The following is a 122063-nucleotide window of genomic DNA, read 5'->3' as shown; positions in this document are numbered from 1 at the left end:
CCAGCCTGGGTGACAGACACGCTGTCTCAAAACAAAAACAAAAACAGTCCATGGGAGCCAAGTGTGCTGGCTCACACCTCTAATCTCAGCACTCTGAGAGGCCAAGGCAGGAGGAGTGCTTGAGGCCAGGAGTTTGAGGCCATCATGGGCAACACGGCAAGACCTACAAAAAATTTCTTAAATTGGCCTGGTGTGGTGACATGCACCTGTAGTCCTAGTTACTCAGGAGGCTGAGGCAGGAGGATTGCTTGAGTCCAGGAGCTCAAGGCTGCAGTGAGCTATGATCATGTCATTGCGCTCCAGCCTGGCAGCCTGAGCAACAGAGTAAGACTGTCTCTAAACCAACAACAAAACTGTCCACGGGCTGGATCGGGCCCATGGGCCACTGTTTGACAACCCCTATAACATACCATCTTAACAAAATAAAAAAGAGAAATACATAATAATCTTATTACAAGCTAAAAATGCATCTCACAAAATTTAACAACCCTTCCTAATAAAAATTCTCAACAAATCAGAAATAGAAAAGAACTTCTTCGGGCTGTTCTGTGAAAAACTTACAGTTAACATTATACTTAGTGATGAAATGTTAAAATCTTTATCCCTAAGATTGAGAGAACAAGGCCAGGTGTCTGTTCTCACCACACGTTAAACATTGCACTAGATATTGTAGCCAGTGCAGAGAGGCATTATTTGCAAACTACACTGTTGTGTATATATTTAATATAAAACTGTATGGAATCTATAAGAACTATTTCTAGAATAAATGAATTTAGCAAGGTGGCAAGATTCAAGATCAGCATACAAAAATCAGCCAGGCGCACTGGCACATGCCTAAAGCCCCAGCTACTTGGGTGGCTGAGGCATGAGAATCCCTTGAGCTCCGGAGATTGAGACCAACCTGGGCAACATAGTGAGACCCATCTCTAAACAAACAAACAAAAAATTGTATTTCTAGATACTAGCAACAAACAGCCTGAAAATGATAATTAGCCAGGCATGGTGACCAACAAGAGCAAAACTCCATCTCAAAAAAGAAAAAAAAATTAAAAATATTTTAAAAACCAAATGCTTAAGAAAAAGTCTAATGTAAGATATGCAAGTCTTATGCAAGGGAAGCTACAAAACATCGCTGAGCAAAAAATTTAATACCTAAATAAATGACAAGACCTAATATGTTCATGGATTAGCTGACTCAATACTATTAAAATGTTCATTCTAAATTGACCTATAGACTCAACAAAACCCCATATCAAGATTCTAGCAGTTATTTATATATTTGTTTATTTATTTATTTATTTTAGACAGAGTCTCGCTTTGTTGCCCAGGCTGGAGTGCAGTGGCCAGATCTCAGCTCACTGCAAGCTCCGCCTCCCGGGTTCACACCATTCTCCTGCCTCAGCCTCCCCAGTAGCTGGGACTACAGGCGCCCGGCACCTCGCCCTGCTAGTTTTTTGTATTTTTTTAGTAGAGACGGGGTTTCACCGTGTTAGCCAGGATGGTCTCGATCTCCTGACCTCGTGATCCACCCGTCTCGGCCTCCCAAAGTGCTGGGATTACAGGTTTGAGCCACCGCGCCCAGCCTGTGTATTTATTTTTTAAGACAGGGTCTTGCTGTCACCCAAGCTGGAATGCAGTGGCATGAACACAGCTCACCCAGCACAGCTAAGTTTGAAAAACAAGATGAGCTCATTCTAAAACTTTTATGACAATCCAAAGAATCAAGAATAACCAAAGCAATCTTCAAAAATAAAAAATGGAAGGACTTACTAATTTAAAGACTTACTAGAAAGCTGCAATAATCCAAAGTGTGGTACTGATGTAAGGATATACAAATAGATTAATGGACCAGAACAGAAAATGTAGAAATACACACACACATGTGATCAATTTTTAACCAAGGTACCAAGTCAATCTCATGGATAAAGGAAAGTCTTTTTAAGTAAATGTTGCTGGAACAACTGTATATCCATGTTGGAAAAAAATCAAACCTCATTCTGTTCACAAAAATTAATTTGAGATGGATCACAGACCTAAACATAAAATTCCAAACCATAAAACTTCTAGAAGAAAAAATGTTCTTTGTGACTTTGAGGTCATAAAACCATAAAATAAAAAAACTGATAAAGTGGATTTTATCAAAAAAATTTGTTCATCAAAAGATCCCAATAAGCGAATACAGTCTTTAAAAAAAATCATAGCATATCTGTCCATCAAAGGATTTATATCCAAAATACAAATAATACCTACAATAAAAAGACATCCAACTTTAAAATGAGAAAAGACATGAAAGACACTTCATCAAAGATATACAAATGAAAAATAAGCATATGAAAAAGTGCTCAACATCATTAATCATCTGGGAAATATAAATTAAAATCAGTTATTTAATATATGCTGAAATGGCTAATATTAAAAAACCTGACAATGCAAATGTTGACAGACATGTGAAGCAACTGTAACTCTCATACATGACTGATGGGAGTACAAAATGGTAAAACCACTTTGGAGAACAAGAGGGCAGTTTCTTATAAACATGCACTTACCATATGAACCAGTAATTTTCTACTCTTATTTATCCAAGAGAAATGAAAACATATATCCACAAAAAACACAAACAAAAGGCTGTGTAAGAATATCGATAGCATCCTTATTCATAATTGCCCCAAACTGGAAACAACCTAAAAGTCCTTCACTAGGAGAACGAATAAACAAACTGTGGTATATTTATAGAATGAAATACTACTCAGCAATAGAGAACAATGTCCTGATACATACAATATGGATGTCTTTCAAGCATTATCAGTGAAAGCAGCCAGATCAAAGGAGTACATTATTATATGATTCCACTTATATGTAATCCAAAAGCAGGTAAAACAAATCTTCAGTGATAAAAATCAGGAAGTGATCACTGGAGTGGGGAAGCGCTCAGGGGTGATTTAAAGGTATTTGAGAACTTTCTGGGTTAAGTGTAATGTTTTATGTCTTCTTTTGGTAATTATTACACAGATGTATACAATTGTCAAAACATCAAACTGAACACTTAAGGTGTGTGCATTTTGTAATAATATTAATTTCTACATATCAGTTTAAAATAAAGGTGAGCAGTGGATTCCTATTCCAGGAGTCTTTGTCTCTGACTCTTTACTGGCCTACTATCAGTTTGCTTCAGTGAGATTTAGGGGCTCCAATCTATTCAGGACCAGGCCCTTGATTATGGAATTTATCTTAAAGGGCACACAATCCAGTGTCCCAGAGATAGAATTTAGAATCTGTAAAGCAATTTTGTGGAAACAACAGTCATTTATTTCCATCGGTTCGTGAGCAACCATTTGACCATTGTGAGGCACTGGCTTGTACATGGACTTCCTTAAAGTACAGCACTTAACCTACTTTATTGCAAGCTAGTCAAAATGGAGTAAAAATTAATTATTCAAAGACATGGAGAACATTATCCCCTTTCATTAATCCCATTCTCTAGCATTTGCTGCCCTGACCTTTACAACACTCCAAATTAGTACTAGGACTTTTGGATACAAAATCATTTCCTATCCACAGCAGACATCTTTTCCAAAGCAGGTAGACACTCAGATCATTCTTCCTTACTAGAAAACTCTTTAGTGCTTTCCCTAGTTAGATAGAAATAAACCACAAGTCTGGGTATGTGGTAGGAATTTATTAACAAGCAAACATCTTTGTTCATACCAGGAAGACCAGCAATTAGATTATAAATGACTTGAGAGCAAGTGCAAGAACTTTACAATTTTAGAGCATTCCATGAGAATGTCTATTTGCCTAAGAAGGCCCACAAGAAGTGCTCTACAAATGCTGGTTATTATTTTATGCTGTACTTCCTCTGAGAAAATGATGTGACATACAGAGGTGGGAGTACACATAGCAAAGAAGCCTCCCTGTAAAAGGAAGCTGGGAAATTCAAGTAATGGTGTTTTTGGATAAGATCCCTAAGAAAACTTAGGACAAAATCCTGCTGTGTGTGTGTTTGCTCAGTCCTCAGGAATCCCACTTGACCAACTGACTCCAGAGAGCTAGAGCATCACTGCACATGCCCCAGATTCATAATTCTAAGAACAGCCATTTAATGTGCACTGAACTGGCTTATAGGGCACTACTCTGCTGTTATACAGAAACAAATCTTAGCTATCAGAGGGAGATCTGAAATCTATAGAAACGTTTTCAGTCTAAAAAAGCTTTCTGGGGGATAAACTGTCTATCATAAAGAGTTGGTTTTGTATTATTTTATTTTTTTTGAGACAGTCTCTCTGTCGCCCAGGCTGGAGTGCAGTGGCGTGATCTTAGCTCACTGTAACCTCCACCTCCCGGGTGCAAGTGATTCTCCTGCCTCAGCCTCCTGAGTAGCTGGGATTACAGGCGTGCGCCACTATGCCCGGCTAATTTTTGTATTTTTAGTAGAAATGGGGTTTCACTATATTGGCCAGGCTGGTCTCGAACTCCTGACCTTGTGATCCACCTGCCTCGGCCTCCCAAAGTGCTGGGATTACAAGGTGTGAGCCACCATGCCCAGCCTGGTTTTATATTTCCATAATCACCCTCCAAATTCTCATTCTGAAAGAAACTTGAATACTCCATGGCTAAAGGCAGGTAGGTGACTTGGAGTAAATACCAAACTTTAAACAGGCATAATCAGTGAAGAGGGTTTTACAAGTGCCAAATAAAACATAAATTGTTGCTGAGGAAATATTATGTATATAAAGTCAATGTCAGCTGGGCATGGTGGCTTGCACCTATAGTCCCAGGTACTCAGGAGGCTGTGGCAGGAAGATGGCTTGAGTCCTGGAGTTCACGGCAATAGTGCCCCCGAATTGTGCCTGTGAATAGCCATTATACTCCAGCCTGGGCAACATAGTGAGACCCCACCTCTAAAAAAATACTAATTTTTTTAAAAGCCCATGTCATCAGATCAAAGTAAGGTTGAACTTCTGGAAAGGGTTTGGAAATGCAGGGCTGGCTTGCTTAATTCATTAAAATGCTAGGGTGACTCTCAAATGTGAGGAGAAAAAAGGAATACTTTGAGTACTTCTGAACAGTGTATCTGAGATCACCAACAAAAGAGGCATTTGTTTTGAAGAGATGAGCCAAGACAAGAATTAAGTTTCCAGGGCAATGTTAGGTTGGAAGTCCCCTAATCAGTCTATATATAATTTTAGCAGGTGCTTTTGGTGACTGAGAAGCAGATACAGTGTGGTGAAAATAATACACTGGTCAAATAGCAGAGCTGGCTCGGATCTTAACTGGTTGAGTGGTCTTGGGCAATCCAATGAATCTATGCAGAATCAAGGTTGAGAGCTTTAGACAAACCAACAGACCTTTTGTTCACTGCTGTACCGCCAGTACCTGGCACTGTGGGTGGCGACCAATAAAACCTAGGTTTGTAACTTCATTCTGCCACTTACTAACAGGATGACCTCAGGGAAACTACCCATCTTCTTTGAGTTTCTATTTTCTTATTTATAAAATGAAAATAGTAGCTACATCATAAGATTGAGATGGAAGAGCTAGAAGCAGTGGCACATGCCTGTGATCCCAGCTACTTAGGAGGCTGAGGCAGAAGGGTTGGTTGAGCCCAGCAGTTCAAGTACAGCCTGGGCAACACAGCAAGACTGTCTCTTAAAAAAATAAAAAATGAAAATAAACAAGATGGAAACAAACCATTTGGTAAATACTAAGTAGCCACAATTATCTATCATATACCAATTCATTACATATATTTAAAAAATTAAAACTTAAGGGCATTTCAGTTTTGTCAATTACCATTATGTGAACCCAGCTAACTATGATCTCCAAGTTTTCCTTCCTGATTAAGCTCTCAACATCCACGCTTATATTGATGATCCTGCCCCATGGATCTGATTGGTTCTCTCTACATGTGTCTGGAACAGTTAACATGGTAATGCCCGGAGCTATGGGGTAACTGACAGGAAAAGCAGCAGTAAGAGCCGCAAGAGAATGATGTACAGATGGCAGACAATACCATTTTAGGGGTCCAAAATGGTTTTCTAGTTCCCAGTCCAATCTCATCCTGCCTTTAGGAATCTCTGAGACAGCTCTGTATCCTTATCTTTTGCCCAAGTTAGCACTGGTGTGCTTATTATTGTAACTAGGTTTTGTTTTCACATGTTCTTTGATCCTCACAATACTCCTATGTAACAGACAACAGCATAACAGAATGAACATATGGAATCAGATAAGCATGGCCCTGTTAAACACTCAATGTGTAACTTTGGAGTAAGTTAGTAGTGTATGAGTGTTTTTCCTCATAAAAATAGGGTAACAATGCCCATTTTGCTTTAGGGCTGCTTGGAAGATACAAACAAAAGTAAGGCATCTGGCAAGAAGCATTCAACAAATTACAGTTCCTATTAGTATTCCCATTTTACAAAAGGGAAAACTATGGCTGAAAAGTGTCAATATTCTTACTACTATACCACACTTGAAATAAAAATACAAGATTATCAAAAGAATGAAAGATAGAAGTAGGAAACTTGTGAACTCTAAGTGCTCATGGAATTGTGCAGACTTGATGCAAATAGCTTTAATGAGTTTTGCTTATAACCAGTCAACTTCCTTTGCTCAGACTCTATTATTTTCCCTAGATTTCTCCCCCTTGGCAAGAGAATGTACTGCCAATCAACATGGCTGCTTGTCAGTTCTACTTCTTGGTAAGACTTTTAGTTTTGTGATTTTCTCCAAGGTGGACCATTTACCAGAAAACCGACAAAACACCAAATCAGGCGCTGCACACCAGACCCTTGGGAGGCACCATTCCACAAAACCCACTCAACTAGGGCCTCCAGTGAGGCCCTATTCTGAGCCCATCAATTTGCCTTGAATCATTTTGTCCCTTATGATCTGCAGTTGCTCGCCTATATTCTCTTTTTGCAACTATAGAAGGCAATCCAGATCACGGATCTCAACCTAGTCTGCACGTGAGAATCACCGATTGGAATTAGGGGGTGAGAATGCGGAAAGGGCCTTACAAAAAATACTGATGCCTACCCAAAGCTATTAAATCACAATCTCCATAAGGTAAGACTCAGGCACTAATAATTGTTTAAAGCTTCTCAGTCATTCCAATTCGCAGACAAATTTAAGTATCACTGGTCTAGGTAATGCCAGATGGACAGTGGCATTGTTGCAAGCCAAGACTAATAGAAGCTGGAAAATAAACTGCCCATGGCCGGTTTTTCTTTGTCCCACATTTAAGATAATTCACATGAAGAAGATTTCACAGGCTCTTCTCAGAGCCCGTATAGTCCAGGGTAGTCTATTTCTAAAATATTTACTTGGCTCTTGTTGACATTTCAGTTTGAGACTCCTGGATTACTTGAGACCCCTGAATTACTATGGTAATAAGGTTGTTGTGGCATTGATAGGGCTGCTACATATCAATGTGTGACTGATTTACAAATTCTAACTGGCTCCTACCTTGAAAATAGTCCTAAATAAGCACATCTGTGGCCCTAAATAAATGATAGCCTGAAAACTGCTTTTCACACATATCTCATATTATTTTTTTCCATCCTAAACGCTACTGCCTAGAGAAAAGTCAACAATAGTTGCCCTAAAAATTGGACTTAACTCCACACAAAAGCAAAAACTAAAAACCCAAAAGTTGTCTGTTTACTCCACTGGTAGGCACTATTTGACTGATATCCAAATGAGTATTTCTGAGTTGGCTATTTGATCTTGGGTAACTACAGAAGCAAAATCCTTAAAACAAACCAGATATAACCAACTTTATCCCCAAAGATATATGAAAAATCTGAGGGACCCACACATTTTCCTGTTTCTGAAGCAGCCAAAATTTTCTCATAAAACTCACTGCTTATCATCTTTTAAAAGCCTCAAAAGCTGAGATCCAATGGATATGGATATTCTGTGCATTTTGTTATCAGTTACAAAACAAATCCTGTAACAATTTCCCACAGACTATCCAAACTTCTTTACAATGGAAATTCATTTGAATAACTAAACCAACTGCAAATTACTTGAGCACTATTTAGCAAATCATACTAAACCATTTATTCTCAACTACCGTGACAGTCTTCACATGAGGACTGCCTACCTTAATCTGCAAGATGAAAAGGGCTACTCTTCTATCCATGGATGGTTTCTAACAATTAGGCAAAACACAGGGCCACATTAGTTGCAAACTGCAACAACAAATGAAAGATCAGAGATAGTATAGAGCAACCTCTAACAGTAGCAATGATAGGCATTTATAATAGTCTTTAATGCGGTTTAAAAGTACAATATAGTTAAGAACTACCTTCCCTGGCACAGAATACTGTCATTCTGAGACCAGAATAACAAAATATGATATAAAGAGGTAGTATGATGTTAAGTTTCAGGTAGAAGGAAATGAAAACTTGGGTGAGTTATTTTACCTCAGTGAGCCTTATCTTCCTCCTTTATTAAAAAGGGCAATTTCTTTTCCACTTGTTTTAGACAGTAAGTTGAAGTGCTTTGAAGAGGAAAAGTGATAAACTCCCATAATTACAGATTCAAGTAAGAGTAAATTAAATTGTCCTAAAACTTGGACTTGGCCAGAGTATGAACGACAAACTATCTTCAACTTTGGGACCTGGTTTAAGAAAACTCTCCCTTCATCCCTATATAACAGTACCACCTTTAAGAGTGAGCTAAAATGAGGCCGGGCGCGGTGGCTCAAGCCTGTAATCCCAGCACTTTGGGAGGCTGAGACGGGCGGATCACGAGGTCAGGAGATCGAGACCATCCTGGCTGACACAGTGAAACCCCGTCTCTACTAAAAAATACAAAAAAACTAGCCGGGCGAGGTGGCGGGCGCCTGTAGTCCCAGCTACTTGGGAGGCTGAGGCAGGAGAATGGCGTGAACCCGGGAGGCGGAGCTTGCAGTGAGCCAAGATCACGCCACTGCACTCCAGCCTGGGCGGCACAGCGAGACTCTGTCTCAAAAAAAAAAAAAAAAAAAGAGTGAGCTAAAATGAAAGTAATGTGAAGGAGTTTTGAGGTTAGCTAAGAATGACTCAAAGTATTTTCTTTAAAAAAGTGGCAAAGAGCTATTGAGCATTTTTGTATCACTGTTACAACACGAACAACTTAAATTCAATATTTGAGACGCAGAAATTGGAAAGCGTTCAGAAAATGCTCTGAAAGCTTATTAACCAAGTTAAATGTTGGGGGAATGGGCTCATTCACAGTTCCCAAAGAAACTGAACCAAATTTAGACATTTTATATTAAGTGGGAACAGTGAATAAGGCACACATTACAGGTGGCTATTAGCCCCCTTTAGTCATTTTTTAACTATAAAAATAAACATAAGTAACTAATGGAATAACAAAATAAAAGTTTATTTTATTAGAATTAGGAATGTTCTTTCCCTCTGGGCAACCTGAACAGTCCAGTTACAATGAAATCTAAGAACAGTTATTTCCACAGCACAGGGTGCTCTATGCACAAAATTACAGGGTTAGGAGCATTTAATCAATTTACCAATCTGATTGTCTCACCAACCCACCCCATCCCATCCCCCAAGTGCTCTATTACCAGGGTTTGTAGCTAAAAGAATTTGTTACATTAACTCCTTTTCTCTCTTCTACTAAATTTCAGTTCCTAATCCTGGTTGAACCACTTTATTACACTGCAGATTCAACCATTTCAAATGAAGTCAGCCAGGCTTGGATCTGTTGTGTATGTGTGTATGTATACACATGTGTATCTAATATATTTATTTAAACACACATAAAACACATACAATCTGGGTTGTGGAAAATTACAGATAATTTAGTCTGATGATATTATATGCTACTCAATTTTACCACTGTGGTTTTTGTGTCCTGAGCTTTGGATCAAAATTTTATTTTAAATCACTGAAAGTCCATCTGCTGCTGATTGTTCAAATGAAGCATGCACTTTTCAAAAGAATGAAACTGACCTCAAGACATGGAGACCTTGGTGCTTACTGTGAATAAAGCCCTCAGACAAGACGACTTATGTAGGTGAAACAGGGAAGCTGTCATAATACGGCTTGCCTATCCCAGCTGGGTGCACTGAATCTACTAACAACATAAGCAATTCACTATGGGAATTCCATCAAATATGGTGGTATCTGTTGAAAGCTTGGAAGTAGAAAAGGGCCAGTTCATCTTGATCATACAAATTAGGGAATGCACCCACAACTGCAATACCCTCAGGTAGTATGCCAACACTGAAACTAGAAAGCATCTCTAAAAAGCACTGTTCCTCCACGGGTGAAGACTGGTATTATGAAGTGCACACACAATTTTGGGGTATTTGTTGCAACAGGAACACATGGATTTATGACACTCAAACCTAGATACTGCAAAGTTAACTGGTAAGACTTTTTTTTTTTTAAACACCACAAATACACAAAGCATTTTAAAGGAGCCACATACATCTATCTAGCAACTCTGACTGCTTTTCAAAGTTACCAGGGAAAGGAATTTAGGCTTTCTTTAAAAAACTTAGTTTTAATGTATGTCTTTTTAAGATTGATAATGTCATTTGAAGTAAAATAATGTCATATGAATAATGTCATATGGAAGAGGGGAGGGAGACGAGAATATGGAAGAAGCAGACACTGAATTCAGATTTGCACCTGAGGTGGCAAGGGAGGAAAGGAGAAAAGGTACAGGAAAAGTTGATCCTAAAGCGACAAGTGGTTTAAGGAAGCAGCATTTATACTCAGCAAACATTCACTGATTTTTGATGGGAAAAGAACAGTTGCCAGTACATCTCCTGTAACAACCTTTTCTAAAAGGAAAAGTAGGGTTTATTCAGCAAAGCCTAACTTAGGCAAAAGGCCAGAGGAAAGTGAACCTACTTCCCAATGGAGTAATAGGATGTACAATGTAAGAGCAGACAAAGCTGCCTCACAAATGGTAAACACTCCCTAGGCACAAGACATTTAAAGGAAGACGAAGAGGTCCTCAGCCTCAACTGGTATTTCATATTTAGACCTCTTAATCTAGTTGCCTAGTTCACTCTATACTCCTGTATAAAACTGACAGATTTACGGATGCTGACCTGTTGAAAAATACCACAGCCAGAATGGCCTAAACATGTATATAGTTAATAAAACCACCACCATCCTTTACTTTTAACATAGCTCTTAGTAGAAATTTCATAAAAATGGACATCACAGCTAAAATGCATTATTAATTCTCCTATGTGCTGACAATAAAAAAAGCAGCAAACTCAGTGATTTCTATTTAAATGCACTAGATGGGAATATCATGTTCTAGGGGTGTTTGCCTTCGAACCGAACCCACAGCAACACACACAAGCAATTTCAGTATCCGCCATTTTAAATTCACAATCTGAGACTAAATGAATGGCTATTTATATTTAAAGCAAAAAATTTTGTTTGACACCCTAATGTAGAGAAGGGGTGACAGACGAGCCATAACTAAAATCTGAAAAGGCTCAAAGCAGCAATCAAGGGAAAACCGAAAAGTAAAAGAAATTTTTAAATGCTTCCATTGAATGTGACAGGGAACTTAAGCCTACAGCTGTGTGCGTAACACGGGCACACAAAGGCTTGGGTAGAGGCATGATGCCATGGAGGGGGATTAGGTTGGGAACAGGTTAATTCATGAACTATAGCAACAAAACTCGCTGCTGTAGCCCTTAATCAGGTCATGGCATTTATTCAGAGCTTGACCTCCCTTGTCCCTGATCAAGAGCAGGAATTCAAGGCATGAGGCCCATGGTCAGCAACAGACACACCAACACCAGAAAGGGCAAAGTAACCTCAGGAAAGTGAAAGAGCTCTAGATAGGTCTTCCAGAGGTGCTCAACCAACACACCTTCATCCCAACCCCAACCCGGGAAAGATAAGCAAACTGAAAGAAAATGCACAGCAAATAGACATAATCTTGAAGATTTTTAAAGAATAAATATTTTTTTTTGTAATTAAACATTATGCAAACACGTGCCACGCTTGCTTTGTCCATGCATATGCGCTATATACAATTTTGAAAAATACTGTGTTGTCCTCTTGTTTTAAAAGTCATATACAAAGTTTTTATGTTTTTTGTTTGTTGAATCCTCTTGCTGCCTACCCCTTCCCCATCCCAAGATTTTCTTTACAAGGAACTAAGCATCATTCACTCATGACCTTGGGGTATGAGAGAAAGAGAGTCAGTCTGTGTGTGGGTGTATCTGTATGTGTAGGGGAGGAAGGGGAAGAGGTCCTTTACCAAAGTACAACAAAATGGCTGGTTTGAACATGAAAAGCAGTGTCAAGGAGCTGTTTGAAATTTTAACTGTACTACACTCAGGAAAAGGAAAAAGAAAAAGAAAAAAGGAGTCAGCTTTGAGAATGAAGCTACGTTACAAGTTAAAGTTGGAGGGCTTTTAGTGTGTCTGTCACACTTTTGTTGGCGGCCTAGAATACTGTTGTACAATGGTTTATCTACCTTTTTTATTACAATATAATTTACTTAAACTTTCCGTTAACAAAACAATTCTGGTACTACAGACCAGTGGTGTCAGAATAGGCTTAGTGCCTCCTTGTTTGTGTTTGTTTTGTTTTAATTGCATGAGCACTCTAGATGGTAAAGTTTTCAGAGTTCATTTTATGCAGGGCCATTCTCAGTCCTCAATGTACTCCCACAGATCTTTTTCATAGCCTTCATGCACATGCTGTAACAAAACCCTTCGTCGACTCTCACAGTATCTGTAATCAAAGAGAAAAAAAAAACTTGTTGTCAGCCTCTAATAATAAAAAAAGAGGCATTTACTTATTTTTAAGGCATCCCTATAGTTTATCCAGACTCAGAACCAAGCACCTATTTTTAATTTTAATAGGCACATGTTCAGGTCTAGATGTACAGACACATCAAACTGCTTCTAATATTAAAATATTTTCTGAAAGTCATTATTCCATGGGAATTAATTTTAAAGCAATAAAGTGTTACAAGTTCTGATGGACCTTAGAAATAATTCAGTCCCACAGTTCTGCAGATAAACAGGTTCAGAAATAATTTCATGGGTTCTTTATTCACGTCCTTAAAAATCTTTGTTAACTGTAAAAGTACTATGAACACATTATAGTGGTTAAAATTGGCTAAGGGAAGGGAAGATATTGGTTAGGACTAAATCTCCAAGTCTTCCAAACTCCCCAAGTTTCCTACTACTTTCAAAAGACACTAGCATTTGTCACTTTGGGAGAAAGAGCTTCATGTTGAGAAATCAAACATTTTGCATCTCTATCTTAAGAGATGGCACATCTTGAAAAGTCAACTCCTAGGACAAGTATCTCCTTAGATACACACACACACACACACACACACACACACACACACACACACACCCCAATAAAAACTCCTAGGACAAGTATCTCCTTAGATACACACACACACACACAATCTCCTTAGATACACACACACACACACACCCCCAATAAAAACTCTAAAAAGTAAGTTTCCATAGCTCGTTTGTGAATAGCCATGACCCATACATAGGATTCCAGGATAAGACCAACATCCAATTCTCACTCTCATCCTAAAAGCCACTTGGCCTTTCTGGGTTCTTTCTTCCTTGCAAGGTAGCAACTAAATAATTGAACAGAAGTAGAATTAGCCAGTAGAATAAATGGTTGAATTCCTCCTCTATGTATGGTTCACCAGTACTACTACCTGCAATTTAGTGCCAAACGGACAGAAGCAATCTGTGAGAAACATGGCAGCAGCTCAGCTGGTGGATATGCTAAACCTAGTTTCACTATCACTGAACTTGACCACTAAGGCATACTAGATCATCACTGGCAGAAAGTTTTATTCAACAGCTTAAAAAAAAAAATTACCTGTACTTGTCTTGTACTTTCTGCTTTATATCCTGCAGAGAATCTTGGGAAATATCTCGTTCAAGGTAGCCCGAGAGCACCTCTGTGGCATTCTCTAGATCTGCTTGGTTATTCTGTAAGAAGAATAAACGTAAATTTTGGCTTCAAAATAAAGCTAAAAGATAAACCATTTTCACTGTTTTGTTGACTACAGACTGCTCTCAACACTGATTCCATGACTTTCATAGGTGGTTTAACTGCACCTGTAAAGCTCAATGGCTTTCATCTCTAATAACTTGTTTGTTCTTTTCCAGAACAATTTTTTAAATGTTAAAAGAATTAAAGATTTCACCCATTACTTTTGGAAGAATACTGAAGACCATTTGAAATGATTTAAAATGTCTCTTGGAATTTTCTCGTTCTGAGAGCTGCTCTTTACTAAAAACTCAAAGGGAAACGAGAAAAAATAGAAACCTATTATTGCTTACATCTGGCTATACTTCTTATAAGAGAACACTGTACAGAAGATTCAAATTGTATCATCCTTTACTATGATGGCTAGTTCTGTACTGGTTAACCAAATGAAGTCCCATCTGCTAGTCAGGCTTATTGTCTAGTCATAAATAGATATCCATGTTTTATGCATCAATTTTAAATGAGCATCTTTACTTGAGAAAACCTTACTGCTAAAAGCTGGCTTTTTAGTCATTACTTCTCCACTAAAGACAACCATAACCACACCACATTAATTTCTAATATTGCAGGGTTACTTTAGGCTGAATAAAGGTTTTTATTGAGAACTTATCATGATGTTCCAGGTGCTATATAGCAATTAACACAAATTGTCTCACTTAAACACAAATTGTCTCACTTAAACCTCATAACAACCTAGAAAGGTATTATCCTCACTTTAAAATGGAGAAATAAGAGGTTAAGTAATTTGCTCCAAATTAACAGAGCTAAAATACAATAAAGTAAATATTAAAATCTAGGGCTGACTCCAGAATCTGCATACCTAATCACTAGCTAGCTAAACAACATCGATCTGAATATAATTTAGGACAGAAATAGAAATTTCTTGTATCTTTGTAATAAATACATTCGTCTATCTACATTTTCTGAATAAACAAGAACCCTGAAAACGCTGTATCTTATATATGAAAGATCAGGTAGTCCTATGATACAAGGTGGGCTTTTTCCTCACCCAGAACTACTCCTACCTCAAAGATAATGGACTGGTTATTCTTTTTGAGGTAGAAAGCGAAGACATAAGTGTACATGAGTGTGGCACGACACTGGCAGAGGACATCAACTGCTTTCTTCAGGAACTGCACCTCAATCCAGGACATGTTGTGCTGTTGCATCTCCTCCATTTTCTGTTTCACCTGAGCATATAGTTTGTGCTCAAAGCGCAGACTCTGCATGTGGTTCATATAGCGATTACAGTAGAACAGGTACCTCTGCAGGGCTGCCCTAGATCGCTGTCCCATTAAGAAAAATTGGGTGATATAATTATAACACGTAAACTGTACACAAAAGCTGATTATCAAATTAAAACCACAATGAGGTATCACTTCACACCTGTTAGAATGGTTTTTATCAAAAAGATGAAAGGTATGTCTTGGCAAAGATAAAGAAAGAAGCAAACTCTTGATACATTCTTGATGGGAATGTAACTTAGTATAGCCATTATGGAAAATGGTATGGGGAGTTTCCTCAAAAAACTGAAAACAAAACTACCACAGAATCCAGCAATACCACTAATGTGTATATATGAAAAGGAACTGAAATCAGTATGTCAAAGGGATCTCTGTACTCTCACATTCACTGCAGCATTATTCACAATAGCCAACACATGGAATCCACCTAAGTGTCCATCAATGGATGAAGAGAGAAAGAAAACGTCATATATGTACACACACACAGGAGTACTCAGCCTCAAAAAAGGAATTCTGTTATTTGTGACAACATGGATGAATCCGGAGGACATTACACTAAGTGAAATAAGCCAGGCACAGAAAAGAAATACATGATCTCGCTTATATGTAGAAACTAAAAAAGTTGAACTCATAGACATAATAATGATGCTTACCAGAGGTTTAGGGGGATAAACGGGTAAGAAGGGAGGGAATGGGGAGTTGGTGACCAAACAGTTTCAGATAGACTGGATGAATAAGTTTTGAGATTTATTGCATAGCAGGGTGAATATAGTCAATAATAATATATTATTTCAAAATAAGTATTTCAAATGTCTCACCATAAAAATGCTAAGGCCAGGCAATACAATAATTAGTCTGATTTATCATTCCATTGTTTACATATTGCAAAACATTCCACTGTACTCCATAGATATGTATAATTATGATTTGTCCATTAAAAATATTAATAATTTAAAAAGCTGATTTACTGATGAAACAGTACTGTGATCTAGGCTAAAATCAGGAATAGACATCTATTGCTACTTTAGTTATTTCATACTCTTGAAAAATGTCCTATTAATTGTACTTTCTAATGCCAGTAGCCACAAGCCACACGTGACTACTTAAAATTCAATTTAAGAAACTAAAAATTCAGTTCCTCATTGCTCAATAATCACATGTAGTTAGTAACTACCAAATTAGACACTGGTGATAAAGAATATTTACATCATTACAAAAATGTTCTATTGGATGGCACTGTTCTACAGTATGCAACAAGATGTAAAACAAGCAAAAAGCAGAGATATTTTTAAGTAGAAAACCACAGAGGCAACTAGATACCATGTAACTCCTGATACAATAAAAAGTATAATCAATTAAGTATTCTGGGTTCCCCCCAACCACGGATCTGAATTTGATCAAGTTTCTTGAATTAATCACCAGTTGCAGAAAATGCAGGGATAGAAGAACCTATTAAATGACACCATGCAGTTGCAACCAGCAAAATCCATAATGGAGGAAACTCTACAGGACAACATGATCTAGTTTCTTCAACAAAGAAAAAAAAGCAAGGAGGGGGGAAGAGAAGGAACAACAGGTAGAGGAGACTCAAGAGATATCAATTAAATCCAATCTGTGGACCTATGTGGATCCCAATTTGAACCACAATAAAAGAAAATTTAAGAAAGGCCAGGTGCAGTGGCTCAAGGTTGTCATCCTAGCACTTTGGGAGGCTGAGGCGGGTGGACTGCCTAAACTCAGGAGTTTAAGCCAGCCTGGGCAACAACACGGTGAAACCCTGTATCTACTAAAATACAAAAAATTAGCCAGGCGTGGTGGCATGTGCCTGTAATCCCAGCTACTTGGGAGGCTGAGGCGAGAAAATTGCTAGAACCTGGGAGGTGGAGGCAGCAATGAGCCGAGATCGCGCCACTGCACTCCAGCCTCGGTGACAGAATGAGACTTTGCCTCTAAAAAAAAAACATGCAAAATTTAAGATAATTGGAGATATCTGAACAAAAGACAGTTGATACCAACAGAGTATTGCTTTATAACATAAACAGTTGACCATTGAACAATACAGGATTAAACTGTGAGTCCACTTATATGTGGATTTTTTTCAATAAATATATTGAAATTTTTTTTGGAAGTTTGCAACAATTTGAAAACACTTGCGGACAAACTAAAATTAAGAAAAGAGTTGCCATGAATGCATAAAACATATGTAGTCTATCTTATCATTTACTACCATAAAATATACATAAATCTATTAATAAAAAGTTGAGATTTATCAAAACTTATGCACACAAACTCTTACAGACTGTATATGGTACCATTCACAGTTGAGAGAAATGTAAACAAACGTAAAGATGCACATGGTACTCTGGAAAGGACTGTCAATGCTATCAAAGAGAACCCCGACAGAACATCATGGAAGTCTGGAAGGAGTGCACCACTGAAGACGTCATCGTTGTTATAGAAAAAACTGTGGTATCATCAAGCCTGAAACAATAAACTCCTGGTAGAGAAAACTGTGTCCAGATGTTGCCCATGACTTCACAGGATCTACAACAAAGCCCATCAAGGAAATCATGAAAGAGACTGTGGATATGGCAAAAAAAAAAAAAAAAAAAAAAAAAGGTGGGAGGTGAGGGGTTAGCTAACAGACACCACACCACAGGAATTAAAAGACCACTTGATGGAGATGAGCTGCTTCCAAACCAGTGCCAGACAATGAGGAAGAAGACGCTAAAGAAGCAGTGTCAGGAAAATAAATTGACATTAGACCATTTGGCAGAAGGGTTCTGATTACTATTATTTTATTTTTTTTTTTTTTTTGAGACGGAGTCTCGCGCTGTGTCACCCAGGCTGGAGTGCAGTGGCGCGATCTCAGCTCACTGCAAGCTCCGCCTCCCAGGTTCATGCCATTCTCCTGCCTCAGCCTCCGAGTAGCTGGGACTACAGGCGCCCGCCACCACGCCCGGCTAGTTTTTTGTATTTTTAGTAGAGACGGGGTTTCACCATGTTAGCCAGGATGGTCTCGATCTCCTGACCTCATGATCCACCCGCCTCGGCCTCCCAAAGTGCTGGGATTACAGGCTTGAGCCACCGCGCCCGGCCGGTTCTGATTACTTAAGACTGCTTTGGATTTCTTTTATGAATGGACCCTTCTATTATACCAGGACTGAAACTAAAGCAAATGGAAGGAGGATTGTTACCATACAGAAACATTTTTAGAGAAACGAAAATGCAAAACAGATAAGGTTTTTCTGCAAAGTTACACCAAGTGTGCCTGCATCTCCTGAATCGGTTCGACTTCCTCTACCTCTGCCACTTGAGATAGCAAAACCAAGCCCTCCTGTATTTTCCTCCTCAGCCTACTCAACATGAAGACCTTTATGATGATCCACTTTATTTTTTTTTGAGATAGAGTCTCGCTCTGTCGCCCAGGCTAGAGTGCAACGGCACGATCTCTGTTCACTGCAACCTCCGCCTCCTGGGTTCAAGAAATTCTCCTGCCTCAGCTTCCCGAGTAGCTGGTATTACAGGCGCCTGCTACCACGCCCAGCTAAGTTTTGTATTTTGAGTAGAGATAGGGTTTCACCATGTTGGCCAGACTGGTCTCAAACTGCCGACCTCAGGCGATCTGCCGGACCTCAGCCTCCCAAAGTGTTCCGATTACAGGCGTGAGTCACGGGGCCCAGCTGATCCACTTCTACTTAATAAAAAGTAAACATTTTCTCTTCTTCACAATATTTTAAAATAAGTTTTTCCTAGCATACTTCATTGTTAAGAAGACAGTATAGGCCAGGCACAGTGGCTCACGCCTGTAAACTCAGCACTTTGGGAGGCCGAGGAGGGTGGATCACCTGAGGTCAGGAGTTCGAGACCAGCCTGACCAAACACGCTGAAACCTCGTCTCTACTAAAAATACAAAAAAATTAGCCAGGCGTGGTGGCGCATGCCTGTAATCCCAGCTACTCAGGAGGCTGAGGCAGGAGAAGCGCTTGAACCCGGGAGGTAGAGGTTGCAGTGAGTCGAGATCTGCCACTGCACTCCAGCCTGAGTAACAAGAGTGAAGCTCCAGCTCCAAGAACAAAAAAAGCACACAGTATAATAAAACATGTAACATACAAAACAGTGTTAATTGACTGTTATCGGTAAGGCTTCTGGTCAACAGTAGGCTATTAAAACAGGTAAGTTTTGGGAAAATCAAAAGTCGTATATAGATTTTCCATTGTGGGGGTAGGACGGGTTAGTGTCCCTAACCCCTGCATTGTTCAAGAGTCAACTCTAATGGTATTACAGTTATGTAAAAAGAGTCTGTCCTTAGAGATACATAAAATATATTGTTATCAAAGCAACAATGTATCCAGTTTAGATTTTGTATTATTACATTGTAAAAATTATTCATATAAGGCCTCTACCATTATACCATAAATCTCTAGAGGGAATAGACTTTTAAAAAGGTAAAGTATTTCCAACACTTGATTTGCAGAAAACGATTAATAAATGCTTACTAAATGCAACCACTATCGAAGGGGTTCTTAACACACACACGTTCTTTTCCTTTATCCTTACCTCCTCTTTCTCTCCCATGTTTTAAAGCCTACGTAACAGATACTACTTGGCCCTGTGGTTGGTCCCTTGCTTAGATACACTAATTCTGAGCCACATAATTAGCTAACCACATGATCCAGCATTATACAACAACAAAACACTTCAAAATACCAACGCAAGTTGGGGGTGGTGGTGCACACCTCAAGTTGCCTCTAGTTCCTGCTAATGGGGAGGTTGAAGCAGGAGGATCACTTGGGCCCAGGAGTTCAAGGCTACAGTGAGCTATGATTATGCCAACACACTCCAGGCTGAGTTACAGAGCAAGACCCTCACCTCAAGGAAAAAACAAAACAAAACCACAGTCATGTTATTTCAAGAGTCAGGTAGGTATCAAACCAATGCTTATGAACAGGAAAATTATGCCAATCTGAAAATATCTGGAAAATCTGCTTGGCATTTTATCTTCCCCTAAAGTACTAGTATTTTCAAGCCTGTCAAATTCCCCAAATGAAATGAAAACCCTCTCTTACCATATTGACATGTATGATGCTATGGGACTTGATTTAATCTAAGAATTCTGAAACTGCTTCTCACTAAAATTCAACATGAAAAAAGAAAACCCATACACCACTGCTAATAAGTTTTTTTTTTTTTTGGAGACAGGGTCTTGCTCTGTTGCTCAGGCTAGAGTGCAGTGGCACAACCATGGCACACTGAAGTCTTAACTTCCCGGGCTCAAGTGATCCTCCCACCTCAGCCAGCATGTACTACCACACCTGGCTAAGTTTTAATAAATTTTTTGTAGAGACAAGATCTCAGTTGTTGCCCAGTCTGATCTCAAACTCCCGTGCTCAATCCTCTCGCCTCAGCATCCCAAAGTGCTAGGACTGCAGGTGTGAGCCAGTGAGCCTAATCAACACAAATTCTCCAATCAAATGCCAGAATCTGGAATGAGAAATGCAATCAGTGACCTGAAAACAGTCTGGGGAGCAGGGAAAAGCCTACAAACCTGACTGCTTAGAATAGGGGTATGTGAACTCTGGCCTGCATGACAAAACCAGCTGCCACCTGTCTTTGTAAATAAAACTATTTTGCTTTCTTTGTTGTTTTTTGTTCTGAGATAGGGTCTCTGTCATCCAGGCTGAAGAGTGGTGGCCTGATCATGGCTCACTGTAGCCTGGAACTCCTGAGCTCAAGCAATCCTCCCACCTCAGCTCCCAAATAGCTGAGGCACACACCAGCATGCATGGCTAATTTAAAAACTCTTTTTTATTTTATAGAGATGAGGGGGTCTCAATATGTTGCTCAGGCTGGTCTTGAACTTCTGGCCTCAAGTGATCCTTGGCCTCGGCCTCTCAAAGCACTAAGATTACAGGTTTGAGCCATCATGCCCAGCCAGTAAATAAAACTTACTCGGAACAGTTATACCTATCCATTTAAGTCTATGGTTGCTTTAGCATTATAAGGGCAGAGGCAGAGTTGAGCAGTCACAACAGAGATTATGTAGTATGGAAAGCTAAAAATATATACCATCTGATTCTTCACAGAAAAAGTTCGCTGACCCTAGTCTAGAGGACAAGAAGATTCAAATATCCACCACTGTCAGCACTGCGGTGCAATATAATGAATCAACAGTTTTCTATAACACAGGTACATCTGTTGCAGGGCAGTCAAGGTACCATGGAGGATCTTTTGAATATGTGTCAACCTTCTAGTAATTTTTCAGACTACAACTCCCAGTAAATGCTAGGCCAGAGCCTGGGAGTAGGGAAAGATGAGGAGGCCAGATAGGCATGCAATGGTGTGATCCTTTCAGGGAGGCGTGGCTCCCAATCAGTCAATCAACCAACCAACCAATGGAGTGATAGGAAATCTTTTCTTGTACTACCACAGTTATAGAAGATTCTAGTTGAGTCCAACAGATGTGAATAGAAAAATAATCCATTTTAGTATCTAGAATCTAAACATTAGACTCTGGCTCAAAAGCTATGCACATAACCCACCCTCCCTATAGATCTCAGAAAGGGATGATTCTACCGGCATCCAAATAAAGACCCGGTGAGGTCAAGGATAACCCACATATATTTTCTTTCTTGATAAACAGCATATCTGTCTAGATAACTTTATCAGGTTAATGGAGGAAAAAAAGGTGGTAAGAACATATATCCATAATACATTCTGGGCAAATCAAGTAATGCATCGTAAAAATTAATGTTGGAAATATAGAAATATATAGAAAGTTAGTGGGATATGACTTAAGGGACACCATTTAAGAAAGAAAATTGGTGGGAGAACAAGTTATCTCATGATATTTAACAGTACAGTAATAATACATTTTTAAAACCCCAACAACAGTATCTACCAAATTAACATTTACTTCAGTTTCACTGATTTTGTGGCTCTCTTGGTTTGGCTGTAGAGCTGTGCAAGAGCACAAGAGTTTATAGCTGGTTCTTGTTTATATATATTTAAATAATATCATAATAAATATCATGTAAACCAATATTGGAATTGGTAGGGATTTTTTCCCCTGTAAATGGACCTAAACATTGTGAAGGTCTGTGAAACATCATTTATAATTACAAAATACAATTTCCCAGTCATTTTATTATTTATTTATTTATTTATTTAGAGATAGAGTCTCACTCTGGAGTACAGTGGCAAAATCTTGGCTCACTGCAACCTCCACCTCCTGGGTTCAAGTGATTCTGGCCTCAGCCTCCTGAGTAGCTGGGATTACAAGTGCAAGCCACCATGCCCAGCTAATTTTTGTATTTTTAGTAGAGACAGGGTTTCACCATGTTGGCCAGGCTGGTCTGGAACTCCTGACCTCAGGTGATCCGCCTGCCTCGGCCTCCCAAAGTGTGGGGATTATAGGTGTGAGCCACCAAGCCCGGCTGAATTTCCCGGTCTTTTTAAAAAGGGAGAGACGGCCGGGCGCAGTGGCTCAAGCCTGTAATCCCAGCACTTTGGGAGGCCGAGACGGGCAGATCATGAGGTCAGGAGATCGAGACCATCCTGGCTAACACGGTGAAACCCCGTCTCTACTAAAAAATACAAAAAACTAGCCAGGGGAGGTGGTGGGCGCCTGTAGTCCCAGCTACTCGGGAGGCCGAGGCAGGAGAATGGCATAAACCCGGGAGGCAGAGCTTGCAGTGAGCTGAGATCCGGCCACTGCACTCCAGCCTGGGTGACAGAGCAAGACTCTGTCTCAAAAAACAAAAAACAAAAAAAAAAAAAAGGGAAAGACAAAACTTTCACTTCTAACAATATGACAGACTAGGTTACATATATATTCACTTCTATATATGATATTTTTATTAGAAATACATTTTGAAGATATGTTAACAAGTAAAACAATAAAAAACAAACCATGTTTTAGATGGTATCCTGGTTAGGAAAACCATTTGAAAAGAATATTTCTGGGACAACTGGGGAATTTCAATATGGAATGGGTGAATGTAGGAACTATTAAATTCCAGGGTTCTACAATTATGATAAAATCACCAGACTGAAAGGAATGAAAAGTGCTTTAGAATCTAATCCACAACTAGTGTTTGGATTCCTTCTATAATAGTGGCTCATTTCCCTATCTAGCAATAGGGAACTTCTCAGCTCCTGAGACACACCATTCCAAATCAGCTCACCGATAATCATCAGAGCTTCTTGATGAACAAAAAGGTTTAAAAAAACCTTAAGTAAGATATTGCCTATAAATAGCACCAGGGTCATTTAACAAATGCTGTTCACTACTGTTCTTCTTGGGGTAGGAGGGATCTTTGAACAAGACTCTACCAAAAGCTAAATTGTACTATGTGACTACATTAATGAAAAGAAAATAAACTTACTCTAAGTAAGAATGTTCTTAATAAATATTTTGGATAAGATTCCCTTTCTAAATGTAAATAGATATCCAATATTTACTGGAATATCTAATATTTACTGAAATGTCTTTCAGAATTGAAAACTTCTACTCAATTATTCCCTGGGCCGGGCGCGGTGGCTCAAGTCTGCAATCTCAGCACTTCGGGAGGCCGAGGCCAGTGGATCACGAGGTCAGGAGTTCGAGACTAGCCAGACTACTAAAAATACAAAAATTAGCAGGGTTTGGTGGCAAGTGCCTGTAATCCTAGCTACTCAGGAGGCTGAGGCAGAAGAATCACTTGAACCCAGGAGGCGGAGGTTGCAGTGAGCTGAGGTCGTGCCACTACACTCCAGCCTGGGCAACAGAGCGAGACACCGTCTCAAAAAAAAAAAAATTTATTCTCTAATGAATATGAATATACAATGTGCATTCTTAGTCAACTATTATCCTGTAATACATATACTTACCTCCTGTGCATCTCTTGCTGCCTTTGCATCATCCTCATTATAGCGGTTACAGTTGTACCTTCAAGTAAATAAAGAGGATTCCATAAAGAAAAAAAAATCAATGAAAAGAAAAAAAAAAATCAATGAAAAGAAAAAAAAAAAAAAATCCCAGAATTTTAACCTGGATTTACAGATTATCTAACACCAACGTTGTCTTTTATAACAGAGAAACTGAGATGTTAAAACACCCAGACTTCTACTGCTATGACAGAATTAGCAGGCTGAAAGGAACTGTTCTAAACCTATCTAGTGTTTGAATCCTCTATAATAAATTAGTTCTTTATCCAGTGATAGGAAATTCCCCACCTCCTGAGGCAGTCCATTTCAAATCAACTCACCTATCATTATTAGAAAACACTATCCTTCTAGAACCTTTGACTCTTGTCTGAATTCCTAACTCAACTTTTTGAGAAAGAGACAAACTTTTCTCTTAGGCCATCTGTTAGTTAAGCCAAATATTTCTAATTTTCCAGGATTATTCACCTTGTCTGCTCTTTTATACACCACAGAGAACCAACAGTTGACAACCAACCAACCTCTATTACCAGGTAATAGATGCTGTGCTATGTGCTTTGCTATTACAGTTTTTCAGAGTCATTTAAAACTGCATGATATACAGAACGGTGGGAAGGGAGAAACATACCCAGAGAGGTCAGCTCAGAGCGTAGAGTAACACTTGCACTTCCCCTGGAGTGGTTACTATACCCCAGTTATGGAAGCAGCTATTTCTTGAGTGCTTACTATATACCATGCACTTGGCTAAGGACTTTAAATATACTAACCCATTTAATCCCTTAAACATTTTATGAAATACGCATTATTTTCTTCATTGAGAAGATGAAGAATAGAATTTAGAGAGGATGGGAAACATACTTAAGAGTATGACAGAGTTTCGGAGCTTAAACTTTTGCCTGTCACCCAATGGAGGCTTATGCCCTTAACCAGTGAGAAAACTGCTCATATTGTGTAAGATTCTTTTTTTTGAAACAGAGTTTCGCTCTTGTTGCCCAGGCTGGAGTGCAATGGGGCGATCTTGGCTCACTGCAACCTCCACCTCCTGAGTTCAAGCGATTCTCCTGCCTCAGCCTCCCAAGTAGCTGGGATTACAGGCATGTGCCACCACGCCTGGCTAATTTTGTATTTTTAATAGAGACGGGGTTTCTCCATGTTGGTCAGGCTGGTCTCGAACTCCCAACCTCAGGTGATCCACCCACCTTGGCCTCCCAAAGTGCTGGGATTACAGGTGTGAGCCACCGCGCCTGGCCCAAGATTCTTATATTAGTTCAAGTAAGCCATCAATAAAATGAGGAAAGCAGTATGTTTCTGTGTGTGTGTGTGTGTGTGTGTGTGTATGTGTATGTCTGCATACACTTATAACATTAATCACATACTATGTATTTATTTAGCTTGCAAGTTAGATGGTGCTATGAGGTAAAAATGTTATTCATAATACATGGCACATACCTATGTAAATACATTCTTCCCTTAATTTCCCCAACCTACCAGGCAGATCCATGTGGTTCCCATGGGCCAAGACACACCCAGCAAAACTCTGCTTTACAATTCTGGTTACGACAGACCATGTGATTACAACCACCATCCTTCTCAATTGTGACATGGCATTTGGGACATTCCTATGAAAAGAAACTATAAAGTTGGTGTCAATGCTACACTAGGTTGCATTACTAACATTAAAGAAAAGCCAGTTCTAGATTTGGTTTTTAAACATCTTATTTATTGTGGTTAATACACATAAAGCACTTAGAACAGTGTTGAACACTTAAGCACTATTTAAAGTGAGCTGTTACCATTATTACCACTGGCTTTTAAGACGTACAATTTAAGGACTTGGTTTTTTAAACTTAGAGTCTCACTACGTTGCCCAGGTTGTAGTGCAGTGGCTATTCAGAGGCCCAATCATAGCTCACTAAAGCCCTGAACTTCTGGAGTCAAGTGATCTTCCCACCTCAGCCTTCCTAGGATTTCTTTTTAAGCAGAGTTGAGAGACAAAAACATTTTTAAGTATTTAGTAATAATAGTATTATGGGAGATAAAAGCATTCTATTCATATAAATAGACTATACTGTCTAGTGTCATCTAGAAATAATGGAGTACTTCCCATATCCCACGCACTGTTGTCAATGTTTTATATGTATCAACTAATAATTTCTTAGAGTGGTGCTATTCCTATTTCCATTTGTCAGATTAATAAACTAAGGGAGAAAGAAATTATAAAGAAGCTAGTCCAAGGTCACATAAGTAAAGTCAGGATCCAAATCCAAGCAATCTGACTTCAATGTCAGGTAACTAGGAAATCAGACCTTGATTGGTAAATTCATTTTGTGACTACTGGATTTTCCAAGTTTCTCCTGCCAAATACCCAGATTTTAAATTCTTTTGATTGTACTCCTTAACAAGTATGTTACAGAGATCATGTTAGATTATTTTTTTCCAAGTCCAAATCATTTTCTTTTTCTTTTTGAGACAGGGCCTCACTGTTGCCCAGGCTGGAGTGCAGCAGTGCAATCACGGCTCACTGCAGGTTTGACCTCAAGGGCTCAAGTCATCCTCCCACCTCAGTCTCCCAAGTAATGGGACTACAGGCACATGCCACCATGCTCGGCTAATTTTTGAATTTTTTGTTGAGGTGGGGTTTCACCAAGTTGCCCAGGTTGGTCTCAATCTCTCTCAGGCTCAAGCAATCTGCCCACCTCGGCCTCCCAAAGTGTTAGGATTACAGGTGTGAGCCACTGACCTGGCCTTGTATCATATTCTTGGTTGGTAGTAAGCCAAAATTACCTCTCTGTAGGCCTACGGTTTTTTTGTTCTTGCATTTGTGATTGAGGTTTGTAACTCCCCCAAGGAGGGAACGTCACCCACTATATTAGTATTTGCACAATTTGGCCTTCTTTGTGGAACTGACTATGCTGTCCCTCAACGATAGCAATTTAAAATAGGCCAATATAGCATTTTTTAAATTATATATTTCAAATCAAATTTTTGAAATCACCCACATAAGAAATTTTACATTTTTCCAAACAAGCAAATTTCAGGCATAAAATGTTTCATTCTAAATTTCTTGGTTATAATTAACCAAATAGTATTAAACTTCCAAAATGTTAGGATATCATTGACAATATGCAAATCTGTTTAGGGAGCTAATAATCTTAAAAGCTTCTAAAACCTCAAGAGAAAAACTCTTCGGTTTTCTCTCAAAAATATTGAGCAGCTAAATTTGCTTTACAAATTGCCATTCTTCCTTGGTAATCTATAATCTAAACTAAGCCAAACATATTCAAGCCTGTACTCCCTATTTTAAACATCTTCGGAGCTTACGAGTAGGAATTTCTCTAAATGTAGAAAAAAGGCGACCATTTAAACAATTTAGTGAAAATATAATTGCCTTATTCTAAATATAAGTTTTTCAGAGCATATTAAAGAATTCTGGGACTTTAAGGAACATTTCTTGCGGGAAAATCTTCAATTTTCAAAAAAAGAATGCTTGGTTAAGAATTGTTTTTAATAATAAAAGAAGTAACCACTTTCTGATATTACAGTATATTTACAGTAAGGTTTTCTTTGATTGATGTGAGTTATGCTTATCGTGATGAAGGAGGGAACAAAAAAATATTTCTACCATATATTCCTTAAAGAATTAGGCATTTGTTGTTTTATGTGGCAAGATTCACTGTTTCACTACTTTCTGGGAGATAGAAATGGATATTCATGTTTTATCTGTAAGTATGTAAGATGTATACTTAAACACACATAGATAACCTGTGTTGGCCTTCACTGTTTACGCACTTCTTACTCTCATTGTCCTGTGATGAGTGAGTGAACAGTTCAAAGATAACTTTATATACTATGGGTCAAACAACTCGGCATTCTTTAAAGCATCATCTTTACATGTACAAAATAATACTAAAAATGAATCGCCCATGAACCATCCTACCATTCATTACCCAAGTCACTCACTATGTGGACAGGATAGGACTGAATTACATAAAGGATGGATAATACAACTTTGTATTGAAAGACTAGCTGGGTAGACGGCTGGCATTCAAATGCTTGCTCATTATATTAGTGATTAAGGAGAAGGGTACTCAAGACTTAAACATTTGTAAGACATTTGTCTGGGGTTAAGAAAGTGGCTTGTGATCATAAAGAGACTGAATTTTGAAACTAGTATCAAGAGCAATATACTTCAAAAAAAAATTAGGAACAAAAATGTAAATCAGCCTAACAGAACCAAGCTAGGCGGAGTAAACTCCAATACATGCGTATACTAAACGGCAGCCAAGCACAAATCCCACACTTGAAAAATTATCAGCTTTTTCCTCTATAGAACACTAATTTTTTTCCAGTAGAAGAAACCTAAGGCAGAGAACTGTGGATACTGTAGTATAGTACTCAATACTCTAAAATAAACTCAAAGACAAAAAGGAAATAACAGGCAAGCCTTCTGGGAAAAAAAAAAGACTCAATGGAGAAAAAGATGAAACGAAGCCTGTAAGTAGGTCACCTTATTGCTTTTGCTAATGCCAAAACACCAACCCTTATCATTTTCATTACCAAGAATTACTGAAGGAAAACACTAACCTTTGTGTTGGCTGCAATCCAATTGGAGGTTTCACTGTCATCATCACACTTTTTAATCCATTTCTTTAACCACTGTTTGAAAACAACAATTGTTAGAATACAACAAAAGACTTTAAAAAAGAGCAAATTACTTGAGCACTTAACTATAGTCAAGCTTAAATGTAAAAGCCAATGAATAAGATTATCACTAGGCTCACATCTTCTTAAGCCAGGGAAATCCCGTAACTATAATGTCCAGTATATATAAAATCAACCAAAGTAGGATTTTCTTTGGTAGAAGCTGAGTGGGGAACCTACAGCTTGAAAAGAAGCCCAACTACAAGGTGTGTATTCCCCTAATTACAAAGCCTGACAAAGACGTGCCTTAGCCATGGTTATCCTAGTAATAATCAGGAGCTGACTTTATACTAAGGAATTACCTCTGAATACATGCAATAATCATCTGAAATTAAAAGGGTAAAAAAAAAACCCTACCAATAGATAGATAAAATCATCAGCTATGATTTTCAGTCACTAAGTCTTAGAAGTGTGTCATTACATTATTTAAAAACGGAAATGTCAGACAAACTCACCTTACATTTAACAGGATCATGCCAATTTTCTCCACAGTTAAAGCTGTTAAGTGATACAAAGAGTTAATAGAATTAAGGCCTACCTACAGTAAGTAAGTAAATAAGCCAATCATTTCATGCCTTATAGTTCCACAGTCACTAGTTTCTAGTGACTGGCAAATACAAGGAGAGAATCCCTGTCTGCTTTACGGTTAATTATCTAGAATTTAGTATTAGAACTAAAACATAGTGGGTACTCAATATGTGTGAAATGAAGAATGACTATAAGCATGAAGACACGCTTTGATGACAAATTTCATAATAATTGTTGCTAAGGTGCCTCAGACTATATTGAGAAGTTTCAACCCATGTTTCATCAGTGTATTTTTAATCTTTTACTTAACACCCTAAATGAAGAATAAAAGGCTGACTTTGTAGGTTACTTATATAATTTAGTACTAATACACAGTAGACAATATATGGGAAGCAAAGAGGTCACAACTCTGCATTATTTAAACAAAAGAGCCTCAGCCCTGTAGAGGGAAATGGTACTGGGCAAGGTATAAAAATAAAAAGACTAACTACTTACTAAACACGTATTAATCGGTAATTCACTTTTGTTTTCTAAGCTCATGACATATACATTTGTAAAAGAAGGATAATTAACAAACAGAAATGCTTAAGAAAAAATAATAAAACGACAGATTAGCTAATTAAGTAATTTACAAATGGCAAAACATCCTTTGCTAAAGAGAGAAACAAACTACTATTGATTTAAATCAGGTTAAGATAAATGGTTATTTCTGAAAAGAAAGATGGGGAATGGGAAGGAACATGGAACCAAGGAGCTTCAAATATACGTGTCATGTTTTATCTCTTAATGAAGAAAAACAAAATACTAATTTCGCTTTAGCTGGATTGTAGCTACATAGGGTATTCACTGTTGTATTCTCTATACTTTGTTTGACACGTGTCATGCTAAAAATACATTGGGAAGTAGGTATTATCCACCTTTTCTCTAAAATAACAATGCATATTTAATCTTTATTCTAACAGTATGTATTTTACACATATTCAATCTCTGTGAGCTTACCTCCTCTTTTTGGAAATATTTATTATTAATGATGTGTTAAGTGTAATTCTATAGATGTTTGGAGGAAAAAAAGAAAGGTATGGCATACCAATAAAATATCTACCCCCCATCCCCCCAAAAATATCTGGTTGGCCATGGTGCTTCTTGCCAGTAATCCCAGTACAGGGAGGGCCAAGGCAGGTGGATCACTTGAGGCCAGGAGTTCAAGACCAGCCTGGCCAACATGGTGAAATGCTGTCTCTAAAATAAATAAATAAATAAACAAACAAACAAATAAGCAAGCCAGGCGTGGTGGCACACGCCTGTAATCCCAGCTACTCGGGAGGCACAAGAATCGCTTGAACCTGGGAAGCAAAGGTTACAGTGCAAGATCGTGCCACGTACTCCAGCCTGGGTGATGGAGTGAGACCCTCTCTCAAAACAAAACAAAAAATCTATTTGCTGGGTCTAGAGCCCCTTGGCTTGACAGGCTTCTTACTCCTCAAGACCCTCAAAGGAACAGAAAATCATCTTAAACTTCTAGCAGGATATAAATGTTAGTGTCCCACTAAAATGTGTATGTTAAAACTTAATAACCAATGTGACAGCATTAGGATGTGGAGCCTTTAGGAGGTGAATGGAATTGGCATCCTTTAAAAAAAAAAAAAAAAGGGCCCAGAGAGCTGCCTTGTCCTTTCCACCATATGAGGACCCAGCAAGTAGGCACCATCTATGAACCAGAAAAGCGGGCCCTCACCAGACAACAAATCTTTTGGCACCTTATTCTTGGACTTCTCACCCTTAAGAACTGTAAGAAATAAATTTATGTTGTTTAGAAGCCACCCAGTTTATGGTCTTTTGTTATAACAGCCTGAACATGAAGACGGAAAATGGTACCAAGGAGTGAGGGGGCTGTTGTAACAAAACCAAAAATGTGAAAACCGATTTGAAACTAGGTAATAAGTAGAGGCTGGAAGAGCTTGGAAGTGCAAGCTAGAAAAAGCCTAGATCACTGTGAATGAACTGAACTGTTAAGGGTAATTCTGGTGAGGATTCAGAAAGACAGAGGTGTGGGCAATGCCTCAATCATAGAGAAAACCTAAATAAATGGCCATGAACAGAATGTTGTTAGAAATAATGGACATTAAAGGCCATTATGATGAGGTCTCAGATGAAAATGAGGAACATGCTGTTAGAAACTAGAAGAAAGGCCATCCTTGCTATAAAGTGGCAAAGAAGTTGGCTGAATCGTTTTGGGGAAGGTAGAGATATGAAACTGAATATCTGGTTGAGGAAATTACCAAGCAAAGTGTTGAAGATGCAGCTTAGCTTCTCTTCAATGTTTTAGAAAATGCAAGAAGAGATGAATGACCTAGAGATAAACTGTTCATCAAAAGGAAATAAGAAGTCAAAAATTTGAAAAATTTTCAGCCTATTCACTTCGGAAAAAACGAGAACAACCGTAAAGGAGCCTGAACTGATTAAGACATCCCTGAATATGTGGCACTGGAAACTTCCTGGCAGTTCAAATCTAGAATTCAGAGGCTGAAGAGTATACTATAGAACTCCAAAAGCCAAAGTTACCAAGAAAGCTCGGCAAGAAGGGCCACAGGAAAACTCTTAGTTAAAAAGGAGACCATCAGCCGAATTTACCTGCACATTTCCTTTGCATAAGTAAGGTTAAAACTTGGCAGAGTAAAGGAAAACGTATAGTCCCAAATCTACAAGTTTGCTTCCCTTAAGTTACAGTGGAGCATACAGGAAGATATGATTAGAGTTGTATATTTTCTCCATAAAAAAAATTCAAAAAAGTTAGATCAAGGAAAGAGGAAAAATTTTTTAAGACGTGACCTTTTCATACAATTCTCAAAGAGATATATACTATTTTAAACCAGTATCAGACATCTCCCTGCCGAAGGGAAACTTTTTTTTTCTTCTATTTTACTACCAAGAATAAACAGGAGAAATAAAAACGTTTTGTGCACTATTTCAGTTTAGGAAATCACTTGCTTACCAAAATTGGCGCCCACATTTGCAGCGAACAGGTTTAGCATCAGGATATTGGACTTTAACAACATGGTGGCAATCTGGGGCAGGACACCACTTTAACAGTCGATTGCACTGAAATACAAGTTAGAAAATAAAAAATGACAGCTGGTTGGGCACAGTGGCTCACACCTATAATCCCAGAACTTAGGGAGGCCAAGGCGGGAGGACTGTTTGAGGTCAAGCACTCAAGATCAGCCCAGGTAACATAGCAAGACCTTGTCTCTACCTACAAAAAAAAAAAAAAAAGAATTTAGCCAGTCATGGTAGTATGTGCCTATAGTCCCGACTACACAGGAGGCTGAGGCAAGAGGATCACTTGAGCCCAGAAGGTAGAGGCTGCAGAGAGCTGTGATCATCTGCTGTACTCCAGCCTGGGTGTCAGAATGAGGCCCTGCCTCAAAAAAAGGCAGCAAATTAAACTAGGTCATGATGCAAGATTTAACAGTACATCAAGCAATTATTTATATTGCTTCTCTGGTACAAGGGGCAAATGGGGGATGATGACACAAGCTTATGAAAACTTGCTGTGGTCTTCTATAGCAACACTTTCAGATGTACTGTTTTTTGTTGTTGTTGTTGTTGTTGTTTTTTAAGATGACTGATCCTTGAAGACTCGGTTTTATAAAATACATGAATTATCTCTTGTTCTATGTTCTTTTAATCCCACTGAAACTTTAATAAAATATTATGCATGTGATCATCAAAAAGCACTAATTTATTTATGGTTCTATTTCAGGACAATTTTCAAAAGACACAAGAAAATCAGATATACTCTTTACCAAGGAAGGTGCTACAGAATAGTTCAAGATAGTTCAAGATAGGCTAAAGGATATACATACAACTTCTCCCATAAAAAGCTCTTGTAAGAAAAAAAAAAACCCCAGTTCCTAAACTACAGGCAAAGAGTGCATTTTAGGTCATCAAAAGAAAATATAACTTTTATAGTATTTTTATTATGAAACAAAACACTCTGCACCAGAATTCAGAAGTCCATTGACCATTTCAAATAATACTCTATTTCTAAAATAGGCTGTTTCCAGGTTTAATCTCTAACAGAAATAATTACTTTTTAGAATTAGAAGACCAAGTTACACTGATGTTGTCATACAGGATCTGGTCAACTCCTCTGTAAAGAGCCAAGAGGGTAAAGAATTTTGGTTTTGCAGGCCAGAACAGCCTCCGTAGCAACTACTCAACTCTGCCACTGTAGCACAAAAGGAGTCATAGAACAAATGGGCAAAGGCATGGTCCAATAAAGTATAGCATTCTTTATTAACAAGATTTACTGGTAATGAAACCTAAAACGAGCAGAGAAATAGCAGGGTTAGAATCTCATGGTTAAACATGACACGATTAGTAATCTACTACAATTCTCTGCTATGGTAAAGAAAAAGAAAGAAAGAATACACTAAAAATGATTTTATCACCCAAGGTCAGGATACATGGAGAGATCTACTTACTGGTTTCTCATACTCTTTTATTTTATTTTACTTTTTATTAAGAGGGAGTCTCGCTCTGACATCCAGGCTGGAGTGCAGTGGCACGATCTCAGCTCACTGCAACCTCCGCCTCCGAGGTTCAGGCGATTCTCCTGCCTCAGCCTCCCAAGTGGCTGGAATTACAGGCTTGTGCCACTGTGCCCAGCTAATTTTTGTATTTTTAGAAGAGACGGGGTTTCACCATGTTGGCCAGGCTGGTCTTGAACTCCTGATCTCAGATGATCCACCCACCTCGGCCTCCCTTAGTGCTGGGATTACAGGCGTGAGCCACCGCACCCGGCCTGTCATACTCTTTTGAGAATAAAGGTATTTTGGCATGCTTCGAAATATGGTAAAGATGTTTTTTTACTGTCAATAAATTATAATTTTTAAAAATAGTATTTCTATTAATAAACAGAATTCCTTCCTACAAGAAGGAAAACAAATCACTTACCTCTACAAAGCTATTTGTTATTAAATGCTGATACTTTAATTTAACTTTTGAATCTGTGATCAGGCGCCTGAAACCAAGAATAAAAATAGATTAGAAAGTTTCTAGTCAAGAGTATTTTCCACATTTATAAAACATAGTTTCAAAAGCTGTTTATGCTAATGGCTACAACATGTTTATGCCCTAAGCTGTAAATACTGAAATGCACACAGGCTATCAACAAATGTAATTGTACTGATCAAAACAATAATTTCAAAGTCTGTATAGTTTTATTTTCATAGACTTTTTTTTCCATGGTTCTTATTTTTTAAATATTCTACTTTTACCCAGTTTTTATTACAGCCTAATGACTTACCAACTAGTGCCAAGTTTAGGCACATTTCAGGGTCTTTTGACTCTGATATCATGCCTTAAAAGACAGCAATTCTTAGCCACCTTCCTTCAGACACCCCACCCAAATCAGTATGTGAAATGAGACAGATACTGTTGACAGAAATGTTAAGAAATGGATCCAGGTTTTGTGACACCTAAAGCTCATATAATTTTAAGAGCCTTCTTCCTCTGAGAGCTCTTGGAAATTAACCAGAAATGCTCACTGATTGCATCCTGGCCTCTTCTGAACACTCTATAATTCACAAGAATTTCCAGAACTCACAGGAGCCCACGTCGTGAGGAACCCTGAAGCTTAAGTTTCATTAATTCTATGGTAAATACTCCTGAGTATATTACAAGAAAAAGAATTCCCACTGAGAAAGACAGGAAGAACATGCCTGTAGCTCAATCCCATTAAAATATTTTAAATGAACCAGACAATCTGGCCTCATCTGACTCTTCTGAGCTTCACAGGCCTCTCTCCTTCCACAAGATCCCACCCTGTCCAGTGCCACTTTCAGTGCACTTCTATCACATTCGTATTCTTGTATTTCCTTCAAAACAGTAAGTACCACCCTTCATCAGAGGTTTTGCATAAGGCTGCCTCCCTTGGAAAGACAAGAATACTATAATGGAGCTCTAAGATGGGAGAGCCGAGGTTTGAATGCCGGCCTCACCACTCACTAGCTATGAATTGAAGGTAAATTCTTTGAACTTTCCATTCCTCAGGTTACTAATCTGTAAAATAGATATCAGAAATACGGTTGTGAGACTAGAATAGTGCCTGGCAGATAGTAAGCACTCAATAAATATTAGACGCTATTACTATATTACTTCACTCAGTTACAATCAAGTATTACTCAAGGAAGCCTTTCCTGAGTTTCCACACTCGTTTGGATATAGATCCCCTCTCAATTCTCATGGTACCTTAAACATCTCCTTTATAGAAATTATCATAATTTTAATTAGACAGTTATCTGTATAATCATTTAATATTTGTCTTTCTCCTCCCAACCCCAAGAAAGGATACCCAGGTGTCTGGTACAGTGCCTGGCCTGTAGAAAGTGTTCAATTAATATTTTTTAAATGAGTAAATCTCCATATTTCACAGAAGTGGAAACTGTGGTCTAAAAATAATTCATGTGGTTCCTCAAAAAGTTAAACATAGCGGGCCGGGCACGGTGGCTCACGCCTGTAATCCCAGCACTTTGGGAGACTGAGACGGGCGGATCACAAGGTCAGGAGATCGAGACCACCCTAACTAACACCGTGAAACCCTATCTCTACTAAAAATACAAAAAAAAAAAATCAGCCAGGCGTGGTGGTAGCGCCTGTAGTCCCAGCTACTGGGGAGGCTGAGGCAGGAGAATGGCACGAACCCGGGAGGCAGAGCTTACAGTGAGCCGAGATCGCGCCACTGCACTCCAGCCTGGGCAACAGAGCGAGACTCCATCTCAAAAAAAAAAAAAAAGTTAAACATAGCATTACCACATGACCCAGCAATTCTCCTTTGAGGTATATATATACTTAAGAGATTAAAAACAGGTGTTTACGGCTGGGTGCGGTGGCTCACGCCTGTAATCCCAACACTTTGGGAGGCCGAGACAGGCGGATCACGAGGTCAGGAGATCGAGACCATCCTGGCTAACACGGTGAAACCCCGTCTCTATTAAAAAATACAAACATTAGCCAGGCACGGTGGCGGGCGCCCGTAGTCTCAGCTACACGGGAGGCTGAGGCAGGAGAATGGCTTGAACCCGGCAGGCGGAGCTTGCAGTGAGTGGAGATCACACCACTGCACTCCAGCCTGGGCGACAGAGCAAGACACCGTCCCCAAAAAAAAAAAGCAGGTGTTCAATGAAAAACATGTACACGAATGTTCATATGTTCACATAACACATTTCCGTAAAAAATGGAAATGTCCATACAATGGAACCATTATTCAGCAATGAAAAGGAATAAAGTGTTGATTCATAATACAACATGGATGAATCTTGAAAACATTAAAGAAGCCAATCACAAAAGGCAACATATTATATGATTCCATTTATATGAAATGTCCAGAGAGGGAGAAAGGAGTAGCGAATGACTGCTTAATAGATATAAGGTGATCAAAACAGTCTGCAATTAGGTAATGTTTCTAGAATAATATTATGTATATACTAAAAGCCTCTGGATTACACACTTAAAAATACAGTTGCTGGCCAGGAGCAATTGCTCACACCTGTAATTCTAGCACTTTGGGAGGCAGAAGTGGGCGGATCACTTGGGGTCAGGAGTTGAAAACCAGCCTGGCCAACAGGGTGAAACCTCATCTCTACTAAAAATACAAAAAAATTAGCTGAGCATGGTGGCGGGCACCTGTAATCCCAGCTACTCAGGAGGCTGAGGCAGGACAATCACCTGAATCTAGGAGGCAGAGGTTGCAGTGAGCCGAGATCATGCCACTACTGCACTCCAGTCTGGGCAACAGAGAGAGATTCCATCTCAAAGAAACAAAAAACAAAAAAAATCCATTGCTTCTTAACACAGGTTTGAACTGCATGGGTCCACTTACACATGAATATTTTTCAACCAAATGTGGATCGAAAACAGTTATTTGTGGGATGTGAAACCTGCATATATGGATGGTCGAATTTTTGTATACATGGGTTCTTCTGGGCTGACATGAGCATGTGCAGATTGGTATATTCAGGGTGTAGGGTGTGGGTCCTGGAACCAATCCCCAGTACACTAAGGATGACTGTAATTAAAATGAGTTTTATGTTACAGATTTTTTATCAATAAATAATAATAAGGAATGTTATCAGGCCAAAAGTCAGATGCCCTGCTTGCCAAACAAATGCACCTTAGTTACACATGTATTACCCATAATGCTTTTTGGGTATGACAAATCCTAATGATTTCTGATAGTTGACCTTAGCCTAAAAAATTATCTAAACCTGGCATGGACCACCAGGACCGGTGACAGCAAACATCAGCCAATAGTTATTAGGACAAGGTTCTGCCCTTAGTTTATCCGATATTGATAAGGAAGTAAAAGAAAGTGAGCATCCATCTTCGAGACTAGGCATTCTCAAGAAGGTGGCAGCAAGTGTCACTCTGGTCATTTATAAGACAATTCTCTTGGCAATGATTTGTTGCCATCACAAACTGAAAATAGTTATTGGCCGGGTGCGGTGGCTCACGCCTGTAATCCTAGCACTTTGGAAGGCCAAGGCAGGCGGATCACCTGAGGTCAGGAGTTCGAGACCAGCCTGGCCAACATGACAAAACTCTGTCTCTACTAAAAATACAAAACTTAGCTGGACATGGTGGTGTACACCTGTAATCTCACCTACTCGGGAGGCTGAGGCAGGAGAACTGCTTGAATCCAGGAGGCAGAGGTTGCAGTGAGCCGATATGGCACCACTGCACTCCAGCATGGGCAAACCAATATGCAGAAGAATGAAACTTAACCCCTGTATCTTTCACCATATACAAAAATTAACTAAAGGATTAAATACTTGAATGTAAGAGCTCAATCTACAAAAATCTTAGAAGAAAATCCAGGAAATACCATTCTAGACATCAGCCTTAGCAAAGAATTTATGACAAAGTCCCCAAACGCAACTGCAACAAAAGCAAAAATTGACAAGTGGGACTTAATTAAACTTATGAGCTTCTGTACAGCTAAAGAAACTATTAAAACAGAGTAAACAACCTACAGAATGGGAGAAAATATTCAAATTATACACCCAAAAAAAGCCTCATATCCAGAATCTGAAAAGGAACTTAAACAAGCAAAAAACAAATAATCCCATTTAAAAATAAGCAAGCTACTTTGTCAATGAAGTAGCCATTCCTCTGTTTCTTTACTTCTCTAATAAATTTACTTTCACTTAAAAAAAGAAAAAAAAGGGGCAAAGTACATGAATAGACACTTCTCAAGAAGACATACACACAGCCAACAGAGAAATGCAAATCAAAACCATAATGATGTACCATATCATCTCATACCAGTCATAAGGAATATTATTTAAAAGTAAAAAAAATTAAAACAAAAAAATAATTTTAAAAAGTAAAAAAATAACAGATGTTGGTGAGATCACAGGGAAAATAAATCACTCTACCAAAAAGACACATTCACTAGTATGTTCACTGTGGCATTATTCACAATAGCAAACACATGAAATCAATCTAGATGCCCATCAACAGTGGACTGATAAAGAAATGGTGGCACATGTACACCATGAAACACTACGCAGTCATAAAAAAGACAGCACAATCATGTCCTTTGCAGCAATACAAATGCAGCTAGAGGTCATCATTCTAAATGAATTAACACAGAAATACTCAATACCGCATGTTCTCATTTTTAAGTGGGAGCTAAACGGTGAATACACGTGAAGATGAGAATAAAAGACAGTGGGGACTATTAGAGGGAGTAGGGTGGGACGGCAAGAGTTGAAAAACTATCAGGTATTGTGCTCACTACCTGGGTGATGGGATCATTTGTACACCAAAGCTTACCGACAAGGAATTTACCCATGTAACAAACCTGCACATGTACACCTGAACCTAAAATAAAGGTTGAAAGAAAAAAAAGAAAGAACCTTTCACAAGAAGAGTTGTTAGCTGAAAGCCTCCAGCTTGCCTCCAGCTGTAGTGTATCTGAAATCAGTAGCAGTGTTTTTCAGCAAAGACCACGATTCCTTGGGTAGTCTCCATCAATGACTGAGCATATCAAGCGTACTGGGCCCAGCTCTTTCTACTTATTAAGGTATCCCTCTATAGGCAATCTATGCACAGAAATTCCCCCACAGGGCTGCTAAAGACTCTCATAGCTGTATCATGTGAAGTCTCTTCCTGTTGAATCTTCCTCCTTTCTTGCCTTTAACAGATGTCAGGCTTACATCAATGTCTATCTGCTCCTGCTGTTTACCTTACACATATGCTATTCCACAATGGGTCAGTTTCACTTTTTTTTCTATCTTGGGATCTGCTTCCAAGAGCACCTCAACTAACACATATGCACAATCTAATCTCCAATCCCAAGGTTTATCAAAATCTAGCTACCGTGCATTTCTAAGTTTGTAAGAATAGTGATGAGGCGTTTAACCAAATTACAAATGGGCTTTTGTACTGCTACTAAGGAATGGAATGTAGATGTAAAAGTTTCTTCAGACTTTGAGAAGTTTCACTTCCTTTGAGGTGCTAAGTAAAAATTAATTTGGTTTAACCAACTAACCAATATTCACATGCAGAATCTATCAAAAATACTTACATAACTGTGTTGTCATCCACTAAGATATCACAACCATGAGCAGGACACGAAATAGTCTGAAAAAGATTGAAATTTAAACTGTCTTCATTCAACAAATATTTAATGAATGCTTACCATTGCCAGGCACTTTGCTAGGTTCTGGGAATACCTTAATAAACGTTTATAGGATCTCAATCCTTCCCTTTCTCCTTAAAGGAAATATGTGTGACAGTATATTTATCACCATAAAGCAACTAGACTTGCTAACCTGAGTGATTGGTTTTTAAACACACAACTTTAAAGGCAGAAGCAAGATAATCTTACAAAACTGTGCAACAAGTTTCAGTTAACATATACCAATACTGATGCCGGCTGAGAAAACATTACCTGGAGTGGCTCTTTAACTGGAATGCCACATTACTTTAGGAGAAAGCCTATTACCTTTAGTTGTTTGAATCTAGAAAAATGTTCCCCATGCGATTCATGATACACAAAGCTTCACCTGTTTTTATTTGTGCAAATTTGTGCAAGGGTCTGAACACCATAGGAAATTCAACAAAAAAGTGAGAAACAACTTGGTATCTTTACCTGACCCATGCCTTCTTCCATTATTTTGGTAGTTAAATATTCACTCCAGCATTGCATACAAAACTTATGTCCACATTCAAGGCCAGTGAAATACTGTAAGAAAAATAAAACATGAACTTAACAAAGACATTATCAGAAAAATCACTATAAACAGTGACTTAATAGGGCTTGATGAGGTCACATTTCTTACAGTGGCTAAAATGTCCAGTTTGACAATAGATGGGCTCCTAAAATGAACTTTTCATGGTGAAATCTGGACATGCAAATACACTGAACACATATACATCTTAGAAATGGCGGGCAACAACATCTGTATTAAATATAAAAAGACAGACAAATGAGCATATGAAAGAATGCTCAGTATCATTCAGCATCATGGAAATGCAAATCAAAACCACCACGAAGGCTGGGCAACATGGCAAAACCGTCTCTACAAAAAATACAAAATTCATCAGCCATGACGACGCATGCCTGGAGTCCCAGCTATTTGGGAGGCTGACGTGGAAGCACTGCCTGAGCCTGGGAGGCAGAGGTTGTAGTGAGCTGAGATCACACACCACTGCACTCCAGCATGGCCAAAAGAATGAGACCCTGTCTCAAACAAAACAAAGCAACACCACTTCACACTCACTAGAACAGCTATAATTAGAAAGACAGAGAAAGCAGGGCACACTGGCTCATATCTGTAATCCCAGCACTTTGGGTGGCTGACAGGGGAGGATTACTTGAGGCAAGGAGTTCAAGACCAGCCTGGGCAACATAGTGAGACTCTGTCTCCACAAAAAATTAAGAAATTAGCCAGGTGTGGCAACACATGCCTGTAATCCCAGCTACTCAGGGGGGCTGAGGTGGGAAGATCACTTGAGCCTGAGAGGTCAAGGCTACAGTGAGCTGTCATCATGCCACTGCACTCCACACTGGGCAACAAAGTGAGGCTCTATTCGGAAAAAAAAAAGACAGATAATATTAATAACGAGTGTTGGTGGGGATGTAAAAAATTGGAGCCTTCGTACACTGTTGATAGAGATGTAAAATGGCACAGCAACTTTGGAAACAATCCAGGCAGTTCCTCAAAATATTAAACATAGGGTTACCATAAGACTCAGCAATTCCAATCCTAGGTATATACTTGAAAGAAATGAAAACACACATCCATACAAAAACTAGTACACAAATGTTCATTATAGCATTATTCATAACAGCCAAAAAATGAAAACGATCCAGATGTCCATCAACTGAAGAAGAAAAGTATTTTTTCCATGTAATTTCCACAGATAAAATATTATTCAGCCATAAAAGGAAATAAAGTACTGATACATGGCCACAATATAGATGAACCTTGTCTTCAAGGTTCTTCTCCTATCACTTGCATAGTGAAATTTCTTGTAAAAGACTGAAAATAAGCCAGTCATAAAAGATCACATATTGATTCTTTTCTTTTTTTTTTTTTTTTTGAGACCGAGTCTCGCTCTGTCACCTAGGCTGGAGTGCAGTGGCGCCATCTCGGCTCACTGCAACCTTCGCCTCCCGAGTTCAAGCAATTCTTCTGCCTCAGCCTCCCAAGTAGCTAGGACTATAGGAGCGCACCACCACACCCAGCTAATTTTTGTATTTTTAGTAGAGACAGGGTTTCACCATATTGCCAGGCTGGTCTCCAACTCCTGACCTCGTGATTCACCCACCTCGGCCTCCCAAAGTGCTGAGATTACAGGTATGAGCCACCATGTCAAGCCTTGTTTGATTCTGTTACATGAAATGTCCAGAATAGGTATATCCATTGACAAAGAAAACAGATGAGCAGCTGCCTACGGGCTGGGGGACTTGGGAGGAATTAGGGGGTGAATTTAAAAAGGTATCTCCTGGGGGGTTATCAAGTGTTTTTAAAATTGTGGTGATGGCACGTAACTCTGTAGAATATACTAAAATCACTTTAAATGGGTGAACTGGATAGTATATAAATTATATTTCAATAAACCTGTTATGAAAAGACTTATTCAGAGTAGCTAAGGATAATAGTAACTAACACTTTGTTCTAAAATGTTAGAGTTAAGGGATCCTTAAATGAAGCTGTATCCTGTAAAGGGACATGAAGTAAGCACTTTCAATAATATTAGATGATCTGGAGGATTATGTCTTTTAAAAAGATTCAAACAATGGTTACCTTATTTTAAAGAACATTTTGCAATAATTTACCACTAAATTATTTTTAATTGAGTAAGTTATACAGACTTATGATTAAAAACAAATTTTTTTAACAGTACAAGTTCAGAGTTTATGCTGAAAAATAAGCCTCCCTAGGCCAGGCGCGGTGGCTCACACCTGTAATCCCAGCACTACGCACTACCGGAGGCAGACGTGGGCGGATAACTTACAGTCAGGAGTTCAAGACCAGCCTGGCCAATGTGGCGAAACCTGTCTCTACTAAAAACACAAAAATTAGACAAGTGTGGCATTGAGGCAGGTATATCACTTGAGATCAGGAGCTCAAGATCAGCCTGGCCAAAATGGCAAAACCCTGTCTCTACTATAAATACAAAAATTAGCCAGGTGTGGGGGCAGGCACCTGGAGTCCCAGCTACTTGGGAGGCTGAGGTGGGAGAATCGCTTGAACCTAGGAGGCGGAGGTTGCAGTAAGTCAAGATCGGGCCACTGCACTCCAGCTTGGGTGACAGAGTGAGACTGTCTCAATAAAAAAAAAAAAAGGCCTCCCTCATTCCCATCCCTGTTGTTTGTTTCCTCTACCCGGAGGCAACGGCTATTTCCAGTTGCTTACATATTCTTCCAGAGGTGTTCTAATGTACACACTTAAACACACACTGTAACAGTACCACAAATTCTCTTCTGCACCTTGTTTTTTGTTGTTGTTGTTTCAAAAAATCCAATACGGCTGGGCAAGGTGTCTCACGCCTGTAATCCCAGCACTTTGGGAGGCCAAGGCAGGCGGATCATTTGAGGTCAGGAGTTCGAGACCAGTCAAGCCAACATGGCGAAACCCTGCGTCTACTAAAAATACAAAAAACTAGCCAGGTGTGGTACTGTATGCCTGTAATCCCAGCTACTCAGGAGACTGAGGCAGCAGAATCCCCTCAACCCAGGAGGCAGAGGTTGCAGTAAGCCAAGATCGCACCCTCGCACTTCAGCCTGGGTGACAGAGCAAGACTCCGTCTTAAAAAAACAAAAAAACAAAATCCAATGGATTTCTCATGTGGTATCACACTGGTACAAGTTTGCCTCTTTATAGAAAGGTACCACAATTTTATTTACAGTCTACTATTAATGAACCTTTATACTGCCCTTTTTTCCCCTACTACATTACTGCATTGACTATATATATATCTTTGTGATCTTATGAATATATCTTACGACAAATCCGTAGAGGTGACATTATAATAAATATATACATTTACAACCTAATAGCTATCATCAGGCTCCCCTGCAAAGAGGTTGTCATCATTTATACTGTGCAAGAGTACTTGGTTTCTCATGCCCATGACAATGTAGTATATGATCCAACTCCTTGATCTTTGCCAATCTAATAGGTGAAAAATGCACTAACTTCTAGTTTTGATTTGAATTTCTTTTATTATAAATGAAGTTATAATATTTCAAAAAAAATTTTTACACTGTATATTTCCTTTTCTGTATACTCTTCATATATTTTGCCAACTTTGCTGTGAGTTTTTCACTTATTTACGGGGGCTTTTTACTTATGTAGGAAATAGGCCATTTATAAGTAGGGGAAATCTTTTCCCCCCCTTTAATTCTTAGTGTTCATATTTTGTTGCCATACAGAAGCTCCTTATTCATACACAGTGAAACTCATCACTGTTTAATTTATGACTTGCGAATTCATTAACTTTTATTTATGAAGCTAGGTAGGAATCTTAAGTTTCTATTCCTTATGGCTACCAAGTTGCTCCAACACCATGTATCAAATAATCAACCTTATTTGAAATGCCTCCCCTATAAACACTAAATTCTCCTCATGCATATCTGACTCTATCCTGTTCCACTGCTACCATGTATCAAATAATCTACCTTATTTGAAATGCCTCCTTGATAATACACTAAACTCTCCTCATATATATTTGACTCTATCCTGTTCCACTGCTCTGTATCTTGTATCTAGTATCTTGTATCTAGTATTCTTGTATCTAGTAGGACTAGTCCTCACTCTACTCTCCCCTGTCAATCTAATCTTCTTTTTCAAGATTTTCCTACTTCTTCTATCTCAAATATTCAAGTCATCCTTTTATCTTAGTATTTGAAGTTTTCTTCAAAGTGATCTTTCACATTTCTTATCAAGTTTATTCCTAGCTCTTTTATTCTTTTTGTGGCTCTTATAAAGGGTATTTTAAAATTCCCTTAGACTTTTTATTTAGCCATTATGTGACATGTACCTATAATATTCCTGACGCTACTTATGATATTAGATACAAATATCTGGTTAGGATAGAAATTCTATATATAGCATATCAACTATATTTTTTAAATACATAGACAAAGACATGAAAAGAAATGTATGAGAGGGCTGGGTACGATGGCTCATGCCTGTAATCCCAGCACTTTGGGAGGCTGAGGCAGGTGGATCACGTGAAGTCGGGTAGTTCGAGACCAACCTGGCCAACATGGTGAAACCCCGTCTCTACTAAAAATACAAAAGTTAGCTGGGTGTGGTGGCACACACCTGTAATACCAGCTACTCGGGAAGCTGAGGCAGGAGAATCGCTTGAAACCAGGAGGCGGAGGTTGCAGTAAGCCGAGATCACACCACTGCACTCCAGCCTGGGCAACAGAGTGAGACTTCATCTCATTTTTTTAAAAAAAATTTTCTATATATATATATATATATATATATATATATATATATATATATGAAGTGTATCAGTCCTGCAATTAGGTTTACTGAAAGAATGACAGGCCGGGCGCGGTGGCTCAACCCTGTAATCCCAGGACTTTGGGAGGCCGAGACGGGCGGATCACGAGGTCAGGAGATCGAGACCATCCTGGCTAACACGGTGAAACCCCATCTCTACTAAAAAGTACAAAAAACTAGCTGGGCGAGGTGGCGGGCGCCTGTAGTCCCAGCTACTCGGGAGGCTGAGGCAGGAGAATGGCGTAAACCCGGGAGGCGGAGCTTGCAGTGAGCTGAGATCCGGCCACTGCACTCCAGCCTGGGCGACAGAGTGAGACTCCGTCTCAAAAAAAAAAAAAAAAAAAGAAAAGAAAGAATGACATGTAAAATATATATCAAGCTTAAAGGGAGTCTATTATCATTACTCCTCATCAGAGAAGGAGATCTAACTTGTTACCACATCACTAATGGACTCTGATTTTTAAGGCTATTACAGGAAGGGGTATTCTGTAAAAGACAAATACAGTAAATATATCAGAAACTCTAAAATGTTTTATTCAAAACTTAAAAACATATATAAACGCTTATATGTGCTTCATTCTTTTTTCAAGTAGGAATTCTTAAGAGAGATCAATGGTCACAATGGCTACCAAGTAATCACTTTTTAAGTCTCAACCTTTTTGACTTCTAGTCTAGAGCTCATTTTAAGATAAAAAGATAGAAAAAAAGATAAAAAGATAGTTCATAAATGTAATCATTGGGTTTTCACACACGTGTGAGATGTACCTCTTTCAACCTTGTTACAACTTCAGCACATAGATAAAAGCTTTTTATTCTTTTTAAATAACTTTTCTAATCAGATACCAAGATTAAACAAGTTAGGAAAATAAATCATACATGTATGTCGAAAGATAGAGCAAAAAAATAAAAATACCAAAAACCAAAAAACAAATCTGTGGTCTAAAGATACATATTCATTGTGCTTTAGAGGAATGTATTATTATCACAGATATCTTCCTGTCTATCTCACTTTCCTTTCCTTCTCCGTCCTCTGATATATTCGTTTCCTCATAACCTTGAGCTGGGTTCACCTACATGGCTCCCTGGGCTTTCCCCTAACCCAGGGGATCATATTATCTATTCCCTAAATTTATCCCTGTTTATATCACAAATACATCCGATCAAGAGTACATGAAAAATACATGAAATATCTACAAAAGAAATTAATGGACTTAAAGAAACTAAGTAATACACTCTTAAAGGTTTCATTTATCTGCATCACTTTACATACACAGCAACTAAACCCCTTTGTTTATAAAAATTGAACAAATGATCTAGGGTTATTATACCTAGGTATTTATACACCAGTTCCCTTGTGTATAAAACGTAACGTGTTAAAAGGAATATAGGGCAGGACCTACATATTTTCAAGCAGTGTTTCCAGCAACACCAAGATTCCACAGAGGGGCATCAAGGATGGGGTATGGGAGGGTAGACCACCATTCCTCACAATTTCAACTCTGCCTTTACCTACTTCACGTATGTTCTTCTTAAAATACACAAATAATTTTTTTTTTTTTTTTTTTTGAGACAGAGTCTCGCTCTGTCGCCCAGGCTGGAGTGCAGTGGCCGGATCTCAGCTCACTGCAAGCTCCGCCTCCCGGGTTTACACCATTCTCCTGCCTCAGCCTCCCAAGTAGCTGGGACTACAGGCGCCCGCCACCTCGCCTGGCTAGTTTTTTTGTATTTTTTTTAGTAGAGATGGGGTTTCACCGTGTTAACCAGGATGGTCTCGATCTCCTGACCTCATGATCCGCCTGTCTCGGCCTCCCAAAGTCCTGGGATTACAGGCTTGAGCCACCGCGCCCGGCCAAAATATACAAATTATTTACTTCATAAAAATGAGACACTGGCCGGGCGTGGTGGCTCACTCCTGTAATCCCAGCACTTTGGGAGGCCGAGGTGGGGGGGGTCACTTGAAGTCAGGAGTTGGAGACCAGCCTGGACAACATGGTGAAACCCCATCTCTACTAAAATTACAAAAATTAGCCGGGTGTGGTGGCGGGCGGCTGCAATCCCAGCTACCTGGGAGGCTGACGCAGGAATCACTTGAAACCAGGAGGTGGAGGTTGCAGTAAGCCGAGAACATGCCACTGCACTCCAGCCTGGGCGACAGAGCAAGACTCCATTTAAAAAAAAAATAGAGAGACATTGTAGTCGAAGCTACATTTCCCAGTACAGTGGTGGGCCAGGACGGCTATTATCTTAACTACTTTAACCTAAAACATTAAGTTGCTAGGGTTAAAAAAATTAGCTACAACACACTTGGGAAGGACTGGGGTGGAGAGTGGAATCTATGAATTTACAACGTGCTCCAATGTCTCAGGACATTGTTTTTAAAGAAGCAACCACTCAGGACAGTTAACTCCAAAGGGTTGTAAACTAAGCTATCAAAAGTACTTATTTTAAAATGTGCATGTGATGCTGCATAAAGCAAAAATTGTTTTCTGGAAGGATAAAGATACTGAAGATATATATAATAAAAAAGTACAAATGCTTGGAGAGTAGTAAAATGTGGGAGTTATACAATGTAAGTAAAGAACTCACTCATCCAATAATAAAGCTTCATGAAGAATTTCAGGTGACATTTACTTTCAAAACTCTAGAGGTTCAACTTATCTTTCTATATTTGTCTAAAAATTATGAGGAAAGGACATCCTAGTTTTGTCATGATACTTTTCGGAACACTTAGCAGTTTCCATAGTGCTTTTAACTTACTTGCCAACCCATGCTGTTCCTTTTGCTATCTTGTCCTATCACTTGCATGGGAAAATTTCTTGTAAAAGAGTAATTTGTTTACTTTTATTGCTTCCATTTCCTTTCCCACCTTCAAGTCAATGATTCTTTAGCCCATGAAGTTTGGTTTCTCATTCTACCTCACTCCTTCACTTCATTTCAAATTAACTTTTTAAATCTTTTCTCTGAACCTTTTAGTACTATTTATTTATTTTTTATTTTTTATTTTTTATTTGGAGACAGAGTCTTGCTCTGTCACCCAGGCTGGAGTGCAGTGGCGCGATCTCGGCTCACTGCAAGCTCCACCTCCCAGGTTCACGCCATTCTCCTGCCTCAGCCTGAGTATCTGGGACTACAGGCGCCCGCCACCACGCCCGGCTAATTTTTTGTATTTTTAGTAGAGATGGGGTTTCACCGTGGTCTCGATCTCCTGACCTTGTGATCCGCCCGCCTCGGCCTCCCAAAGTGCTGGGATTATAGGCATGAGCCACCGCGCCCGGACCTTTTAGTACTATTTACCATCCCCCAGTTCTTGAAAGTACATTCTCTCCTCCTTTGGATTCTGTATTGTTACATTTTCCTGGTTAGCCTAACTACCATGCCTTCAGATGTTAGCTCCAATTTCTGTGAATTTCTGTGGTGAGTCCTCCCTGATCAAAAACTGGGTTAGGTATCCCTCCAACACGTTCCCACAGTATCGTATCTTATATTTGCCCTGCCAAAGCACTTATCATTCTTTCTGAATATGTCACCTTACTACTTATCTACCCAACTAACCCATAAATTATTTGAAGTTAGGAATTATGTATTTATTCTCCATTGTTTCTTAGAATAGTGCCTAGTGTGTTCAATGAATAAGTTCTCCATCATCAGTTACAAGTACAAAACAAAAATTTACACTGTAAATCTCAAGTCATGATTTTGAATTCTAGTTTGTTGAGACTGTTAGACAATACCAAGAACAGTGAGAAAGTTACAGTGGATATTTGTAAGCAGCTAGCTTCAGTACTCAAATCAGAGTTAAGATTTCAATTAAGAAGGAACTGGCTATGATAGAGCAGGAGGAAAAACACCAAGAAGTAAGGAAACCTTGTAAAACCTGGGTCTTAGTATTACCTCACAGAAGCATTTAACTGTAAGCACTACGTAAAACTCAACTGGCAAAGAGAATCTGTTTAAGACAATAAAATAGTCAAAATATGAATTTAATATATTGTAACAGTAGTACTTTTTTTAAATATTCAAATTAGAATTGTGATTTAAGGTAAGAGAAATGATACAGTTTTCAGGCTGGAAGAAAATTGAAAGAATATCTTATTCAACTCAGAAAGAAAAAGAAACTGCTGGGTGCGGTGGCTTACACCTGTAATCCCAGCTCTGTGGGAGGCTAAGGTGGGTGGATCACCTGAGGTCAGGAGTTCAAGACCAGCCTGGCCAATATGGTGAAACCCCAACTCTACTAAAAATAAAAAATTAGCCAGGTGTGGCAGCGGGCGCCTGTAGTCCCAGCTACTCGGGAGGCTGAGGCAGGAGAATCACTTGAACCTGGGAGGCGGAGGCTGCAGTGAGCCAAGACTAACACTGCACTCCAGTCTGGGCAACAAGAGCAAAACTCATGCCAAAAAAAACAAAGAAAGAAAAGAAAAGAGGCCAGGCGCGGTGGCTCACGCCTGTAATCCCAGCACTTTGGGAGGCTGAGGCAGGTGGAACACGACGTCAGGAGATCAAGATCATCCTAGCTAACATGGTGAAACCCCGTCTCTACTAAAAATGCAAAAAATTAGCCGGGCTTGATGGCAGGCGCCTGTAGTCCCAACTACTCAGGAGGCTAAGGCAGGAGAATGGCGTGAACCCGGGAGGCGAAGCTTACAATGAGCCGAGATCGCACCACTGCACTCCAGTCTGGGTGACAGAGCGAGACTCCCTCTCAAAAAAAAAAAAAAAAAAAAAACTGGAGGAGCACGGCAGCTCACACCTATAATGCCAGCACTTTCAGAGGCCAGGTGGGCAGACTCCTTAAGCTCAGAGAAGTTCCAGACCAACCTGGGCAACACGGTAAAACCCTGTCTCTACAAAAAACAAAACAAAACAACACACACACACACACACACACACACACACACACACACACACCAGAAAAATCAGCCAGACATGGTGGCATGCGCCTGTGGTCCCAGAGTTTGAGGCTGCAGTGATCACATCACTGCACTCCAGCCTGGACAACAGAGCAAGGTCATCTCGAAAGAAAGAATGAAAAGAAAAAAGAAAAATCCAGTGACATTAAATGGCTTACCTCCCCCTAAAGCCAAAAATTTCATGTTAGAATTATGATCAGAATTTGAGAATTTGAAAATTCAGTTCACCACTTTACCTACTAAATAACTCACTGATCATTCTATTTCTCTAAGAGTACTTAATTTTCTTTTAAAACTTTTCTCATCACTTGTACATATGAACAAGTTAACTTCCCGCAAATGGACCCCATTAGAGATACACATATACAACTCTAAGATAAACAATAAAAATCCTTCAATATAAATATTAGCCAGGCTTGATGGTGCATGTCTGTAATTCCAGCTACTTGGGAGGCTGAGGGAGGAGGAACACTTGAACTTAAGAGTCTGATAAAGGCTGTAGTACACTATGACTGTGCCTGTGAATAGCCGTAACACTCCAGCCTGGGTGGCATAGTGAGACCCCATTAACGGATTAATTGTGAAAATAACAGTGTCTAAGACTTGGTATACAGTAATTATTAGAAAGAGCTGTTTAACAATTAAAGCAGAGAACATGAACAAGACAGTTATAATTATCATGGAATTAAGTTATCTCTTAGATATCTTAAGACATCTTAAGACTAAACTTCCTTAGTAAACACTCAAGTAAAGCATCAAGTAAGTAAATCATCTCAGTTCAGTAAATTTTATTTTATATTTTGAGACGGAGTCTCTCTGTCACCCAAGCTGGAATACAGTGGCACGATGTCAGCTCACTGCAGCCTCTGCCTTCCAGGCAGCAATTCTCACGCCTCAGCCTCCCAAGTAGCTGGGATTATAGACACGCACCATCACGGCAGGGTAATTTTTTTGTATTTTTAGTTGAGACAGGTTTTCACCATGTTGGCCAGGACGGTCTCAAACTCCTGGCCTCAAGTGATCTGCCTGCCTTGGCCTCCCCAAGTGCTGGGATTATAGGCATGAGCCACTGAGCCCAGCTTCAGTTCAAGAAATGTTTAGGAAGGATATTTGTACTTAGGATTAACATCAGTTATTTGGTTGTCTTCCTTATCGCTGGTTCTGTTCCAAGTCGGTCCCCACATACCATATTTAACAATCTCCATTTGAATGGATTTGATTAAGTGAAAATTTTATCTTTTGAAGAATTCTGAGAGTTCCCTAGCAAATAGTATTAACAATATTTATGAGTGTTTCTGGATATTTAAAAAACACAGTTTAAATCTATTTTAATTTGGATAAGAAACAATTCTACTCACTGCCTACCTATTACACAATTCTCCCCGTAGTGATAAAATAAACTCCAGAAAGATTTAGGTCTATAAATGACAACTTGGATAAGTTGTTGCTGCTTTAAAAAACAAATAGGGGTTGGAGGGAAGAGGAACCAAGCTCTTACTCTTTTCCTTCCTTTCCTCACACTGAATACATTGATAGGTTATGGCTTAGAGGCTACTACTCAAAGTCCCACAGATTTTCCTTTGTCTAAATAATGGAAGTTGATTTACCCTCTGAAATACAAAGTCAGCACTAGCCTTAAACTACCAGATACTCACCGAGTTAGGGTAGTTCAAGTAGCAGATCTGACAAGGCATATCCTGTGCTGATGACCTTGTATTCATCTGGCGTGTTCGAGACTTTTTACTTGGATTAATTACATGACACTCAGCAAAGAGCTTCTCCAGGTTTCCATCAAAGTACCTGCATTATTTAAACAGAAAGGATAAGAGCCCAGCAACTGCACACTGTTAGAGCTCTCCAAAAACCTGATTTTCTATAGGGAAAAGCAAGAAGCTGAATAAAAATAAAACAAGATAATAACCTTTTTACTCAGAGGAAATAAAAGCTATCTGGTACAAATTACAGCAAATTAAGGTGTGTGTATACATGTGCATATATATAATATTGCAGGCAGCAAAAAAAGCCGCAAAAATTCAGTCTACTCTCATATATATGAGTATATACATGTGTGTGTATGTGTGTGTGTGTGTGTATACATATATGTAAACTAGTAGACTGAGTTTTTGCTATTTTTTTTTCTAAATTTTGTTTTTAAATAATTGAATCTTGGGAAGTTAAGCTATTAGTATTTTAACAGTACTGCAACTAAAACTTAAGGATTAAATATTACTCTATGAAGAGTAATATTTTACATGGGTAGGCTATATTTTATACAAATGAACTCATTTTATTAATAATTTTAGTTAAAACAATTTAAACATATTAGCTTTAGTAAACAATTTATCTTACCACACAAATCATCTTAAAAATAAAATTATTACATGTGTCTCATTCTACATAATAGACTTGCTTCCTAAACGTTCTTTTGAAATATTTTTAATTTACTGAGAAAGGAGAAGAAATATAACAAAAAAGTGTAACTTCAAACATTTTATATAAAATAAATTACATATTAGCTTTTCATAAAATATGTATCTAAATACAGAGGTGTTCCATATCTAATACATCAAGAGTATATGCCAAGTACTACCTAGAGTTTTAACTAAATAGCAAACCTCTGGACAGAAGATAGTAGAGCAGACCTTAAGCGGGAGTGGGCGGGGAAGATAGTGGTAAATACTTAGCACAATGTTTCCAATTAATTCAGATAAGACATGTTCCCTGGCCTCCTGAAATAGCTTACTATTCAAAAGGGAAAAGCAACAGATTCGAAAAAATTAAAAAAAAACTTTTCAATTTGCAAAACCAATATAACCAGCAAAAATATTAATGCATAATCTGGTCAACTACTTTTTAGGCTGTAAAGCCCAGGTTACAATAACTACAATGCTCTTTACATACAAACAGGAGATTTTCAATTTTAAAAGTAATTCAATACTCAAAAGGAATTTCCAATATTTTTAATTAAGGTCTTATTTAGGCTTTGTGTCAAAGGTTACTATATCTTACTGTACCTCCAGAAAAATCATTCAAAAGAAACAAACCATATCACTTCTCCTAAGACTAATAAATATCTTTTTTATAGATACTTTGACTACAGCATATTTCAATGAAATCATATTATCAATTGAAATGCCAACACATTACAAAAAGGAGGATTATCAGAAAGTTAAAGTTGTCAGGAACTCATACAAATAGAAAATTAATGTCTCTGATGATTCAGATAATCAGAATATATCTACAGCAGAAAATCAAATGCTTTCCTACAATTTTGAGACAGAGTCCCACTCTGTCGCCCAGACTGGAGTGCAGTGGTGCTATCTCGGCTCACTGCAAACTTTGCCACCCAAGTTCAAGCGATTCTCCTGCCTCAGCCTCCCAAGTAGCTAGAATTGCAGGCCTGCCACTATGCCCCGCTAATTTTTTAGTACCCAGGCGCGGTGGCTCACACCTGCAATCCCAGCACTTTGGGATGCCAAGGCGGGTGGATCACTTGAGGTCAGCAGTTCAAGACCAGCCTGGCCAACATGGTGAAACCCCATCTCTACTAAAAATACAAAAAAATTAGCTGGGCACAGTGGCGGGTACCTGTAATCCCAGCTACCCGGGAGGCCAAGGCATGAGAACCGCTTGAACCCAGGAGGCGAGGTTGCAGTGAGCCAAGATGGTGCCACTGCACTGCACTCTAGCCTGGGTGACAGAGCAAGACTGTCTCAATTTTTTAAAAAAAGATAATATAAAATACCAACTTTTACCTGAAAAACTGAAAGCATAAGAGACTAACACTAAATATTAATTCATAAACCAGCTAAACACCTTGTTTTAAAAAATATTCACGCTCACAAGACAAACTTCTGTCATCCAAAACTTGACAACATGGAACTAATGACTCTCACACTCTGGTTAACATTCTAGACAGTCTTCTATGAGTATAGAACTACACGGACATGTGTCTCTAATTTCATATAAGTAACACCCTAGTCCACATTTCTAACCTGCTTTCTTCACTAGACAATATCTAACAGACATCTTTGTCATTAAATGTCTACATTTTTCATTTTTGTACAATATTCCACTATAGTTATTTACTATAATATATCTAACCAATGTTATTCTGAAGGACATTTAAATGTGCCACATAAAAACAATCCTTGATTAAAATCTTAGCCCATCAGATAGGGAAAAATATCTAGAGTTAACTTGTATTTCTTTATTAGTGAAGGTGAACACATTTTTCTGTGGTGATCTTATTCCTTATTAAGTTCAGTGTGTAAAGAGGAAGAGTAAATCTTTGTTTCATGGGTTGCTTTCTTTCTCCCATTTCTTTCTTGTCTTTCAGCCTTCTTTAATGGTGTTTAATTATCACTTTAAAATTTTTATGTAGGCACATTTATCATGCTACCCCACTCTGATTTCTGCAGTTTATACTACACTTTAAAAGATTCTATATCCAAAGATTTTTTTTTAATAGAAATTCATTAATGATTTAGATCTCACCTTTAAACTGTTTCTATTAAAACTGTTATTTTTGCGTACTAAGGAGTGCGGGATTCCATTTCATTTCAATCCATTTATTGAAGGGTTGTCTCATCTAATGGAAACACTTTTTCCCACCTTTAGGTTCCAGCTTACACCTGACTTCCTCAAATAAGTGATCTCTGACACCTCCTCACTTCCAGCCCCATTAGATAAGGTTCCCTTGAATTACATCCCATTGTTACTCCTAGTCCTTTGCAGCACTTAACAACATTACTAAGTGTAATCACTCTTTATGTTTGCTCTGCTAGAAGGTAAACCCCAGGAGGACTACTTTATTATTCCTGGAGCCCTCATGTCTACAGGCATGTTACAAGCACTTAGTTTCTTCTTAAAGAGTAACTGACTAATCTAACTCTCTGCACTGACCTGTTTACCATACACCAAAATTTCCTATTTAGACGAGTTTATTCCTGGACTCTCCATTCCATTCCACTAATTTGTCTGCTCTTGTAGTTGATAAATTCTCAATATTTGACAAAGATCCCTTTATCATTCTTCTCTTACAGAATTTTCTCTCCTATTCTTCCATATTTGTTTTTCCAAGTATAATCATTGTTAATTTTTTTTAATCCTGTGGAACTTTTACTACAATTGTATCAAGTAAACTGAAAGAACTGACTCTATAATATTGTCTTCCTAGCCAAGAACAACAAAGTATCTTTCAATTTACTTAAATTCCAATTCCTATTCAGTCCTCTCAACAGTTTTATAACTTTTTTTTCACTATGTGGATCCTGCACATATGCCAGTGACTTTATTCTCAGGTATTTCCAGTTCTTTTTGTTGGGAGAAAAGCTGCGTTGGGAGAGAAGCTGAGGCAGGGTTTGCATGTCTGCTAGACTTGCTGGCTCCTTACTTCTAGCACTCCCATGATCTCAAGTAGCCACATGTTTCAAAGAAAATGCTAAACCCTCACAGCTGTAAGCTCATTCACTTGATACACCGCTTCCTTTCAACCCCCACATCCTCACCACCTGTTTCTTTGTTTGATCACTAATAAACAGCGTGGGCTCCCAGAGCTCCAGGGTTCGCAGCCTCCATACTAGCGTTGGCTCCCTGGTCCCACTTTCTCTCGTCTTTTCTCATTCCTTTGACTCCGCTAGACGTCGTCACCCCAAGAGTCTGGTGTTGGGTCTAATCAACCCAATACTTTTACTGTCAATCTGAATACCTCTGCTTTAGATAGCTTTAGTACTGGAGTTTGTAACATTTTTTAAAATAGCATATATTGGAGTTAATAGCTTCTTTAAAAAAAATAAGAGGGTCAGACTATGTTGCCCAGGCTGGTGCACAGCAGCTTTTCACAGATGCAATAATAGCATACAGCCTTGAACTTTTGGCCTCAAGTGATCCTCCTGCCTCAGCTTCTTGAGTATGTGGGACTACAGGTGCACACCACTACATGTGACTTGGAGTTTATAGCTTTTTTTGATCCATTCTAGAAGCCACCAAATGAACTTTCAAATACTGCTAAGTATTTTAAATGAAATATGAGTGGGAAGCTAAGAATCCACTCATATTCTTGAGGGTAGTAGGCCTAGAAATCTTCTTTTATCAAAGTTTCATGTATTTGTTCTGATCTGTATTTACTATATGGTCCGTTCACCCCTGACTCCACAATCTTTATTTGGAAATTACTAAAATCTAATTTAGTTTTACTAGGAGTTGCCTGTGTAATTAATACTTAAATACATTTCTTATAAAAGTTAAATAATACATTGATCATCCTTTTGGTTTTGGTTGCAGCTTCCTAAAGCTCTTCCCAGTTGATTATAGATTTATATAATGTTTTCACTACTTACATTCTTTTTTTTTTTTTTTTTTTTTGAGACGAAGTCTCTCACTCTTGTCACCCAGGCTGGAGTACAATGGTGCAATCTCGGCTCACTGCAACCTCTGCCTCCCGTGTTCAACCGATTCTCCTGCCTCAGTCTCCCAAGCAGGTGGGACTACAGGCGCCTGCCACCACGCCTAATTTTTGTATTTTTAGTGGAGACAGGGTTTCACCATATTGGCCAGGCTGGTCTCCAACTCCTGACCTTGTGATCTGCCCGCCTCAGCCTCCCAAAGTGCTGAGATCACAGGCATGAGCCACCACGCCCGGCCCATTGTTTTAATATTATGTAGCCTTTCTTTCAAGAATGATAACTGTTTTTTGTCTCATAAACTTGATCACCTCCAATTACTCAGACATAATTCTAATGTTTAAATGTGTTCAATTGCTCACTTTGGACAAAATCCTTTCCCTTCTCAATATTCATATAGACATAGTGTTTTATTTTCTTGCTACCTGTTGCTACTGAGGAAGTCTGTGGCCAAAATAATTTTCTCGTTTTATTCTTTCTTTATTCTTGAACTTTAGCAGTTCCACCAGGCTTTATTCTAAGCATTTAACTTTCTCTTTTGAAATGTCATTTGGATATTAATTACCTCAAGATCCTTTAATTGTTAAGAATGTGTTTGATTTGCATCCAGTCTCTTAAGTTGTCCTCCATGTCTACCATTTGCTATTTACTTGTCCTTTTCCTGTCTTCCAGACCTATTTTCTGTAATGCCTGCTCTATTTCTATCAATGTGGTTTCAAGTTCTACAAGATCATTATTTATCCTTTCTTTTTTTTTCCTGTTCTGTCAGTTTCCTTTTCTCCTTCTTCTGTTGTTTTTCAGTTTAACTTTGATCCCTCATCTCAGAGTCTATGTTTAATTTCCTAAGACAAAGCTGATTTTTTCTAATTATGATTGTTTTATTTAAGACTACTATGCCTGGATAGCAGTCCAGGCATAGCATAGGCTGGATTCTTAGCTACCCACACTGTTTACCTGGGTACTTATCTGGAAGTTCCTCTGATTTGCTGGCTTCTATGTAAATCATTGCTTCTGAAAATCAGACCAAAAAAAAAAAGGAACTGACTCAGTGTGAAGCAGTGTAGTTGAGGTATCTTTAATGAGTTAACCAAATACTTCTCTCTGCTCCATTGACTTGAAAGAGCTGCAAAGCTTATCCTAGAACTGTGCTTCCCTCCTTGCCTGTAACCCTGCCCATCGTTTTCGAGAAATCATGTTGATCAAAACAAAAAAAAACAAGTAGCAGTGTGGTTTCTCCTTCAGTCCAGCCTCTCCTTAGTGAAGAAAGGGCACAAGCAGGGTATCACCCATTCCTATGGCCTATATTTGTCTACATTAAGATTTTCATATAGACAATTATCTGTCAATTTAAAGAATTAGATTTAAGCAGTTTCTCAATAGATTGTAAATTCTCTTCTCTCCAGGATCATTTCTGCACATTGAGTATATTTACAGAAATACAGTTGAGCAACCTGGCAATGAGACAACTTTTCAGAATATTTGGATCTTAATTTTTCATTTTACTTGCCTGCTATAGAGAAACATACCAAATAATATGAATTAAATTTCAAGTCAGGAAAGTTACAGCCTAAGAGCTCTTACGTCTAGTTGAGGAGACAGGAAACGGGGCTGGTAGGGATCACCACTGGCTAGTGTTTCTTCTTGAATCCTGAGTGACTGTGGCATCACTGTTATCACTGTTTGCCATTCTAATATTTATCTTCAAAGCTACTAAGTCTTCATACCTCATGAAGACCAACCACTACTGGAGAAGTACTAATTCTCACAACAGAATCAGAAAAGCAAAATGTTAAACCAACTTAAAGATATAAAGTAGGTTTTTCTATGCTGTATTCTTTTTTTTTTTTTTTTTTTGAGACAACGTCTCTCTCTGTCACCCAGGCTGGAGTGCAGGCTGACTTCATCTCAGCTCACTGCAACTTCCACCTCCCAGGTTCAAACATTTCTTGTGCCTCAGCCTCTGGAGTAGCTGGGATTATGGATGTGTGCCACCACGCCTGGCTAATTTTTTTGTGATTTTAGTAGAGATGGGGTTTCGCCATGTTGGCCAGGCTGGTCTCAAACTCTTGGGCTCAAATGATCTGCCCACCTCAGCCTCCCAAAGTGCTGGGACTACACGCCCAGCCTCTACGCTTATTCTTAAAACTGATTATCAGAGTTCAATCCTCCTATCCAGTCTTTTAATGCTTCCATTATACATTTGCAAGTCAACTAGCTATTGCTATAAGCCTGAGAGTAAAAATAAACACACATAAGAAAATTTATTAAAAAACACATTATACATTATATGTATCTATGTATGAAAATGTATATACATGTAACGTTTACTTCTAAATGACCAAAAACATTTGTTTTAACACTCACATGTGGCAGTTTATGGGGATCAGATTGCAATTTCAAAATACTACAAGTCGCAATTATTCTATACCTTATAGTTCTGACAAAGAACAAAAATCCGTGATGCCAAAACCCTTCAAGAACTGCCATTTCAACCCCCACCCCCCCGCCGCCAGCCACATTAACCTGTTAATGATGTAGTTTTTTTCTACTTTTAGAATATGTACATTTAAGAGAAAATGTCAAAGAAGCAAAGAAATATCTTAAATTCATTTAAATCACACGAATGAATAAGAACTGCCGTCACATAAGAAGCAAAAGTAACACGAGGTATGAAGATGACTGCCTTAAAACAGCAATACGGAATAATAAGTCATAAAAAATACTAAAATAAATAGTTCTTTCTCTTGTGGGGAATGGGATCAGAGCAGAGGGTCTGGAGCACTATGTTTCATTTATAACTTGGGAAACTATAGGACTTTTAAAACATCATGATCGTGTTACTTTGATAAAAAAATTTAAAAAGGGTTCCTGAGGCAGAATATAAGTTTTCAAACAAATTGAAAGATACTAGTGCATCCTTTGTGGTTTTTAAAGTTATTCTTACAAAAGAATGTAAGATGACTGGCATAACTACATACCTCTACTAGGTAAGTTCAGAATTCCCAAGAAGCAAAACCATCTAAAGAAGTTAAGGAAAGAAAACCTTTCTATCCTAAGGAAAGCTTTTAGCCCTCATGTTACCAAAAAAAAAAAAAAAATCAAATGAGAACTCGCACAAATCTGTAACAGCTTGCTTTAAAAGATTTAGGTTTCTTAAGCTAATCTCTAAAAAAAAATGTGTATTCTATGTAGTTTTTATAGCTAAATAAACTTACTGCTCATATATTTTTCAGAAAAAGTAGAATACTTTTTGAGGCTGTAAGATTTTTCTTATTAGCCTGGTTTTTAAAAAAAGGCATTATAATAAAATAAAACCTAAAAAAACAGCATTGTAATAATCCCCCTGAGTTTGCTTACTGCTAAACAAAATAATGCTTGACAGAGCAGCTACTAATTAATACTACTTCCAAGTGGCAGCACAAAAATCTGACTGCATACTTTATCCTTTCTACTTCTGAGCCAGGATGAAGGCAGGTGGATTAAGGAACTAACCACAGTGAAACAGATGTTAACATAACTCTTTCTAGGCTCGAATTTGCAAAATCATAACAGAAACACAATAAACTATGCCGTCTTCCAAAGGGATCCAATACCCATTTAATACAGAAAAACCTTAATACCCAAAAGCCAAGTGAACAGTAAATTGACCTCTTACTTCCCCCATCCAGCTTTTACGATAAAAAATTTTGCTAATCAAAAAGCTTTTTTAAATAATACATTATTGCTCCTCATGAGTTTTAAAGGTAGATGTAAAACCATGAAGGTAAATAAAATTTCAAAAGAAAAAAAGGCTACGTGCAGTAGCTAGTGAGCCTATATCCCAGCACTGTGGGAGGTCAAGCTGGGAGGATCGCTCAAGCCCAGGAGCTTGGAACCAGCCTGAACAATATAGCAAGACTCTATCTCTATTAGAAATAAAATTTAAAAGATAAAAATAAAAGTATGGAGGACATTTACAAAAGAAGTTAATGACTATTTTTTTTCTAACACAGAATGGAGAACATCTCTACAATAGAGGCTTTAGAAGACACAGACACTGGTTTTCACAGGGTGTTCCAGCCACACTTACAAACACGTGTCATCTTTACTGGTGGTTGTCTATGACTTCTGGCTTATGATTATTTCAATTTTACCAAGTTCATCAAACACATACATTTGTAATTGCAGGTCCCTGGCATTTCAACAACTGTGCAGAAGACAAACGTTATAACTTATTTACAAATGTTCTCTGCCCCCCCACCCCCGCACTCCCAGAAGAAGGTTCAAGATTGTATTGCTTTTTCAAAAGAGACTACAGTCCCCAAAATGACAAGAACAAAAAAAAAAAAAAAACAAGAATTTTTTAAAATTTTAAACAAAATATTTTTTTAAATATATTTTTAAAAAACTATTTTTACTTCAAAGAAAACAAAGACAGTAGCTTTTTGTGTCCTCTTTCCAAATATGTGCATTAAAGGAAATCTACACCCTCTGCTTAATGGTCTTTTGCTCCTGCTATACATTTTTATCTAGAAAATAAAACTACTTGTGAATCATGCAACAGTGGATCTGATTCCAACTGAAGAGAAGTATCGTTTCTTCAAGTATATAAAAAGAAATGTCTTTTTATTGTTTGGATAATGATTTTTCAATGTATGTAATGGAAATCCTCAGGTTGTAAAAGTTGAAAGCCTATGAATCAAACAAGTATGTTTAAAATTTAGCTATGTTAAAACAAATCCATCAAAACACAAGCTAGTAACATAATTAAGTTCCATTTAACATAGTTCCCTCACCTATTCAGCAACTATATGTAGGAATTATGCTAGTTAGTTGTAATGTCAATTGTTTTGAAGGAAAGAGATGAACACCTGTTTGTAGTATGACATGCTACTTAGCATGCAAGAATGGGAGAAGAATCCTAGAGAAGCACAGAAAACTAACTTCAAGAACTTGAAACAAGCTGGTAAACGTGGTTAGAATATAGAGAAGAAGATAGAGGAGGCATCAATTTGTGATGTACAGAATTGTACATGATGTCTACGAGCATAACCCAGAATGAAGTATTCTTGATACGCTCTGATTCTGTACAAAGCTACAGCTCTTAAGGTTGAGGCCTAAATAGGAGAGGGCATCCCAAGGAATATACAGTTATAAGCACAGACATACAGAATGTAGTGAATGTACACAAGGTTTTCAAACCCCAAATCCGGGGAGTATAGCTTTGATGTGGCAGAAACCACAAGGGTAGCAGAGGTTGCTCAAATAAGTTAACACATCTAAGTTAAATTTAGGATGGATTTGATATACTAGAGCCTATGAGAGCAGTGAGAAAAGCTGTCTTGGCAAAATGATAGGTTTACTTGTAGGTACAAAGAAACTATTAATCCTACATGTCCAGAAAAAAAAGCTGGACCTTTCCTTTAAGATTGATCCTTTTCTTATGTCTGTGTACGTGTTTTAAAATGATTTTTATTTTGCAATAACACAATTCTGGAGAAGTACATAAACATGCAGCTTACAAACTGGTATTAAAAAACACCAGTATCCAACCACCACCCAGGACAAGAAATAGAAACACTGCTAGTACTCTACAAGCCCCCCCAAAAGTATAATCACTACCCTGTTTTTTAAAATAATTACACCATCTAAATATGCATCCTTAAACAATGTAAACTTAGTTTCAACTGTTTTAATCACTGCCCTGTTTTTTTAAAATAGCTACACCACCTAAATACGCATCAAACAATATAAACTTAGTTTCAACCGTTTTTATATTTTATGTAAGAAGAACCATGTAATAGATAGGTATTACTGTGGGTCTTTTTTTCCACTATGTTTTTAAGATTTATCTATGCTGTGGCTTGCAGCTTTTGCTCGTTTATTTTGCACTGCTGAACAGTCACTATGTCAATATACCATAATTATCTATCTAGTGTAATAGTGATAAACATATAGGTTGTTTTCAGGTTGAAGTATGAACAAATACTGCTATGAACATGCTTATATATGACTTTTTCTTTTTTTGAGACAGGGTCTTACTCTGTCACCCAGGTTGTGGTGCAGTGACATAAAAACGGCTCACAGTAGCCTTGACCTCCTAGGCTCCAGCAATCCTCCCACCTCAGCCTCCTGAGTAGCTGGGACTACAAACGGATGCCACCATGCATAGCTAATTGCTTAATTTTTTGTAAATACGGGGTCTCACTATGTTGCCCAACCTGATCTGTAACTCCCGGCCTCAAGCGATTCTCCCATCTTGCTGAGTTCACAGGCATCAGCCACCACCAGTCTTATATATGATTTTCAATGTAGATGTGCACATATTTCTTTCTATTGGATAATATACCTGAGAGTGGAATTACTGGGTCAAAGAAAAAAACAAATTTTTCATATTTCTTTCTAAAGACATTTATTCTAACAATTTACCTCTAGACTCTGATTTTTCCACATATACAATCACATTGTTTGTAAATACACAATCACATTGTCAGTGAATATTAACAGGGGCCGGGCCCAGTGGCTCATGCCTATAATCCCAGCACTTTTGAAAACAGGCGGATTACTTGAGCTCAGGAGTTCAAGACCAGACTGACCAACATGGTGAAACCCCATCTCTACTAAAAATACAAAAATCAGCTGGGCTTGGGGGCATGCTCCTGTAGTCCCAGCTACTCGGGAGGCTGAGACAGGAGAACTGCTTGAACCTGGGAGGTAGGGGGTTGCAGTGAGCTGTGATCTCACCACTGCACCCCAGCCTGGGAGACAGAGCAAGACTCCATCTCAAAAAAAACAAAAACCCCAAAAAACACAGGCATTTCTCTTACATTATATTTTGTTTTCATTTTTTGTTGTTCTACTGGCTAGAATCATTTCTAGAATAATGCTGAATTGAACTGGAGATACAATATCCGCATCTTGAACTCCCAACTAAAAGGAAAATCTTTCTAACATTTTGGTGTATAAACCATGATTATCTCCTACAAATGTTTCTATAAGATTTATGAGGTTAACAAAGATATAGATTGCTAATAGCTTCTTTTTAAAATCATGAAGCAAATGCTCCTTGGCATCTCTGAAATGTTTTTCTCATTAATTTGTTCAAGTGACCAATCATACTGAATTGTTTCAGGTTAAACCAACCTAGCATTCCCAGGATTCAGCTCAGGTGGCCATGCTGGGTTACCCTCCTTTTTATATATGTACTGCTAAATTCAATTTGCTAATATTCTGAGGTGTTTCTGTTGCTCCAGTTTTTGTTTTGTGCGCTTGTATGTGTGTATGGTTTTTTTCTATCTATGTACATGAGACAAACTGGTGTATAGTCTTTCCTTGGGTTTTGGTATAAAGGTTATGATATCCTTATGAAGGCAGAAGATCCTATTTTTCTGTTCTTTAGAAGAATATAAGGTTGAAGTTACTGTCATATTAAATGTTATGGTAGAACTTTCCAGTATAACCATTTGAACTTCAACTTTTCTTTATAAAAACATTTTAAATTATGGATTTCATTTCCTGATAATTAATAAGGATACAGGTTTACTATTTCTAATATCAGTTTTGGGAAATTGCCTATTTCAAGGAATCTACCCATTTCGTCTATCAAGTTTGAACAGCTGTCCATAATTTTAAGTTTTGTTTTTTAAGCCATCCACAAGATTTAGTGATATTTTTTTCATTCCTGATATTGGTTATTTAGGCTCTCTCTTTTTCCTAACCTCATCAAAGTGTCAATGTTATCAGTCTTAAAAAAAAAAAAAAAAATCTTACGACCCTTCTACTGCATGTTTTCTATTTTATTAAATTCTGCTCTTTCTTTCTTTCCTTGTATTTTCCCTATATTTATTTTGTCGTTCTTGTCCTAACTTGAGACCTCTAGCTGATTACTTGAGACTTTTAAGATGAATGCTTAGCTCATTATGCATTTAAGATTATAAATCCCAAAGTACAACATTCTGCAAGATTTTTCTCTTTAACAGACAAATAGTTGCTTAAATAACAATTATGAGTATTTTTGAAACTTCAATCCACACTGGCAGAATAAAATGTTGGTTGGCTTTAAAAAGATACAAAAATAGGTACAACATAAAACCATTTATATTAATTAAAACATATTGTTTATGAATGTATTTTCCATAAATATCATATTCTAGGTAAGGTTTATTTTCTTTCAATAGATTGAGGTATCATCTTACTATCACTTTCATTGTTGCTGTTGAGCTGTGCTCTAGAATATTAGTATACCTATACTTTCACTCTTTTGAAAGCAGCCTTTCTTGTATCTCATTGCTTTAGATTTTTTCTTTATTTTTGCTGATTTTGTAGTTTTACTAAGATGTTTTTAAATGTGGATTTTTGGCCAGGCATGGTGGCTCATGCCTATAATCCCAGCACTTTGGGAGGCTGAGGCAGGCAGATCACCTGAGGTCAGGAGTTTGAGACCAGCCTGGCCAACATGGCGAAACTCTGTCTCTACTAAAAATACTAAAATTAACCAGGCCTGGTGGCTCGTGCCTGTAATCCCAGGTACTCAGAAGGCTGAGCACTAGAATCCCTCAAACCCAGGAGGCAAAAGCTGCACTGAGCTGAGACTGCGCCACTGCACTCCAGCCTGGACAACAGAATGAAACTGTCTCTCAAAAAATAAATAAATAAATAATAAATAAATTTTTAAAAATGTGGATTTCTTTTTACCATATTTCATAAAATCTAAAATGCTTTTGTGCTGAAATTTCATGATCTTTAACAGAAGTTGACATGGAAAATTTTTCACGACTCAAAATTTCAATCTTGTTGGACTGTAAGGTGCTATTAATTGAAAGATGCATCCAGATTTCAGACGTTACAATGTGAAAAACCTTAGGATCAATGAAACAAGTAGCTATCACACATGGGAACTGTTATGTTTCTCAAATCTCTGACATTTGAGTCTTTTACCAATCTGGAAAATTCTCAGCGTTTTTATCTTCAAATATCGCCTCTGCCACATTCTCTCCTCTCTTTCTAAAACTCAATGAGACCTTCTCATTATATCCTCTGTATTTCTTAACTTCTTCTGTATTTTCCATCATTTAATGGGTATACTTAATTCTGGATCATTGTTTGATTTTCAAATACACTAAACTCTCTTTAGCTTTGTCCAGTCTGCTGTTACACTATCTCACCAAGCTAATTTTGCTTATTTTGTTTAGTTATAAAAACTCTGATTTTTTTCCAAATCTGAATGACAGCTCTCTGATGATAGCATACTCATTTTGGTCTAGGTCTGACAATTCCAGTATCTTCAGTTCCAGGTTGTTACGTTTTAATAAGAAAAATAATTTGAGAAGATAGTTTAAGGTCTTAAATAATGTTATTTCCCTAGAGAAGATTTGTATTTGTTTCTGTTATATATGGGGGCTATCTTAACCCAAGTTCAAGGTTTAAGGTTTTCTGGACTACCCAAAAGACATGAAGATCATCTTCAGTCTTTAAGGAGCTAGTGTATTCAATTCTCGCTCTTAGTAGACCTAATATTCCAACTTCCCCCTCTACTAACCAAAGGGCAAACAAAACTCACAGCTCAGCCTCTGAGCTACCTCTTCTGGATCAGCATATACTGCTAGGGCAACAAGGACTGGAAGCTTGTTTCTCTAAATTTCTCTTGATTCCCAGACTCTCAACCTTGAAACTCTATTTCCTATCTTACTAATTATTTGATAATCTTACTTTTCAAACATGTTTCAATATTTCACCTAGCCTCTTCTAGTGTATTTAGTGAAAGGAATGGTCAAAATTACCAGAAGTTTTCCCGGAGTCTCCTATATTTTCTGTCTCAGTTAAAACTTATTTTACTTCTCTTCCATCTACCCTCTGCTATCAATTTAGCTGTCACTATTGTAAGTCAGGACAGTATTTTCCTTTTACCTGGATAGCTAAAACAGCTCATTTATTACTAGATTGTTTTCTGAAATAATGCTTTTCCATCATTATTTCTCCATAAAACAACATTCAAGGGCTTCTGAATAAACAGAAAAATTCCAAATTCACTTACTTAAAATTCAAAGCCCTTATAATGTGCATTAAACATTTCCGAACATTTCCCCTCTATTCTTCACATACTCCAGACATTCAATCTCGTAATTGTTCAACATATATTCCTTAAACTTTGTGCCCCACTTGGTTTTCTTTTCTGAACCTTAAATATCCAGGTTCCCATATCACTTCTGCCCTTCCTTACCCAATCAAATGCCACACCTCATTACTAAATCCTTTCCCACCTAAGTCAAAATTAAAAATTTATCTCTAAGTACCATGGAGCCATAAAAACTCATCTCTACGTACCATGGGGGTCTATTGTATGATACACTGTTGTGTGTAACTCATCACCAAGCTCCTGCTCAATGTCTTAAACATAGCTGGTATTTAAAAAATTCTTGGCAGGGTACAGTGGCTCAGGCCAAGAAAGGAGGACTGCTTGAGTCCAGGAGTTCCAGACCAGTGTGGTCAACAAAGTAAGGTCCCATCTCTACAAAAAATTTGCTAGGTGTTGTGGTGCACAGTCCTACCCACTAGGGTGGCTGAGGCAAGAGGATCAGCTTGAGCCCAGGAGTTTGAGGATGCAGTCAGCTGTGATCATGCCACTGCACTCCAGTCTAGGTGAGATAGTCAAATAGGGGGAGCAAGGATTCCATGTTCTTAATCACTGTACTATAATGAGATAGTACATTTGCTTTTTTTTTTTTTTGAGATGGAGTCTCGCTCTGTCGCCCAGGCTAGAATGTGGTGGCGCGATCTCAGCTCACTGCAAGCTCCACCTCCTGGGTTCACGCCATTCTCAGCCTCAGCCTCCCGAGTAGCTGGGACTACAGGCACCCGCCACCACACCTGACTGTTTTTTTCTATTTTTAGTAGAGAGAGGTTTCACCATGTTAGCCAGGATGGTCTTGATCTCCTGACCTCATGATCCGCCCGCCGCGGCCTCCCAAAGTGTTGGGATTACAGGCGTGAGCCACCACGCCCAGCCGTACATTTGCCTCTTGCCCTTCACTACTCTCCTCAATCACATATGAATTGTTTTTTGGTTTTTTTCTGAGACAGGGTCTCACTTGGTCACTCAGGCTGGAGTGCAGTGACATGATCACAAATCACACCTCCACCCTCCTGGGCTCCAGCAATCCTCCTGCCTCAGACTCCTGGACTATATGTGTGCACCACCACACCCAATTTTTTATTTTTTATTTTTTATTTTATTTTATTTTTTTTTTGAGACGGAGTCTCGCTCTGTCGCCCAGGCTGGAGTGCAGTGGCCGGATCTCAGCTCACTGCAAGCTCCGCCTCCCGGCTTCGGGCCATTCTCCTGTCTCAGCCTCCTGAGTAGCTGGGACTACAGGCGCCCACCACCTCGCCCGGCTAGTTTTTTGTATTTTTTAGTAGAGACGGGGTTTCACCGTGTTAGCCAGGATGGTCTCGATCTCCTGACCTAGTGATCTGCCCGTCTCGGCCTCCCAAAGTGCTGGGATTACAGGCTTGAGCCACCACGCCCGGCCTAATTTTTCATTTTTTTGTAGAGATGGGGGTCTCCCTAAGTTGTCCAGGCTAGTCTCCAACTCCTAAGCTCAAGCAATCTTCCTGCCACAGTCAGCTAAAGTTCTGGGATCACAGGCATGAGCCACTGTGCCCGGCCCTGGATTGTTTAAACTGGAAAAATTTCACTATATTGTAGAACAGTGATAAATGTCACCAAAAAGTCAAGGTTTCTGAAAAACCAAATTTACTTTCACCATCCCAGAGGCTAATTATGAAATTATATATTATTAATAATGTGGCTACCAAAAGTTCCATGTAATAATCACATCCAAATGGGTATTAATGCTTCAGAATGAAAAGTGAAAAGCTATTTGTAACAGAGTCCAGGAAAGACTGAAATCCTTCTTCAGGATTCTTCAATTATACCTGTCCAGGTATAATTTAAGTTTTATAGGCGGTTAAGTTTTCAACCACCTACATTTCATCCCACCTCAAACACACCAGTTAATTCATTAGCATTTACCTTATATATTACCATACTATCAACTGAAATGAGTTTTTAAATGTTATTATAATAGATCTACAAAAAATCTGAGCTGCAGGAAAGATACTTTTTTTTCACTTGTTACCAACTTTAAAGGAGCTCCACTCTTGACGCTGCATTTCTAAAAGCTCCCAAAATGAAATCTGATTTACATTCATGTCATAATTTCAATAAAATTCTATTATAGAAAAGAAAACCTATAAATGGCTGGATTTAATTAAAATACTTAGTAAACAATGGCTACATATTAGGAAATGCATTATGTGTAGGAATACAAGTAGGATAGTTTCTACATAAAGAACCTCAAATACAAGTGGTAAAATACTAAATCAAATAAACAATACAGTGCAAAGCAGGTAGATCTTCAGAAATAAGAAAAGCTGTCTCAGAAGAAAAGGTTAACTTGAGTTTTGAAGGAAAATTAGGAAAAAAGACAGTAAGAAAGGCAAGTAAGGCCTGGGCCAATGACAGTACAATTCCAAAGATGCTCCCTAGAGCTGCACAGTAAACAGAAGCCCTGGGTCAAAACACATTCGCAAAGTTGAGGCAGTAATTTGGTGACTATCACAAAGCTTTTGTACTACTAAAGTGTAATATGAGAACAGACATAAGGATACAGAGATAAAAGAAGCTAGCAAGGTAGACAGACGTCACAATTCACTTTCCCATCTCTTCAACTGAGAGAATTCCTCCCAGGCAGGAGCAGGGAGACAAACAGTTTATCAAAAACTTAGTACTCAAAGAAGGTTCAATGAGGTAATCAAAGGAGTAAGGAGATATCCAGCTTTCAGAGGTTTCAGAGGTATTAGTTTTGGTGTCATATGCCCAATATTGATGTTACCAGCAGTGATACCTGTGTCCAATGGCAGCAGCAACAGTGCCTGCGCTAAAATAGTTTGACATTGTGATTCTGGCATTTTCCTGACTGCACAGCCTTCACACCTAAGATTCTCAATCTTTAATGTCTATTTCACTTTTAACCTCTTAAAGTTTGTTTATAATGAAAAATCCTGACTGATATACCAGGAAAGGAGGAAAAGGTTCAAGACATGACAGATGAAATAATGGAAGCAATATCCCACAAAAATCATCGTCGTATCAAAACCAGATGCAAGATTTGACAGATACAGTTGTTGCTGTATTTCTGACTTTCTGCATTGCTTTACCTGGAGAGGCATGGAAAGAAATTAGTAATTACAGAAAATTCTATTTAGTTTATAAAACAGAAGAGAAATTAATCTGCAGAGATTTAAAAAAAAAAAAAAAAAGAGCATTAGACTAGAAAAGAAAGAAAATGGCAGTGGTCTGGAAAACTGCTATAATGGATAAAAGAAAGACTATAAAGTTAAAGGTGTCCTTTCTCCACGAGCTCCGACCTTTGCCCAAAATTTATCTTATTTAATTGTTTAAGAGTCAGGGTCTTCCTCTGTCGCCCAGGCTGGAGCACAGTGGTAAGATCAGGGTTCACTGCAGTCTCAAACTTTGCACTGAAGTTAGACTCCCACCTTGGCCTCCCTGGTAGGCAGCACTGCAGGCACACACTACCATGCCCAGCTAAGTTTCCTACTTCTTTTTAAAGGCGAGTCTCACTGTGTTGCCCAGGCTGGTCTGGAACTCCAAGTGATCCTCCCACCTAAGCCTCCTGAGTCACTAGAATTACAGGGTTGAACCACCGTACCTGCCCCCAAATTTAAAAAGAATGAATCACATTCATTTTTAGGGTCAGTACAAATTTGTTTAACCTACAGACTAAGAGGAATGGGGCAAATAAGAGGAATAACTGGCAAGGATCTATTTATACCTCTATGCCCTCAGGGGACCATGAGCTCCTCGCTCCAGGGCAGGGACCATGGCTTACTAATGAATAAAATAAAAAAAAAAAAATCATGTCTGGCATATGGAAATGACAAAGGAAAATTTTAAAATATTTCACAATTTTAACTAGGATAAGATTTATCTTTAAATATATCAAAATAAGTATAAATGATACTTCAATACATTCACTGTTATCCATTAGGAAGCAAGATTTTAAAAAAACACTACATTACAAACCTTATGGGCTATATGTAGACTAAAGGTACGTATACTGCCTACCTTTTCTTATGATTCCTAGGACACTAAACACCTACAGGATTACCATATGGGTAACCTCAATTTTTATATGCAAACAATGCAGAGACTGAACGTGGTGGCTCACACCTGTAATCCCAGCACTCTGTGGGGCTGAGGTGAGAGGATCGCTTGTGTCTAGGAGTTTGAGATCAGCCTGGACAACATAGTGAGACCTTGCTTCTACAATAAAATTGAGAGAAAAAAAAAAGAATGTGGAGGAACACAGGGGTCACTGAAGCTACGACTACTTACATTCCACGTTTCTTTTCATTTTCCAAGGGAACTGAACGAGGAAGTAATGGAAAGGGACTGGGCACTGTGATTGTTTGAACTTCTCAGGTGATTTTAATGGGCAATCACTTTAATAGTTTATCAGTCAATTCTTCTGGGTTTCCTAGATTATATACTTTACATATAATTTATCTTCCTTTCTAGTTTTTATGTCACTTATTTAATTTTCCATGTATTACGTTATTTATCAGAACCTCCTTCAAATGGTGGTAACAGTCATAATCCTTGTTTGATTAAAACGGGCATGCTTCTGATGCTTCAACATTAAGTATAATTTTATTGCAGATTTCAGTTGATACCTTTAATCAATCTGAGAAATCACTTTCTCAAGTTTGCTAAGAATTTAGTTTTCACTAAATCATGAGTTAACGCATACTTTTATTAAAATGCTCAACTGACATTTATTATGAATATCCTTTGGTTTATCTTCATTAATCTGTCAATGCTGTAAATGTTATAAACAAAACAATTTTCCCCCAGTGATGATCTACTCTTGCTTTCTTAGGAGAAATCCTACTAAATTGGCCAGGCACTGGAGGCTCATGCCTATAATCCCAGCACTTTGGGAGGCTGAGGCGGGCAGATCACTTGAGGTCAGGAGTTTGAGACCAGCCTGGTCAACATGGTGAAACCCCATCTCCACTAAAAATAAAGAAAAAAACTAGCCAGATAGGGTGGCACGCACCTGTAGTTCCAGACACTTGGGAGGCTAAGGTGGGAGAATCATTTGAACCTGGGAGGTGGAGGTTGCAGTGAGCCAAGATCACACCACTGCACTCCAGCCTGGATGACAGAGTAAGATCCTGTCTCAAAAAAAAAAATCCTGCTAAGAGTCATTGATTCAATTAAGTATTATTTTATTTACAAATTCAATAGCTATGTTCATAAGTATCATTTTCTCATACCGTCTTTGTCAAATTTTGGAACTGGGTTATTCTGATTTGGCTAACATGAATTAATGATGTCCTACCATTTTCAATGTTTGGAGATAATTTTCTACAGGAACTGGCAGTTCCTTGAACATGTATTAGAACTTACCCATAAAATCATCCAGTACTTTTTGGGGAAGGAGTGGAATCTTTTACTTTATTATATGGCTCACACAGCACTTTGGAAGGCCAAGGTGGGTGGATCACTTGAGGTCAGAGTTCCAGACCAGCCTGGCGAACATGGCAAAAACCCATCTCTACCAAAAAAAATACAAAAATTAGCTAGGCATGGTGGCACACACCTGTAATCCAAGCTACTCTGGAGGCTGAGGTGAGAGAATCACTTGAACCAGGAGGCAGAGGTTGCAATGAGCGGAGATTGCACCATTGCACTCCAGCCTGGGCGACAGAGCAAGACTCCATCTCAAAAAAAAAAAAAAAAAGTATGTAAAAGTAGTACACAGTATTTTTCCTACCTCTAATTATGCCTTATTATTCTCAATATTGTGTCTTCTCCCCCTCCCCCAACACATTTACCAATGGTTTATTTCCCCCTTTAAAAGAAACAAAAAACTTTATTTTTTTAGAGCAGTTTAAGGTTCACAGCAAACATGCACAGAAGCTACAGCTTCCATAAAACCCCGCCCCAACACACACACATAGCCTCCCTATCAACACCCCACACAGATGGTATATTCGATGAACCTACATTGACACACCATTGTCACCCGAAGTCTGTAGTTTACATGAGGGTTCATATTTGATGTTGTACATTCTATGGGTCAGGACAAATGCATAATGATATGTATCTACCACTACAGTATCATACAAAACAGTTTAGCCACCCCCCACCCCTCCCCCAAAAAAAACTGTGCTGTTGACTATTCATCCCTCCCTCTTCACTAACCCCTGGCAATCACTGATTTTTTTTTTTAATACTTTAACTTCTAGGGTACATGTGCACAACACGCAGGTTTGTTACATATGTATACATGTGGCATGTTGGTGTGCTGCACCCATTAACTCGTCATTTACATTAGGTATATCTCCTAAATGCTATCCCTCCCCGCTACCACCTCCCTACAATAGGCCTCGGTGTGTGATGTTCCCCTTCCTGTGTGCAACTGATCTCACAGTTCAATTCCCACCTATGAGTGAGAACATGCGGTATTTGGTTTTCTGTTCTTGCAATAGTTTGCTGAGAAAGATGGTTTCCAGCTGCATCCGTGTCCCTACAAAGGACACGAACTCATCCTTTTTTATGGCTGCACAGTATTCCACGGTGTACATGTGCCACATTTTCTTAATCCAGTCTGTCACTGATGGACATCTGGGTTGATTCCAAGTCTTTGCTATTGTGAATAGTGCCGCAATAAACATACGTGTGCATGTGTCTTTATAGCAGTATGACTTACGATCCTTTGGGTATATCCCCAGTAATGGGATGGCTGGGTCAAATGGTATTTCTAGTTCTAGATCCTTGAGGAATTGCCACACACCACTGATCTTTTCATTGTCTTCATAGTTTTGCCTTTTCCAGAGTGTCACATAGGTGGAATCATACAGTATACAGTCATTGCAGATTGGCTTATTTCATTTAATAATATGCATTTAAAGTCCCTCCATGGTTTTTCATGGTTTGATAGCTCATTTCGTTCGCACGGAATAATACCACACTTCTGGATGTACCACAGTTTACAAATCCTTTCATCTACTGAAAGACAACTTGGCTGCTTCCAAGTTTTGGCAATTACGAATAAAGCTGCTATGAACATCCATGTGCAGGTTTTTGTGTGGACAGTCTTCAACTCTTTAGGGTAACTATAAAGAAGTGTTGATTGCTGAGTTACATAGTAAGAGTACATCTTGTCTTGTAAGAATCTGCCACACTGTCTTCCATTTTGTGGCTGTACCATTTTGCATTCCCACCAGAAACGAATGAGAGTTCCTACGGCTCCACATCCTAGTCCACATTTGGTAGTCAGTATTTTGATTCTGGCCATTCTAATAGGTATGTACTGGTATTTCAATGTTGTTTTAATTTGCATTTCCCCTAGGACATGGAGCATCTTTTCATTTATTTATTTGTAATCTGTATAACTTCTTTGGTGAGTTGCCTGTTAAGCTCTTTGGCCCATTTTTTAATCCAACTGTTTCCTTACTGTTGAGTTTAAGAGTTCTTTGTATATTTCGGACAATAGTCCTTTGTTCCATGTGTCTTTTGCAAATATTTTCTCCCAGTCTGTCACTTATCTTCCAGAAAATTCATGTCAAAGATCTTTATCTTTTTTTGTTGTTGTTGCTCTCTAGTTCATTAATATATAATTTTATCTTAAATACCTTTTCTACGGCTTTCTTTGGGTTTATTTTTCTAACTTCCTGTTTCAAAGACTTGGTCCTTTTTTTTTTTTTTTTACCTCATTCTCTTGTTTCTATTTTTCTTTTTTTTTTTTGAGACAGAGTCTCACTCTGTTGCCCAGGCTGGAGTGCAATGGCACAATCTCAGCTCACCGCAACCTCCGCTTCCCAGGTTCAAGCCATTCTCATGCCTCAGCTTCCACCTCCCGCACAGCTGGAACAACAGGTGTCCATCACCATGCCTGGCTATCCTTTGTGTTTTTAGTAAAGATGGGGTTTCACCACGTAGGCCAGGCTGGTCTCAAACTCCTGGCCTCATGTGAGCCGCCTGCCCTGGCCTCACAATGTGCTGGGATTACAGGTGTGAGCCATGGTGCACAGCCCAGTTTTTTACCTCATTTTCTTTTTCTAATAAAAACCCTTAAGACTGTAAATTTCAGCCACATCTCGTATTTGTATTCTCATTATTAATTCTAATTATTTTAATGTAAGAATAAACAGACAGATAAAGCAAAAATTATACCCACAAAACAAGAATGAAGTTATTAAAAGGAGTAAGATGGACACTGTTGAATAAACAATTCAATATGGCTATAAAGCAGAATGGATGCAGGAAGAAAAGCAAGATAAACTGAGGAATTTTCACAGAACAAAGTCAAAAACAAAGATGAATACAGTCATTGGCACTTGCCCAAGGACTGGGGGTGGGGAGATGAATACAGAAATTATTTTTTAGAAAGTTAGAAGACATGCTGGGTGCAATGACGCACGCCTATAACCCCAGCACTTTGGGAGGTGTAGAGGGGCAGATGACCTGAGGTCAGGAGTTTGAGATCAGCCTGGCCAACATGGTAAAACCCCCTCACTACTAAAAATACAAACATTAGCCGGGCGTGGTGGCAGCTGCGTACGATCCCAGCTACTCAGGAGGCTAAGAGAGGAGGATCCCTTGAACTCACAAGGCAGAGGTTGCAGTGAGCCGAGATGGCACCACTTGCACACACTCCAGCCTGGCTGAGGCGAGACTCCATCTTAAAAAAAAAAAAAGTTAGAAGACATGGAAAGAGATCCAGAAGTTTCAACATGGATCCAGGAATTCCAGAAAGCATCAAGAGAATGGAGAAAAGATATGCTGAACAAGTAACAGCTAAGAATTTCCAAAACCAAAAATATGAATTGTCCGACTTAAAGGGCCCAACTGTTTATGTTTTCAAAACTCACATCCAGAAATATTACAGTAAGTTTCAGTACATTAAGTTTCTCTTAGAGGACTCAAAGTTTGTCACATATGAAACAATTTATATTACAGGATATATTCTAGAGGAAAAACAGAGTATTTACAAAAAAAAATAGTGGTACGCAAAAAGCGAGTTAGCCAGAAAAGGGGAGGAGGGGTATTATATACATAGATAGTAAAAACGCTTACAATCAAATAAAAAATTCAAATATCGACTGGGCACAGTGGCTCATGTCTGTAAGTCCAGCATTTTGGGAGGTCAAGGTGAAAGGATTGCTTGGGTCCAGGAGTTTGAGACCAGCCTGGGCAACATGGTGAAACCCTATCTCTACAAAAAATACAAAAACTAGTTAGGTATGGTGGTGCGTGTCTGTGGTCCCAGCTACAGGGGTTGCTGAAATGGAAAGATTGCTTGAACCCAGGAGGTCAAGGCTGTACTGAGCCGTGATCTCACCACTGCACTCCAACCTGGGTGACAAAGTGAGACCCTGTCTCAAAAAGAAAAGAAAAGGAAAAAAAAAAAAAATCAAACATCAACTTATCAAGGTGATAAGGAAAAGGAAAGGACAAAGAAAAAATTTATGCTACAGTTTTTGTCTTATACAGATGGATTAAAACTTCAAGTAAATATTATAAACTTTTATACAGTTTTAAGTATGCACACACAAATTGTAAAAGTGACTAGAAAAACTGAAATAGAATACATATATAACTTTGAAATTATTCAAGAAAAAGGAAAATCTGATGAAGCCAACAGAATAAGCGAGCAGAAAACATAATAAATATAAAGCACAACTTAAAATGACAGTAATTTAATCTAAACATTAATTATAAAACATGAATATGTTAATCTCGGATATTAAAAGATAATAGTTTTTCCATTCAGATTCTTTTAAACATCACCTACATAGTACTTACAAAAGATACTCCTAAAACCAAATAACCCAGAAAGGTTGAATATTTAAAAAATGGAAAAGATACATCAGTCAAATGCTTTTAAAAAAAAAAAAAAAAAAAGTGTAGCAGTGCTAATAGCAGACAACACAAAATATAATGTGAAAATCATTAAATGAGACAAAAAGATATTGCATATTGATTTCAAAGACACTGTTTAAAGACTGAATTAAATCTTTTAGGTACCAATAGCTTATCTACAGAAACTACAAGGAGAAACTGAAACATTCACATACTCAGAAGTTTCCCAGATACCTCCTTTTAATTTTAAATTCACACTTACCACCTACTTTTTGTAGAGCAGTTTAAGGTTCCCAGAAAAACTGAGCAGAAGCTACACTTCCCATATTAAGTACAAAATTTAGTACATTAAGTACAATAGTACATAAATATTAAGTACAATATTTAATAGAAAATTATTTTCAGCAATGTTATAAGACAAAATTCAGAATGTCTTGGAGATACATTAACATGAGAGAAACTTGGGTAAATCAGTGTTAATTCATTAGCGTTTCAGAAGTAAACGATAAAAACTCTTTCTCCTAATAGAGGTGTCATAAAATAAAAAAAACCTGAAAGTAAATGTTACCAAAATTAAGAAACACCACTGACGACAAAAAATATGGTCAGGGCTGGGCGCGGTGGCTCACACCTGTAATCCCAGCACTTTGGGAGGCTGAGGCGGGCAGATCACCTGAGGTTGGGAGTTCGAGACCAGCCTGACCAACATGGAGAAACCCCATTTCTAATAAAAATACAAAAAATTAGCCAGGCGTGGTGGAGGGCGCCTGTAATCCCAGCCACTTGGGAGGCTGAGGCAGGAGAATCACTTAAACCCAGGAGGTAGAGGTTGCGGTGAGCCGAGGTCACGGCATTGCACTTCAGCCTGGGCAACAAGAGCAAAATTCCATCTCAAAAAAAAAAAAAAAACAAAAGAAAACAAACAAAAAAAAATATGGTCAGAATGCATAAAAAGAAACATCAAACTAGTTGAACACATTATCCTTCATGAACCATGGGAAAGCTTTATACAGTATGTGTTTGTTTTGTTTTGAGATGGAGTCTCGCTCTGTTGCCAGGCTGGAATGCAGTGGCGCGATTTCGGCTCACTGTAACCTCTGCCTCCCGGGTTCAGGCAATTCTCCTGCCTCAGCCTCCCAAGTAGCTGGGACTACAGGAATGCACCACCATGCCCAGGTAATTTTTGTATTTTTAGTAGACACAGGGTTTCACCATGTTGTCAGGATGGTCTCAATCTCTTGAACTTGTGATCCACCCGCCTCGGCCTCCCAAAGTGCTTGGATTACAAGCGTGAGCCCACCATGCCCGGCCTACAGCATGTGTTTAAGACATAAGTTTTGAAGTCCAACAAACCTGTGTTTGAGGGCTAACACCTTGTGTACAAAACTTAGATAAAAAATTGAAGCTTCCAACCTTAGTTTCCACATTAAATGGGGATAATAGTTTCTAGCCTCATAAAGCTATCAGGAGGATAAAATAAAATGCTTGATAGAGGGTTCAAAAATTGATAGTTATTATTGTTACTATTAAATTGTAATTTATAGTAACAACAGATTTTATTATTTACAATGTAATTTAATAGATGCAAGGTGTATGAAATGGGGTATTATTTAATATGTTTTATAAAGTACTCTCTGAATTTTAAAATCAAATGAGAAATACTTTCCATTTATTTATATAATATATGGATTCTCAGTTCCCAACAACTAGTTTTAATATTTTATTAAATTTAGAATTGATAATGAAATAAATATGTTGTCAACCTACCACCATTAGTAAGTGTCCCAAATTTCCAATCTAAAGAGCAGAACAAGGTTAAGAATGACATTAATACAGTCATTCTCCAGTCCCACTAATTTCTTCTCTTTTGGAACTATAAAGATTTTCAGAAAGAAAGTATTTTTTAAAACCCAATGGAACAGAATCCTGACCCAAAACCAGAGAACTAGTCCAAGCACCTGGTCTGGCGGCCAGAAAAGCCTAAGCAACTTTTCAATTTTGTTTCTATTGAATAAATGTTACTAATGTGCCTGACATCGTTTTTTTTTTTTTTTTTTTTGAGATGGAGTCTCGCTCTGTTGCCAGGCTGGAGTATAGTAGCACGATCTCTCCTCACTACAACCTCTGCCTCCCAGGTTCAAGTGATTCTCCTGCCTCAACCTCCTGAGTAGCTGGAACTACAGGCACACACCACCACACCCAGCTAATTTTTGTATTTTTAGTAGAGACGGGTTTCAGCATGTTGGCCAGGGTGGTCTCAATCTCTCGACCTCATTATCCACCCGCCTCGGACTCCCAAAGTGCTGGGATTACAGGCGTGAGCTACCACGCTCAGCTGAGCAAGAAATCTTTTTAAGTAATTAAAGGAGGATCTTACTCATGTACTCCAACAATGTTATCAGGTGCTTTTTTTCTCTACCTGCTTTTAGTTCTTGGTACTCAAGAGGATATATGTAGAAGATACTGAAGCACCACCCCCAAACACACATACTCCCAAATAAAAAGAAATATTAAGCCTGGATTCCCTAACATTAAATTTACTGCAAACTTTACCAAACGGGAATACAAGAAATTAAAGCAGTCACTAGTTGCACACATTAATCAATTCCCTTACTTGATTCTTATAAACTCGGTTCAACAGGCTTTCTGTGTTATTTCTAAGCACAAAGCCGACAATACGGTTCCTTACCTTTCCATTAGCTTCTCTTTATCCCAATTGAAGTGGCTAAGGAGTATTCTTGTGATAGTTGCTGGATTCTAAAGAAGGAGGGGAAAAAAAGTCATTTTAAGGTAATAACACTTCACTGACATTTAGTGAACTCCTAGGTTGAAGTTAAATTTCCAGAATACTCTACCCAAATTTCCATCCCTAGGATATTTCTTTATTCCTCTAAGGAAATATATTTTAATGACAAGATCAAGACTATTTAAACATAGTCTGCCACACTACTATGTCACGTTTCTTTAGGATTCAAAATAAGCCAAAAAGAAATTACACAGAAAGTAAGTTATGCGCTGTCTTAATCGCAAAAAAAATAATTTCAACGGACTACCACATGAGCACACTAAATGTAATCAAGAAAATTTTTAAAAGAAAATTTCCAACACTCAGACACGATCGCATGTGCCTATAGTCCTAGCCACTTGGGAGGCTGAGGCAGGAGGATCTCAGGCCCCAGAGTTCGAGTCCAGCCTGGGCAACATAGTTAGAGCCAGTCTCTTAAAAAAAAAAAAAAAAACCATTTAATACCTTATGCACTGAATAGTTCAAATGCGGTCAAATCACTTTTAAGTTAGAAGGATACTTCACAGATATTTAAGCAAAATTAAAAAATACTGTACCACATAGTAGTTTACAAGGTAAACTTTTAGGCTGCTATTTCAAGAAGGAAAAGTTACCACTATGAAATAAAACAAAACCAAAGTTTACTACCTTATCATTCAATGCTGTCACAGATATCTCCATTTCCCATAAAACTAGTGAGCTTACTATTTGTGTACAAATTTTAACTCAAAATGCAATGGGGCCTAAGAAATCAGCAAGGCCTGACTCAAAGATATGAGAGCTAGTTACAATAGCAGGAGTGGAACCCAAACATGGGTCTGCTTATTTGTGTCTCATATATAATTTTACTACATCAAATAACCTTCCAAAAAAGATCTCTGTGGACTAAAACCACTTTACTTCACCACAGGCGGGCCATAGTTAGCTACAGATTTAAAGTAAACTCGTATAAAAATAGTGCCATGAAAGAAATGTATGTCAATTGTTTTCAACAGTACCATTTGTTACAGAAAAATTTACACACATGCATACTCCCCTCCAAAAGCCAAAGATACGGATACTCACTCACCTTAGTACATTTTGCTAATCTATCTAGGTACTCCTTACTTCTTTGGACTCACACTCCCCTAAGAATCTGTCTTTAACAGAGCACTGCAGATAGACACCACCCATCTATAAGTTAAGATGTGAAAAGAAATATTTTAACTGATCCTAAGTTATACATGTATTTGTAGAGAATATAGAGACACTGTCATCTCCAGCTTTCTTAGAAATGTGATCTAAAACTTTTTTTTAAAAGAACTGAGTTCAGTAAGTTTTAACAAGAGGATTTGCCTACAACTGAAATAAAGTAACTAATTAAGATTTAGTTATATGTAAAATAAGAGCAATAATCCATCAATCGAGAGACTTAAGTCTCCTGTCATTAACTAAAATTGCATGACTACAACTTTGTGGCATCCAGTACACTATATTTTCTACCACTGGATAGGGTGTTTGGGGTAAAATATTTCAGGAATCGTTAAGAGCCTCAACTCGCAAAAAGGGAATAAAGAGAGGAGAGGGAGTATAACTTGATGTTGCTAGTGCCAAATATTGGTTCTATCCACAAGTTCCCAAACCTGTTATTGGTTTATCAAAAGTAAATATGGTAAGTTTTATTAAAACAGATTCCTAGTTTCCACCACCATACTTTTATTTAATACGGTTAAGGCAAAGGCTCCCTAAATGTGCTCACTGCCATGTGAGGCATGACAGGTAGGAGACTCAAACTATAATTCCATGCTTCTGGCTAGGGGAATAAAGAAGGCCCCTGGGAGCTGAAGAATATGGGTGAAATCACTGATGATAAGAGACACAAAAGTAGATCCCTAAGTCCGTGGGCCCAGCTACAAGCTATCTATATATATGCAGAACAGATCCAAAGAAGTGTAAGGTAGGCTTTCACAATAGAACTAGTATATAAATCACTGCTCAAATGCTAGATCAACCAAAGTGGGAATGGGAGGGGCAAATGCAAACAACACGGCAAAGACTTTGAAAACTAAACAGATAATGGAACCACTGCCTATATAAGAAAAGAAAGAATTTGCAGGTATAAACTAACTACGTTGATTTGTCTACTAAAACAAACAAATCTTCAACTTTCTCTACAGCATTTCAACAGGACTCAGAATCTCACAATATTCAAAATGTCTGGGATAGAATCTAAACTACCAAACACAGCAAATACAAAAACAAAAAACTGACCAATTCTTAAAGCAGAAGGTAATCAACAGACGCTTTTATCTAGATGACCCACATATCATAATTATCAGAGACTTTTAAAGCATTTATTTTTATTTTTTATTTTTCGAGATGGAGTTTTGCTCTTGTTGACCAGGCTGGAGTGCAATGGCACAATCTTGGCTCCCACAACCTCCACCTCTCGGGTTCAAGCAGTTCTCCTGCCTCAGCCTCCCAAGTAGCTGGAATTACAGGCATGTGCCACCATTCCCGGCTAAATTTTTTGTATTTTTAGTAGAGACAGGGTTTCTCTATGTTGGTCAGGCTGGTCTCGAACTCCTGACCTCAGGTGATCTGCCCGCCTCGGCCTCCCAAAGTGCTGGGATTACAGACCAGCAGTTATTAAAACCATGATCCATTAGGTAAAAAATGAACACCTTAAAACAAATATGAAATTATCTTTTCTGTTGTTTTTCTGATGGAGTCTTGTTCTGTCGTTCAGGCTGGAATGCAGCGGTGCGATCTAGGCTCACTGCACCCTCTGCCTCCCCGGTTCAAGCAATTCTGCCTCAGCCTACCAAGTGGCTGGGATTACAGGTGCATACCACCACGCCCAGCTAATTTTTTTTTTTTTTTTTTTAGTAGAGGGTGAGACCCCCTTTACTGGTCTCAAACTCCTGACCTCAAATGATCCACCCACCTTGGCCTCCCAAAGTGCTGGAATTACAAGCATGAGCCATTGTGCCTGGCCAAAATTCTCCTGTTGTTTTTGTTTTTGTTTTTTTGAGACAAGGTCTTGCTTTGTTGTCCAGGATGGAGTGCACTGGTGCAATCTCAGCTCACTGCAGCCTCAACCTCTTGGTTCAGGTGATTCTACCAACTCAGCCTCCTGAGTAGGTGAACTACAGGCAAGCGCCACCATGCCCAGCTAGTATTTTGTATTTTAGTAGAGACAGGGTTTTGCTACGTTGCCCAAGCTGGTCTCGAACTCCTAGACTCAAATGATCCTTCCACCTTGGCCTCCCAAAGTGCTGGGATTACAGGCATAAGCCACAGAGCCCGGTCTGAAATTCTCAAAAACGAAGAGTTGACTATTTTTTTAAAAAATGGAAATTTTAGAACTCACTGGACTGGCTCACTATCAGAAAGAAGATGACAGAAGAGTCAGTGAACTTGAAGACATGGCAATAGAAATTATCCAATCTTAACAAAAGAGAGAAGAAATATTTTTTTAAAAATGAACAATCTCTCAGGGCCTATAGGATATCAAAAGGTATCAAGCTAGAATTCCATATTCACTAAAAGTATAGTTCACAAATGAAGACAAAGACATTATCAGACAAAAAAGCAAAAAACAGGTTAGGTGCAGTGGCTCACACCTCTAATTTCAGTGCTTTGGGACACTGAGGCAGGAGGATCACTTGAGCCCAGGAGTTTGAGACCAGCCTGAGTAACATGGTAAGACCCCGTCTCTACAAAAACTACAAAAAATTAGCTGGGTGTGGTGGTATAAGCCTGTAGTCCCACTAGCTGAGGAGGCTGAGGTGGGAGGATCATTTGAACCCGGGAGGTTGAGGCTGCAATGAGCTGTGATCATACCACTGCACTCCAGCCTGAGCAACAAGGCAAGACTCTGTCTTAGAGACAGACAGAGAGACACAGAGATGAGAGAGAGAGAGAGAGAGAGAGATTGAAACCTGCTCTAAAAGAAAAGCTGTAAGAAATTCTTTGGGTGGAAGGGAAATGATATGGGGGTAAGTAGAATATTTTAAAAATTTCAAATAATCCAAAAGGCAGAAAAAGGAGGAACAAAGAGAAAAGTAATTTTAAAAGGCCTAAATCTAACCACGTAAATAATTACATCAAGTGTAAATGTTCAAAACAAACCATTTCAAAGCCAGGGCAACCACTCAGATTTTTTTTCAAAAAAGGGCAAAACTATATGCTGTCCATAACAGCTCAGTTTTCAATGTAAGGATTGATATATACAGATTAAAAGTAAAAAGATGGGAAAAGATGTATCATGCAAACACTAATCACATGAAGGCTACAGTGGCTATATTTCTATCAGGCAAAGCAAACTCCAGAACAAGGAAAATTAGCAGCAATAACTTCAAAATAAAGAAAAAACTGATAGAAATCAAATAGATGATTCCACAATTATACTTAAGAGATTTCAACACTCCTCTCTCAGTAATCCACTGAATACTATGTAGACAGCCTACTTCCAAATTAAACAATCTTTTATTAAATCCAAGCTTGAAAGAGGAAATCTCAAAGAAAATTAGAAAATATGTCGAACTAGACAAAAATGAAAATACAACATATCAAAATTGTGGGACATAACAGTGTTTACAAGAAAATTTATCACATTAAATGCTTATATAAGAAAATCAGAAAGTTCTCAAACACTTCAGGAAGAAAAAGAAAAACACAAAGCAAGCAGAAGAAAGGGAATAAAGAGAAGTCAATGAAGAAAAAAAAAAAACACAACGAGAAACAAAACCAAAAGCTAGTACTAAAGATCAATGAAACTAAGAAAACTCTACCTAGGACGATAAGCAAATACTACAAACTCTTTGCCCATTAAATTCATCAATTCAATAAAACAGACCAACTTCTCAAAGACACAAACTGCTAAACCTCACTAAACAAGAAACAGGTAACACAAATGCTCCTATTACTGATTAAGCAAACTGAAGAAAACTCATGGACCAAAAATGGTTATCACTGGTAAATGCCACTAATCATTCAAGGAAGAAAAAACAAATTCTACACAACTCTTTCAAAAACCAGAAGAGGGACCACTTCCCAATTTCTATAAGATCACACTGACATCAAAATCCAAAAGAGACATTTCAAGAAAATTACTCTACGAAAAAAGATGTAAAAATCCTCAGCAAAATATTAGGAAATGCAATCTAGCAATATATAAAAAGGATAATTACACTGCAACCAAGTGGGGTTCATCCCAGGATTGCAGGGATAATTTTAAACATTCAAACTTCAGTTTAATTACCACACTAAAAGCCTAATGAAGAAAAGTCATAGGACAGGACATAAAGCATTTGACAAAATTCAGCATCCACTATCATAAAAATCTCTCAGCAAACTAGGAATAGAAGAGGCACTTCTAGGCCAGGTGCCGAGTCACTCTTACTCACCTCTGTACTGTAGTCTTGCAAATACAATATGGCAAGAAGAAGAAATAAAAGAAATTGGAAAGGAAAAAAGCTGTTTCTAGTCAGATGACTATGTATGTGGCTATGCAGAAAATCCCATTAATGTACAAAAAATTCCTAGAAGAAATGAGTTTAGCAAAGTCCAAGGCCAATATAAAAAGATTAGCTGAGCCGGGCACGGTGGTTCATGCCTGTAATCCTAGCACTTTGAGAGGACAAGGTGTGTGGATCACCTGAGCTCAGGAGTTCAAGACCAGCCTGGCCAACATGATGAAACTGCATTTCTTCTAAAAATACAAATAATTAGCTGGGCATGGTGGTGGACACCTGTAATCCCAGCTCCTCGGGAGGCTGAGGCAGGAGAATCACTTGAACCCGGGAGGCAGAGGTTACAGTGAGCCAAGGTGGCGCCACTGCACTCCAGCCTGGGCAACAAGAGCGAAACTCCATCTCAAAAAAAAAAAAAAAGAAAGAAAGAAAAGATCAGCTATATTTTTACATACTAGCAATGAATAACTGAAGATCAAAAAAATTCAACATGCCACTTACAATAGCACCAAAACCTCAAATACGTAGGTATAAATTTAGTATGTAAAGAACGTGTACACTGAAAACTGCAAAATACTGATGAAAGAAATTTTAATAAGACCTAAATAATGGAGAGAGATGCCATCCGATTGGAAAACAACATAGTTAAAATGTTAATTCTTCCCAAACTGACCTATAGATTCTACTCAATGCCAATCAAACTCCAAATATTTTTTGATAAATATCAAAGTGATTCTAAATTTTATATGGAATACCAAGGAAACCAGGATGGCCAAATTTGAAAATTTTGAAAAATTGTTAAACAGAACACCTGATTTCAAAACATAACTATGAGGTTACAGTACTGGCAAAAAGATATACAAATCAAAAGAATGGAATGGAGACCAGAAATAGACCCATATAAATAGAGCAAAACTGATCTTTTACAAAAGTGATAAAACAATTCAACAGAGAAAAGGTCTTTTTTTTTTTTTTTTTTTTTTTGGAGTCGGAGTCTCACTCTGTCAGCCAGGTTGGAGTGCAGCGGCGCGATCTTGGTTCACTGCAAGCTCTGCCTCCCGGGTTCACATCATTCTGCGGCTTCAGCCTCCCTAGTAGCTGGAACTACCACGCCCGGCTAATTTTTTTTTTTTTTTTTTTGAGACGGAGTCTCACTCTGTCGCCCAGGCTGGAGTGTAGGGACGCAATTTTGGCTCACTGTAAGCTCCACCTCCCGGGTTCATGCCATTCTCCTCCCTCAGCCTCTGGAGTAGCTGGGACTACAGGCGCCAGCCATCACGTCCGGCTAATGTTTTGTATTTTTTCTAGTAGAGAGGGGGTTTCACCATGTTAGCCAGGATGGTCTCGATCTCCTGACCTCATGATCTGCCCCGCTTGGCCTCCCAAAGTGCTGGGTAGTACTGGAATAATTAAGATGTACATACTTTTAAAATGTACTTTAGCTCATATTTAATACAAATAATGGATCAGACCCAAATGTAAATCAGACCATAAAACAGAGAAAATGTTTGTGACCTTGAGTTACACAAATAGTTCATACATACATCAAAAGCACAATCCCTAAGAGAAAACGGATACACTGAAATCCATCAAAAGTAAAAGATACTGTTAAGAGAATACAAGATATACCACCGACTAGAAGATATCTGCAAATTACATTTCTGATGAAAAATTTGTACATAGAATAATTTTTTAAAAATCTAAAAACCTAACAATAAGAAAATAAAAGCCCATTTTAAAAATGGATTTACGATTCCATTTAAATGACACAGTGGAAAAGGCAAAATTACAGGGCTCAGGCCAGAAGAGGTGGGAGATGCCTGTAGTCCCATCTACTCAGAAGGCTGAGGCAGGAGGATCACTTGAGCTAAGGAGTTCAAAGATATAGTGTGCTAGGATCCCATCTGTGAATAGTCACTGTGCTCTAGCCTGGACAACATAGTGAGGCCCCATCTCTCTTTAAAAAAAAAAAAAAGGTGGGGCTGGGGTGGGGGATTGGTGTCACACCTGTAATCCCAACACTTTGGGAGGCCAATGCAGGAGGAATGCTTGAGCTGAAGAGTTTCAGACTAACCTGGGCAACAAAGCAAGACCTCTGCTAAAATTTTTTAAAAAATGATCCAGGCATGATGACACACATGCCTATAGTCCCAGCTACTCTAGAGACTGAGGTGAATAGGATCCCTTGAGCCCAGGAGCACAAGGCTGTAGTGACCTATGATCGCGTCACTGCATTTCAGCCTGGGCGAAAGAGGAAGACCCTGTCTTAAATGAATGAGTGAAAATAAATAGAAATAAGGATAGGGTACAAATCCAGAGCTGCCAAATATTAAGGGTGGGGGAGGGTCTGACTAAACAATGGGGTAGAAAGAAATCTGAGGGGTGATGGTGAGGGAAAACTGTTCTGTAAATTAACTATCGTGGTGCTTATACAACTTGAGGCATTTATCAAAACTCAGAGAACTGTATGCTCCAGTGTAAATCTTCTTGTATGAAACTTAAAACATAAAGTATTCAACTATAAAAGTAATCTAGCCTGCATTGGAGCACCTGTAGTGAAGTTCTTTTAAAAAGAACAGTGTGGGCCAGGCGTGGTAGCTCACACCTGTAACCCCAGCACTTTGGGAGGCCGAGGCAGGTGATCACCTGAAGGCTGACCAACATGATGAAACCTTGTCTCTACTAAAAATACAAACATTAGCCGGGAGTGGGGATCCACACCTGTGGTCCCAGCCACTTGGGAGGCTGAGGCATGAGAATCACCTGAACCTGGGAAGCGGAGGTTGCAGTGAGCTGAGATCAGGCCACTGCACTCCAACCTGGGCGACAGAGCAAGACTCAGTCTCAAAAAAAAAAAAAAAAAAAAAGAGGGGGAGTGGGGAGGCCAAGCACAGTGACTCACATCTGTAATCCCAGCACTTTGGGAGGCCGAGGCAGGTGGATTACCTAAAGTCAGGAGTTTGAGAACAGCCTGACCAATATGGTGAAACCTCATCTCTACTAAAAATTAAAAAATTAGCCAAGTATGGTGGCGTGTGCCTGTAGTCCCAGCTACTCGGGAGGCTAAGACAGGAGAATTCCTTCAACCCGGGATGCCGAGGTTGCCGTTAGCCAAGATCGCACCACTACACTCCAGCCTGGGAGACAGAGACTCCGTCTCAAAAAAAAAAAAAAAGAACAATGAAAGTAAAAGGGAATGCTGAACAGGAGAACACAGATTTGAAATTACTTAGTGCCAAGCACAACGCTAGATACTTTAGATACGTTTCATTTAATCCTCACATCAATATTTTATGCTGTTAGATATGATTTACATTTTACAGACGAGGTTACAGAGGTCAAGTGTCTTGGTCCAAGATAAAATAGGCTAGTAGGATTTGAATATATGGAGAGATTATTTTTTAATTTGTGATTATAGCACCACTCCCTGCAAGGACTTGTCAAAGGAGAGAAATTCACTTCGGTGTGCCACCAAAACTGATAGTTTAGTGAAAAGTCAATTCAAGCTCTTGGCTGAAATAAAGAACTCTTCATCCTTTTTAGAGGATATAAACAAACCAAACAATAATTTGGGTAAAATCACTATAATCAGAAAACTAGTACTATTACTAGCAGCAGTACATTTTAACTTTTAGGACAATAAAACAATCTAAAACCTTGTATCTTGTCTAGTTATAACTCTAAATCAGTACCACCTACCCCCGTCCATTCTGGTTACATATAAGAATCTCCTGAGGAACTTTAAAAATAACATGAATTGGGCTTTGCCCCCAGCAATTCTGATTCAACTGTCAGGGGTAGAATATGAGTATATATATTTTCATCCAACATTTTTATCTTAAGGTCCCCAGATGATCCTAACATGCAGCCAGAACTGGGAACTACTGCTCTAAACAATTTACCGCTATAGAAGCTATAAAAAAGTACATCTGTAGATGAATGTGGCAGTATAGTATTTTAGTAATCTGAAGAAAATAACATTCCAGGCTCAGAGCAGCTGTATTTACTTTGAAGTTTTGCATTTTGAAAAAGTTGATTATTAAGTCTGATTATGTCAACTGTCCCAGCTAAAGTTTTAACAACAATTGCACCATCATCCCCTATCCTTTGATCAAGTGGTTCTCAATTTTAGTAGCACATAAGAATCAATTTTAGTAGCACACAAGAAGCTCTTGTTATTTATTTATTTATTTTTAAAGACAGGATCTTGCTATGTTGCCCAGGCTGATCTCAAATTCCTGGGCTCAAGCAATCCTCCAGCTTCAGCCTCCCAAAGCACTGGGATTATAGAATGAGCCACTGTGCACAGCCACCTAGGAAGCTTTTAAACAAGCCACACACCCCAGGCCAAATATATCAGAATATGGGAGGAGTGAGGACGAAGGCTGAAGGGGAGACCTGGGCATTACCATTTTCAAAAACTCCCAAGAGATTCCAATAAGCAGTCAAAGTGGAGAACCACAATCTGGATACACACATGTGTGCAGACAGGCCCACATTCAAGAGTATAACAAACTCTCCAGGTAGAATCACAACCAAAGGCAGACATGGTGGCTCACGCCTGTAATCCCAGCACTTTGGGAGGCCAAGGCAAGTGGATCACTTAAGGTCAGAGTTTGAGACCAGCCTGGCCAACATGGCAAAACCCCATCTCTACTAAAAATATGCAAATATTAGCCAGGCATGGTGGTGTGCGCCTGTAGTCCCAGCTACTTGGGAGGCTGAGGCAAGAGAAACACTTGAACCCAGGAGGCAGAGGTTGCAGTGAGCTGACATCATGCCACTGCACTCCAGCCTGGGTGACAGAGCAAGACTTCATTTCAAAAAATACATACATACATAAATACACACAGAATCACAACCAAATTGCTGAATGACATTCCTATATTTAGCAGAGTGGGAGGCAACTACTTTTTCAAAAATCTCAAGAGACAACTTTCTTATTTTAGGATACAGTAAAAAAAAAAAAAAAAAAAAAACTTTTATTCCAGTTTACATACACAGAACACCTCCAAAACCCACCTTTTTATTATTTTAGAATTTGATCTGAAAGAGAATTAAATAGGTTAGCGGTACCACCTTAAAACTCAGTTTTAAGATTTTACTACAGAAGCATGGGCTCATGTTTTCATAAAATCTACAAGTTCCTCAAATGAGCTGCTTATGGGTCCAAAATTTAGAGAGTATTTTTTAACACTTTTTAAACAATATTAGAAACTCAGAAGGCACAAAGTATAAAAACATCTGTATTCTAAGGAATATTTATAAACTCTACAACAAAAATAAGCAAGCATACCCACCCATAAAAGAAAATAATCCAACAAAAATGGACAGTTCATCAATTCGCGTATTACAATTAGTTGAAAAACACGAAAATATCCAATCTCCTTAATACAATGAATGCTTTAAATCTTCCACAATGACTAAATTCTTAAAAACTGATACTATCGGCTGGGCACGGTGGCTCACACCTGTAATACCAGTACTTTGGAAGGCCAAGAAGGGCAGATCATGAGGTCAGGAGTTCAAGACCAGCCTGGCCAACATGGTGAAACCCCATCTCTACTAAAAACACAAAAATTACCCAGCACGGTGGCGTGAGCCTGTAATCCCAGCTACTTGGGAGGCTGAGGAAGGAGAACTGCTTGAACTTGGGAGGTGGAGAGTGCAGTGAGCCAAGATCACGCCACTGCACTCCAGCTCTGGACAACAGAGGAAGACCCCGTCTCAGGGTTAACAACAACAACAAAAAAAAGACACTATCCAGTGACAAAGGTAAGAGAAATAGGTCATAATTTGTTGGTGAGATGGCAAATCTGGTCAAACCTTTTCTGAGGGTAGTTTGGCAGAAGATCAAAATTTTAAATGCCCATGAACTAGGACCTAGAAATACCCATTCTAGGAACCTACTCAACAGAAATACCAAGTATAGAAGTATAAGAATTTTCACATCCACATTACTTGGGAAAGCATTTTCCCATTTATACATTTTTTCAAGAGGAGACTGCCTATAAATTATGCTATATTCATACTTGAAATATTATGCAGCCATTAAAAAATTAAACTGAGCTGTATGCACTCCCATGGAAGGTTATTCATGAGATGCCACTGAGCGGAAAAAAAAACAAGCCACTGAGTAGCGCACAATATTCCATTTTTGTGTTAAAAAAGTAAATTTCTATGATACAGTAGTATTCAAAAAGAAAGTTCATATAAATAGAAATTTAAACTATTACCTTTATTTATAACTATAAACACTATAGGCTTTGCTACTCAAAGTGTGGTTCACAAAATTACAATCACCTGAGTTTGTTAGAAATGTAGAGGCCTAGGTCCCAACCACCATCTACTGAATCTTCACTTCAAACAGACCCTCAAGTGTTCGAGAGGTGATCTGTATGCATGTTAAAGTTTGAGGAGCACTGATATAAGCTACAGGAAGTAATGCTCTTGAGAGTTGGTTAAATTGCAACTATAAATGGTTTCATTTCCAAATTCTCCTCAGATATGATTAAAAACTTAATGCCTTCTAAGAAATTATCATGTGTAATTCAAGTATAGTTTTTCTTCCCTTTAAAGGTATAGGTTTGTTTGAGGGCTTTATATTTAGAGTCACTAAAAGGGTCAATACAATTAATGCTTACTCAATGACATCATATAATAACTTCTTTATATATCTGAAGTTCAACGACAGAGGCAGGAAGCAGAGACATTCTAGGCAGACAGGGGCAGGTCCCCAGTGACACCCCAACTTCGAACCAAAAAGCCTGAAACCCACGGCCCAAAGTGAGAACTTCTGTCTGCTGATTCTCTCTCAATTGGTTCTTTCCGAATAATGTCTTTCTACCAATCAAATGTTGCCTTTTCCGAAACTACTGATGGCCACCCCACCCCTCATCCTGTGCAGATAAAGACGAAGGAGAGAAGCGGCTTGACTGGAGAGAGTCCCTGGATTTCAGGAAAGATTACCTACCCATCCTGTCCCCTCTCTAGCTCCCCTCCCTGCTAAGAGCCATTTTCATCGCTAAAGAAAATTCTCCGCCTCCACCATCCTTCAAGCGTCTGGCAGGACCTCATTCTTCTTGGACACCAGACCAGAGCTTGGGACCCACCAAGTGCAGGTACCCAAAAAAGGCTGTCTGGCTGGGCGCAGTGACTCACACCTGTAATCCCAGCACTTTGGGAGGCCGAGGCGGGCAGATTAACCTGAGGTCAGGAGTTTGAGTCCAGTCTGGTCAACATGACAAAACCCCATCTCTACTAAAAACACAAAAATTAGTGGGGCGTGGTGGCAGGCACCTGTAATCCCAGCTATTTGGGAGACTGAGGCAGGAGAATTGCTTGAACCCAGGAGACAGAGGTTGCAGTGAGCCAAGATCGTGCCATTGCACTCCAGCCTGGGTGACAAGGGCGAAACTCCATCTAAACAAAAACGGCTGTCACACTGGCCCTTTGCCCTCACTAGTGGAGGGCAGCCACCCCACACAACAAGGCAAGGAGCCTACTGAGCTGATAACACACCACTGTCCACAGACAGTGGAGCTAAGACAGCATTGTAACATGCCCTCTGGGGCTTCAGGGGTTGCAGACACCCCAATTTGGGTGCCATCACAGGGCCCACATGAAACTTCCTCCTGCCAGCACCCAAAGCAGCCAGACAGAACCTGCACTCACTTGCTCACATGCTCCCTCCCACAAGGGGTTGAGGGCTGTGGGCAGAGTAAATGGGGCACCCCCATTACAAGTACAAAGAAGGAGTCAAGAAAAATCCTGCATCACTTACAGTACCATCTACTAAATGGAAGAGTAGCATTTTGTCACCAAAGGATGCTCTTGACTTTGATCAATCAGTATTTGGTGGAGGGAATAGAAACCACTAGATATTTTGAGCAAAGGGGAAGTAAAAAGGAACCGGATGCTTAGTTATGGGAAAGAATGGAGGAATGGGGCCACAGAAATATGTCTCCAGGAGAGACTACCAGAATACTACAGAACTGAAATCATAAGAAGCCATCAATGGAACCATTAAATCCAAGAACATATGGCAGATAACTGTGATCCAAAGACTGGAGAGCTTGAATCAGGAAGTTGCCACTGTCACAACTGCCTCTCAATACCCAGGAAGCTAGCGGATGTACACAATAAAATAGTCTAGCTGCTGCCTTAACCACAAAAGCCTCTGCTGCCTTAACCACAAAAGCCTCTGAAAACTCAAGATGCTGGAGAATAAATAACGCTATGCTGCATTTCTGCTACTGTTGGCAAAATCTCACTTCTTCATGACCCAGACCAGAAAAACGAAAAATAAACTCCCTTCAAATCTCCCACATATACATTCTAATTGTCATCAACTATTTTATATCTAGAACCCTAAATGCAAAATAGTCTGAGAAATAGTTTTTGGCCTTCTAGACTACCTAGGACAGAGAAGAACTTAGTGGGGCTGAGGGAGACAATCCACACAATCTCTAGATGGCTTAAAAGTATGTGCATTTTAAAAGAATTTACAACTGAATACTAATCATCAAACTTCCCAGTTTTGAGTATTTACTTCTAAGCTACCTCAGGAGAAGGAAGGTAAAAGAGAAAGTAAAAACGTTGAGGATAATATTCTTGAGAGAACTCCCCTTTAAAGATGCTTCCCAGATTACTTCAGCAGGAATGTCATACCTTCATCACTCTTTTTTTTGAGACAGGGTCTGGCTCTGTTGCTCAGGCTGGAGTACAGTGGCAAGATCTTGGCTCACCGCAACTTCTGCCTCCCTGGCTCAAGCAATCCTCTCACCTCAGCCTCCCAAGTAGCTGGGACTACAGGCACATGCCGCAATGCCAGGCTAATTTTTTTTATTTTTTTGTAGAGACAGGGTTTCACCATGTTGCCCTGGCTGGTCTGAAACTCTTGGGCTGAAGCAATCGGCCTGCCTCAGCCTCCCAAAGTGCTAGGATTACAGTCATGAGTGAGTGCCCAACCACTCATTACTCTTGGAAATTATTTAAAGCAAAATTTAACAATGACAAGTTTCAATTAACTATTGGCAATCCTATAAATACATGACAATTTGAAATTTTGCTGAGATATGCATTTGATTTAAATATGTAATCCTGATGCATCCAAACTTGTTAATAAATGTGCCTAGCCAATGACACATCTGGGCTTTGCTGTTCTTTGCACATTTATTTTATGAGGAAAATTACTTCCTTCTATGTCATCCCAAATATATCATAAAGATTTCACCTCTAGAAAACATCAAGAGTTTAATCAGTGTTTAATACAATGTCTCTATAAATAGAAGAAAGGATGTTACCACTATGTATAATCATTTGATGTTTTCCAAAAAAATTCAACCACAAACCAAAGAGGGGAGAGATAATGGAAGGATATATTTATATAAACAACAGAAACAACAGGTAAGGTATCATTCAATATTATATCAAAAAAGCAAACTCAAGACTTAAAATAGCAGTCTATGACTTTGTATCAAGAGACAAGTCGCTTCTAATATGTAACACCCTAGTTTTCAAACTTTTATCATCACCTGAAACCCCACTCAGGCAAGATTTTCTTGGGTTGCAGTCTCTTAACTGGCTATTCCTTATAGAGGCAAAAAAGCACTATTGATAAAAAGGGTACAAACTAAAGGTAGGGCCAAGAACCAGGTAACTTAAATTCCAAACTGCCCTGGCACAATGGGGCTAATGTAAACCATAAACATAGACCACCTCATGCTACTTTATTATTTTTGTGGTGATTCAGAATTGTGAGATGACTGAAGGTGTTTTGTAACCTTTCAGTTATTTGTTCACATTCTCACTACTGGGTTCCAACTGTTAAGCCCTAAGTATCAGCATTCCACATATCTATTGTGGCACATACTAAAATGTTCCACCAAACACACAAGCAAAACATTTGTGTGACTTCAATGTAACTCCACTTCTTTAACACAACCACTAGGTGGTCAACAAACATCTAGAGACAGCATATAAAAATTTGATTTTTAACAGCATTTGAACCAGTACTTTCTCAAACTGTGCCACTCAAAACACTTATTGATAAGTGGTGGGATTCTGATTAGCAATTCACTGCTTCTTACTCATCCATACTACACATATGTATATACAGTAAATAAAATTTTGTTCAATAACATAAGATTATTTGAAAACCATACTTCTATTTTAAAAGAGTGGGGATTTAAATAAATTTGTCTCTTAAGAAGTGTTTTCTAACAAAAATTCTATTTTTGAAAAAAGCCATTGTAGGCTTCTTCAAAGCTAATGAAGGTCTTAAATCCAAATGATCTTGAATTAGACAAAAACATACCCCTGTATGTAAGTTTTAAAACCAAGCAATTACAGGCCATGTAAATCTCCAGTATATTCTCTGTCAATTATTCTCAGAATACACAGCTCAATAATTACGAACCGTGACAAAGGAATACATAGTGTGCACCTCCTCCCATGAAGGCTGATAGTGAATATTTGGTCTAAGAACACGTCTACATAAACTTCCTGACGATATTTTAAAGAATGAAGGTATCATTAAATATAGACCTTAGAGATTACATTAAATCACTTTTAAATTATTTTATTTAATATACATACATAGTTTTGAAAGTTAATGGGTACTGCAAGATTCAATGGCCTTCTTTGCCATACCTCAGTCACTACTCAGTCACATATCTCAGTCATTCACCCAATCCTCTGACGTAAGCATTTTAAACTCTTTTAGCTCTGTCTTCTAGTATTTATTTATCCTAAATAATAAGCTTATGTTCAAGAAGTTATTTTTCTATTTTAGATATTATCTGTAACCTTCCCGATGTGAAAGATGAGGATTTAGCACTGCTACATGCACCCCTCAATCTTTCTTCCATAACTTATCATTATTTTAAGTGATAGCCATTGTTTTTAACATTCAACTAATAGGAATTCCAAAAAAAGAGGAGAGGGAAGGAAATTAGCAAAGCAGTAATAAAAGTTAATTCCCCAAAGCTTTATAAGGACACAAGTCTTCCAGCTGAAAGGGTCCACTAAAGATCCATCGCAATGGATCAGAAGATTCACACTTACACATCTCTTCAGAATGCCACAGAAAAGGCTGAAATCTTTTTTTTTTTTTTTTTTTTTTTTTGAGACAGAGTCTCGTTCTGTCACCCAGGCTGGAGTGCAGTGGCCGGATCTCAGTTCACTGCAAGCTCCACCTCCCAGGTTTACGCCATTCTCCTGCCTCAGCCTCCTGAGTAGCTGGGACTACAGGCGCCCGCCACCTCGCCCGGCTAGTTTTTTGTATTTTTTAGTAGAGACGGGGTTTCACTGTGTTAGCCAGGATGTTCTGGATCTCCCCACCTCGTGATCCGCCCGTCTGGGCCTCCCAAAGTGCTGGGATTACAGGCTTGAGCCACTACGCCCGGCCAAGGCTGAAATCTTTAAAAGAAAAAAGTCATAAAGTGGCTCACACCTGTAATCCTAGCAATTTGGGAGGCTGAGGTGGGCGGATCACGAGGCCAACAGATCGAGATCATTCTGGCCAACACAGTGAAACCCCATGTCTATTAAAAATACAAAATAAGCTGGGCATGGCGGTGCACACCTGTAGTCCCAGCTACTCGGGTGGCTGAGGCAGGAGAATCGCTTGAACACGGGAGGCGGAGGTTGCAGTGAGCCGAGATTGCACCATTGCACTCCAGCCTGGCAACAAAGTGAGACTATCTCAAAAAAAAAAAAAAAAAAAAAGAGGGCCGGGCGCGGTGGCTCAAGCCTGTAATCCCAGCACTTTGAGAGGCCGAGACGGGCGGATCACGAGGTCAGGAGATCGAGACCATCCTGGCTAACACGGTGAAACCCCATCTCTACTAAAAAATACAAAAAACTAGCCGGGCGAGGTGGCGGGCGCCTGTAGTCCCAGCTACTCGGGAGGCTGAGGCAGGAGAATGGCGTAAACCTGGGAGGCGGAGCTTGCAGTGAGCCGAGATGCGGCCACTGCACTCCAGCCTGGGCGACAGAGTGAGACTCCGTCTCAAAAAAAAAAAAAAAAGAGAAATGACAACCAAACTACTATCAGTCTTATCACCAACAGTGAATGCAGAAGGCAATGTCTTGCATAAACATTCCAATCTAGAGTTTCCAACCTAGCCAATCTAGCAATCAAGTTTGAAGGAAAATTAAGCACATTATCAGAGCCACAGTAAGTAACAGCCTAAGAAAGTGTTATGTATCTAAGAATCAGAGGCTCCAACACAGGAGAAGAGTGACGCAAAGTCCATGGTTGAGAGCTATATGTAACAGGCTTAGAGGGAAAGCCATCCTGATCACAAGAGCAGAATGAAGGGCTCCAAGGAGTATAAATAAACCCTAACCATCTTGCCACCAGAGTACTGTTCTTTGGAAGGTTCACAGCATTTGAAATTAGACCTGTTAAAAACAAAAAGTAACAGTAATCTTAACAAACTACTTGGAAGGTCATTGATATTTATAAACCATAAAAACAAGCATTCAATAGTGTCACTTCAAAAATCAAGCTATAAGCAAATTAATAAGATTTGGCTATAATCACAAGACAAAAGTATTTTGATAACATAACTATAGCAGGCATAAAGTGGGGTTCTCCAGGATAGAAGAAAAAAAGGAAAGAATGTCAAAAGGAAGAGACATATTAAAGCTATAAATGTTATCATTATAAGACATAACATTGATATTTGCTACCACATGCATGTACTGTTTTTTTTTCTTTCAAATAACAGACTGGAGAAAGAGCTACGATAATTATATACATTCCATTACTAGCTGGGCACAGTGGCTCACACCAACACTTTGGGAGGCCGAGGCAGGTGGATCACTTGAGATCAGAAGTTCGAGGCCAGCCTGACCAATATGGTGAAACCCCATCTCTACTAAAAATACAAAAATTAGCCAAGTATGGTGGCATGCGCCTCCCAGCTACTCAGGAGGCTGAGGCGGGAGAACGGCTTGAACCTGGGAGGCAGAGGTCACAGTGAGCCGAGATCACACCACTGCACTCTAGCCTGGGTGACAGAGCGAGACTTCGTCTCAAAAAACAAAAAAAAATTATGAAAAGGTGCAAAAGATATAAAAAGGCAATTCAGAAAAATGTAAATTAAAACAACTAATATTTTCTTTACCTGATTAATAAAAATTTTAATTCTTTGTTTTTTTTTTTTTTTGAGACGGAGTCTCACTCTTGTTGCCCAGGCTGGAGGTCGGCTCCCGGCAACCTCCGCCTCCTGGGTTCAAGCCATTCTCCTGCCTCAGCCTCCCAGGTAGCTGGGATTTACAGGCTTGTGTCACCACACCTGGCTATTTTGTATTTTTAGTAGAGATAGGGTTTCGTCATATTGGTCAGGCTGGTATCGAACTCCTGACCTCGGATGATCCACCGCCTCAGCCTCCCAAAGTGCGGGTATTACAAGCGTGAGCCACCATGCCAGACCAAGATTCTTAATTGTTGTCAGCAAGCGTATACAGAAAATGGTAGTTCACACACATGTAAACATAAACTTGTAACTTTTGAAAACATTCAGCCTTCTTTACAAAAACTCTCTAAGGGAAGGGAAGACACAAATATGAAGTGAATTAGATGTCCAACAATAGGAAAACTGATAAACTGAAATGGTTATCTTAGAAAATACAATTTTTAAATCTATAGATTTAAAATTTCCTACTGCTGAAGGAAAAAATAGCAACTTGCAGAATAAGGTGGAATTGGAGCAGAAGTGAAAAAGCACAAATGTGCTTCATTTTTATTTTAAAACAAAACATTTTGGTTGCAGATTAAAGTCTACTGACATAAGAAAGCACCATTTTAAAAAGTCAAATCTTTCTGAGCAGTGATTTAGATCTAGTCAAGAAGTTCACATCTTCACCTCCTTAAGACTCCCCTTTTGTGATCTATTTAGTGGAGCATTAAATACCTAAATACATTTGGGATAAGGTGCTAAATACCTTCAGTAGACTCAAAAACAGATAACTGAAAGTTTCCAAGACCAGCTGAAAAAAAATCTTAAAAAATTCAAAACATTTTAACACTATTGATTTGAAACATTCCTATCATGGTATATTATGAAGCTTCACTTCCACATTCAAGAAACTAGATCTCCTCAATATAGTATATGGAATTTATAAAAGTATTAACTAACATCAGCATTTGAGTCAGAATTTAGGCTGTGGTAAGATCCTAGGTTTTACAGCTAAGATTGCTGATTTGAAAACCCAGCAATCTTCACTGGAAGAACAAATACACATTTTTATCTGACTTCATTTGGGAAGCCTTGAGAAGCACTCTACTAACCCATTCAGGAAAACACAGCCTCTTCAGAAGCATAACAGCATAGAAAATGATGCAAATATGTGCATCATTCCACTATACCTATAGTACTCGCTTTTCAGCCAATACTAGAATGACACATGCAACCTAACACTCAACCTTATAGGCCTTCCATTTCATCTTCAAGTGTTTGCAATGTAAGATTAAGTCTTAAAACTTGCCTGTAACTGATGTTTTAGGATTTAGTGTAAAAATGCTACTGCCCTTCCATCCTAACCCTGTTTTTTTTTTTTAAGCCAGAAATTGCTATTATAACTGCTATCATTTAGCAAGTAAATTGATACAAATACTTAAGTAAATGGTACAAATATTTAAATAGAATTTCTTAATCATCCTCATGGAAGTAAGCAAAATAACTGGAAGATTTAGATTATTTTCATCAAAATATTACAGAATCAGGAATATAAACATTAACACATTAATATACACACATAGCTCAATCTATCTTCTCTGTTTCTCCTCCCAGTTTACAAAATAGGATCCTTTATCATAGTTTCTGAAAATCAGCCAGCTCCATGAATCAAATTAATACCATTTATTTCCTCCATTTAATTATCTCTTCTATTATTCCGCATCTTAAAGACAGCGGCAAATGCCATTTACTTTGTTGCCTAAGTGCCAAGTAGGCTTCTGGTTTAAAACATAGTAATAAAATTGTGCCCTTTACAAGTACGTCACATTTGTCATGTCAGAACAAGCTTTCCCATAAAGATTTATAGGATAAATGATGTGCCCTTAAATAATGAGGTACTGGTTGCCAATGTCTGTGTGTATGTGTGTTTAATGGTCCTTTAATGACTTGTCTTTGGAATGATTCTGTCCTACCTTTGCTGCTGCAGCCCGCCTGTCCTTTGCATCACTGAATTCATACTTCTGGAAGTACCCAATATGCACTGTAACAGACAGATGGACAGATCAATGGGCCACAGCGGCAAAGGCCAAAGAGACACACTTGATAAAAATTAAAATCAAGGTATATAAAGGGGTGGGGAAAACCAGAAGAAAACACATCTATCTATATTCTATAGTAAAATACCTGAACTTGGTATTTGCAACCATCTCATGCACATATCCAAATAAGTTATTCTTGATTATCACAACAGGCAAAATAAATCAGTATTTTTAATACCAGTGACAGTTACAGATACAGCAGACACTTCTGTAACCAGGCCACACAGTTTCTTCAAATAGAGATTGCTCTTTGGTATATAAACTATCACATCAATAGAAGGCTTTCTGCACCAAAATTAAAATGGTAATTATTGCAAACAGGAAGTTTCTACTGTGACACTAAGGTCCGTGTGCTTTTATGTTTGTATTTCAGCATTTTGCCATTCTATACTCCTGCCTTTATAAAAACAGGTGCTAGCACCACATCTAGGTAAGACAATTTTGGGGGCTTAAAACAATATGTAACAGTATTATTTAGGTCAATTACCAAGCTATAACAGTAAGACATTTATATACAAAACTGCACCGTGGCTCAAGCTTGTAATCCCAACACTTTGGTAGGCTGAGGTGGGAGGACTGCTTGAAGCCAGGAGTTTGAGACCAGCCTAGGCAACAGACCCCATCTCTAAAAAAAATTTTATTTAAATTAGGTGGGGTGGTGTGTGCCTGTAGTCCCAGCTGCTCAGGAGGCTGAGGCAGAAGGACTGCTCGAGCCCAGGAGTTGAAGGCTGCAGTGAGCTGTGATCACACCACTGCACTCCAGCCTGGGTGACAGAAAAACAGTGTCTCTTTAGGAAAAAAATTGTAGGATATATTTTTGTATAATATACATATTTGTATATTATAGTTTATATATCATATATAGTTACATCTCAAGAAGCTTCTAAAAGCTATTTTTAAAAAACAAACCTTAAAACAATGTCTCAAAATTCTAGCTCAAGCCAGTATAAATACTGTGCTTTGACACAGAATTTTTTAACCGACATTAACCCAAATACCCTGTCTGATCTGCCTTCACCAAGAGCTTACAATCATGAAAGAGCAATTTTAATTTAATCAAATGTTTTATTTTGCATGCATCTAAAATAAACTAGACCCATGCTACACATTTAAGGAAGTTTCAGGAAACTTTTTTTTATAGGAGATCTAACCATTTGTATATTCTTTTGTGTATAGGAGATCTAACCATCTGTATATTCTTTACTATTTTAACCCATCAAGAACATGGGCAAATAAAGAGACATAATAACCAAATGCAATCCATGATCTTTGACCTAAAGAAGAAAAACTATAAAAGACATATTGGACAAATGGGGAAAATTGAATTAGATTTTTTTTCTGTGACAACTTGAGATATACCATGAAATTAACTCTCAAAAGTAGTTCAGTGGTTTTGATTATATTCACAGAGTTGTGACATAGTTGTGTCAACCATTAATTTTAGAACATTTCATCACCCCAAGAAGAAACCCTATACTCATTAGCAGTCACTCCCCATTTCTCCCACTCAGCCTCTGACAACCACTGATCTACTTTCTATCTCTATAGATTTGCCAATTCAGGACATTTTGTATAAATGATATCACACAGTATGAGAGCTATCGTGACTGGTTAATTTTGCCACTTAGGCCTACAAGCTGAGAGCCTGTCATGAACACTGCCTAGGTCTGTTTTACTGAGTAAATGGAGAGCAACTATTAACTATTCACCAAGTTAGTTAAATGAAAGTTGCTTAAAGCTTTAACTATACAATCACAATACTCACAGATGATGAAACAGAATGTATTAAAATCATATTACACACGAAGTCACAGAGCTGGTAAAAGGCAAAGCTGGAACTGAATGTGGTTCTAAATGATACCAAAGACTTAATCACCAAGTTTTTTTTTTCTCCTAATAATTCATCATTTCTCACTTGTATCTTGAATGCCTTGCCTCCTCCATTCCAGCCTTGCTAACCCATTTCTTTCACAAGTTATTCTAATGGATTACTCACTACTACTCTCCCAGTTTCCTAATCTCACCCTGTTCTCACTTATTTCCTATAGTACCAACAGAGCGGCCTTTTAAACTCTAATCCCTTATTAATTTAAAAGTTTAAAGTTGTTTCATATAGTCCTAGTGAATTAAGTCCATCGCAATAGCACTCACTATGCTAAAGGCTTTCATAAACTGATCACACTGCCTGTCTAGCATCACCTCCTACCACTCTACTTCCCAGTAATTTCAGCAATATTCAATTCCTTATTGTTCATTCAACATACCAGAACTTCTTCCATTCCTCTTCCTCCTTTGTCTGGAATGCCACCTCTAACCCCATCTGCCTAGTAAGCTACTATTCGTTTTTCAAGATTCAGCTTCCTTCCATTTCTACTAGCAAGTCGGTCCTCCCAGAGAACAGCATTAAATACTCCTTCTTGACCTTATGCTTCTACTGTGAAACATATCATCACATTGTACTTTATTTATAGATTATTTCTTAAAGAGTTGTCCATTATCTGTATCCCCCCAGCAGTGTGGCAGCTAAAGAAATCTCAACTGACAAAAATAAATCAAGTACTCAATTTACAAATGGTTCCCAATTCAACTGAAGCATTATTTTTAGGGACCCACTAACCTCAGAAATTTATAAAGTAACTATAATATATTTAGGATCTTATAAAAAATATAAAAATCAGGTTGGGGAAGGGTTCTGCATTTACGAGAAAAGCATTAAGACATCAACAATACTGTGAGGGAAGGAACCAGGTAGTTGAGGTATAAAGGCAGATGTATGGGTTTTTTAAATCTTTTGTGCTTTTTGAATTTGAGCCAAGAAAATACATGTATGCATAGTCAAACAATAAAAAAATTTGAAATCCTTTTAAAAAGTTTATAAACAGTCACTCTTAGCACACTAAGACTGTTTTTACTTTAAAAAAAAAAAATCTGAGGTTATGGAGAAGAGCTCAGTATACAACTTATTTCTATATTTTGTTTTGTACATAGAATGAAGAAAAACCTGATTCACAAAGATAAGTTTGCAACGTAATTTCAATATTCTTTGCTTAAAATGATCTAGAATCTTTAAAAGGGTACTACAAAACATTTTATTCAGAGCTAACTAGTTAACTGTCTAGAAAGTGCTTTTATTTTTATAAATTCTGAGTTGGAGGAAATATACAGAACTCAAAACTATTAATAAAATAGTAACATCAAGATGAATTACTTGGCCGGGTGCGGTGGCTCACGCCTGTAATCCCAGCACTTTGGGAGGCCGAGACGGGCGGATCACAAGGTCAGGAGATCAAGATTATCCTGGCTAACATGGTGAAACCCCCTCTCTACTAGAAAAAATACAAAACATTAGCCGATCGCGGTGGCTGACGCCTGTAGTCCCAGCTACTCGGGAGGCTGAGGCAGGAGAATGGCATAAACCCGGGAGGCGGAGCGTGTAGTGAGTTGAGATTGCGCCACTGCACTCCAGTCTGGGTGACAGAGCGAGACTCTGTCTCAAAAAAAAAAAAAAGATGAATTACTTACTAATTTGTTACTGCAAAACCCACCAACCCTTCAGTATCTACAATGAGGGTATGAACAGATCTGCCTGGTATTTATTTAATTGAACAGGTGTACATGTGCTGCTGTAGTGTTCTACCTTATGTAACTTTGCCTCAACAGACATGCACAGGCCTCACTCCAAAATACCAGTGAAGACAATCAACAATCCCTAAGAAGTAAACCCAGAATAAGCAGCAGCTTTATTCTGGGTTCTGACCCCCCAAAAAAAATGTTAGTCTGGATTAGGTTACTGCATTGCTAGTCTCCACTATGTTCAATAAATCTTTAAAACTATAGAACGGCTATCATGAGAAGGATTAGAACCAGATAGGTTCAGGTAAAAAGCTACAGGAAGACAAAATCAGAGTATGAAAGAACTCTAAATCAGAGCTGTTCAAATATTAAGTGTGCTCACTTCTGGAAGTGGCTGTGAAGGTTTAGCCAGAGTAGACACTTCAGAATAGTCTATAGGATAACTTACCAGGGAGGTAGTACTTGATATGTGGTTGGCTAGGATAACTGTTAGGATCCTTCCAACCTTGTTAATTTGACTCTATGTGAATCAAAAACTGTGTTTACTGTGGTATGAATCAAAGATTAGGCAAGCTTACTGTTTCCTTAAATCTACAAATATTGCTTAATATTATACTTTCATTCCTAAGGGTGACTAGAAAACTTCTGTATATTTAAAAGTCCTATTTTCACCACTTTGGCTTTATAGCTGGGTATAATGGAACATTATAATCAAGCTTCATACATTATCATATATCCTAAGGACCCAGCTATTATATTAATGCAATACAATTAGAGATTATTATTAAAACCAGACATTTTTAGAGCCAATGAAATGTAATTATTACATTTAAAAATTCTGTAACAAAACAGTGACTAAAATTTTGTACATATGTTCTTTTCAAAGGAACATTTCCAAATTAAATGACTAGTAATTTGAGCCTCACTCCCTAAGTTTTCCCCTTCATAAGAGGTGGTAAAGAGTAGGATAAAAAGTAAACATATTTTCCCACATTTGAAGTTAAATGGCATTAGTAATAAGCTCACCTGAGAACTTTACTAAAGAACTATTTTCTTATTACTGAGCAAAATAAACTGGCTGTTCTCCCTTTAAAACAAGCATTTGTTATCTAGTGTACCTCCATAACAGTTTCACAGTGCTATTCTTCCAGAATCTCTTGGTACTTCTTTCAGAAGAATGCTGGGTTTTGTGGACCACTAGTCTAAGTTTGTAACTTCATACATAAATCATGAACAAATTTTATGTAATATATATGTATTCTATTACTTTGGTCGAGTAGAATTATTTTTTATTAAACTGTGTGTTTTTAAATGCTAGAGTAGAAAACAGTAAATGTTTTAACAGCAATTTTGACTTGATACTTTCTTGAGGATGGTATATATGTAAGCTGTACAGTCTTTTTTTTTTTTTTTTTTTTTTTTTTTTTTTTTTTTGGAGACGGAGTCTCGCTCTGTCAACCAGGCTGGAGTGCAGTGGCCGGATCTCAGCTCACTGCAAGCTCCGCCTCCCGCATTTACACCATTCTCCTGCCTCAGCCTCCCGAGTAGCTGGGACTACAGGTGCCCGCCACCTCGCCCGGCTAGTTTTTTTGTATTTTTCAGTAGAGACGGGGTTTCACTGTGTTAGCCAGGATAGTCTCGATCTCCTGACCTCGTGATCCGCCCGTCTCGGCCTCCCAAAGTGCTGGGATTACAGGCTTGAGCCACCGCGCCCGGCCAGCTGTAAAGTCTTAAATGGGGTATGTAGTAGACTTCTGACTCTATTCCACTCTTTTTATCATTTATTTGGATTCAGAGGCCACAGCAATGAAGTCACAAGTCAGAGCCCACTGACTCAGCCTGTATAAGTCTGTCTTCTGGAGCACAGCAGGATGGAAAACGATAGAAGAGTTCTGCAGAGGCAAACAGAAAATACCCAGCACACACAACAGTAACATTCACACGTTTGTGTATATTTAATGATATAAAATACTGAGTTCCAACTCCAGCTATGAAAAGCTGGTTATTTAATTCCTCTACACCTCTAATTCCTCAATCACAAAATAGTAAAAATGTCACCTATTTCACATAACAGTTTTGATAACTAAAGTTCCATAAGATAACTGGTTAAGAGCAAAGAGTAGTTATGTTAGAGAATAAGGGAAGTGTTAATTCAGTGAATTCGGTAGAAGAGAAATGTGAACAATTCACAAAGGAAAAAAATAGGGATAGTACCAAGAATTATTTTTATCAATAATAAAATCAATCAGAAAATCCATTCATATATAACTTTTCAATGTCTATCAGCTATGTTCCAGGAACTCTGTGGGTACAATGGAAATACCAAAATTAATATACTGATCAAATCACCAAGAATTTCAGAGTCTATTTAGTAAGGGAATGAGATAAGAGCTTTTTATTAAAAAAGTATATACAAAATTCTGAGGCTCACAGGGAAAGATTCAAAGAAGAAACAATGTTTACAGTGGGTCGTTAAGTATAAATGGGTTTAAGGGGGGGGTAGAGGGAAAGCATTTGAAGCAAAGGAAAAAAACCTTACAAAAGCATACAGAAAATTTCCACAGGGAATATGATTATTATGCTATAACACAAGTAAGCATAAGGAAATGGCAGCTAAGGTAGATAGGGGCAAATTATGAAAAGCCTGATCTATCATGCTAATCTTTTCTTTTTTATCTTTTTCGAGACAAGAGTCTTGCCGTCATCCAGGCTGGAGTACAGTGGCACGATCTCGGCTCACTGCAACCTCTGTCTCCCAGGTTCAAGCAATTCTCCTGCCTCAGCTTCCCGAGTAGCTAGGATTACAGGAGCCCGCCTGTAATTTTTGTACTTTTAGTAGAGACGGGGTTTCACCATGTTGGCCAGGCTGGTCTTGAACTCCTGACCTCAAGATCCACCTACCTCGGCCTCCCAAAGTGCTGGGATTACAGGTGTGAACAAATCTTTTATCCTAATCCGCACTGTTTAGTTATTGGGACTCAAAGGCTCAAAACATGTTTGGCTAAGTAGGTTCCTTTTAAGTTTCCTATCCTATTGGCTGCCCACATAACCACTCCTATCCCTGCTTCCTCTCCCACCCCTGCTTGTCATGAATGATAAAGATTTGATATGCTTCCTCAGACTATAGATTTAGGCCAAATATGAACATTTTTGAGACTACAATACAGTGGTCCCCAACTTTTTGGCACTAGGGGACTGGTTTCATGGAAGACAATTTTTCCATGAAAAGGAGGGGGAGGGGAGTGGAGACGGACAATGACAACAATGAATATTCCACCTCAGATTATCAGGCATTAGATTCTCATAAGAAGTGCCAACCTAGATCCCTCGAATGCACAATTTACAATAGGGTTTGCACTTCTACGAGAATCCAATGCTGTTGCCAATCTGACAGGAGGCAGAGCTCAGGTGGTAATGCTCGCTGGCTGCTCGCCTACTGTTGTGCAGCCCAGTTCCTAACCAGGCCACAGCCTGGGGATTGGGAACCCCTGCTATAATAAACTCAGTAAGGTGACTAACTTGTAAAAGAAGGAGACTTCTTTTTTTTTTTTTTTTTTTTTTTTTTTTGAGGAGGAGGAGGAGGAGACATTTCAGCATTCCCTGAAAAACATTTTTTTTTTTGGCTAGAGACGGGGTCTCACTATGTTGCCCAGGCTCATCTCAAACTCCTTGGTTCAATCAATCCTCCTGCCTCAGTCTCCCAAAGTGCTGGGATTACAGGCGTGAGCCACCGTACCCAGCCTCCCTGAAAAATCTGTGGTGACTATACGTATTACATTCACAAGGCTACAAAGGCCTCTTTTCCATTATTATCATCCTTTTCAGAGCTCTTTTGATTTTTCTGATTTTTTCCAAAGACAGCCTTCTAATAGCTTTTAACAAAACTCTACTTATCCACAAAGATCAATATTTTCCTTTCCTAAAAACCAACTGGTTGCTTTAGAGGGCAAAGCTTTCCGTAACCCACAGAGGTGCCAACATGTAACAAGAGTGAACCATACTAGCTAGGATTGACATCTTATAATAATAACATTTCAAAAGACAAACTGGTAGTGTGTGGAATTTTAAAGTAACAACAATACGCTAAGATTCTCAACTGTGGAAACCTGCCCAGGGTAGGTCCAGAAACGAAATCAGTTCACAAGTCAAAAGCACACACAAATGTTTTTATTTTGAGATGACCACCATACTTCAGTATGCAGAAGTGCTTTATGCATACCTCCTGTTTTGTCACACAAGCAATTAAGATGTGTCCTTAAGGAATAAGACTTAGAAAACTAGTAATTTTTACTTCTTCATTTAGGATTAAGTGAAACGTATTTTTTTACTCTGAGTCAGTGATGGTGAAGAACACAGTGACTACTAGTATAGTTTGGTGCCACTGATATCTTTTGTACTTGATCTTCTATTATCCCATCATTTAATGAAAACAAGCTATTTATACAGTTATATAGTAATATAGTGTCAAGATCAAAGGATGAGTTGTGTATATAGTCAATAATTTAGCAAAGTTATGGCCTATGATACTATGCCTATTATAAGAATGTGGAAAATGAAGGAAAAAAAATTCAAGGATGACTCAAAACCCAAGAATGGTTCTCAGATAAGCCAATCAAAGTGGGAAAAGCCTCAAAGAGAGAAGGTATTAAATTTGAGTTTCAAGTAAGTTTCAGATAAATGTCTGTACCAATGTCACAAATTCCAAGATAAATGTCCACATTAGTAGCTTTTACTTACAAATACAAGCTAAGAATCAAGTAATACTTCTCGGTTTCTAGTTTACACTTTATCCCTAAAAACACTGTACAACTGTGATTAGGAGAGAGGACATATTACCAGGTAATTAGAGTCAGTTAATATCTTGAGTTATAAGTATGACAGTTTCAAAGGCAATGGCAAAGCAAGCCTGGGGGTAAGTGTCTAGGATGATAGTTATTCTTAGCATTGTCTAAGCAAATGTCTCAGTAACAAGAAAATGTTACCTAATACTTCATTACCTGCTCTGTTTTTTGCCAAAATGTATTGTAAGGGCACTTCTAACACTTTTAAGTGGAACAGAGCAAAAAAGGAAAGAACAATACTACAGAACAGTATTTACATACAAAAAAAAAAAAAAAACCAGGAGAAAATTCCTGAATATTTGGCATTTTTCATTTAAATCTTCAAACTTTTGGCCTTAAAACCAAAATTGTCAGGCTGGACACAGTGGTTCATGCCTGTAATCTCAGCACTTTGGGAGGCTGAGGAGGGTGGATCACCTGAAGTCAGGAGTTCAAGACCAGTCTGGCCAACACGGTGAAACCCTGTCTCTACCAAAAAATACAAAAATTAGCCAGGTGTGGTGATGCATGCCTGTAATCTCAGCTACTTGGGAGGCTGAGGCACGAGAATCACCTGAACCCAGGAGGCAGAGGTTGCAGTGAGCCAAGATCATGCCACTGCAATCCAGCCTGGGCGACAGACTCTGTCTCAAAAAAAAAAAAAGTGATTTTTAAAAATGAAAAAAAACAAACAAAAATAGGGCTCTGGAAAGCTGATTTGTCAGAGCAGATGTTAGAGCAATAAGAATTTTTTAAGCCACCTTCTGAGATAGCATACTGTCCACCAACTAATTGGGCATCAACTATACCCCAAGCTGCATCAAATGAGACACTACAGCAGTCTCCTTCATCCTCAGGGAACACGTCCCAAGACCCTCAGTGGAAACTTGGAAGTGCAGATAATACCGAACTTATACATGCTATGTTTTTTCAATCTGATAACAGTTAAGTGACCAGCCGAGGCCAGTAGAAGCAGGTAGGTAGTCTATATACTGCTATATACTGGATAAAGGGATGATTCATGTCCTGGGTGGGATGGTAAGCGATTTAATCACACTACTCAGAATGGTGTACAATTTAAAACTTACAAATTGTTTCTTTCTGAAATTTTCTATTTAATATTTTCAGACTGCTGCACACCTCAGGTAACTGAAACCTTGAAAATTGAAACTGCAGATAAGGGGAAACCAGATGACCACCTATCACTAGGTGAATGACAATTTAGGAAAAAAAAAATTAAAAATTTAGAGAGAAACTTAAATTATAAGTGATTATAGAAATCTACTGACTCTATAAAAGTTGCTCAACAGCTTTTTAAAAAAATATACATGAGGCAGGGGCCAGGCACAGTGGCTCACACCTGTAATCCCAGCACTTTCGGAGGTCAAGGAGGGTGGATCACAATGTAAGGAGATCCAGACCATCCTGGCTAACACAGTGAAATCCCGTCTCTACTAAAAATACAAAACAATTAGCCGGGCCTGGTGGCGGGTGCCTGCAGTCCCAGCTACTCAGGAGGCTGAGGCAGGAGAATGGAGTGAACCCAGGAGGCGGAGCTTGCAGGGAGCTGAGAACGCACCACTGCACTCCAGCCTGGGCAACTGAGCAAGACTTGGTCTCAAAACAAACAAACAACAACAAAAAAACAAAAACATGAGGCTTTTTAAAACACAGAAAATAATGCAAGGACCACCACTACTACCATCTCCGTGGGCCCGAAAGGATCCAGTCACTCCAGGTTTAGAAGGAGCCTGATTACTATCTTGCCCAGTAATGTCAGCCTAAATAAATTCTCATTCTTCTATTTATCCCATCATTTAATGAAAACAATTAAGCTATTTATACAGTTATATAGTAATATAGTGTCAAGATCAAAGGATGAGTTGTGTATATAGTCAATAATTTAGCAAAGTTATGGCCTATGATACTATGCCTATTATAAGAAAGACAGTGATTACCTAAAAGGAATGACTGAGGAAAGGAGAGGTGATTAACCTTAGGAAAAAAAATTTTTCCTTCAGGATTCCAAAATGATAGTTATATAAAAAACAAAACCATTCAGGGTGCTACCAGTACTAAGAACAATGAGTGAAAGCTAATATGGAAGTAGATTTTATTTCCATTAAAAAAAATCAATAGGCAAACACTGGATTGAGATGCATCACAAAATAGCTCACTGTTATTTACTTGTAGTTAAGCAGAGACGGCAGTGTTTTAGAAAGATTTCTTACAAAAACAGGAGCTCTCAACCCTGGCTGTGCATTAAAACAATCCAGGGAAGATTCTTGTTTAATGGCAATGCCTGGCCCAAACCCCCCAGAGACCCACCTACTTGGTATGCGGTAGGGCCTGGGTGCCTGCATTTTTAAAAATCCCCAGGTAAGAAAATCTGAGTAAGATCACTAGATCACATCAATGTCATTATCCTCATTGTGATACTGTGCAAGATGTTTTGCAAGACACTGTTTTATAAGATGTAAACTATTGCAGAAAAATCGGTAAAGAATATGTGGGATTCAATGCAATACCACTTTAGTCCCACCAAGAATGGTCATAATCAAAAAATTAAAAAATAATAGATGTTGTCATGGATGTGGTGAAAGTGGAACACTTCTACACTGCTGGTGGGAATGTAAACTAGTACAATCACTATGGAAAACAGTGTGGAGATGCCTTAAAGAACTAAAAGTAGAACTACTATTTAATTCAGCAATCACACTACTGGGTATCTACCCAGAGGAAAAGTCATTATACGAAAAAGATACTTGCACATGCCGTTTAGAGCAGTACAATTCGCAATTTCAAAAATGGGGAACCAGCCCAAATGCCCATCAATCAACAAGTGGATAAAGAAACTGGTGTGTGTGTGTGTGTGTGTGTGTGTATATATATATATATCAGATGGAATACTACTCAGCCATAAAAGGGAATGAGCTAATGGCATTTGCAGCAACCTGGATGGGATTGGAGACTACTATTCTAAGAGAAGTAAATCAAGAACAGAAAACCAAACATTGTATGTTCTCACTCCTAAGTGGGAGCTAAGCTATCAGGATGCAAAGGCATAAGATTGATATAATGAACTCTGGGGACTCGGGGGGAAAAGGTGAGAAGCGGGTGAGAAATAAAACACTACAAACTGGGTTCAGTGTATATTGCTCAGATGATGGGTACACCAAAATCTCACAAATCACCACTAAAGAATTTACTCATATAATCAAATACCACACCTCTTCCCAAATAACCTAGGGAAATAAAATTTTTTTTGGAAAAAAGAATAGGTGGGATTTTTGCATTATTTCTTGCAACTGCATGTGAATCTACAATTTTGTGTGTTTGTGTGTGATGGAGTTTTGCTCTTGATGTCCAGGCTGGAGTGCAATGGCACAATCTCAGCTCAATGCAACCTCTGCCTCCTGGGTTCAAGTGATTGAACCTCCCGACTAGCTGGGATTACAGGCACCCACCACCACGCCCAGCTAATTTTTGTATTTTTTTTTAGTAGAGACAGGGTTTCACCATGTTGGCCACGCTGGTCTCGAACTCCTGACTTCAGGTGACCTGCCTGCCTCGGCCTCCCAAAGTGTTAAGATTACAGGCGTAAGCCACCGTGCCCGGCCGCGAATCTACAATTTTCTATTTAAAAAAGAGTAATGAAAAAAATCCCCAGGTGATTCCATTATGTAGCTAGAGTTAAAAAAAAAAAAAAAAATTCAGTAAACTGGAGACTCTCAAATTCCTACCAATTCTGAGACTACAAGCTATTTTAAACTTAAGCCACTGAAAGGTTATTAGGAATGTCTATCATTTACAGATATGCTTTGCAAAGACAAATGTAAATAGTTTATGGTTAACCCAAAATAAAAAATCCAACACACTATGTTCTCGCAGTAGTATATAAAAAGATTGGATAGAAAGGCATTATACAATAGCTGTAATTTACCTCTTAACAGAGAGAGAGAGAAACAAACAGCCGGCCTCTAAGATGGCCCCCAAAGACCCCTGCCTCCTGGTCTTCACATCTTTGTATAATCCCCTCCACTTGCATGTGGGCTGGATTTAATTATTCACTTATAGTAAATAAAATATTGCAAAGTGATGCGACGTTACTTCTGAGATTAAGTTATAAAAAGACTGTGGCTTCCATTATATGGGCCTTCTCTCTCAGATCCCTCACTCTGGAGGAAACAAACTACTGTGTTGTCAGTCACTTTATGCAGAGGCCCACATGGCAAGGAACTAGTATCTGTGGGCAACAACCAGCCAGTGAAAATCTGGCCTCGTCACAGCCAAATGAGTGAGCTTGGAAGGGGAAGCTTCCCCAGTCAAGCCTTGAGGTCAGATACGGTGGCTCATGCCTGTAATCCTAGTATTTCAGGAGGCTAAGGCAGGCAGATCCCTTGAACTAAGGTGTTCAAGAGCAGCCTCAGTGACATAGCAAAACAAAAAAATACCAGTCTCTACCAAAAAAAACCCACACACACAAAAAAATAAGCTGGGGCGTGGTGGTGCACACCTGTAGTCCCAGTTACTCGGGAGGCTGAGGGTTGCAATGAGCTGAGATTATGCCATTGCACTCCAGCCTGGGCACCAGAGCAAGCCTCTATCCTCAAAAAAAAAAAAAAAAAAGAGAGAGAGAGAGAGAGAGAGAACTGCTACCCAGCTGTCAACTTGGCTGCAGCCTTGTAAGAGACCATAAGCCAGAGGCCCCCAGGTAGGCTGCATCCAGAATTGTAACTCACAGAAACTGAGATATAATAGATCCTTGTTGTTTTAAGCCGTTAAGTTTTGGGGTAACATAAGGCAAAAGATAACTAAATCTATATAGTTACCACAGGTCAACCCCAAAAGAAAGGAATCTAATCTGATGACTTCTGCTTACCTTTCATCATAGTCTTTAATCTCCCAGGTTCTACATTATTATCCAGCATTTTAAAACTCCATTCTACTTTAGCTGACTTCATTACTCAAAAATTCTCCTCATTCTCACCTCATTCAATTCCTTAGAATGACTTCCTCTTTTTTATCCACCCAAATCCTAGCCATCTTTGACAACACCTACAGGTGTCTCTTCCATGAATACCTATTACTATCCACTTACTTAAATTACTCACTAACCTAACAGCTTGGTTTTAACTCTAAGAGACTGTCAACTCCTTAAGAGTAAGTCTTCTCATATTCCTTTAAACAGGACTTTATATCTATCCAAGACTTTATATCTCTTCCAGCATACTAATAAATCAGAAAACTCAATGTTCTACATTAAAAAAAAATCTAGGAGTGGAAGGGAAATCAAGAACTCCAATCGGCTGGGCGCAGTGGCTCAAGCCTGTAATCCCAGCACTTTGGGAGGCCGAGACAGGTGGATCATGAGGTCAGGAGATCCAGACCATCCTGGCTAACCCGGTGAAACCCTGTCTCTACTAAAAAATACAAAAAACTAGCCGGGCAAGGTGGCGGGCGCCTGTAGTCCCAGCTGCTCGGGAGGCTGAGGCAGGAGAATGGTGTAAACCCGGGAGGTGGAGTTTGCAGTGAGCTGAAATCCGGCCACGGCACTCCAGCCTGGGTGACAGAGCAAGACTCCGTCTTAAAAAAAAAAAAAAAAAAAAAAAAGAACTCCAATCTAGAATGTCAGATGTCACTAGTTTGGTTTGTATATTTGCAAATACTGGCCGGGCACAGTGGCTCATGCCTGTAATCCCAGCACTTTGGGAGGCCCAGGCAGGTGGATCACCTGAGGTCAGGAGTTCAAGACCAGCCTGGCCAACATGGTGAAACCCCGTCTTTACTAAACATACAAAATTAGCCAGGCATAGTGGTGGGTGCCTGTAATCCCAGCTACTTGGGAGGCTGAGGCAGGAGAATCGCTTGAACCCAGGAGGCGGAAGGTGCAGTGAGCTGAAATGGCACCACTGCACTCCAGCCTGGGCGAGAGAGACTGTCTCCAAAAAAAAAAAAAAAAAAAAAAGAAAGGAAAGGAAAGGGAAAATACTGAATAAACACCACCTTAGCTGAAGGACAGCAACTACGATGACAAACACCTTCCAACCTTATCGGTTAGCCTAGTGTTGCCGAGGTTCTGGAAATTTTCTCATTACTATTTTTTGTTTTTGTTTTGAAGCAGAGTCTCCCTCCATCACCCAGGCTGGAGTGCAGTGGCGCGATCTCAGCTCACTGCAGCCTCCACTTCCCAGGATCAAGAAATTCTCCTGTCTCAGTCTCCCAAGCAGCTGGGATTACAGGCACGCACCACCACACCCAGCTAGGGTATCACCATATTGGCCAGGCTGGTCTCAACCTCCTAACCTCAAGTGATCTGCGTGGCTCAGCCTCCCAAAGGGCTGGGATTATAGGCATGAGCCACCGTGCCTGGCCCCCTAATTAGTTTCTTAAACAATTTACCTTGCCTCATTAACCCACCTCTGTAGTAATCTATCACTACACATAACACACAGAGAAACACTACTGTTAAATTTCAACTACATCAGCAGTTCTCAAACTTTAGCTTGCATCACCATCACCTAGAAGACTTGTTAAAACAGCCAGACCCCATCCCCAGAGTTTGATTCATAGGACTACTGCCATAGCAATTCAACAAGTCAGCGTAATTTAAACTTACAGTTCAAGGAGATAAAGCCGGGAAAACATAGTCCAAGAGGAATAAATCTAAACCGTACCAAACACTTCAGTAACTTCAAAACACGTGTGCCTGCACACACCATGCACAGGCTTGTACATCCTCTTCCTCCTCTCCCAATTAATGAATTTAACTACGATATGCACACCTGAATTCAATTTCTTGGAAAAAATGAACATCTCCAATTAACTGAGGTTTTTAAAATGTTAAACAAAACCCTTAATGTAAAAAAGGACCAATCCAGTAATTCAACTCCCTCATTTTCAGTCCCAGATTAAAAACAAAACAACGCCGGGCAGCGTGGCTCACTGTGATCCCAGCACTTTGGGAGGTCGAGGCAGGCAGATCACCCGAGGTCGGGAGTTTGAGACCAGCCTGACCAACATGGAGAAACCCCATCTCTACTAAAAATACAAAATTAGCTGGGCGTGGTGACATATGCCTGTAATCCTAGCTACTCAGGAGGCTGAGGCAGGAGAATCGCTTGAACCTGGGAGGCAGAGGTGAGCTGAGATCACGCCATTGCACTCCAGCCTGGGCAACAAGACAGAAACTCCATCTTAAAAAAAAAAAAAAAAGTTTGGCTGGGCACCATGGCTCACGCCTGTAATCCCAACGCTTTGGGAGGCCAAGATGGGTGGCTCATTTGAGGTCAGGAGTTCGACACCAGCCTGGCCAACATGGTGAAACCTTGTCTAAAATACAAAAATTAGCTTGGTGTGGTGGTGAGTGCCTGTAATCCCAGTTACTTGAGAGGCTGAAGCAGGAGAATCGCTTGAACCCTGGAAGTGGAGGTTGCAGTGAGCCGAGATTGGGCCACTGCACTCCAGCCTGGGTGACACAGCGAGACTCATATCAAAAAAAAAAAAAAATTGAAGGTTCTGAGATACTAACTAGACAGAGAAAAAACCAGGGCTATAACTGACTCCCCAACCAGTAAATAATATGCTAGAATAGTACACTGTCTTCCTTAGTTTAGGCTTGCAATCTCAACTTTGAGGTTCTTTAATTAAATCCCTTATAGGTGAAATAAATCTTTCAAACCAACAGCCAACAGAAAATTTCTTCAGTAAGACTTAAATATTTTAATGAGTTATTTGGCTGGGCACGGTGGCTCACACCTGTAATCCCAGCACTTTGGGAGGCCAAGGCAGGCAGATCATGAGGTCAAGAGATTGAGACCATCTGGCCAACATGGTGAAACCCAGTCTCTACCAAAAACACAAAAATTAGCTGGGCGTAGTGGCATGTGCCTATAGTCCCAGTTTCCCGGGAGGCTGAGACAGGAGAATCGCTTGAACCCGGGAGGCAGAAGTTGCACTGAGCCAATGTCGCACCACCACTGCTCTCTAGCCTGGCAACAGAGCAAAACTCTGTCTCAAAAAAAAAAAAAAGTTATTTAGCATAATAGATCTTATAAAAGCAAGATACCTATCCACTATTTTTTATACCTCCTCTCTGACCACTCACATTCAACAGTCCCAGGTCCATATTCCTCTCGGCACACACTCTAAATATGGTACAGGTTGACTATCACAAGTTTCTCAGATTTGGAATATTTAATTATACTTACAATCAGCATCCCTAATCTGACAATCTGAAATCCGAAATGCTGCAATGAGAATTTCCTTTGAACATCATCACATCAGTGCTCAAAAAGTTTTGGATTTCCAGGCCTACCACTTTGAGAGGCTGAGGTTCGAGGAGCACTTGAGGCCAGGAGTTTGAGACTGGCCTGGGCAACAAAACAAGACCCTGTGTCTCTACAAAAAAGAAAAAAAATTAGCCAGGTGTAGTGCCACACACCTATAGTCCTAGCTACTCAGGAGCCTGAGGCAGGAGAAATCACTTTAGCTCAGGAGTTGGAAGTTGCAGTGAGCTATGATCTTGCCATTGCACTTCAGCCTGGGCAACAAAACAAAGTGATTTCAGAGCATTTCGGATATTTTGATTAGGTATACCCAATCTGTGCTCCTAAGAGCTGCTGCTCTTCTCACTCACTCTGCCTGAGTCAAAATCGTGACAGTGGATTAACTATCACTAGAAGTCTAAAATACAGAGACGCTCACGTTCCACCCCAGACTTCATTTATGAGTAGGAATCTCTGGAAGTGGAGTCCAAGGACCTCCATATTTCCTATCCCTATATGCTCCTTAGGCAAGAAGCATATCCTCTGCTTAACATAGTGCCTGGCATACTTAGAAAGCACAATCAACATCTGCTGGACACTGTTGTGGAAATACAAAATGGCAAGTTTAAATACTCCCAACTGCAGAATTGAACAGGGTTCATTTAATAATTTACCTAGCTACTTATACAGTTACATTAGAAAACCACTTTTTAGGCTGGGCACGGTGGCTCACGACTGTAACCCCAGCACTTTGGGAGGCCGAGTTGTGTGGATAACCTGGAGTCTGGAGTTCAAGATCGGCCTGGGCAACATGGTGAAACCCCCTCTCTACTAAAAAATACAAAAATTAGCTGGGTGTGGTGGTGCACACCTGTAATCCCAGCTACTCGGGAGGCTGAGGCAGGAGGATTGCTTGAACTCAGGAGGCAGAGGTTGTAGTGAGCCAAGATCACGCCACTGCACTCCAGCCTGGGCAGCAGAGTGAAACTCTGTCTCAAAAAAAAAAAAAAACCCTGGCCAGGCATGGTGGCTCACACCTGTAATCCCAGCACTTAGGGAGGCCAAGAAGGACAGATCACTTGAGGCCAGGAGTTCGGGACCAGCATGACCAACATGGCGAAACCTCGTAACACAAAAATCAGCTGGGCCTGGCGGCAGGTGCCTGTAATCCCAGATACCAGGGTGGGAGGCGGCTGGGGCGGGGAAGACTGAGGCAAGGGTAATCTCTTGAACCTGAGAGGTGGAGGTTGCAGTAAGCTGAGATCAGGCCACTGCACTCCAGCCTGGGTGACAGAGCAAGACTGTCTCCAAACAGAACAAAACAAAACAAAAAACTCAGATTTTTTTTTTTTTTCCTTAAAAGCTGAAAAGGCAAGCTAGGTAGCCACAAAGGATTTAAATAAAAGACCAAATTAAATATATTTGGTCTTTTATTTAAATGTTAACCGGGAAAGTATAGAAAGCCAGAAAACCAAGAGTTTTCTGAAAGAAAAATAAAGTTGACTTATTTGAAGACCAAACCTAACCTGTAGATATCCACAAATAACAGTATTTATGCTGTTGCCCAGAACTCCTCTCCCAGAAAAAGTAATCAAATTCCCAAGGAAACACTAAATTAATTTGGTGATCTTTTTACATTTCAAACTTTTTCACCTGCCAATGTATCTTACCTGATTTCATACTGAAAATTAGAATTGGAAACAGGGAATTTAAATTTTTAAGAATTAACAGTAAGCTCTCTAATGTAAACTAAGTAAAATTCAGTGTTTATCAAACCAACATTAAAAACCTAGATAACTGCTATTTCCAACCTCTGTTAAGTCTTACAAACCAGTAAGAGATAAATATCCCAAAGAGGGGCAATGGGCAAGAGAGGATAAAATGAGCAAAAAGCGAGGGGCAATTTAAAAAAGAAATACCAAGCCCAACAAACGAAAGTTCAATTTCACCAGGTTTTTTTTGCCCATCAAACACTGGTTGGGAAAACTAGCATAACTTTTCCGAAAGCAATGTGGTAGTATGTATCAAACACATTGAAAATGAGCAAATTCTTTTGACTCAGCAATTCACTTTATCCCAAGAAAGTAAGAACACTCAAAGACTGACCTATAATAATATTTTAAATGATGTTTATAAAAGCCAGAAACTAGAAAATAAAAAGGAAGGCAAATCACAGACTGATTAAATAAATCAGTTTGGATCAATAATCATGTAAGTTCTCGAAAAACTTACTTGACAGAAGGTTGTTCAGAGGATTTTTGTAATAATGTTTTTCCACTGAAAACACAGAACATACAGTACAGTTCCACTGTTATTAACGTTGAACCATATTAGTAGCTATCCAAAGGTTTAGAAAAATAACTACAGTTGACATTTTGGTGTAGGTCTCTGGGTGGCAGGCTTGTTTTGTCTTTTTATTTTTTCTTACCTAATCAGATTTGTCTTACACGTGCATCTTCTACAGGCCTGGCGCGGTGGCTGACGCCTGTAATCCAGCACTTTGCGAGGACGAGGCGGGCGGATCACGAGGTCAGGAGTTCGAGACCAGCCTGGCCAGCATGATGAAACCCGTCTCTACTAAAAATACAAAAAATTAGCTGAGCATGGTGGCGCACGCCTGTAGTACCAGCTACCGGGGAAGCTGAGGCAGAAGAACTGCATGAATCCGGCAGGCGGAGGTTGCAGTGAGCTGAGACTGCACTATTGAACTCCAGCCTGGGAGACACAGCGAGACTCTGCTTCAAACAAAAAAAAATTATCTTCTACAATCCTCAACTTCCTTCTTAGACTGCGTTCTCTATATTAAAAAATTAAGACTTCCACTATTTAGTAATGGCACTAGGTATCAGACATTTTTCTATTATGCAAAACGCTGTATTCAAACAGTGCCTGAATAGATGATTCAATTTTTAAAACTGTTACTTATAATACTATAAAAATCTGTTAATGATAGAAAGTCAACGAGTTGACAGTGCCATACTTCTAATTTGTCAATGAATATTTAGCCAACCAATTTATGTTAAAAACGAAATGATGACTGACAAGCAAGAGGCAATAGTAAGTAACTTGCTGCTCATATATGTTTCCTTCCAGGTTTTCTAAAAGTTACACTAAATCAAGCTTCATTTTTATTCTTCGGCCATATCCCTGATTCCTCAGGACAAGTGAGGTTTTTTCCCCCAAAGAAATGAAGATTTTTGATTTTCTAAAGCTCAAAAATGCAAAATCTGACGCATATGGTTCACTGAGATGTGGTTATCAACTTACACCAAGCCTAACTTACCACAAAATAGAAAATATCAGAGAAAGGAGTTCACAAGCAGAAAGTCTCTTCTTTCTAACAATAGAGTCTTGTCCGATATTAGACAACACTGCATTTTGTTGCCGTTTTAGCTACAAGGATGGGTATGCAATATGCAGTAACTATTCCAACAGCTTCAAGCAAGTAATATGCTACGACTAGAGAAAGTAGCAGTTAGGTCCCAAACAGCAAAAATGTAAAAAAGATGTAAGCAGAAGCCTCACCATCTGAAAAGGCCCATCAGCACCTCTTCCGAGAAATAGTTCCCTTCCCCCACCCTTTAAGTAGGCACTTGAGACTGCCAAGATCCATTTCTTTATTAACTGGTGCCCACTTGGGGCAACTGTACACCAAGCTGCTCTAAGGCCTACTCTAATCCCTTCCAAAAGTGCTCAAATGAGGCTAAGGCCGGGGTAACCCTCGTCGGGGCCCAATTCTTCCTGACTCCTCTTCCCCACCCCACCTCCTCCGCCCCGCCCCAGCAGGCGCTCGCCCAGCCAAAGAAAGGACACCGGGGCCAGGGACTGGCAGAAATTGCCCGCAAGAGAAGGCTTAGGCGGCCGAAGGCCTCCGCCATAGCAGGACTTGGGAAGCACCGCCCCCAGAGTACCTCCCCACACCCGGCTAATCGGCGAACCTCTGCTTTCGACACCCTCTATCCCCAGCAGAGGCAGCGGAGAAGACAAGGCCGGGAGGCACCGGGCTGGGCTGCGCACCAGGCCCAGGCCTGTCCCTTGGGACCGCGCGTGCAGCCTGAATCCGCTCCCCGGTTGAGCCCGGTCCAGCTGGCGCGGCGGCCACCCTCACCTGGATGACCTCGTTGACCTCCCGGATACATTCCACCATGTGTTGTAGAATCTGCTCGGCCGTGAGCACCTCGTAGCGGTAATCCTCCTCCTGCTCGTGCCCCGGCCCGCCACCACCGCCGCCGCCGCCGCCGCCACCGCCACCGCCGGGCCCCAGAGCGCTGCCGCCGCCACCGCCCGTCTCCCCGCACAGCAGTCCGTCCCGCTCCCCGCCGACGCCCAGGCCGGGCTCCACCAGCTCCACCTCGCCCAGATCCAGGGTATCATCGTCCGGCTCGTCGTCGTCTTCGTCCTCCTCCTCCTCGGCGCCGCTGTCCTCCTCACTGCACTCCTCGTCCTCGTCGAACTCGTAGTTGTAGCCCTCGTCCGAGTCCATGGCGCGACGCGCGGGGGCCCGGCGGACGCTGGCCGAGGCGGGGAGAGGGCGGGGACGCCGAGGCCCCGGCTCTCGCTCCGGCTCCGGCTGATGTCCGGACGCAGGCCTGGCTCCGGCCCCGCGGGCCGCGGCTCCTCCCCAGGAGCGGCGGTTGGCGTTTGACTGCTGGTGGCGGCGGGGAGGGCGCGGAGGAGGGAGGGAGGGAGCGAGGGGGCCGCTTGCTGCCCGCCTCAGTCAGACGCGGCTCCGCTCCGGCCTCCGAGAGAAAACAGTCCCCAGCGCCACCTCTACGGCCGCTGCTATCGCTACTGAGCCAACAAAGGGGCGTGCGTCACCGCGTCGCGTTGCGTCGTCGCGTCACTCCTCTTTGCGTCACTGCGCCCCGCCCCGCCGCCCCTGCGTGGAGCCCGGGGAGACCCCACGGCCCGGCCTACCTGGGCCTAGGACTTGAGCAGGAATTGCCTTCTCGGTTCGGTCCGCTGCCGCTGTGAGGGCCGAGCGGAAACCCGTAGAGCTTTTATGTGAAGAGATTGCGGCCTCCTGGTCACCAGTCGCCGAGAGAGGGACCCCTGGACCGCCTAGGTGGTGGTGTTTGCCGCAGGCCATAGGGATCCAGCCCCCTCCGGCAGTCCCATGGGGACGCGGCCTTCCCACCCGGGCGGAAAGGCGCTTCCCGCCCGCCCT

At 39.2% G+C, this 122063-nt stretch overlaps 1 protein-coding gene and 1 pseudogene across 3 annotated transcripts; one reads left to right on the top strand and one right to left on the bottom strand.

Moving 5' to 3' along the window:
- Positions 1–9351: 9351 nt before the first annotated feature.
- Positions 9352–121689, bottom strand: ARIH1 (ariadne RBR E3 ubiquitin protein ligase 1). Of its 3 annotated transcripts, XM_073996202.1 has the most exons (15): positions 121005–121689; positions 100111–100178; positions 79396–79463; positions 52025–52169; positions 40584–40676; positions 40017–40072; positions 34382–34448; positions 32415–32521; positions 29350–29392; positions 28778–28849; positions 25682–25812; positions 24140–24197; positions 15050–15310; positions 13851–13963; positions 9352–12722 (listed from the first exon to the last, which is right to left on the bottom strand). In XM_073996202.1, exons 1-15 carry the CDS (start codon positions 121033–121035, stop codon positions 12638–12640), a joined length of 1398 nt encoding a protein of 465 aa, XP_073852303.1. In that variant the 5' UTR covers positions 121036–121689; the 3' UTR covers positions 9352–12637. The 3 variants fall into 3 exon arrangements, with proteins under 3 accessions (XP_073852303.1, XP_045251625.2, XP_073852302.1); XM_045395690.3 differs by lacking the exon at positions 100111–100178; XM_073996201.1 differs by lacking the exons at positions 79396–79463; positions 100111–100178.
- On the top strand, positions 46176–46260 carry LOC123575047 (small nucleolar RNA U13; annotated as a pseudogene).
- Positions 121690–122063: the final 374 nt, after the last annotated feature.

Source organism: Macaca fascicularis, chromosome 7 (assembly GCF_037993035.2).
Source record: "Macaca fascicularis isolate 582-1 chromosome 7, T2T-MFA8v1.1".
Lineage (NCBI taxonomy): Eukaryota > Metazoa > Chordata > Mammalia > Primates > Cercopithecidae > Macaca > Macaca fascicularis.
This window is presented reverse-complemented; position numbering and strand designations above follow the sequence as displayed.

Bases quoted from the DNA above. Each gene is read 5' to 3' on its own strand.
- ARIH1 (XM_045395690.3), bottom strand. From the start codon at position 121,379: ATGGACTCGGACGAGGGCTACAACTACGAGTTCGACGAGGACGAGGAG. The intron at 29,393-32,414 runs GTAAGCAAGTGA...ATCACTTAACAG, and splicing joins AAATGTGGGCGCCAATTTTG to CTTTAACTGTGGAGAAAATT. The intron at 24,198-25,681 runs GTAGGTTGGGGA...ATTTACTTGAAG, and splicing joins GAACCACATGGATCTGCCTG to GTACAACTGTAACCGCTATA.